This window comes from Neoarius graeffei, chromosome 10 (genome assembly GCF_027579695.1).
Source record: "Neoarius graeffei isolate fNeoGra1 chromosome 10, fNeoGra1.pri, whole genome shotgun sequence".
Classification (NCBI taxonomy): domain Eukaryota; kingdom Metazoa; phylum Chordata; class Actinopteri; order Siluriformes; family Ariidae; genus Neoarius; species Neoarius graeffei.
Genome location: NC_083578.1, coordinates 64643334 through 64787512, shown reverse-complemented (window position 1 = coordinate 64787512; position 144179 = coordinate 64643334). Strand labels below are relative to the sequence as shown.

At 40.7% G+C, this 144179-nt stretch overlaps 1 protein-coding gene across 4 annotated transcripts; it reads left to right on the top strand.

The window, feature by feature from the left end:
* Positions 1-30293: 30293 nt before the first annotated feature.
* Positions 30294-120924, top strand: elavl4 (ELAV like neuron-specific RNA binding protein 4). Of its 4 annotated transcripts, XM_060930857.1 has the most exons (10): positions 30294-30341; positions 31015-31143; positions 77012-77098; positions 80066-80306; positions 96778-96881; positions 100250-100403; positions 103450-103458; positions 111906-112131; positions 117578-117616; positions 120518-120924. In XM_060930857.1, exons 1-10 carry the CDS (start codon positions 30294-30296, stop codon positions 120843-120845), a joined length of 1365 nt encoding a protein of 454 aa, XP_060786840.1. In that variant the 3' UTR covers positions 120846-120924. The 4 variants fall into 4 exon arrangements, with proteins under 4 accessions (XP_060786840.1, XP_060786839.1, XP_060786842.1 ...); XM_060930856.1 differs by lacking the exon at positions 103450-103458; XM_060930859.1 differs by lacking the exons at positions 30294-30341; positions 31015-31143; positions 103450-103458 and adding an exon at positions 52700-52755.
* Positions 120925-144179: the final 23255 nt, after the last annotated feature.

The following is a 144179-nucleotide window of genomic DNA, read 5'->3' as shown; positions in this document are numbered from 1 at the left end:
TTAGGTTAACTGGTGACTCTAAATTGACCGTAGGTGTGAATGTGAGTGTGAATGGTTGTCTGTGTCTATGTGTCAGCCCTGTGATGACCTGGCGACTTGTCCAGGGTGTACCCCGCCTTTCGCCCGTAGTCAGCTGGGATAGGCTCCAGCTTGCCTGCGACCCTGTAGAAGGATAAAGCGGCTAGAGATAATGAGATGAGATGTCATTGCCACCTGTTGGCTACAAACTGTCCTGCGCAGACCACTGTTTTGTAAGACAACTTATTTTGCACAATTGTATATTTTTCTCAAGTCCATTTTTTGCTTACAATTTAACTTATGTCTTAATAAACACACAAAAAGTTCAATTGTTTTTGTTTTTTGTCTCCTTGTTCCTCCTGACCTCTTCTGCTGCTCGCTACTACTACTGTTGTCATGCCGACCGAGGCTGTTGTGTTTCCCGCTTGTGGTCTCATCACTCGTCACTTCCGGAAGGGAAGTAAGTAGCTCGACTACGTAGCTCAACAGGGTTACATGCACTAAGTAGCTCGGCTACAATCGCATAATCTAGGTCGCGTAGCTCGATTACGAGAAATCCAGTTCGTTTCGATTTCAGCCGAGCTAAGGTGTATCCATGGCATTTAGAACGTCGATTTCAGTCGAGCTACGGCAGAAATTCGATTTTCTCTGTGTGCATGCAAACACACTGACTGATGTTTTGCACTGCTCTTTTTACATTCATGTAGTTCACATCAGTTTCTGTCTTATTATTATTAAGTTATTATCAGCACCTGTAATGTCTCAGGAAACTGACGCATGTGTCAAATGACTTAAATATCACTTGCAAAATTAATCACCAGTTTCACAAAAATATGCTTTTTCACTCGCATATCTCTCCTGTAGGACCCCAAAAACACCAATTCTAAGCTAAATTATTATATTACAACATTTAAAATCCCAGATGACCTCCAACTCAGTTGTTTTCTATTAATCTCTTACTTTGTTTGAGGGCGAAAACACCCCGAGGATAACATCCCAAACCATGTGCACACACAGGATCCCTTGTTAAGACGTCTTAATAAGTAAGGCAATTTGTCAAAATGCCAGTCATTCACAAATTAAAGTGGGTAAAAAGATGTGAAATTATTATTGGACAGTGGCAACAGTTCACTGTTTTGTGAGCAAAATTTTCAATTTTTATTCACAAATGATTAGTGACAATTCCAACCAAATCTGTGATCTCTCTTAGTTTGCTAAAGCGAAAGTTAAAGCTATTGGATGTAAGACTTCCTCAGTAATCTCACAGCACACGGCTGTGTTTGATCATACAGTGGTGCATTTTCCTCAATAAATAAATGGCCAAGTATAATATTTTTGTCTCATTTGTTTAACTGGGTTCTCTTTATCTACTTTTAGGAGCTGTGTGAAAATCTGATGATGTTTTAGGTCATATTTATGCAGAAATATAGAAAACTCTAAAGGGTTCGCAAACTTTCAAGCACCACTGTATCTATCTGCACGGAAAGGGCTCCATTGCCTATCCAACGTGGAAAGACATGAAACAGCCCAGTAACAGCAAGCCTTAAGCTGGGCATACACTGTGCGATTTTTTCAATCGCGGTATTCAGCTGCTGCTCACACTGTATGAGTGAATCGCAGGGGTAAACAGCACGCAGCTTACGATTCCTGTTCTCACACTATACGATCCGATGCTCGGATGCGATGCTCAGATCCGATGCTCGGGATTTCAAACAGGTTTGATTTTCGTCCGATCGATCGGGAGGAGGTTGTGAGGTGTTAATCGCTTGTCGTTACCCCATGTATGCTACACGATCCGAGACGCACGATTGAGCCAAAACTCGGCCCGATCTCCAAAATAGTCGCACGAGTGAAAATCGTGTCAAAATCGGGCCAAAAATCGCACCGTGTATGCCCAGCATTAGACAGCTAAAAGACAGTGTCGGGAACAAAACTGTCACATTCTGTTGTGTGCATCTGATCTGTTTATTTTGTTCTTCAGGCACATGCCAGCGTTAGTACAGCAATCAAAAAACAGATCAATAAGTAAACACCAAGGGTGGCCAGACGCTCCAGAAAACACACTGCTGCCTTACATAAACAAGTTTGAAATGCAATGATAGAGAGAAACGCACATACACTTCCCATTAGTCTAATGAGCGATCATGAATTGTCAAGGTAGACAACTTTACTACTGGGTAAAGATACAAATTGTACATGGATAAAGCATATCATTCACTAGCTTTCCACCAAGTTAGCAAACAAAATTAAAAATCCACCATGCTTTAATCCATTATCCTCTTATAGTATTATATTCGACTTTCAAACCTGTCGGTCTTCCTTTCTCTCTCGGAAAGTATCCAGACTTAATTTGGCCTAAAGCTAGAAGCTGGTATATGACCTTCATTCATTTTCTATCCCGCTTATTCATTGCGGTTCGCAGGAGAGCTGGACCCAATCCCAGCTGACATTGGACAAGAGGCGGGGTACACCCTGGACAGGTTGCCAGTCACGGAGCTAACACCGATGGGCAATTAGGGTAGCCAGTTGACCTAATCTGCATGTCTTTGAAGTGTGGGAGGAAAACGGTGCACCCAGAAGAAACCCATTCAGGCACAGGGAGGACATGAAAACCCCACACATTGCATTACAGGCATTTAGCAGATGCTCTTATCCAGAGCAACGGACAGCATACCCAGAGCAGCCTGGGGAGCAGTTGGGGGTTAGATACCTTGCTCAAGGGCACTTCAGCCATTCCTGCTGGTCCAGGGAATCAAACCGGCAACCTTTTGGTCTTCTCTAACCATTAAAGCCCGGTCCCACAATACCGATAACTACAACTATAACGACAACTACAAATAAATCAGTTCCCTGCCATTTATGTGTTTGGTGGTCACACCAGACCGATAACAATACCTATAGCCCAGGCCTGGGTTTATCCGTATCAGTGAGATTGCTTCTGGAGCGATTTTTCCAGGCCTGGACCTGATCCAATAAAACATCTGACCAATCGGGTAAACGTTTAAATGTGACGTTGTCTGAGCACTAGGGGTGTGTAAAAATATCGATACGGCGATATATCGCGATACTTTGTCTTCTGATTCAATATCGATACTCAAAATTTGAATATCGATATTTTTTCAAATAATAAATCATGTTTCAGACAGGTTGTAAATCCAGTACGACTTCCGTACCTCCGCTCCGGAGGTGTCGCTGTGCCGCTCCCTCACTGCAAGGCACTCTATGTCTTCTCTTTTTTTCCCCGGCGGTTGCAGTGAGGAAAAAAAACAAGCAAGCATGGCTATTAACGTAAACCTAGAGACGCCGCCGAACTTTAAGGCAGATGTTTGGAGGCACTTTGGATTCCAAAGGAAAGGAGAAAAAAAACCAGTGAGCCGGTGTTCTGTAAAGTTATCCTACCTCTTGGATTTGTCCTACCAAGCCTACTGCGCATACGCGAAATCCAGGAGGGTAGGAAAATTCAACAGTAGTTTTGTCCTACCGATCAGCTGGGCTGATAGAAAATCGGTGAGTATTTCATGCATTTGCCGATTTTTATGTTTTGTGCGTATTGGTCGAGTCAAATAATTTGTAATGCCTTGTTTTGAATAATAAACCGGTCTGTATGAGAACTTGCTAATTCATGTCTTCTGCGCATGCGCAGTAGGCTTCGCACATGCGCAGTAGGAGACTAAGATGCACACTGCACTTTTCAATGTGTTTCAGACAGTGTGTTGTTCCTGCAAAATAAGCACAAGTTAAATGTTCTCAGGTCTATGTTCTCAAGTTTACAAAGAACAAATTGATATTAGTGTTAGCACTGAAATGTATGTGCAGTCTGCAGTGCAAGTTTTAAGTTTTCATAAAACAATTTGATTCTGCTTGTTAAGCAGCACTGATGTGTCCATGCTTACAGAAAAGTTGATAATACTAGCACAGAAATGGGAATTTTCTGTATGTTGTAGTGAAGCAACTCTTGGTTTTGCCAACAGTAGAATAGAGACAAATATATGTCTGGCAAGAGTGTGTAGTTATGTATGTGAAATGTAATTTTACAGTGGTCAATAAATTCTGATTTTCTTCAGTGACACAGATATTGTGATGTGGCTGAAATTTCTTGCAATATATCGATTATCGCAGAATCGCTGTACCGTGATATTATCGTTATCGTGGGCAAAATATCGCCATAGTATCGTATCGTGAGGTATCTGGTGATACCCAGCCCTACTGAGCACGTGCTATTTTTCCCCGGCATCTTTGTACATCCTTGTTACATCATGAAGTCACGGAACACGGATTAACAGAAAATAAAAAATATAATACAAAACACAGGTTTTTTTATTCACGGATATGTGATTTTCCATGAAATCTCAATAGCAAATTAATAAACTAAACATGTAAATGCAGGTAAGATATTTGAATTATGAACTTCGGCAGTCCAAACATTTAATTGTCTTAATTTTTTATCCGTGATGCATCATCTGTATGAAATCGGTAACCAATCTGTAATATACTGAAACGTCCATGACCAATCCGTAAATTATTACCATCCGTATTAAAATCCGTAACCAATCTGTATTTTATATCCTTTTTTAAAAGATATTTTTTGGGCTTTTTTCACCTTTATTGGATAGGACAGTGTAGAGACAGGAAATGAGCGGGAGAGAGAGACGGGGAGGGATTGGGAAATAACCTCAGGTCAGAATCGAACACGGGTCCCTGGATTTATGGTATGGTGCCTTATCCACCTGAGCCACGACACCCCAACCTTTTATATCCTTTTTTATTATATTTCCGTAGTCCGTGACCTAGCCGTATTTTATCAACCACCGGAGTATGTACATGGGTTGTTTTGAAGTCCAAGCTGTACAGTATGACCCGGAATAATGTGCTACTACTTGGAAAAAACTCCCATGACTATTCCTAAATTGCATGCATTTATTTCCCTGAGTGGCAGGACCAAGCGATATTATAGTCGGAATTATAGTTGTGGTGTGACTGCTTCAGACTGGAACTAAATTCAGGCAGAGGTATCCTCATAGTTATAAGTAAAGATATAGTTATAGTTATCGGTGTTGTGGGACCGGGCCCTTAGGCCATGGCTGCACTTGGATGACAGAAAGGCCCGGGTTAACAGGCAGTTTCAAAAACAGAACCTGCTTGCTGAGAGGCAACAGTGCTAACCACTGTACCACCCTGTCACTTGGCAGATGACATTCTTCTTCTTCTTTCTTTCTTCTTTTGGCTGCTCCCGATTAGGGGTCGCCACAGCGGATCTTTCGTCTCCATCGCTCCCTGTCTTCCGCATCCTTCTCTACCACACCTGCCACTTTCATGTCCTCTCTCACCACATCCATGTATCTCCTCTTTGGCCTTCCTCGTTTTCGTTTGCCTGGCAGCTCCATCCTCAACATTCTCCTTCCAACATGCTCTGCATCTCTTCTCAGGATGTGCCCAGACCATCTCATGCCATGTACACACGTAGCCGGGTATTTTTAAAACCGAACATTTTCCCCCCCCTCCATTTATAAAAATGTTTTATCCACACCACCTCGTCTTCGAAAAAAATCCCTTCCACACATAACCGAACATCTGCGTTTTCAATCACATTCATAAGCATTCCAAACCTGTAGATGGCTATTTCCCCAAATCCTACCTCCTAATCACATCGCCTGTGCTCTTGGAGCAGTAGTTGGGCTTCTAAAATTAAACATGTAAATAGCACCTGCACAATAATTAACGCTTTCAAGGCACTACTCCGATCCATTACTCTTTAGCTAGCCGCACACTACGCCGATTTTCAGCGTACCGAGCCAACTGAAGTCGCGAGTCAGGCGTAAAGACTAGTTTTCGATGGTACCGACTCACCTCACAGCCGATTCGAAAAACTAATCGGGAGCCAGACTGATCGGCGAGAGTCGCTAGCAATAGCCAATCATATCTTTCGCATATAACACGTGACATCATTAAACACAATTTCTAGTGCGAGAAATACGTGTTGGTAGCACCTAATGCAGGTATATACTGTAATTCCATAGACTGAAGCTTTATCCATAGACACAGTGGGCTGGAAAGCCACTCTGCTCAAGTTGTGTGGCTGAATTCCAAATCGCTTTAACTCCCCTATATAAGTGCACTATTTAAGGTTGGGAATAATAGCTCATGCAGCCTAGATAGTGCGCTACATATTCCGTGTTGTGTCATTTGTAATTCAGCCTGTAGCATCTTCAAGTGTTGGATTTAACAGTAACTATATCCAATAGCTAATCACAAAGCTATTAAGTTGTCACATGTCGCTTCAATCGCGACTGCACTCGTCAACAGTCGGGGGATATGTGCGTGCCCTGTCGGGAGTCGGCTCTGAAATGGGTCGGTTCGGTACCGCGTGGATCGCCGTGGTGTGCGGCTAGCTTAAGTCCATGCTTAATCTGGCTTCTGCAGTAAACAAAGGTCGCACGTTTGACGTCAGGGCAGATTTGTTGTCATTTTTTTGGCGCAGATTGTGACGTTCTAAAACGCAAACCTCCGGTTATCTCTGTCTACACGAAAAGGCATACACGGAGTTTTCAAAAATCTTCACTTTGCCCGGAGTTTTTTTAAATATTCGTTTTTGATGTGTTTTCATGTGGATGACAGGCCAAAACGTAGAAAAATATCTTCGATTTAGCAGATACCCGGCTACGTGTGGACGGGGTCTCAGTCTCATCGCTCTTAGCTTAATTCCCAAGCTCTCCACATGTGCCGTCCCTCCGATGTGCTCGTTCCTTATCCTGTCCAACCTCCCATCGCAAACCTTAACTGCACACCTCACTGCTGTTTCATATTCATACAAATTCCCCACCATTTCAGAAGTGACCCTCCTGACATGGCGCTGACTCACACTTAGGTGACTCACAGCACCTCATATCATATTAGAGGATGTAGTTGCATATTTCTTTGCCTCTTGAGTCAATCATGTTTAATTGAGGTATAAACAATACCCTGAGCACTGTAGCTTTAATCTGCACTTGCACAGGAACCAGTTTATCCTCTGACAGCTGCGCTTCATCACTCACAGCACACTTTCTTACTGTCAGCGACTCTCGGTTTCTCATAGTACAGATCATTTACCACACAGACAAACGGCCCTGAGTTGCTTGCTATCTCTCAACTTATTAAAAACACTAAAACTTGAAGTGCAGCTCTTGGGTTTCGTCCAAAATAGTTGATTAAACTGTCTTGTGTGTGATTCAATTATAACACTCACATTAGTCGAGTTACTTCCGGATCACTATGAGGTGCTCTGACAGGCTATATTTATTTATTCATTCGTTTATTTGTTCAGGGAGAATTTTGGAACATATTTAACAGCATAAACTGTTAGCGTGCAAGATTAATAAACACAAAAATGCCAGGTTCATATTAAAAAAACAAAAACAAAACACTAATTACAGTTCCAGAGGTGGACAAAGTCCCCAACTTCATTACTTAAGTCAAAGTACAGATCCCACTGGTCAAATGTTACTCCGATACAAGTGAAAGTTGTACAGTCAAATTTTTACTTAAGTTAAAGTACTGAAGTACTTGCTTTTAAAAGTACTTAAGTATTAAAAGTGGGCGGCACGGTGGTGTAGTGGTTAGCGCTGTCGCCTCACAGCAAGAAGGTCCGGGTTCGAGCCCCATGGCTGGCGAGGGCCTTTCTGTGTGGAGTTTGCATGTTCTCCCCGTGTCCGCGTGGGTTTCCTCCGGGTGCTCCGGTTTCCCCCACAGTCCAAAGACATGCAGGTTAGGTTAACTGGTGACTCTAAATTGACCGTAGGTGTGAATGTGAGTGTGAATGGTTGTCTGTGTCTATGTGTCAGCCCTGTGATGACCTGGCGACTTGTCCAGGGTGTACCCCGCCTTTCGCCCGTAGTCAGCTGGGATAGGCTCCAGCTTGCCTGCGACCCTGCAGAACAGGATAAAGCGGCTAGAGATAATGAGATGAGATGAGAAGTATTAAAAGTGCATTTTCTGTCGACGCATTGTTATATTATTGCCACAGTGCTTACAAAACCTAATGTCCTTACCAAAGACAGAAATGTGAATTCACAAAATGAGCACATTCTGTGCCATCATGGTGGTTTAACGTGAAGCTAGCTAGTCAGTGAAACTCCACCTGACATGCTAGCAAACTCTTTTCAAACTCAAAATTATATTGGGTAGCTAACGCTACTAGAAAAGAAAGATTTCTGCATTCTGTTTATTTGGCAAGATTATGCTAAAACATATCTCTGAAAGGACTTCAGATAAGTTAATATTATTCATATTAGCGTAACTCCATGTTTACATGCTAACTAAGAGTGTCCAAGTTAACTAGCTGCGTGTTATCGTTAGTCGTGGACAAGGCTACGACAACTTGGCGGGCAAATGCATAGAAAGTCCTTTGACTAACCAGACTGCATAGCTATTGCAACGTTACCGCTAGCTCTAAAAGCACATAAAACTTCATTGCAAGCTTTCTCTTGGAATAAAACGTTTGCATCCCTCAATATGCTTCCACAGGTTGGACGACAAGTTTTTGTAGGCCGTGATGTGGCAAACAAAGCAAACATTTAAACCGAAATGAATCTTTAATCCTTTTAGAAATCTGAAACATGGGTTCTAGGTAAAACCATGGGTGCGTGCATTCCCCGGAAGAACCGCCTCCTTCCATTCTGCCATCGACTGAACGTGTTCAAATAACGCTGCTGAGAAATCACTGATCTTGATTTTATAGTCTGTGGACGTGACATGACCCTAGTGATTACTGGCAGACTGTCTTAGTGTCAGCTGGGGAAAAAACAATCATGTTTTAGAAAAGAAAAGAAAAAAATATCCACTGTCAAAGTTGCTTCATAGTAACAAGGACCTTGATAGAAATGTATCACTTCAAATATAGTGAAGGGCGGCACGGTGGTGTAGTGGTTAGCGCTGTCGCCTCCCAGCAAGAAGGGCCGGGTTCGAGCCCCGGGGCCGGCGAGGGCCTTTCTGTGCGGAGTTTGCATGTTCTCCCCGTGTCCGCGTGGGTTTCCTCCGGGTGCTCCGGTTTCCCCCACAGTCCAAAGACATGCAGGTTAGGTTAACTGGTGACTCTAAATTGACCGTAGGTGTGAATGTGAGTGTGAATGGTTGTCTGTGTCTGTGTGTCGGCCCTGTGATGACCTGGCGACTTGTCCAGGGTGTACCCCGCCTTTCGCCCGTAGTCAGCTGGGATAGGCTCCAGCTTGCCTGTGACCCTGTAGAACAGGATAAAGCGATCATGTTTTAGAAAAGTTTGGGGTCACCCAGACAATTTTGTGTTTTCCATGAAAAGTCACACTTTTATTTACCACCATAAGTTGTAAAATGAATAGAAAATATAGTCAAGACATTTTTCTGGCCATTTTGAGCATTTAATCGACCCCACAAATGTGATGCTCCAGAAACTCAATCTGCTCAAAGGAAGGTCAGTTTTATAGCTTCTCTAAAGAGCTCAACTGTTTTCAGCTATGCTAACATGATTGTACAAGGGTTTTCTAATCCTCCATTAGCCTTCTGAGGCAATGAGCAAACACATTGTACCATTAGAACACTGGAGTGAGAGTTGCTGGAAATGGGCCTCTATACACCTATGGAGATATTGCACCAAAAACCAGACATTTGCAGCTAGAATAGTCATTTACCACATTAGCAATGGATAGAGTGGATTTCTGATTAGTTTAAAGTGATCTTCAATGAAAAGAACAGTGCTTTTCTTTCAAAAATAAGGACATTTCAAAGTGACCCCAAACTTTTGAACGGTAGTGTATATATGAGTGATTCCACACTTATGGGTGCTGAAATGGGGACATGAACTTATTCACCTAAAACCATTTCTTTTTTTACCATCAGGTCACAAAACATGTAATCTTTAATGAATGATATGTTAAAAGATAACTTTAATTTTCTGAGATGTAATAAAAACATATTTATATGCCAAAGTCAAGCCTATGAGTTCCAAAATGATGTCTGTTACATTACTTCTGTTACGATTGTCCATCTCGCGTCTGTTACAAATTAATTACAATCTAGCTCTATACCATGTTAATCTTATTGAAAGAATGTGTATGTTTATTCTACTACACATGTTTATTAATTATCTCATCTCATCTCATCATCTCTAGCCGCTTTATCCTTCTACAGGGTCGCAGGCAAGCTGGAGCCTATCCCAGCTGACTACGGGCGAAAGGCGGGGTACACCCTGGACAAGTCGCCAGGTCATCACAGGGCTGACACATAGACACAGACAACCATTCACACTCACATTCACACCTACGGTCAGTTTAGAGTCACCAGTTAACCTAACCTGCATGTCTTTGGACTGTGGGGGAAACCGGAGCACCCGGAGGAAACCCACGCGGACACGGGGAGAACATGCAAACTCCACACAGAAAGGCCCTCGCCGGCCCCGGGGCTCGAACCCAGGACCTTCTTGCTGTGAGGCGACAGCGCTAACCACTACACCACCGTGCCACCCTTGTTTATTAATTATATTTGCTAAAACATCACCTTCCTATGTTTCAAAAAGTAATTCTACATTGTTAAAATTGAGAATATATATGTCCACAACACTTCTGTTACGTTCTGACTTTGGCATATAAATATGTTTTTATTACATCTCAGAAAATTAAAGTTATCTTTTAACATATCATTCATTAATTAAAGATTACATGTTTTGTGGCCTGATGGTAAAAAAAAAAAAGAAATGGTTTTAGGTGAATTTTTAAAAATAAGTTCATGTCCCCATTTCAGTACCCATAAGCGTGGAATCACTCATATATTTAAGTAAAGTACAGATCCTCAAAAAGTGTACTTAAGTACAGTACTCAGGTAAATGTGCTTCATTACTGTCCACCTCTGGACAGTTCAGGCAAACAGACTCTCATTGCTAAACTCATGTTCATGTGTCATTATTAGCAAGTGTGGCTAACGTTAGCAAACACACCAGCCAGTGTTTACAGACTGTGGGACTATCATTAACACTATCACTATCATTACAACATGCACCGACCGACAAAACCAGCACCGCCTCGTTTGTGCGTGTTGTTGTGAAAGCTAGGCTGTGACGCAGACAGACACTGCTTTGTGTTTACACACCAGTCCTCGGGTCTGTACCGGTCTCCTCCATCTTCCTCTCCGCTTCTCCAGCAGCTCGCAGCCACACCGAAGCTGCACGCGCGTTGCCAGGACAACACGCTGCGCGAGCCACGAGAAAGAGAGCGCGCGCGATGCGTTGACGTCAAGACGCAGTTGAAAGGGCGTGCGCGCGCAGAGGGAAGCGTGTGAGGAAGGGATGAGCGCGTGAGCTCCCCCAGCTCTGTGGCTGTCTCTCTCTCAGCAAGCCCCGCCCCTTTACAAACATCCAGAAGGACCGATACAGTTTCCGACAACATCTCACCTCATTATCTCTAGCCGCTTTATCCTGTTCTACAGGATTTATATACACTACCGTTCAAAAGTTTGGGGTCACTTTGAAATGTCCTTATTTTTGAAAGAAAAGCACTGTTCTTTTCAATGAAGATCACTTTAAACTAATCAGAAATCCACTCTATACATTGCTAATGTGGTAAATGACTATTCTAGCTGCAAATGTGTGGTTTTTGGTGCAATATCTCCATAGGTGTATAGAGGCCCATTTCCAGCAACTCTCACTCCAGTGTTCTAATGGTACAATGTGTTTGCTCATTGCCTCAGAAGGCTAATGGATGATTAGAAAACCCTTGTACAATCATGTTAGCACAGCTGAAAACAGTTGAGCTCTTTAGAGAAGCTATAAAACTGACCTTCCTTTGAGCAGGTTGAGTTTCTGGAGCATCACATTTCACACATGCAAACTCCTCACCTTTCGGCGAAATTCGCCGTTTTGGTCCCAAAATAGGTCACTTGTGTGAATCGTGTAGATCCGAAGAGTTTTTTTGGGGGGGGGGTAGGCAGGCTACAACGCTATTGTTGCCAAACATTTCACTTACAAGGTTACAGCCAATCAAGATAAACAGTTACTAACACGCTTCTTTTCCATTGGAGTTCTGATCAGCTGGTGCACAACCCACTGCTGGTTGCCAGTCCTCGCTTACGATTATTCCACAGATTCAGACCGCAAAGTCACCTTTTTATAACCTCATCTCGCGACTGAATCTGAACATACCAATGGAACAGTTTCCAGCGCGCTCGGGGGTGAATAACCATGGGCGGATCTACCGGGGTGGCATATGCCACTCTAAAAGAAAGCCTTGCCACCCCTGCTGCTACCCCAGTTGGCAGCGACGAATTCAAAGAAAAATTACGGCCAATTTGACATTTACGTGCGCGAATTTCCAATGTCCGACTGTGGCGAATGCAGCACGAGATAACGCCAGAGATTGGTTGTTTTGGAAAATTGAGAGGCGCGAAGCGAGGGAGCCAGGAGTCGCGAGGAAAGGAGACACGGGAGGAAAGGGGTAAAAGCTGATTAACTATCTATCAAAAAATGAAATTATAATGAATGAACAGTGCTAGTATAGTTGCGATGCTGATTTTGAGAGGATAAAAATCAGGTTGGAGAAGGTTATTTAGCTAACTATACATGTAAGGCAAAAAAAAAGTGTGTTTCCGGTAACCCGACCGATCGAGAATTTCCGCGTCGAAATTGCCGACCGTAAAGTTTTTATTACAAATTTCCCTCGATATTTTAGTGTAAGCAGCGTTAGTTTGTCATAATTTTTTTTGTTTCAACGCATTCAAGTTGTGAAAGAAACGATAAAAAGTAAAATGTTTTGCCACTTCTATCAGCCCTCCTGGCTGTAATGCAAATTGCTTCCTCTTCAGTATACAAGTGCACTTCCATGGCAGGGAAAAACACTACATTTTGCCGCCTATGTAGTCCCCTATTTATACAAATAGGAGTCATTCAGGATTCAGCCATGTTTTTGCTCGGTGTTTTTGCTCGACCCAAGTTCTACAGTAGGCGAGGCGAGGCCGGCTGCTTTTAATGGAAGTAGCCTAGCCTAGGACGTTAAACCATATTTTCACGTTATTTCTTGATAAGGTGTTTTCACATTATCACATGAAAATATCATGAAATTACGTGTTATGTTATTACATGATAAATATATTGTAAAAACGTGATAACTCTGTTAACAATATCTTTTCACGTAATTACTTGAGTCTAAGCCAATTTTTTTTTTTTTTTGAGTGTGGCAGCAATACGCTTCCGCAGATCATAACTCGAACTCTTGCGATATTTTTTTTATTCATTTAAAGATTTAAAACACTTATTTTATTATGATGTGTGGTATAAAGGATTCTGTGCCAAAATACTATTTTGTAAGATGTTTACTTGTGTTAATTTTTTCGAACAAAATAAAACAAATTAATAAAAAAAAATTTCCTACCTACTGACCTTATTTTAGTATTTCATGTTACCTGAAACACACTTTTTTTTTTTTTTTTTTGCCTAATGTTAGCTAGGTCTGACATTAGTTTTGTGTAAAGTCGGCCACAAAAGTTAATATTGATTCACCGTCTGTCAAGGAAAACATTGCTATTGGCTGAAGCTTATGATTCAAATATTGAGGATCTTAAACATGAGTTACATCAGACGAGGAGAGTACTAGACAGAAAAAAGGGGGAACAGGAGAGTCCTACCACTCTCATGGAGTTCACTCAGTTTTTGGACCCATACCAAGATGATGATGATGTTTTTTTTGAGTTGTTCAGGTTGTGTAAAATAGCGGTTGTCTTGCCTGTGAGCAGTGCATCCTGTGAACGAAGTTTTTCATCTCTCAGGCTCATAAACAGGCTTTTAGATAGAGGGGCGTCTGGGCGTCTTTTCGACGCCCTGTACTGAAAAAAACAAGAAATTGGACGCCCTACTTTTTAGTACGACGCCCTAAAGACGCCCTAATATTTCCGCCCGTGTTATGTCCGGTAACTTAGCTGAATATGTTAAAAAATCGCCGAGTCTGAGCTTTCCGAGGATCTACAAGCTTTGTTGACACCGCCATTTTGGAAATTTCAGAAGTCTCGCTTTGACAGCTGTCTTTCCCGAAGACGCCCAGGGTTACCATAGCAACAGCACGAGCCCAGAGTACAAAATATAGGCACCCGCCGCAGAGCTACAGAAACACGCGTTTCTATGGCTGCACTAATTTCAAAGTTGTGAGAGCCCTCGTTATAAATAAATGGGTTATTAAATAAATTTGGTGTACAAAGCACTTGTAATATGCGTTCCCAGAGCAGAGGGGGAAAAGATGTATGCCTAGGAGACACTGGCATAAATATCCAGACAATATAGCCGTAGACTATATTGCCGCAGCTAAATGTGGAATGTAGTCTATAGAAAACCGGCCTTACCTGACATGTTATTTATCCCGAATAAATCCTTTTAACAGTAAATAACACATTTTCATGCAGATTTTCCCAACATTACAGGCTACGTAGTGGAGAGTGTGGTAGTCGAGCCGGCGGGTAGTATTTCTAGTAGGCTAAACAATAATCAAATACGACACGTTCTAAAGGATGCTGGGATTCCAAAGAACGCACGTGAAAAGGACGAACACGTGGGATATTTGGTAAGGAAGATAGAAGATAGATTTTTCTGAGTTTTTTGGGCATGACAGGAAGAAAATGAAGAAAAGAGGAAGGCAAACAACGATTTCCAACTTCTTTCAGAAGAGAACTCATGTAAGTTTTTTTTTTCTTCTGTAAATTTTTAGTACCTTGGTTTTTACCTTCTAGCTTTGTAATTAATGGGTTTCTATTGAAAAAACGAATACCATTATAATGTTTGAAGACTTAGCCATATTTCCTGTGTGTTTTTGTCTTTGTTATACTAAATCTTTGGACGCTAGCGGCTTTGAAAGCAAAACTGGTCAGCCGGGGTTGGTTGTCACACTGTGTTCGGGGTTGGTTGTCACATGTAATGCAATTGCAATAGGTGCACTACTGACTGAGACAAACACAGCTACAACAAGCTTTATTTATGTAGTATTCTGCGATCAGAAAGCTTTATAGCTAATTTGTCATGCTTAATATGCAACTCCAGCTCAAAAAATAGCATTTGAGAGCATTAGAAATTTCAAAATTTTCCGGGGGAGTACCCCCGGAACCCCCTAAAACACTCGTGCCAGCGGCGCTCAACGCGCCGCTACACCTCGCCACATACAGTGACACCTGCAAAAAAGTTAGACTCCCTAAAAAAAAATCCTGCCTAAAAGCCTGCTCATAAAGACTTATTTGCGGTTGACTATGACAGAAAAGAGACTATCAAGTTTGGCTGTACTCAGCATTGAATCAAAACGCACAAAAGCATTAGATCTTGATAAATTTGTGAAGCGTTTTGCTGAGCAACATGGAAATCGCCGCATTCAGCTGTTGTAGGCATGACAAGTTCATGTTCTGCTCACTGGTGAGCCTTTACAAAGCGTGAGGAAAAAAACTATAAAATGTGACACTGGTGTAAATGGTTTAAATCATGCTGAACTTGAAGCAGTGTTGTTATTGTTGTTTTTTAGTGTCTGTTCTTTTGCATATACAGTATAAAACTGTCCAGAAACGGTATAGACCTCATCTGAGAACGTGTGTTCTTCGTGAACAATAAAAGCATGAGATTAAGTTTGTCTGTATGAGTTTGTAAATGGCAGTCTGTGCCCTTTTGTAGTGTGTACATACTATTTGTCGTCAAACTGTGATTAAATTCAGTATATATACATGTCTGTAATACGTTGCCACCCCTCAAAAATTCCTGCCCCCCTCTTGCCACCCCATAAATATTTTTCTAGATCTGCCCCTGATTTCACATAGGTGATGTCTTTAAGAAAATTGACAGACAGGGATTGGCCAGGTGTGTCCTCTGGGGTAGGTCTGTTAGATAGCACAGGCAGTAATATATACCTTTTTGTAAATAGCCCACTGTGTTGTACACAGGGGTGAAAATTAACTTCACAAAATATCAAACTTTACCGGCCACTGACAAATAAATGGTACAATTTACCGGCCACTCAACAGTAACTTATTAAGACATGTTTATGGAAAGTTATTTTGTACTGTATTAAATTCAAGATGTCACTGGTTGCAATTTTTTTTGTAACGTAGACTACGAAATGTACTTTTGCGCGCGTGCCGTGTCCCCGTGCATCCTTCTCACCTTTTTCACCCCTGACCAGTTTGCATGCCTGCATTTGTGGGGTCGATTAAATGCTCAAAATGGCCAGAAAAATGTCTTGACTATATTTTCTATTCATTTTACAACTTATGGTGGTAAATAAAAGTGTGACTTTTCATGGAAAACACAAAATTGTCTGGGTGACCCCAAACTTTTGAACGGTAGTGTATATTGTGTAGTAGCCTGGACTCAGAGGTGATACTAGAGGACTTTGGACCAAAGTACACAGTCACGTGACTACCTGTCAGTGGCACTACCTCATTTCTGTGCAGAGGGGTTTCAGTTAGTCACACCAGATATATTCAGATTATGATTCATTCAGGGTGTAGTGGTTAGCGCTGTCGCCTCACAGCAAGAAGGTCCGGGTTCGAGCCCCGTGGCCGACAAGGGCCTTTCTGTGCGGAGCTTGCATGTTCTCCCTGTGTCCGCGTGGGTTTCCAGGTGCTCCAGTTTCCCCCACAGTCCAAAGGCATGCAGGTTAGGTTAACTGGTAACTCTAAATTGACCGTAGGTGTGAATGTGAGTGTGAATGGTTGTCTGTGTCTATTGCCGCTTTTCCACTACAAACGCGGCTGAGCCGTGCCGTGCTGAGTCGAGCTGAGTCGAGCTGAGCGGGGCTGTTGGAGTTGCATTTCGACTACAACCGCGCTGAACCGTGCTGGCTGGAAGTGGGTGGACACATTGGGTGGAGTTAGCGAAAGTGGGTGGACGTCACATGATGTCGTTAATCAGCGCAAACAGTGACATCAGTGACAGTGGCGGAACAAGTCAGAGCCGGGCCGGGGGCGGGGCAAATGACCGGGCCCTTTATTAAAGCTTATCATAACATCATTTTAGGCTACAAAATGTCCGCAACTGCGGTGTTTACCAATTTCAACACTACCGGGTGCAACTATGTTATTTAGTACATCAAGTCCTTCAAACGAACATGTAACTCAGAAACAAAAACATTAGGATACTGTACATGGCTCATAATAAAACATCAATAGCCTATACTGCGCACATTATTTGAAGGGCATACGAATGAGCGCTCAGAGGTTGCAACGGTGACAGGAAGAGTCAGAAATAAAAGGAGGGCGGTGCAAACCTCACTGAATGCACTGTGTTTACCAATTTCAACACTACGGGGTGCAACTATGTTATTTTGTACATTAAGTCCTTCAAACGAACATGTAACTCAGAAACAAAAAAACATTAGGCGACATACTGTACATGGCTCATAATAAAACATCAATAGCCTACTGCGCGCATTATTTGAAGGGCATACGACGAGCCTTGCGCTCCGCGAACTCGTCCACGATGCTCTGTATGTCACTGATTCAGTGATCTTTTAAGCGGTAGTCTCACGACCCGAATAGTAAACAATAAACATGGAGGACATGGTGTCGTTAGTGTTGCTGGTCTTGGTGCTGTGGCTTGTTGTCACCGACAACGCGGACAGATACTGGCAAGAGCGTATAGATGAGGCGAGGCGCATAAGGCTTCAGAAATTCTCGTAATTCGTAATTCTTCTTCTTCCGGGTTTGCGGTGTTTACAGATCCCAGCGCGCTCGCGGGGCGTGTGTGGGCATGTGAGGACACTCCTCCTCACCAATCAGTGCACAGGGGAGTGTCTGCTCACGCCCCCAACCTCACTCGGCACGGCTTGGCTCGCTTCAGCCCCACTCCAAAACGGTGCGAGTTTTAGGGGCTAAGCAGGGCTGAAACGAGCTGAGTCGTGCTGGTTTTTGGTAGTCGAAACGCGAGCCGTGTCGGGCTGAAGTGAGCTGAAGCGAGCTGAAGTGAGCTGAAAAAGGGTAGTGGAAAAGGGCCATTTGTGTCAGCCCTGTGATGACCTGGTGACTTGTCCAGGGTGTACCCCGCCTTTCACCCATAGTCAGCTGGGATAGGCTCCAGCTTGCCCGTGACCCTGTAGAACAGGATAAAGCGGCTACAGATAATGAGATGAGATGATTCATTCAGGCTCTGAAAACATTCTAAGAATGTGGAATATACTGTAAATACAGCAATGTCATAGCTACTAGCATCCATGTTATGTGTTAAGACAAGGTGGAAATGAGGATTTTATAAACCTTATCAACCACTCTAACAAGAATTGAAATACATGCACACACACACATATATATATATATATATATATATATATATATATATATATATATATATACACACAGTGGTGCTTGAAAGTTTGTGAACCCTTTAGAATTTTCTATATTTCTGCATAAATATGACCTAAAACAACATCAGATTTTCACACAAGTCCTAGAAGTAGATAAAAAGAACCCAGTTAAACAAATGAGACAAAAATATTATACTTGGTCATTTATTTATTGAGGAAAATGATCCAATATTACATATCTGTGAGTGGCAAAAGTATGCGAACCTTTGCTTTCAGTATCTGGTGTGACCCCCTTGTGCAGCAATAACTGCAACTAAACGTTTGCGGTAACTGTTGATCAGTCCTGCACACCGGCTTGGAGGAATTTTAGCCCATTCCTCCGTACAGAACAGCTTCAACTCTGGGATGTTGGTGGGTTTCCTCACATGAACTGCTCACTTCAATAACATTTCGATTGGATTAAGGCCAGGACTTTGACTTGGCCATTCCAAAACATTAACTTTATTCTTCTTTAACCATTCTTTGGTAGAACGACTTGTGTGCTTAGGGTCATTGTCTTGCTGCATGACCCACCTTCTCTTGAGATTCAGTTCATGGACAGATGTCCTGACATTTTCCTTTAGAATTTGCTGGTATAATTCACAATTCATTGTTCCATCAATGATGGCAAGCCGTCCTGGCCCAGATGCAGCAAAACAGGCCCAAACCATGATACTACCACCACCATGTTTCACAGATGGAATAAGGTTCTTATGCTGGAATGCAGTGTTTTCCTTTCTCCAAACATAACGCTTCTCATTTAAACCAAAAAGTTCTATTTTGGTCTTGTCCGTCCACAAAACATTTTTCCAATAGCCTTCTGGCTTGTCCACGTGATCTTTAGCAAACTGCAGACGAGCAGTAATGTTCTTTTTGGAAAGCACTGGCTTTCTCCTTGCAACCCTGCCATGCACACCATTGTTGTTCAGTGTTCTCCTGATGGTGGACTCATGAACATTAACATTAGCCAATGTGAGAGAGGCCTTCAGTTGCTTAGAAGTTACCCTGGGGTCCTTTGTGACCTCGCCAACTATTACATGCCTTGCTCTTGGAGTGATCTTTGTTGGTCGACCACTACTGGGGAGGGTAACAATGGTCTTGAATTTCCTCCATTTGTTCACAATCTGCCTGACTGTGGATTGGTTGAGTCCAAACTCTTTAGAGATGGCTTTGTAACCTTTTCCAGCCTGATGAGCATCAACAACGCTTTTTCTGAGGTCCTCAGAAATCTCCTTTGTTCGTGCCATGATACACTTCCACAAACGTGTTGTGAAGATCAGACTTTGATAGATCCCTGTTCTTTAAATAAAACAGGGTGCCCACTCACACCTGATTGTCATCCCATTGATTGAAAACACCTGACTCTAATTTCACCTTCAAATTAACTGCTAATCCTAGAGGTTCACATACTTTTGCCACTCACAGATATGTAATATCAGATAATTTTTCTCAATAAGTAAATGACCAAGTATAATATTTTTGTCTCATTTGTTTAACTGGGTTCTCTTTATCTACTTTTAGAAGTTGTGTGAAAATCTGATGATGTTTTAGGTCACATTTATGCAGAAATATAGAAAATTCTAAAGGGTTCACAAACTTTCAAGCACCACTGTGTATATATATATATATATATATATATATATATATATATATATATATATATATATATATATCTTCTTCTTCTTCTTTTGGCTGCTCCCGATTAGGGGTCGCCACAGCGGATCTTTCGTCACCATTGCTCCCTGTCTTCCGCGTCCTTCTCTTCCACACCTGCCACTTTCATGTCCTCTCTCACCACATCCATGTATCTCCTCTTTGGCCTTCCTCGTTTTCGTGTGCCCGGCAGCTCCATCCTCAGCATTCTCCTTCCCACATGCTCTGCATAGGATGTGCCCGTACCATCTCAGTCTCATCTCTCTTAGCTTAATTCCCAAGCTCTCCACATGTGCTGTCCCTCTGATGTGCTCGTTCCTTATCCTGTCCAACCTCCCATCGCAAACCTTAACATCCTCAACTCCGCCACCTCCAACTTTGCCTCCTGTCTCTTCGTTAAGGGTACGGTCTCCAATCCATACATCACAGCTGGTCTCACTACTGTCTTATACATCTTACCTTTCACTTTTGCTGGGACTTTCCTATCACAAATGACTCCCGAAATCCTTCTCCAACTGCTCCACCCTGCCTGCATTCTCTTTCTCTCCTCACTATCGCAGCCCCCATTTTCCTGCACAGTTGACTCCAGGTACTTGAATATATATATATATATATATATATATATATATATATATATATATATATATATATATATATACTAGTGCATCTCAAAAAATTAGAATACCATGAAAAAGTTCCTTTTTTTCATAATTTAATTCAAAAAGGTAAACTTTCATATATTCTATATTCATTACATGTAAAGTGAAATATTTAAAGCCTTTTTTGTTTTAATTTTGATGATTATGGCTTATAGCTCATGAAAATCAGAAATCCATTATCTCAAATTATTAGAATATTCACTAAGATCAATCAAAAAAAGGATTTACAATACAGAAATGTCCAACTTCTGAAAAGTATATTCATTTATACACTCAATACTTGGTTGGGGCTCCTTTACCATGAATTACAGTATCAATGCGGTGTGGCATGGAGGTGATCAGTCTGTGGCACTGCTGAGGTGTTACTGAAGCCCAGGTTGCTTTGATAGTGGCCTTCAGTGTATCTGTATTTTTGGGTTGGGTGTTTCTCATCTTCCTCTTGACAATACCCCACAGATTCTCTATGGGGTTCAGGTCAGGCAAGTTGGCTGGCCAATAAAACACAGTAATATCATGGTCAGCAAACCATTTGGTAGTAGTTTTGGCACTGTGGGTAGGCGCTAAGTCCTGCTGGAAAAGGAAATCAGCATCTCCAAAAAGCTCGTCAGCAGATGGAAGCATGAAGTGCTCTAAAATCTCCTGGTAGATGGCTGTGTTGACTTTGGACTTGATAAAATACAGTGGACCAACACCAGCAGACCACATGGCACCCCAAATCATCACAGACTGTGGAAACTTCACACTGGGCTTCAAACACCTTGGATTCTGTGCCTCTCCACTCTTCCTCCAGACTCTAGAACCGTGATTTCCAAATTAAATGCAAAATGTACTTTCATCTGAAAAGAGGACCTTGGACCACTGAGCAACAGTCCATTTCTTTCTCTCCTTAGCCCAGATAAGACACTTCTGACATTGTCTCTGGCTCAGGAGTAGCTTGATATTAGTAATGCGAAAGTTGTATCCCCTTTCTTGAAGATGTCTGTTCATGATGGGTCTTGATACACTGACACCAGCCTCAGTCCACTCCTTGTGAAGCTCTCCCAAGTTCTTGAATCAACTTTTCTTGACAATCCTCTCAAGACTGCGGCCATCCCTGTTGCTTGTGCACCTTTTCCAGCCACCCTTTTCAGCAATGACCTTTTGTGGCTTACCCTCCTTGTAGAGGGCATCAGTGATCATCTTCTGGACAACAGTCAAGTCAGCAGTCTTCCCCATGATTGTGGTTGTGTGTACTGAACTAGACCGAGAGATACACTGTGTTCATACTGTTTTACTCAAACTCAAAATGAAATATTCTAATATTTTGAGATGGGTTTTTTTATGTTTTTGTACTGTATGCCATACTGATTAAAATTAAAATAGAAAAATGCTTGAAACACTTTAGCTTCTGTGTAATGAGTCTATAATATATAACATTTTCACTTTCTTAAATAACTGATGGAAAATATTGAACTTTTTCACAATATTCTAATTTTTTGAGATGCACTAGTATGTATGTATATATATATATATATATATATATATATATATATATATATATATATATATATATATATATATAAAATCTGCCAGCTGGGAGGTCCGTATCGTGAAATACCGTGACCGAGGTCTTGCAAATACTGACCGAGGCCACGGACTGACCTTAAACTGGTAAATAGCATATTTATTTTTTTCTTTCCCAAATTCTAACAGAAAATGAGAGCACCCAAAAGGCAAACCATATTTCGAACAAACCTGCTACAAGCTCGTTTTCGGCTTTCTCCTGAAATGTTTTCCTTTATTTCGTCTTCATCAGGGTAGTAAAACTCACTTTTGCTTTCGCTATCCATGCTGTAAAATTAATGCTATTACACTGCGAAATGCGAAAATACATGTTGACAAAAAATTGCTACTATGTTTGTTGCTGTTGTTGTGAATGAGCGAGTCGCCGAAGGTCCATAACCGGGGTCCGGATCGTAGGATTCCAGACCGCTCGCGAGCCAATCAGAGCGCACGATTTGATGGAAACCGGACCACAAAAAAAATAGTTAAATAATACTGGCTGGTGTTCGGGGCGGTACGGTAGTGTAGTGGTTAGCACTGTTGCCTCACAGCAAGAAGGTCCAGGTTTGAGCCCCGTGGCCGGCAAGGGCCTTTCTGTGTGGAGTTTGCATGTTCTCCCCGTGTCCGCGTAGGTTTCCTCTGGGTACTCCGGTTTCCCCCACAGTCCAAAGACATGCAGGTTAGGCTAATTGGTGGCTCTAAATTGACCGTAGGTGTGAATGTGAGTGTGAATGGTTGTCTGTGTCTATGTGTCAGCCCTGCAATGACCTGGCGACTTGTCCAGGGTGTACCCCGCCTTTCGCCCGTAGTCAGCTGGGATAGGCTCCAGCTTGCCCGTGACCCTGTAGAACAGGATAAGCGGCTACAGATAATGGATGGATGGATGGTGTTGGGGCAGCACAGTGGTGTAGTGGTTGGCACTGTCACCTCACAGCAAGAAGGTCCTGGGTTCGAGCCCAGTGGCTGACAAGGGCCTTTCTGTGTGGAGTTTGCATGTTCTCCTCATGTCTGCGTGGGTTTCCTCCGGGTGCTCCGGTTTCCCCCACAGTCCAAAGACATGCAGGTTAGGTTAATTGGTGGCTCTAAATTGACCGTAGGTGTGAGTGTGAATGGTTGTGTCTATGTGTCAGCCCTGCGATGACCTGGTGACTTGTCCAGGGTGTACCCCGCCTCTCACCCATAGTCAGCTGGGATAGACTCCAGCTTGCCCGTGACCCTGCACAGGATAAGCAGTTACAGATAATGAATGAATGAATGAATGGATGACTGGTGTTGAGTGGTATCACATATAAACAGCAAAGTTTCTTTGTTTGTCTTGCGCTAACGTCGCCATTTCTTGACAGATTTTCACCAAATTTGGCAATATGTCCGGGGATGACCTGGAATTTGGCAGATCTAAACAAAGTTCATTTACAGGCCCCAGGGAGGTCCCTGGGGGGCACAACATCCACCCACCCCCTCCCTCAATGCCTTTCATGTTACATTTATCAACATAAACTATTGACAAATCTTCACTAAACTTGGCACGTAGGTACAGGAGATAGCTGCAATTTGGCAGAACTCAGAAATTCCATATTTGGGCCTCAGGGGGTTCCTGGTGGGCCCCTGGGTGGTGGATGTGTGGATTTTTGTTTGTCTTTGGTTAACATCACCATTTCTGTCAGACAGAAATGGTGATGTTAATCAAAGACAAACAAAAATCCACACATCCACCACCCAGATCTTCACCAAATTTGACATGGAAGTCTGGGGGCAACCCAGAATTTTGCAAAACCCAAGCAACGCCGGGTAACCTGCTAGTATCACATATATTCCATTCGGCTAGCATGAACAAGTTGAAGACAAGTTCAGTATCATGCTAGCTGAATGGAATATATCTGACATAAAATGTAAAAAAGAGCCATCCAATATTATTATTGCTATTATTATTATTATTATTATTATTATTATGCATTCCTTTGGGGTGTTCAATGTGTCTTTCTCTTTCAAAATTCTCTTAAAATCTTACGTATTTCAGGAAGCAAACCTGGCAGCCATGTTTGTTTACAAATTGTCACAGTCACTGACTAGCAGAGACATTTTACATCTCTTATGTGTCTCTTTTCCAGTTTTTCAATGTCCACTGGTATGTTTTTCTTTTGTAAATATGTGTGAAGAATATCTAATGAAGTTTTGGTAGCCTTTCGGGTGTTCAGTGTGTCTTTCTCTTTCCCAGCAAACAAAGAAATGCTTCTGCACATGCGCAGCAGAAAACCGTCTCATTGGATATCCGCATCAACTCTGACATGTGACGTCATGTCTTGCCAACCATGCAATATCGTAAACCATATTCAACGCTCATTCTCCATTGGGTAGAGTGATGTAATACATGTAGGATAAGCGATATGCTAACAATATTGCATGCTATCAAACCAAATGAATGAAACCTGCTAGAAGGGAATAAAATACATGTTTTTATTCCATTGAAAAAGTGTCCTGTATGTATAATAATCAAACATACTGTCTTTTTTAAACAGTGTTTCTCAAAATCAGACATTGCTGTATCTAGAACCAAAATATGTTGCTGATTAGAAGGATATTACGCATAAATTTCTACAAAGGTTTATTGTTGGATTTATTTCAGATTTTATTCTAAAAATTGCATAATTCTCATGCCATTTTCATTGCAAGGTATTTTCTTAATTAAACAATAAAGAAATTCAAAACAATTCCATCAAACCTTTCTGTAAAAGTACTTCTCATGAGAGCATTCTCACAGTGAAATAAATAGTCTCATGCTAACAACATCAGAAGACTAGATTTTGGTTATTATTAAGTATGCAGATGTGTGCAGATTGAATTAAACAAAGCCTCATTTGCATTTTCAATTGCCAAAAAACAACTGATTGTGAGATCAATGGTTTTAAAACTCTCTTCCCTTGTGTATTTTAGAGCCAGTAAAATTATAATGTCATGTATTTGAAAGAAAGTTCTTATTTTCTATTACTGTCACAAATAGTTTTTGTTTGAGAAAAATGTAATAATTCAGTATTTTTTTTAACCAATAAAAGCACAATAAGTTAGCTGTTGCTAATAGTTGTCAGTTAGAAATAGCTTGTTCACATAAATTAGCACAAATTAGCGATGATGTACCGGTAGTTTCAGTTACCTACAGCAAATACAAATACGGTTTACAAGTCTGGGTTAAGAAAGCAGTTCAGTAAAAATAGGCTCAGCTTTACCTTAACCCAAAATCTGCCCGTTGCAAATGTATAAATGTATAAAGTCCAGCATGATGATTATTAATCCCAAAAAAATGTACTGTAATAGATAAAAGTAATGCCATACAAGAATCGTTTTTATTGTAGCAGCATTAAAAACACAGTTTCCCCAAATTGTCATTTCAAATTGTCCCCAAAATTTTCTCCAAATTATCCTAAACTGGTCATATATCTCATCATCTCTAGCCGCTTTATCCTTCTACAGGGTCGCAGGCAAGCTGGAGCCTATCCCAGCTGACTACGGGCGAAAGGCGGGGTACACCCTGGACAAGTCGCCAGGTCATCACAGGGCTGACACATAGACACAGACAACCATTCACACTCACACCTACGGTCAATTTAAAGTCACCAGTTAACCTAACCTGCATGTCTTTGGACTGTGGGGGAAACCGGAGCACCCGGAGGAAACCCACGCGGACACGGGGAGAACATGCAAACTCCACACAGAAAGGCCCTCGCCGGCCCCGGGGCTCGAACCCAGGACCTTCTTGCTGTGAGGCGACAGCGCTAACCACTACACCACCGTGCCGCCCTGGTCATATATCACTACATATATTGTCATAAATGCTACATAATATAGTTATGAAAGTGAGCAGACTGGCTGCCTTGGTGTAGGATTTGGATATGAGTACATTATATGTTTTTGAATATATCAGTATTTTAGGTATCATTGATCCAACATACTGTATGCACAACACCCAACCTCCTAAAAAGGAAAGATAGGAGGAAAGAAAAGAAACGACCAAGTTGACTGGGTTAAACAAAAACGTATATCACAAAGATCGCTCTGGCTATACACTCGCAAATTGGATCCATGTTGTTACAGTACTTAGTGTCCTGTAAATTTTCATATCAGTTATAAACTGAATACTACATACTTTTTGACGGGCTTTAGTGAACATAGTATGCAAAGTATGGCATCAACACTAGAACTAATGTTCATTTATCACCTCATTAATGGATGCTACTTCCTTTAATGCACTAAAAATGATCCCACAACCATTTTGATGGTTCTGTAATATGCACTTAGGGATGTAGCCTAAATGTTTTCCATTTGTAAATAAGATATATCGTATAAAACACCAAACTTCTGATGGAAGAAAAGAATCCATTGTCAAGTTTAAATACTTTCCACTTAATATTTCTTTCCTGATATACTGTGACAGGAAAAAAATGGCTGCAGAAATTGCCATCATCAGCTGTTCCTTTCAAAATTGCCATGTCCCTCATGACCAATAGCCTACTATCTGTCTCTTATATGAATTCCTGGACAATTGGAGCATAGTCTAGAGACTGTGTGCCATCAAGCACAATCAAGCCAGACCCTATTCATGTTCTATTAATGTTGCTGCTTTTTTATTAGCCTTTAAATGATTGCCAGGAAGACTGCGTCTCGGGAAGGTACAGCCTCACACTTGCTCTCTTAGGTTGCCAAGCTGCCTGCTAGAAGGAGACAAGGAGAGCTTCTCAAATAAGATAGAATCAGCAATGATTTTTTTAAGCCTTTGATTATACTGTAAACTACAGGAAGCAGAATAGCAAGTGTGGACCAAATATTTCCTAAGTGGATAGTAATTGTGCTGGATAATATCTTGCTCGAATTGAAAATGGACTGGCTGTCTGTGATGTAGTGTCATTTCCTGCCATCACTTAGATGGTTCCATATATATATATATATATATATGCATTTGATAAAGTTGATTTGTATAACCAATGGAAAGTAATTGAAATATGTGCGAAATCTAATTCTTTTTGTTCTCGTGTCCCCAGTGAACGTTCAAGTACTATAAGTTGCCAGCCTACTCAAGCACAGAAGAGTGTTTCGGCGCATGCTGAATCTCTGTGGGTATTCTTTTGACAATTATGATGTGCCTGCAGGAGCAGAATCTGCCTTTTCTTCCTCATCTCTTCACTGCGCCATTCCTGTCATCACTGAACAGATAATTTAATCAACACATCAATCACGCAATTCATGAGCAAAGTTCAAACTATGCACAAGAAAAGTACGGTCCACTTCTTGATCCTCACATGTTTTATAATTGGTTCTCCTGAGATGCAATCGCTTTTCACATCAAAATCAGCTGTAGCTCCGTTTAATATTTCACTCCACTCACCAATATCTCATTATATTGAGACAAAAGGTTGCTAAATGTTTGAGCAGAGTTTTTCATATTGTGCCCATCATACATTGAAAGATACACAAGAAAAATCAAGCTAATATTATTCTGTATGTGTATGTGCATGGGTGTCCCCTCTGGGAGCGCCATGTTTTTGGTAGTGTACAGGGAAACCCTTTTTAACTGGACCATTTTGGGACAGCGTGCATGTAGCTTCTCTGCAAACGGCAGGTCATGCATGGAGAAAGCTGTCCGCAGGGGACACCAAGCTTCGAGCAGGCTTCAGGAAAGCACATAGAGTCACTATGGTGACAGCAATCAGACGCCTCATGGGACTGGAGCGGACAGAAGAATGGGGAAGAGACACAGCTGACAGTGAAATCAAGCAGCAGACTCCATGATTCATGTGGCAACCAATCCTGGTACACATGCACATGTATGCACTCTCATACACGCATGCTCAGACACTCAGAAGTGAATAATAATAATAATAATTTAAAAAAACAGCTCCATTAGAAAAACATGGAACTGTGGACCCTTGTTTTCTCTGTCTTGCCTTTGGCTGCATTACACCCTAACAGATGGGCTGGTGTCACTAGGCTGCTATTAACTGGACACTTGCCTCTCCTGTGGCATGGAGACCAAAGCATGCTGCACTATATGCAGTGAGAAACTCACCGAGCCAGGTGCATTTACGCCCGATATCATTTTTAAACCACCTTCGAAATGTATGCTTCTTGTTAAAAGCAAAATAATCAGATCATTTTACGTAGATAGGCAAACTATCTCCATTTTCACTGCCATGCAATCTCTTAGTAACTGCTCAGTATTAGATCATCATGCTGCATCTTTGAATAAAGTCTGACCTCATGGCGCGTCATTGATATTTTGGGACAATGACTGAATCATATTAAAATGAGGTCATTTCTTTGTATTCACAGTCGAAGAGCGTGCATCGGCCTCCTAAACAAATATAGCTGATAAAAGAAAAACAGGCAATAAAACAACGAAATAACAATAAAAAGGAAAAAAAAAGTTTGAATGCAATGTAGTTACGAATAGATAAAGAGCAGAATCGTGTTTATTCACAAATCGGTTACTTGTAGTATATCCATTTTAGTTGTATTCAAATTTAAGTTATATTGTTTGTAATGTGACCACGAATAGGATTGGCGTTTAAAAAAATTAAAAAAGCTTTGTGGTGCATTAAAACCAGTAAGAAAATCAATTTACTTGACGTTCATGATAGACAAAAACATGCTTACTTTATTCACATTCAACTACTAGGAAGCTTTACTATCGCACATTTCTTTTCAGATTTCCATTTTATTGTACTTAGTGCTTAGTTTAATCTGCCACTTGGAAAATGTGAGATGTTTCTCATGTTTCCAGTGGTTTTTTTTTTTTTTTAATGGCTGCGATAACATTATTATTAATCATCGATCGGTTACAATGCCCAGCTTAAAGCTAAAGTAAAAAGCATGATCAGAAAACAAATAATACCAAATATTAATGCAGACAGCGATCGTATTACTTCGATTTTCCTGAAATCGTTTGTATTTAAGAATTGTTGTTTTCAAGCTGTAGTTGTTGACAACGCAGTGAAACCCGTCTCTTTCGATTCACCTGTAAACATTCACTTTTGAACATAAATCAAACGAATGCAACATTTTCAGCTGTAGAGAAACCTCGTCTTTTGCATCACACAATATCGGCCTCGTGTTAACACATCCTGAATCGGAAGTCAATATAAGCTGCCACTTCACACCACTTCAGACACGTCTAGATTTTTGTAAGAATATTTATCTTTCGAATGGTGCCTAAGGACCCCAGCGGCATGTCTTTGATGGTGTTGTTAATGTTCTTGCTGCATTAAAGTGGAGTGCCAATCCTACGCAGATCAAATTTATCCGAAGCATGACGGATAGGTGAAAATGGAGTCGAGAATGGGCCAAGCATCTTGCGTAGCCTCCGAGCAGCAGGAGCAGTGAGCCGAGCTCGACGCTCGGGAGCAAGGCACCGGTGAGAAAGCAGATGTGCCCATGTTACATTTGTTAGAACAGTCTTCTCACCTTGTGGTAACACTGCGAACTGTAGCTGCAGGAGAGCGTGATCGCCAAAGAGAGATGGAGAGAGGGAAAGAGGGTGAGGAAGGAGGGGGGAGGAGAGAGAGAGAGAGAGAGAGAGACAGGAAGGGAGGGAGGGAGGGAGAAGAAGGAGAGAGAAAGCAAGGGATAGGGTCGAGGGGGAGCTAGAGAGAGAGAGGAGTTTAAACTAAGAGCTATGTTTTGGGACGGAGTAATCTGCTAGAGAGCAGTGTGTGGATCGGAGCGCATTGTGCGAGTGAGTGTGCGGGGGACAGATAAGGAAAGAAGCCCGCCAGACCGGCTGCTTGTTTTAATGTGCTGACTCTGGGGAGATTAAAAAAATATATATTGACTCTTCACTTGTGTGCCGTGAGCCAGGACACGAGCTGCACATTTAACAGAGGTGCACCAAAAAACAGGGTGTGAAAGCGGACAAAACACATCCAAGCAAAACAGTCCATTTAGAGGATTTTTTTTCCTCCCTTTCTCCTTTTTTTTTTTAAACCCGTTTCCTTTTTCTTTCGCTGGGACCGTTCCCCGTTTCCGGTAGAGACAGTGAAAAAGGAAGGGAGACTTCCACTGACGGACAGCCACTAGAGCAAGTACACAGAGGCAAGAGGACCAAAAAAACCCCAAAACGAAACAGTCGCTGATAACCAAGATGTTCGAAATCAGCCGAACCCTGAACGCCGCCTTGTTGAGCAATGAGGTAAAGCCACGCGATTTGCTTCTTCCTTCACCTCGCTTCTCTCAGTGTGTGAGTGTGTATGTCGCCAACCATCCCCTCGGGTGTGCCGTTCTGTGTGTCTGTGCTGTATTAACGTACCCATGCTTATAGAACGTGGCAGCTGCAAGCCGTTACAGCTTCATGTCCAGGGACCGAGTGAGTGTGCATAGGTTTAGATCCAGGGCTGTTTGAGGATGGAGAGAGCTGCACTGCTCTCTGTAATGGATGAGAGCCTAGACTTGCTGTCTCTCCCACACACACACACACACACACACACACACGAAATCATTTCATTTTCTCATTTACTCAAAGCAAGATGGTTCTAACTGCTGAGCTTGCTTGATGACTTGCCCATCTGGGGCTCACACTGTGTGTGCATGTGTTTATGTGCGTGTGGGTGTGTGTTTGTGTGTGTGCGTGTCTGTGTGCGCGCGCACGCGTGTGTGTGTGTACGAACGTGCTAGCACAAGCGTGAACGCGAGCACACGGCTGCCTATCGCTGTAGCTGTCCACCCTTTCTCACTCTGTCCTCTCATCTATATCCTTCTTTCTTTTTGCTCCCTCTCTTTTTACCATTCTATTTTGTTCCTCTTTCCCTTTTCCCTCTTTTGTTTCTTTGTCTCGTCCTGTGTGTGATCGTGCACCTTGCAAGCAGTATCTGAAGATGATGGTAAGGTACTCCCAGTACTCTGCACTAGCCCAGGCTGAAGGCTCCATCCCAGGCATGGGCTCCCTGCTTTTACCCCACGATCCATCCAGCCAGCCGGGGGCCAGGTCACTGGGGGTAAGAGGATAGACAGATGCGTGTGTGTCAGAGAATGAAAGAAAACAACAACAACCACAACAACAACAAAGGAAGTATTATAATAGTTACTCAATTTAGGCAAATGAGTGCAGCCCTGAGGCTTTATTAGCAACTGTTTTCATGCTTTCTTGTGTAATGACTATTTATATCACTAACATTAACAGCAGAGACAGAAAGAGAGGGAACAACTGACGACTGACTACTTTGTGCATGCAGTGTGCGTTTATACTTTGTGTGCGAAATTGAAAGCATGTGTGTATGTTTGCGTGGGTGAGTTTATGTATGCATGCAACTCGTCATATTGAGATATGCAAGGTTGCTTGTAGGTGAAGCGTAAGTGGATTGCGTAAGACGTGTCCTTGAATTTTTAAACTTTTTTTTTTTTTCCCAGTGAACCATCTTTGTGCACTAGACCCTTTTAGAGTGAGTCAGTTTGTTGACGTGAAAGTGTTTCAGCATGCTGCATTGTTGGACAGCATTTCCAACTGCATATAACATTTTCATATGTTCATTACAGAAGCGTTTAGATTTTCTTTCTTTTTTTTTTAAAGGCACATGACAAAAACACAACTGACAGTTTAGCTGTATGATAGTTAGCTTTCACTTTGTATAAAAATTGTAATACAAAGTGGGCTTGTAGTTCACTTTTTTCTACAAATCTACAAATGGTGATGGCATTCTAATGCATATAATAATAATAATAATAATAATATGAGCCATAATTCTAAAAAGCATTTACAGCACTGCTATAGAACAGGTCACTTGCCATCTTAATCAGAATAGTTTCATTTGCATCAGTTAAACACCGTGTGACAAAACCGTGATAAAATAGCCTCTTATTTTGTGTTAGTCGTGCAATATGACAGTGATCTGATGTCGTGGTTCTGGCACGAGAGCCGATTTGATTGAGGAAAAGAAAACTCGTGCAGAGCAGGAAAGCCATGACAGACTGGTTACGGTATGCGACAGTCGATTAAAAGTAAATCCCTGACTCGGTGCATTAAATCGACATGAAGCTGTGGGTGTCTAATCTGTGATGGGCTCTTGTTCCCCACAAAACAGGATCAGCCTGCCTGAAGCTGCAGCACTTTCTTACACGAAACATGGCACTAGTGACTGTGCTGGAGCTCCTCTGCCAACACACACACACACACACACACACACACACACACACACTGTGATGGCCTGGTGTGTGTTTGGCTAAAGAAACAGCTAAGCAGTATTTACCAGATTCAGCAGATACTAAGATCTTTACTTGAAAACCCTTGTGTGCATCTGAGCAGTGTTATGTTTTATGAACACAGCAGAATTGTTATTATCATTTTGGATGGTTTTCCCCCCCTTTCTCCTTTTAGTTTGAAGAAATAAATCAATTAAACTGAAATAAAAACCATTTTAATAAGACTCACCCTCAAATTTTTCTAGTCATGGGTTTATGAATTCTCATTTTGCTGAAGAAAGCCAGTCAAGCATCTCCAGCTCAATCGATACGTCATAAATTAGTAAAAATAAGAGAATGCTTCACATGATTTATGCCTTCATTTGGGAAATGGGCAGAAAGACAAATACTTTCTATTATCTGAAATTAGTAGTACACAGATGTCGCATACTAAAATGTAATAAAACGATTATAATGCATTTGCGTCATTCATTATTGAATCCTGGTGCACCAAGAGCACTAAGATTTCCAAAACAGAACCGTCCTAATGAATTAAATGGTTCTGTTTTAAACTGCAGGTCTGATTCATTGTTTTGGTGCTAAGAATGTGACCGAGTATAGTCGAATATGCTATGTTGAGCATCAGCTCGGCGGAAAAAAAAAAAAAAATCATACACAAGCTACGATTCTTATATTTAAACGTGTTTCAGATAATTAAGCGAGTTAAAACAGACCATCGTTACTGTGATTAATGGTACCTTCATTAAGTGAAGCCAGATCATTTGCATACATTAGAACAGTGTGAGGCAGGAGGTAAGAGGCTATCTGCAAGCGTGCTTCATGAAGCAGACACATATTTCCAGCAAATTAATTCACAAGCTCTCTATGCATTAGCCTGCGTTCAGAGAGCATGGGGGAAAAAAAAAGCAAGAAATCTAAAATATTTGATATACACGCTTCCACTGTGTACAAAATTACCATATATTGTGTAAGATTGTCACATAACTTTTCTATTTCAATATAGCCTAATATCACTGAGATAGATAGATAGATAGATAGATAGATAGATAGATAGATAGATCTCAAAATCCAGAATGTTAGTCAAAATTCTTCATCCATCAGCCAGGGTAAAACAAAGCGCGCATCATTATTAAAATGAATGGAACACTGAAAGAATCAATAAATCACAAGTGCATCATGATAATGAAGCTGCCATTAATATACAGTGTTTGAGCAAAAAGCAGTTCATTAGTGTAGCAGCTAATGGCTGTCGCATTAGAACGCCGTGCCATCCCAGCTCACAATTTCTCTGAAAGCTGGCGAAACACTGAAATAGCATTCGATCAGGAGGAACAAATGCAGAGTTTTTTGGATGGAGAACTGGTGACACATGACCGGTGCTCCACATGCTGTGCTACATTGAGCATAGTTTGATTCACAGCACTGGTAGATATTCAACATGGAAACGCAAATGTTTTCCGAAAGAGAGGAAGAGCCAGTAATGGGAAATGTATTGTGATGAAAACCCAGTGCCAAAGGCGAGCGGCTGCGTGACTGGACAATGCTATAGATAGAAAACAAACTGCATGCAGGGTTTGAAAAAGTGTGATTGTGATGAGGAAATTCATTGACGCACATGTGATGTTCTTTTATAGCTGTTCCATCTCACTGGGTGTTTTTTTTTTCTAACTTCATTTTCAGCCATTTTGACGAGGTTATGATTTCCCCTGAACTCATTTGAAGGAGCAGAGAGGCAAGCGGTGAGGTGGGGGAATTGTGGCGCGATTGGCAAATGTCTGTTGGCAGTGTTCGAGACAGGCAGGGTCAGCTCTATTTCACAACAGTGATTAGCTCGGCCCATCTGCCGGGCCGAGTGGCTCCTCCTGCTGTGATTGCACTGTTTCTCTGCTTAATGTAGCCCAGGAAATTAGTTCATTTGTGATGCTCAACCCCAGGCCCACTGATCCACAACCAGGTGCGGCATTCTATTGCGCACAAAGCCGCAATGAGTGCGCGAGCGTGTGCGTGTGTGTGTGTGTGTGCATGTGTTTCTATGTGCAAAAGAGGCAAAGCATCCAGGGAAGCAGACTCATCAACCACACCAGCATTTCAGCACAATAGCGGTAGATTGCGCTCGATCACATTCTTGCATGAAAGTACGGTTTTTATTTTTCTTGTTTTAGAAGCCATTTCATTGCAGTTTAATCATTTTCATTCCAATCAGCATCATGCCATTACCTTTTATATGTCATTTATTGATTAATGAAATGATAATAATTAGACTTAATTTTGGTTCATATATATATACACACACACATACAGAGCTGTGCAAAAGTCTTAGGCACGCAATTTTTTTTCATACAAACTTATAGATTTCTATTTTATCGAGTCAGTACGAAAACATTTTCGAGTTCCAAATGTTCGTTTTCCAACAGAAAATTTACTGTTGCAGAAAAAAATTGTTTGTATCTGAGCAGCATATTACATAAGAGATAATTTTTCAGATGAAAAACGAAAACATAATGAAGGCTGCTGGGTTTTGGTGCAGAATTAAGAAGCGAGTGTGACAGTCAAAGTGTCCAGAAGAACTGTGGCTGGTTCTGTAAGATGCTCAGTAAAACCTACAGCTCATTTCCTTATCAAACTGCACTCATTGTACCTGAGACTACTATTTTTTTAAAGCAAAGGGTCTTCTCACACCAAACATTGACTTTGTTTAATTTATTATGGCTTACTGCTGTTTATAGTATTTTTTAATGTTGAAACATTTCATTTCATTTCATTATTTTTAAGCCATTTTTGTTCTACAGCATTTCTTTACATGTGCTTAAGACTTTTGCACAGAACTGTGTATATATATATATATATATATATATATATATATATATATATATATATATATATATATATATATATGTGTGTGTGTGTGTGTGTGTGTGTGTGTTGTGTTCTCAGTGTCCAATTATAGCACATCTACAACACTCTTTGGCTATTACAGCATATTATAACAGCTATTAAAGCTATAGGTCAACCACAGGTCACCACACACACACACACACACACAACTGTGCAAATCACAGGCAGGTGAACAGCAACTCCAGAGCTGTGAAATAGCATTAAAAAAAATCACTATTATTGCTTTCAAATACACTTTAAGCATTAACAAAGGATTTAGCGTTCGATTTTAAAAAAATCAAAACCAGAGTGAATTGACCGTCTTGTAAAACAGTAAAGTACCACCAGTCCCAAAAAATCAGTCTGGCCCGAACTACAAAGTAAAGCTTATTCAAGATTGTCTCAGTAACATCACCTGACCACTCAGTCTCGTTCATAAATGATTTACAGTCTCTTCTTCCAATTATGCTGAACGACAGGAAGTCGCCTTCAGAGCAATGAAGATCTGTGAGACAGCACACACACAGACAGGGTTGGAACTAGAGCTGGAAGAGGAAAAGGACAAAATGACACGTGCGGTTATTTAATTCAGAAAATCGACTTAGTGATGTTTAAATAGTTCAACGGTGTTGCGAGTCTAAATTACAAAGCATCTTAAAAATACGGGGTTGGGATCAAATGAGAGTGGCAGTTACGTATGTTAGTGAAAGAGACGTGCTGAGCTGGAAGGGGTCAGTGCGAGATGGTGGAGCAGGTGTCCAGCCAGGCGAAGCGAGATTCGGAGCAGCCCACTCCAGTCCGCCCTCAGTTCCCATTTCCTGAGGAAGACAGGTGGCATGTACTGGTGCTACGGCCCTCTGTAGAGCACTAATCAGAGAGATAGCCTGAAATTATCCAGTGATGAATCACAGAGTAGCAGATTATAGCTCAAAACACTGACTTGCTTTAATTTTCCCACTGTTTGCACTGCCATAGCGCTATCTGGCTGCTGTCGATGAGGACCAAAGGGAGATGGCCGTGTGCCATGAAAAGCTTTGAATTAGACAGCTTTCCCTCTCTCTCTCACTCTTTGAAAAGAAAACAAAGGGAGCAGTGACTGAGAGAGAGGGGTCAGCGTGATGTATGCAGGTACCTTGACCTGGAAGAAAAAAGCCTGTGATTTCAGCAGCAACAGGAGGGCAGTGGGTGGGCAGGATGGCACCAAAGGAGAAGCTACTACTCATGGCTCATCTCTCTCTCTCTCTCTCTCTCTCTCTCTCTCTCTCTCTCTCACACACACACACACACACAATGTAGTATTTTCAGTTGTGATTATTGTGATGAAAATGAAGATAATAAAGGTAAAATCAGTGACGAGTGAAAGTTTTGTGATATAATACTGTCATCAAAACATACATTACACAATGGGAAAATCTATTAAAAAAGGAATTGCTTTTGTAGCACAAATACTCTAGCGTTCAAATTGTAGATTACTATTTAAAATTCAGTAGGTTTTTTTTTCTTACATAATTACTGTTTCTAGTTAATCCAGCAACCCTGGTGTGATATTGTTCCCTAATAATCTAAACCTAATGGAATTATTATAATTATTTACTGTCTTCTACCTATTTTATGATCATTTAAGCTCAGCTAAAAGAGCGATTCATAATGAGAAATACTGAAGAGTAAAACAGGACACGAGCGTGTGAATGCCTACTAGTTGTTTTACCCTCGCCTGCCTAAGTACTGTAATTAACATTTTTTGTTAATTGAAGACAAGCTAGGCAAAAGGGCTGCACTGTATAGAAAATCAGTCTCTCATTAATCTCTCTCTCTCTCTCTCTGTCTCTCAGCCTATGCAGAAACAAAGGGTGTATTATCTGACTTGTGCAGGTCAGACCACTGCTTTGGATTTGGACACTGAAAATAACATGCAGGATAACAAGAAGAGTAGAGTATTCTTGTTCTGTTTCTATCTCAAAGCCACAAATCTGACCCGATCGATACACCTGCTTCTGTAGACTAATCACCTCTCATAATCAGACAGCCATCACAGAGCTGGATGAGCGAAGCTGCTGTGACTCATAGGTTGGTGATAAAGTGATAAATGTGGCCAGCGCATGAATGATAGGCTGCACCCGAGAGCTGACACGTTGACAAACGGCGCTGCTTCCACTAAATTGATAGATTCTTAGTCCATACGTTTTATCGATCTGCTAATTGTTCGGGGGGGTTGGAAGCAGTTGGCGTTGTGAATAAATGATGGATGTCTGTGGCATGCATCGGCTGCTGTGGAAGACCTCAGAGGCGTGGTGTTGCTTCCCTTAATCGTCCTATTCGCAGCCCTGAGGAGCCGTTAGTCCCTGCTAGCACTCTCTTCACATTAATAATGCAGTTTCTCTAACAGCAGCATTCAGCTCTAAATGCTCCACAGTAGAGGCTGTCCAAAACATCAATAGCCGCTATGTGAAATAACCCCATTTGATGCTGGGGAAAAGAGAAAAGTTACAAATGATAATTAATCCTTAAGGCATTCTTTCTGGAGCTACAGTGACTTCCCATCTCTCTCTCTCTCTCTCTCTCTCTCTCTCTCTCTCTCTCTCTCTCTCTCTGGTGCCATGACTTTTTTTTGGAGGCTAGCAGCAGTGACGGGGAGGGGTGCAGGATGGAGAAGGGAGGTGGAGAATTACTAATGCTGTTTTTTTTCCAGAGTTTGACATGACAAGGTGACAGAGGATGTACAAACAAGCAGAGATGGGCAGGAGGCAGGAGAGCGGAGATGCAGACGGATATAGCTTGAACATCCGTTTAATTTCACTCTGGAGATCGGAAGGTCATAGCAAAACAGCAGAGCGCACTCTTACTGTGTAGCAAACACAAACAATTAATTCCCATGCTCTCAGTACTGATACTGCATGCAAAATTTATTAATCTTCTCGTCATGGCTGAGACCGTTATTACACACGTATGTATGTGTGCTAATTGAAAAATTACAACAGATTGGTGCAGTAGCTATAAATGCAGTAATGGCTGCTACTCTAAAGCTGGTTATTGCACTAGTATCCCCCCCCAACCTTCTCTGAAGGAAAGCACTGATTAAAGCCTCGGCCAGATGGACCACAGCGGTCCGCCTCGTCACACTGTAGAGCCACCGACAGGGATCAAACATAGCAAAGGCCATCCAACAACCAAGCAACCCATCGCTCGCACTCTCAGCCACCAGCCTCGCACGCCACACACCATGATAATGAATAGAAAGGACGACTTTCACACAAATCACCTCTCAGATAAAGTGACTGATAGAACTTCCCACAGTGTATGAAACCCTCTGCTCACATATTTATCACTATGACATTCATTCAGGCAAGACAATCCTCAGAACAGAGCTCTTTAACAGACTAAAATAACCTGCTATCTTTCAAATGATTATTCGATAAATCTTGGTTTTCAATTGAAAGCCCACCCGTTAAGGATTATAAATGTGTAGTTATAACTCCGCAGCTTTGAACAAATGATGACAAATGAATGTTCTTTTGGAGGCACAGGAATTTTTTTCCCCCCATATGCTTTTGACATCTCGCTTTGCTTTACTCCACACATCTGAGGAGCATGTGATTGGTTTAGGTGAACCAAGGCCAGGTTCAGCGGCATGATACACACCAGAGACAAAAGCACGGCAGTTGTGTACTAAAGCTGTCATGATGAATTGATATGGGGTTGTAGGGCCTTGGCAAGGAGATGACAGTTATGGTGGTTGAGCGGGCAGAAAAACTTTACTACTGTGCTGAGCAATGAAACAAGAATTGAAGCCACTGTAACGTTCAGACAGGAAGGCTGGCCATGGAACTAGTAATGTACACTTGAAGATTCTGCACTGTAAACCCGAATAAGTTGAGTTTACTTAAAAAAATTGAGGAAAGTGGTTGCCTTAAAAAAAAAAAGTCATTATTAATGATTGAATTGAGTACCTTAAACTTACAATCTTCTGGTAAGTTTAAGGTACTCAATTCAATCATTAATAATTACTTATTTTTTTTAAGGCAACCACTTTCCTCAATTTTTTTAAGTAAACTCAACTTATTCGGGTTTACAGTGGGATGAAACGTTAGCACGCTTTCAGGTTCATGTACAATGATATGTGTACTGTTGTTGCTGTTGTTGTTGTGTTCTTCCTGAAAGCTTGTGTGACAATCACTTTATTTGACTTTATGCACATGTGAAATAGTGGCAGTGCATAGTAAACAGTTATTCCACGAAATCGAGTCGTACGGTACATGAGCTGATAGCCGACGAGGCACATAGCGCCGAGCTGGTTATAAGCCATGTACGATGAGATTGAGTGGAATAACTGTTTTATTCTATCCACATTCACTGGATTTCGAGAAACAGTGCATTTTTATTTTTATTTTTTGCAAATTCGATAAATAAAAACTTTACACAAAATATCCGACAAAATAATTTCGGCTTAGAATGTAAACAAACTGGCGAAATTTGTGAAAAATGCTATCATAATTATTCTTGAAAAATAAAAAAAAAAGATACGCTCTTACCATCAAATGCTTTCATTCCATATTTTTGCTTTTTTTGTTGTTGTATTTTTAGGGTTTTATTTTCAAGTAGAGTTTTTATTTTGTCCTCGGTTGGTTCAGTAACACGCGCCGTCATTTTGTTTTCCTCTATTCATGGTATATGAGCTGATAGCCTAGTAGTAGAGTAGCCAATCAAAGCACGTGATTGCTCATATCCAGTGAATGTGGATAGAATAACAAGTGATAGTCATTGGTCCAAAAGGGAGTGGACAGTTTGTTATGGGAAACTCTTGAGATGTAATGTGTGTGAAAGGGGCCAGCAGGTGGAATACGACATATTCAATACATTTAAGGCTCATCATCATCATCATCAGAGACAACAGCAGCTGCAGTGGGCTGAGGAGAGAGAGGGAGGGTCCGTGTTTACGAACCAGCAGCGGCAAATGAATGGCAGGTGGTTTACTGGCTTGGCCACTGATTATCAACTGTAGGATAGTTCTGATCTTTAAATCATGGACACTATGGGGAATTGATCTTATATTGGAAGATCACAGACTGGAAGGTTTCTCCACTTAATCTGAACGCTATGTAATGTACTCCCCTTCCAGTTTGTTCAACAAGAACTTCACGTGTGTTCTTATACAGTACCGGTCAAAAGTTTGCACACCCCTACTCATTCATAGGTTTTTCTGTATTTTGACTATTTTCTCCATTGTAGAACAAAACTGGAGACATCAAAACTGTGAAATAATATATAGAACAAAAAGTGCTAAAATATCTTTCATATTTTAGATCAGCGTTTACCCTGATGACGCTTTACACACTATTGGCATTATCTTAATCAGCTTCATGAGGTAGTCACCTGGAATGCTTTTCAATTAACAGGTGTCTCGTCAAAGGTTAATTAGTGCGATTTCTTGCCGTCTTAATGTGTTTGAAATCAAACAGCAAATAATAAAAATACAGTAAATAGCCCTATTCTACAACTGCAGTAATCCATATTATGTCAAGAACCGCTCAGCTAAGTAAAGAGAAACGACATCCATCATTACTTGAAGGCATGAAATGTCTTTTAATTAAAACAAATAATGAAAACCCATTGAAGGTGAGTCCAAACTTTTGACTGACTGGATTTATACAGTGCAGAAGTCATGGTTACATGCAAAGAAATGCTATAGCGCAAAAATGCCTTCAGAAACAATGAAATTCTTCCCCTAGCTGCTCCCATTAGGGGTCACAACAGCAGATTATCATATTTTTGATTTGGCATCGGTTTTATACCAGATGCCCTTCCTGACACAACCTTCCCCAATCTATCCAGGCTTGGGACCAGCATTAAGTAGGCACTGGCTTGTGCAACCCCAGTGCCTGGGTATTTTGATTTAATCTGCATGTCTTTGGGACTATGGGAGGAAAACCACGCATACACAGGGAGAACACGCAAACTCCACACAGAAAGACCCCCATCGGCCTTGAGGTTCAAACCCAGAACATTCCTCCTGTAAGGCGATAGTGCCAACCAGTGCACCATTTTGCTGCCCTTCAAAAAACAATGAAATTAAATATTTAAACTAAAAAAAATACGAGAAAGAACAGTAAGCAGTAATAAATGAAACAAAGTCAATATTTGGTGTGATGACTCTGCTTTTAAAAAATAGTAGCCTCCGGTACAGTGAGTGCAGTTTGATAAGGAAATGAGCCGTAGGTTTTACTGAGTGTCTTGCAGAACCAGCCACAGTTCTTCTGGACACTTTGACTGTCACACTCGTTTCCTATTTTTGCAGCAAACCCCAGTAGCCTTCATTATGTTTTCTGTCTAAAAAGTGGTCTCTTTTTATATAATCTGCTTCTTTCTTTACTGACATACAAACATTTTTCCGTAACATTTAATTTTGTGCTCGAAAAATAATGTTTGTTCTTTTAAAATGGTTTGTACTGACTTAAAAATATACAAGTTATAAAATACAAATCTATAACGAATCTGGCAGTAAAAAATTAAGGTGCCTAAGACTTTTGCACAGTACTGTTTATATATTTTTAAAACATGAACCTTAAAGGCTTGCCTGCATTAATCTGCCTTGATTTTTTTTTTTTAGCACAGCCACACCCATAAGAAAACATATCCCTCTGGGATTAGTCTGAATGCTTAATGCTCACAGAAACTAGTTAATACTGGTCACATATGTATTGGGATATGGTGACTATGATCAATCAACAAACAATGTGTTGTTTCACATACATGCTTTAAATTATATATATATATAATTTATTATATGGACACGAGTGTTTTACTGGGAAATACGCCACTCACGTTTTTCATACAAACTCCATCCAGGAGACTGAGTAACATATTTTCCAATATCTTCACCTGGGAGGAAATTGATGAATTGTTTTGATAAATTTGGGTACGTTTTGTTTGAGAATGTGTCTATATAATGAAAACAAAATGACATGTTGGCTTGGAGATATGAAGTTTATCTTCTCGTGTCAAAAAACTCGTATTTTTCATACGGAATACATCGCAGATCTGAGTGACATATTTTCCAATATCTTCACTTGTTAGGATATCAATGACATCACTCCCAGTGTTTTCCTGCTGACTAGACGCGCGTTGTCAAAATGGCGAACTGGTTCAAAATTAAAATTCTTTTGATAAACCTGTGTCTTATTTATGTATGTATGTATTTATTTATTTATTTATTTTTTGTGGATGTGTCCAAATAATATAAAGAACATTACATGGTGGTTTGGCGATATGAAGTTTAGCTTCTCATATTGAAAATATTATTTTTACTTGTTTGCTTCGCTCGCTCATGATATATACATTCACCACTCAAAGATAAACTGCATATCTTTGTGCAACATGTTTTAATATATCTATATATTTATATATGAAGAATATGCTCATGCAGAATCTTTATTGTTCCTGATCTGAGCTCTTTTCCCTACAGCTCCATACAGTGCTCACAAAAGCAAAGCAAGAAACTAATGATTATACACACAGTGTTTCAGTTTATAAAAAGAAGTCAATGATGCTTAAAAATCCTTTGTTATAAGAAAGAACACTGTAGGAGAGGTTTCAAAGAAAGCTTCTGAAAAGAGAAGGAGCTTTAGCTTTAACTTGAGTTGACACCTTGAGAGGGAGTTTATACTTCGCCATCTTAAAATAAACCTGCGATGATCGAGGGTGAAAATTGAGATGAAAAGGTATGCACTTACAGCGAAAAAAAGGAACTTCACAGAGTTGAAACAATTATCACCACGTCTCTCGCAAGTTTCAGCATGTTGTGCTTCACCGAGAGGTTCTGAAATCTAGCACAAGCCTTGTTATGAAGAGAGGAAACTGGGTAATCTCCATACACAACAGAAACGTGTCTATAAGGTACTTGTTAACGTACAAAAAGTTTTCATGCTTTAAATACAAACAAGCAAAATTGCTTGTTGAAAAATGATTAGCGTGTGTGTGTGTGTGTGTGTGTGTGTGTAAAATCACCGGAGATGATGTGTTCTTTAGTCCTTCAACAATTTATTCTCTCTTCTTCCAATTATGCTGAACGTATGTCAGTCACCATTAGAATCTGCTTGATCTTTTGCTGGAAGAGAAACAAAGACCATTCAAGAAATTCTGGGAAAAAAATTAGGAATCGGAAAATTCGGGGGGAAAAAATGTAAAAAAAAAAAGATTGCAAACTAGGTTAAATACAATATTGTGATTATCAATTAAAAAGAAGTATATATTAAAAAGCATGATAGAAAAAATCTGTGTGTGTGTGTGCAGGCAGGGTTCAGTGTAATTAATGTAATTAGTCCAATTGAGGACTGAAATGAGGCAGTGTAAGAGGAGGCTGGGGCTAGAAGTGGTGTGTGTGTGTGTGTGTGTGTGTGTGTGTGTGTGTGCTTCAATTGGAGCTCAGTGGCTGGTAAGATCAGAGGTAGTCATGAAACAAAGGAGAACAAGATGGCCATGCTATGTGGCTGTGTGTGTGTGTGTGTGTGTGTAATGACAACCACTAAATTATGTTTTACATGCTCGGCTGTTGCTGAAACATTCACTCTTAAGGGAATATGATGTCCTACTCCAGTGCAAAAAAAAATGATTTCTCAAAAATAAAGTACTATTTTATTCTATCTTCACTATACAAAAGATGTCTTACATCAAAACAAAAGAAAATATATTTTCAGCATCAATTAGCCGGAGCTGCACACAAAAGGCCTTTTTACCGAATGCAAAATAAATCAATTAGTCAGGTTGTTAGCCTGTTAGTCATTTCATAGACCCCTTCTGCTTTAATGGCTTTTTGACAGCTGATAAATGATGTCATTTACATTAGCTAGCCTGTTTTAAGACCGTTCAGTTTGTCGTCGTGAATCGTGCCATACAAACATAATACATAATAACAGAGCAAATCGGGCAAAATGACCAACGAGTCAGAAGGAGAGGTCTATTAATTTGTTTGCATTTAACTACGGTAGGCTTCATATATGCATGTGGACACAATGAATGAAATTTATTGCAGCAGAAACACAATGAGCATGCGCACCCGTTTACCCACACAAACACAAGCATGTAGGAGTGGCAGCAACCACTGAAGTCACAGCTTCCGTGTTCTCAAGGCCGAGCCGCTTAGCGTGGATGGAATGCCATTCTAATCCCTCACTTCTCTTGCTCTATCTGTCCCCGCTCTGCAACTGGTCAGACACACACTGAGAGAGGAATGCACTGATCGCATGATTCCTACAGGGCCCTTTCTTTCTTCGGCTTTGCTTATCAAAGTCTGCTTCAAGTGCATGCTGGTGCAATTCATACATTTTATATGACAAAGCCAGGGTTGACTTATTAATACAGCATTTTGGACACGGCAACTATTCTTGTTTATTCTATCCACATTCACTGGATATGAGCAATCACACGCTCTGATTGGCTACTCTACTACGAGGATATCAGCTCATATACCGTGAGTAGAGAAAAACAAAATGGCAGAGCGCATCAAGTCAGATTTATCACTTTGTTATCAAGTATTTAAAAGAAACAGAAATAGCTAAAAGAATATAGTATTTTTCCCCAATAGTGCCTGTTCCACACTCCAGCCCAGTCGGTGGCGGTAATGCGCCTTTAAATTGGTTTGCCAACCACCAAAAAAAACCCTGAAGAAGAGGAAAATGGCGGCGCATGTTACTGAACCAACCGAGGATGAAATAAAAATTCTATTCAAAAGCAAAACCCCCCAAAATACACAAAAAAGCGCGCAACAAAATATGGAATAAAAGTATTTCATGGTAAGAATGCAACTTTTTTTAATTTTTCAAGAATTATTATTATCAACGCATTTTTCACAAATCGCTACTGTCATTTCACCGGTTTGTTTACATTCTAAGCGGAAATTATTTTGTTGGACATTTTGTATCAAGTTTTTATTTATCGAATTTGCAAAAATGAAAAATAAAAATGCTCTGTTTCTCAAAATCCAGTGAATGTGAATAGAATAAAACAGTCATTCCACTCAATCTCGTCGTACATGGCTTATAACCGACTCGTCTATCAGCTCATGTACGACTCGATTCTGTGGAATAACTGCTAATTATACCACAGCAATGTACAATTCAAATGCGATTGGTCAGAAGGTGTTTCTTTTCAGTTCCTCTGTAACACGACAAACTCCATTTTGATGCTTTATCACCTTCACGAGAGGAAAAAGTAAGGCTGGTGACTGAGGGGCTGTCTATAGCTGCTATAATGTACATGATAAGAGCGACTAACCTGTTCTGAGGACGTTGCACGACATTAAATGCGACTATAAATGATTAAAAAGCATGACGTGATTCATTAAACTATTAAAACTTGGAGTCATCAGCAAATATAAGTATAGCAAGAATAAGTATAGCAAGAATAGCAAGTATAAGAAGAATAAGACACAAAAGCATGTGCTACTCTTGGAAAATAATCCACTATGAGGCGGTAAGAGTAACTGCTTTTTTTGTGTGTCTGGCCATATGACACGACAGCATCATGGATTATTTGAGTGTGTGAGTGTGTGTTCCTCTGACTCGTCAGTGTCAGTGGGTTTACGGGTGATGAAAAATAGAGAGAAACAGGGGAACCGAGCGCTACTAAGTCAAATAAACTGTTCACAGAATACTCCTGCGTTGAGAACACTTTAATTCTCGCATCTTAGAAGGAACGAATTTCAAAAACAGTGGTCATTAGTACTGTATATATGTAGGTATAGCGTGAACAGATACTTTTATAATGCAGCACAACTGGTTTTCCTCAATCCACAAAGCATGGGCAGGGAAACCTGTATCCCAAACACACACTGTAAGCTAGCTGTCATTAGCTTGCTACTCAGCTTGTATAAGAGTGGAGTGCACTTCGACTTGTTCTGCTTTTTGGGTTAACAGCGCTGCAGAGTTTGGAGGCAGTGGAGAGGCGCTATGATGGCTCCTATCAGTGGCTGGCACACTGCAGATTTGTGAACTCACACAGAGGTTAATGGACTAACTCAAGTTTGTATGAGCTGCAATGAGAGAGGCCCTCATATAACCGAATCAAACCGGTGTGTCATTAAAACAATAAGCAGGTTGTTTTGTTCTCTTTCTCTGTTTTTTTCTCTTTCGCTGGCAAGGAAAGATTAGGATTAATGTCTTGTTGCGAGGGAGTTTGACGATAGTTTCCACACTTAGCCAAACTAGCCTTTTAAAATGAAAAAAAAAAAAGATCATAGTAAAAATACAATACAATTTCCCCCCAGTGATTTAGACTTGGATAATAAAAATCAGCTTGCTTATATTACACCTGGCTTAGCTGTTAAATTATTAGATGAATTAATTGACTAGTAATTACTTTAACTGAATGTACAGTATATTAAACAGTTATTCCATGAAATTGAATCGAACATAAGCTGATAGCCGAGTCGGTTATAAGCCATGTACGACGTGATTGAGTGGAATAACTCTATTATTCTATCCACATTCACTGGATTTTGAGAAACAGAACATTTTTATTTTTTGAAAATTCGATAAATAAAAACTTGATACAAAACGTCTGACGAAATAATTTCTGCTTAGAATGTAAAAAAAAGAAGGCAAAATGACAGGAGCAATTTGTGAACAATGCAACAATAATAATTCTTGAAAAAATTTAAAAAAGATACGTTCTTACCATCAAATACTTTTATTCCATATTTTGTTGCTTTTTTATGTATGTTTTGGGGTTTTGTTTTCAAGAAGAGTTTTTATTTCATCCTCGGTTGGTTCAGTAACACGCGCCGCCATTTTGTTCTTCTTTAGGGGTTTTTGGCGGTTGGCAAACCAACTTAAAGGTGCATTACTGCAACTGACTGGGCTGGAGTGTGGAACCAGAGATATTGGGGGGGGGACTATATTCTTTTCGCTATTTCTGTTTCTTTTAAATACTTGATAATAGAGCAGCCATTTTGTTTTTCTCTACTCACGGTATATGAGCTGATATCCTGGCATTAGAGTAGCCAATCAGAGCGCGTAATTGCTCATATCCAGTGAATGTGGATTAAATAGATAAATAAATATATATTCACATGTAAAGAAATGTGGTAAACCAAAAATGGCTTAAAAAATAATTTAATGAAATGTTTCAACATTAAAATTTTATATATAGTGAGTGCAGTTTTATAAGGAAATGAGCTGTAGGTTTTACTGAGCATCTTACAGAACCAGCCACAGTTCTTCTGGACACTTTGACTGTCACACTCACATCTTCATTTTGCAGTGAAACCCAGCAGCCTTCATTAGGTTTTCTTTTTTCATCTGAAAAGTCATCTCTTATATAATATGCTGCTCAGATACAAATATCTTTTCCCTGTAACATTTAATTTTGTGCTGAAAAACGAACGTTTGGAACTTGAAAATGTTTTTGTACTGACTCCATATTGTAGAAATCATAAAATAGAAATCTATAACAAAGTTTGGATGAAAAAAATATATTATGCTAATCAGCACCACAAATGAAATATACTGAGAACAGTAAAATATACTGTGCAGACAAGAGACAAAAAACAAATAGTAAGTACTATATGAAAAAAATATTACTTTATAAACATTCTGACATATTACTCAGTGTCGCACCAGTTTCTTAAATATTCCTCAAACTGCAGAAATCATGAAATGGTATGATCATTCAAGATTTGTGAAACTTAAAACAGATTTCCACTTATTAAAAGAAAAATAGCATATCATACATTTAGCAATAAGCTATGCTTGGTGAACGCTCAAAATCGTGGCTATGGTGCTGGTGTTACAAATGAACCGTGAACACGCTGAAATTTGAAACCAAAATGATTTACCATTAGTACAGCACACTTCTTCAGTGACACCTGGACATGAGGTCCTTTCGGTGTCTTGGCCCTCTCTTCCGATTCATTGCAGACAGAGAAACATTTTCAAGACTGCAAGGTTGATGTGGAAAGTCTTCGTTTGTCAGTGATGCACAGCTCTGTCACCGTCACATCTCCAGACGCATCAAGTCCTTGAATAAATGGCAGTGCCAATTGCCAGTCGTGCCAACACAGACATTCAATTTCAGTAAGCACGGGAAGATGGTTCTTGCAACGATACCACTACATTTTTATTCACTCTGGGTTGTTCTAATCTGCGTCAGCGCCAGTCAGTTCACTCTCTCTCTCTCTCTCTCTCTCTCTCTGTTCTAGCTCATTCTTTATCAGTCCATATCTGTTTCTATATTCTGGTTCAAACTGATATAACTAAGGGACATTTTGGAAATAATCAGCCACCTTGATGTCCTCATTGTCTGACATTTTTCAGAGTAAGGAGTGTAAACCAATGTAATCTGAATAAAAGAGTAAGCCGAAGTATTGCTGAAATTAACTATTCAAGGGCATTGACTAAAGACTACAGTAACAGGTTGCACGTCTAACCAGAGGATCAGCGTTTATTACAAAAAAAAGGATATTTTTGCACAACTATCAAATAGCAGTCTCTAAGACACCAGAAACATATTCAAGACCATTTTGTGTAATAATATTTTTTTCCTCTGCAGTAGATTTTCTCTGCTTTGAACCACTCAGAACCAAAGTGAATTCACTTCTTAACAGATATATTATGTAGATATAATTTTATACTGACCTTTTTGTTATTCTTTTTTCAACACGTGAAATTCCCCTTTAATATGTTGTTAAAACACCAGGATTAATGTGACTCATTTATGTCATTCATTTATTATTTTGCGGGACTGTCATCACTTTTTTTTTTTAATCATGTCCTATGAACTTCAGCAGTGGAAGCACAACCTGAAGTAATCGAGCTGGAAGTAATACAGCTACAGAAACACCAGTGTCTGCAGTTACTTTTGTGTTTTTGTCCCTTCAAGGTTACATTAAATGAAATACTGTACTATCAATCACCTCCATGGTTAGGTTCTTGAGGCTGTAGGTCTAAATGCTGTGTCAGTTAAAGATGGCGTGTAAGCCTGTTGTCACTATTCTACAGAGTCCGTAAAGTCCTAAAAAGTGATTTTTTAAAAAGTTATCTTGCGAGAACAAGATAATAAATAACATGTGTGCACAAGTTCTTTCTTTATCTTGTGCACACAAGATAAATAACTATTATAATAAGTATTATCTTGAATGCATGAGATAATTACGTGTCGCTACAAGATAATAATTATGTCCAGAAGGTTAAAACAAAAGCAAAAAAACTCCACCCCAAAACAAACAAATAAACAAACAAAACCACCTTTCAGGACTTTAGGGCTTTGTAGCTTATTCTTCCACAAATATATGATGTAGCTACTAAAAATAAACACTCCATGATCATATTGGTTAACTCATAGCCTCGATATATTAATTCGTGGACACATTTATTTACATATATTTAAAAAAGACAAGTACAATGTCACGAGGCTTGTAATAACCTGAGACTACAGACAAATGTGACTTTGCTGAAGTCATACCTGCAGGCGCATGGCTCGGAGGCCCTCATGTCTCACCACTGGGACATGTGTTTCATATTTCATCTGCTCTCTGGGTCCTGATGCCAACAGTCATTCTTATCCAGGCGGCTGAACACCGGGGGACGTGGGGGCTTTTGTGTTTCTGTAGGTACGGAGCAGGTTCAGAGACGATAAGAGCAGAACTGTAATTCGTTTTCCTGCCTCGTGATTTGCTCCTATTGTATGAGCACAGTGGCGTGATAAATCCCCTTCCTTCCACATTAAACGACACCTCGGCTGGGGTGGGGTGGGGTTTTCTCCCACTCGCAACTTTCTCCCACGAAATTCAGGTTACGTCCCAAATCACACACTGAATGGTGTGTCAAAATAACACGCAATCTGTGACTGGGACTTATTGTTTTTGTGTGCTAGTGTGTCCCTAACAGCTTGGTGCACATGTAAAGTAAAGTGTGAAGTGCTTGTCCTGGGTCAGAAACGTGTTTGTAATTGGGATCAATTGATTTGTATTAGGAATGATGGCGTTAATAATGGGAATAGTCATGATTGGCTTTCTTTCTATGGAAGAAGGTATTTCGCAGTGGCTCATGGGAAACCAGAAGTGATGGAGAAGGCAATAGGTTTTGTCAGCAGTGGGAGCCCTGGCACGAGAGAACCCGGAATATTTTCTTCTGTTTACAACATGACAACACGTGGCTCAGCGTGCGCGCGCGCGCACACACACACACACACACACACACACATACACAGAGAGGGGGAGAGGGAGAGATTATCTGTGTATAAGATAAGATAAGATAAGATAAGATAAGATAAGATAAGATAAGATAGCCTTTTATTATACCACAAGGGGAAATTTACATTGTTACAGCAGCAAATTATATAAAGAGAAAAAGACAAGGCAGTGAAGGAGTAGTGCAAAAGTACTAAGTATACAAGAAATAAACTACAAATTTAGAGATAAAAAATTAACAAATTTGCATAAATTAACAGGTTTGTAGATATATAAAATGAACATAGGTGTATTACAAAGGTGGAATTGCACATGTAAGTAGGTAAGACGAAGAATACAGAATAGAGTAAGTAGAGAAGACGAAAGAATCCTTTATATACACACACACACACAGAGTTTATCTGTGGATAAGATAAGATAAGATAAGATAAGATAAGATAAGATAAGATAAGATAAGATAAGATAAGATAAGATAGCCTTTTATTATCCCACAAGGGGAAATTTACATCGTTACAGCAGCAAATTATATAAAGAGAAAAAGACAAGGCAGTGAAGGAGTAGTGCAAAAGTACTAAGTATACAAATATATATATATAAGAAATAAACTACAAATTTAGAGATAAAAAAAATTAACAAATTTGCATAAATTAACAGGTTTGTAGATATATACAGGTAACACAAGTGTATTACAAAGGTGGAATTGCACGTGTAAGTAGGTAAGATGAAGAATACAGAATAGAGTAAGTAGAGAAGACGAAAGAATCCTTTATATATATATACACACACACACACACACACACACACACACACACACACAGAGTTTATCTGTGGATAAGATAAGATAAGATAAGATAAGATAAGATAAGATAAGATAAGATAAGATAGCCTTTTATTATCCCACAAGGGGAAATTTACATTGTTACAGCAGCAAATTATATAAAGAGAAAAAGACAAGGCAGTGAAGGAGTAGTGCAAAAGTACTAAGTATACACACACACACACACACACACACACACACACACACATATATATATATATAAGAAATAAACTACAAATTTAGAGATAAAAAATTAACAAATTTGCATAAATTAACAGGTTTGTAGATATATACAGTTAACATAAGTGTATTAAAAAGGTGGAATTGCACGTGTAAGTAGGTAAGACGAAGAATACAGAATAGAGTAAGTAGAGAAGACGAAAGAATCCTTTATATATATATACACACACACAGAGTTTATCTGTGGATAAGATAAGATAAGATAAGATAAGATAAGATAAGATAAGATAAGATCGCCTTTTATTATCCCACAAGGGGAAATTTACATTGCTACAGCAGCAAAATATATAAACAGAAAAAGACAAGGCAGTGAAGGAGTGGTGCAAAAGTACTAAGTATACAAAAGAGGAGATATATATATAGATATATATATATCCCACCCCTTTCCGTGGCAGCCAATCAGATTTGACAGGCTCTGGCTCCTGGCTGCTTATGTACAACGTGCAATGAGATTGAGTGTGCAGTACCAAGAAGGAGTTAAATATAAATACAAAATATATAAAACTTCACTTTAAAAAAAAGGATAAATAGGCATGTCATAAGGCATTGTGAGTATGATGTGTGCGGATGTATAGCACTGATCCTATATATATATACACACACACAAAATATCAGACTCTGCCATCTGTACAGCAGTTTTATGCTGGAATCATCAATAAAGGCGGCTTTAATTCCAGTATGGGTCTGACTGACAGTATCGGCTCACTGCAAAGCCACCTGAAGCCATGATTTCATCCCCGGTGTAGTAATGAATACCGGGAGCAGGGAACCTCGCTCAATCGTGTTCAAGTTGCAGAGTGTGTGTGTGAGGAGTGTGTGTGTGTGTGTGTGAGGAGTGTGTGTGTGTGTGTGTGTGTGTCGGATGGTTTCCCTGCGGACGCGCGCGCTGCGCCGGTCCCTTCCGTTCCGTTCACTGTTCCCTGGGCACGAGCGCGCCATCTCTTCTGAGTCTGCGCGCAGCCAATCAGATTTCACACGCGCGTGGCAGGGCGCTCCTTAAATGGTGTGGAGGAAGTGGGAGGCTCGCACTCGCGCTTCGGGCTGAAGCAGGACGCTGGGTGTTATTCTGGGGTGGGGTTTGCTTTGTTTTTGTTTTGTTTCTTCGTTTTATTTCCCGTTTCGTTTCCGTCTCGCGTTCAGGAGAGGACAGAGAAATCTCTGCCGCACAGAAGCACGCCAGCGTCTCAGTTAGTTATTGTCTGAGCGCTCCATCAGCCGCCGACTGCCCTTGGGAACAGAACCCAGCTCCTCCTGGCAGCCCCTTCACTCAGGAGTCACAGCCCGCACACCAGAATGGTCATGGTGAGTCATGGAATAGATTTCAGCTCTTATTTACGCACCGATCCTTTCATTCTCTATTCAGTGATCATCCGGATTAATTCACTATAATTAAAAAAGAAACGCGTTCAATAAACCCGCTCTGTTTATTTCTTGGTAAAAGAAATGAAAAGTAGATTTCTGTATCATGAAATGAGGGATGAGGACAGAATATGGTGCATATTCACTATTTCAGCACTGAACTCTCCCTAGGTATGATATGATTACAGCTTTGGTAGGCAATCGAGGTGTGTGTGTGTGTGTGTGTGTGTGTGTGTGTGTTTCAGACTCATACAAAAACCAAGTGAGACATTCCCTAAAATTCTTTGCTTCTCTAACAACAATGGGTGTTTGTTTGTTTGTTTGTTTGTTTGTTTAGTATTCCTGTTTAAATTGTTGCACAGAAGCAATTCACTTTTCCACTTTATACAGTACACACACACACACACACCATAATACATACCGGCTATTTCTGGCTTCTGTAATGAACTTAAATGAATCCACGTTTGCATTTTCAAGTGGATCTTATCGAAGGATATGAGCTATCAGAAATCAAAAAATATTTTACATAAAATGCACCGTTATTGTGTCAGTTATCTGTTCAGAAGGCATCCTGAAACCCTCTCTACAGTATAGCATCCCTACCTATAGGCTTTTTACTTTTGTTTCAAAACCTCATAAAGGGTGTGCATTCAAGAAATCAACATTAGTTGACATTACGTAAATGAAATATTAGTGATTATGAAAATTATAGGTGTGTGAGCGTGTCTAGAAGGGGTGAGGCATCCAGCTGAAATCAGTGCATGCTTTTAGTGTCTATGCATTAGTGGTTAATGTATATAGCCTAGCCAGTGCTGCGCAGGCATCCTATCCTATTGCTGTAGTGCCTGTAAGTGCACACTCAAGCACGGAGCTCAGCAGCGATTGATTGGTTTTGCTGGTACGGAAAAAAAAAAAAAAAAGGCTGCTCTTTGCCAAGGCATCAGTGCTCCTGTGTGCTATGCTGCCAGAGAGAAAGGTGTTAATTTTCCAAGGGAGTGGAGATGATGGGCAACTGAAGCAGCCAGTGATGGTACAGGGGTGGGTGGGGCAACTGTGACTGCGCCCAATGATGAGGGAGATGGGAGTGGGGCTGCAGCGTTTGGCTCGCGCCAAAGCCCGTGCATTCACAAGCAACTGTGCTCAGAGGAGGAATGCCCACTCTTGCTCTTGCTCGCCGCACGCTGCCTCACTACCGCTGAGCCGCATTCAGACAGAGAGAGAGAGAGAGAGAGAGAGAGAGAGAGAACGAGAGAGAGAGAGAGAAAGAGAGCGAGCTCAGAGAGAGGGGACATTTACACCTCTGCAGGAGAGAACCCTGCTCGCCGGCTCACAAATGGAGTGGAATGGGTTTAAAATGGTAAGGATGCTGCAGTGATTTTTGTCCCTCGCTTCATGTGTGTGTGTGTGTGTGTGTGTGTGTGTTTTTGCCCTTGCTGTCTTTCGGTACCTTCTGCTGCAGTACCCGCATTACCCAGGCTCCCACTTTCTCTTTCTCTGTGAGCATCTCTTTTTTCCTCCACATTGATCCAGCCGGATGCTCACTTTTCTCAGTGGCTGTGAGGAGAAGAAGCACTTGGCCTCTAGAAATATGGATGGAAGGAGGAGAAAGGAAAGAGGAATAAAGGAGGGATGAGGAGAAGGAGAGGCAGGACAGGGCGGCTGCAGCTTGTTTGACGTCTGGTTTTAAAACCTGGTTTACGACTAAGGAGGCGTGCAGAATCTTAATGAACACCTTTAGAGCTGCACTCACTCTCCTCTCTCTAACCAATGCCGGAGCTCTGCAGATTTACACAGTGTGTGTGTGTGTGTGTGTGTGTGTGTGTGTGTGTGTCTGTGGGGGGTGGCTAGTTTTACCCAATTTGTCTATTCATAAGGCTGTAGTTGAACCTTTTGGGCTTGTTTACAAAAAAATATGTTTGTTGTGATGATGAATGTGGATGCAGATTGCATAACTGCATGGCAGCGTGCATTCTCTTGCATGAGTTTGTAAATGAGTATGAGTGGGAGTGACCCAGCATGTGACAGCGAGCGTGTGTGTGTGTGTGTGTGTGTGTGTGTGTGTGTGTGTGTGTGTGTGTGTGTGTGAGAGAGAGAGAAAATGTTGGACACTGTTTCTGTATGTAAGCCTATATGTTTTCCTTCGTATAAACATGTCTGAAAATCTCCAGCTGTGTGTACATTTTCAGTAAATATCATTCTGGGGGTAGTAGAGTCGACTGCAGCGTGCATGCATGGATGTGCATTTGTGTGTGTGTGTGTATCCATTGTTGACTAAGGGCTCAGAGGCTGCCTCGCCCGGCTGTCACCAGGCTAGTAAGAGACTGTGCCTGCCAGGAACCAACTCTCCCCATGAGGAAGAGAGGGAGGGAGGGAGGAAGACACACACACACACACACACACACACACACACACACACACACACACACACACAGAAAGAGAGAACTATAAAACTACAGAAAATCAGAAAACACTAGGCCTATGTTATCAACATCTGTGAGGATATTAGCAGGACAGTATAATTGCAGGGTAGATGATGGCTAATATTACACACATTAATTGTTGAACAAAATGACACGACTGTCAAACATTAGACAACAATCTGAACATTTTTCAAATGATGTCCTCCTCCACTGCTTTGAGACTTAGTTTGGTTATTTGTTTCCAAAATGTGGGCCGCATTTCTCCCCCCCTTTCCCAGGCAAATATTTGACTGTTTGTGTGTGGGCTTTAACGTGCAATCAAAATGCTAATTGAAAAGGGAGCGATTTCCAGCAGTGAATTCTGCTGTACCTTATGCTGTCTTTCTTCTTGTGTGTGTGTAAACGAGTGTTGAAGGATTCGGGGGTGTACAGATGAGTAGAGAAAGCATTCCTAGATGTTTTAGATGCTGAATTGATTAGCGCACCTCCTCCGCAGCCCCATGCTCCCATGACCACTGTGCACCGTTCACCTTCTCCCCCTTTTCTCTCCGCCACCGCTCTCCTCCCTCGCGCCTATCTTCTCTCCACCTCCCTTCTTCCGTACGCAAGCCACACCAGTCTACTCCGGGGCTTTCTCCTTTATTGTCCAGCTCCAAGGTTGCTTATCAATGCTAATAAGTCCGTGGCTAGACTGAATATTAAAAGGCAGAGGATCGAGGCGCAGGTGGGCAACGGAGAGAGAAAGAGAACGAGAGAGACTGACCGCTGAGCTTTCAGGGCCAAGCAGCATGGGTGAGAGAATAGCTCCAGGAAGTGTGATGGCAGGGTGGGAGACTTTGCACCCCTTTCTTCAGAGCATGACTACACATGACACCGGAGCGGCACAAGTGGACAGTTGGCTTGTTTCAGAGTGAAGGAAAGGGAGAGAAAGCAAGGGAGAGAAAGATGAGTGGACGATGGGGAAAAAAAAGACTGCAGTGTGCTTTATGGAGGCTATATGGCTTTTTCACTAATCTACTGCACTGCATGGTGGGATTTGTGCAGGAGCTCACTGACTGTTACGCTATACTGCATATGCACATTTATTATATTGTAAAAAAAAAGCCATAACTACTGCAACATATAGCGAATAGGGTGTGGTTAAAGAGAGCAAAGGATACAGAGAAAGAGGCTGATATTGTTTCCCAGAGGGAGCCATCTATACTCCATACTGCGTCCATCCAGAGCACAATGAGTTTAAATGCCTATTTCGTGCTGCCCTTCCCCATTGGCCTCAGGTGGTGGCGCTGTAGAGCCTTCATGTACAAGTCTCCTGCATCTTCACCTATAGTCCATCCACTAAGCACTTTTCAGTGCTAAAAGCACAACTACCAGTATTTCCATTCCATTTTTAATGCCAAATTAAATAACATCAATATAAATGTGACGATATGTTATTCACATTAACTGTGCCGACTTTATTATTCTACTCATTTCATTATCACATTAATACAGTGCAATTAATCAGTAATTAATGTTTGGATTACACATTTTGCATATATATATATATATATATATATATATATATATATGCTTTTGAGAATTCGCACACTATATTTGCAGTCAGCTTAACACTCACCACTCTATACACAGATAGACAGATGTCATGACTGACGTATGATCACACCAATTAAACATCTGCTCATGGAGCAGACACGTGGCCAGTGAGAACACGCTGAGGATGCAAGCGTGCAATGAAAATATGCCATAAATTAATCGTTAAATATTTTATATGCACACCCGAAAGCTCTATTCTTATCATTTTTGTTCTGCACTATAGGGGCATTAAAAAAAACAAAAAAAACCCAAATGTCATTTATTTAGTCATGGGAGATCAGTGTCAGTTAAATGCAAGGCTCTAGTGTAACAGAGCTACATCAGATACATAGATGACATTCTTCTGATTTATTATTCTTTTTTAAATTTAACCTTTTTAACATTCAGCCAAAAATCATTTCCAAGCGAGCTGTATTCGAGAAGAAAGTAACACAATGACACGTCTAACAGCACTGAGAAAGGAGTAAAAGCATGCTTTATGTGCTCTTATTAAAATTGTTACTCTCAATCAGGACAGGATCTTTCTTCTTCTTCTCCTAACATTTTTTAGGATGCTATTTCTCCCTGAGTTTTCAACCAATCATCATCAAGTTTAACATGAATACCTCTGGGCTGAATTACGCTCCTATGACTTTTGGTGCTGATCTGGATCACTGATCCAGAATGATCCATGAAAAACAGGCTGCTTTTTTTTTTTCAATCTTTTATAACTCTGTCAATTTTCATGATTTTTTTTCAATCATTTTTTTTTATTTTGTTCATGGCAGCAGGGCGCAACTTCTCCTCACTAAACACCAATCTCTATCTCTTACCATTCCGGCTCTATAGGGTATGGTGACCAGACATCCCGGTTTGTAACAGCTAGTGCAAATTACTGTGACTTTAATCATAGTCTCTATCTAGTTACTTTTGTTATCGTTCATTAATATTCAGTTTATTTGATTATTATTAACAATTGAGACTTTAACCTTAAAGTCCAGTTATATTCAGAACAATAGCTCCTATTGCCACCGACAAAATTCTGCTCCGTGTCCAAAGTTTGTTACATTTATGTCTTTGTAACAACAATCACTATGTTTACATACACAAAATATTCCAGTTTTTGCCCTTATTCCAAAAAAAATGCAATATTCCTATAAGCTGTTTATATCCATCCATCCGTTATCCGTAACCGCTTATCCTGTGCAGGGTCGCAGGCAAGCTGGAGCCTATCCCAGCTGACTACGGGCAAGAGGCAGGGTACACCCTGGACAAGTCGCCAGGTCACCGCAGGGCTGACACATAAAGACAAACAACCATTCACACTCACACCTACGGTCAATTTAGAGTCACCAGTTAACCTAACCTGCATGTCTTTGGACTGTGGGGGAAACCGGAGCACCCGGAGGAAACCCACGCAGACACGGGGAGAACATGCAAACTCCACATAGAAAGGCCCTCATCGGCCGCTGGGCTCGAACCCAGGACCTTCTTGCTGTGAGGTGACAGTGCCAACCACTACACCACCGTGAGCTGTTTATATGGTGAATGAAAATTAATATTCCACTAATATTCCTGTTTACATGCGGCCATGCAAACTCTGATTAACGTAAAACACCCCCACCACAGAGCTGACTGTAAACAAGCAAGAGGCCGTGCGTCCCAAACTCCTGTAAAACCCCCAATTGAGGCGCATATTCCTGAATGCGCTGTATACATGTCCAAAGAATGCTCCTAAAACCCAAATAATATTGGCATGTCCCACATGTCTTAATCAGAAAACGCTAAATTTGGAAAAAGGCCAAATTCTGAATGTCCAAACGGAACATGCTGTTTACATGACCCACATCAAATTCCGAATGTTGTTGGAAAAATAGTGGAATATTAGTGTGTGTAAACGTACCCGATATCATTAGCCTTGCCAACTTGAGTCACATGTTTTCTTTAAGATGAAATAAACTCTAAATTTCCCCCATATGTCTCTACACGCTGATGAGAAATAGCACTGATGAAGTTCAAGTCCCAACACTGACAAGTAACGCTGCATCGAGATGATGAACACGTTGGAACTTTTTACGTAGCAATTCTTTGCGTAGATGTTTTCGTGCTCCGGTTTATGTTTTCGTGTCACACTGCCTTTTTGTAAGGCCACATTAAGAGGTCTTTAATGGGATAAGACTCAGTTGACAGATATTATAGCTTTTTATTATCTCGTGAAGCTCAGCTGGCATAGAATTAAGTGGGGTAATTTTGGGAGTCTTGACATCTTTCACATGGCAAATTATCTTAGGTAAGCAAAGGTTAAGAAGCCAAGTGTATTCAAACAAAATCTGCTTGGCTCATTGTTGGGATTTTATGCTTCATTTAAAAAAAAAATCAGACTTCATTTTTGCATGAAAGCTAAATATACATGAATACCAACAAAACGTTTTAATTCAAATTTTAATCAGCTTCCACAGTGATTTCTCTCATCTATTCATCTGCATTCTCCCTGAAGATAGCTGAGGCGAAAGAGAACGAAATGGCAAGAGGGGGAGAAAGAGAATGTGTGCTCTTAAGCAGGCTTCACAAGTCTAATTCCTCTGGCGCAAATTCAAAGTGCCATGCACAGGCAGGCGATAATCAGCTGGATACTCTCTCTCTCTCTCTCTCTCTCTCTCTCTCTCACACACATACACACACACACATATACAAAATATACACAGTTGACATGCAAAGCCATGGTTCTTGGATGGTCTCACTTACTGTTGTCTCACAAATCCGTATTCTACACAGCACCGTCCCTAAGGCTGATTATCATTCAGCACTCATCGTCATATGTGGAAGGAAGATTTCCTTTTATTTCTGCCTGCTGCTCTCCTTTCCCCCCCCTGCACTATCTCCGTCCATCTTCTCTCTTCTTTCTCAGCCTCCGTCCCTCTCCTTTCCTCTGGTTTTCTTTGACTCTTTCACCCCCTCGCTGTCCTCTCTGTTTCTCTCCACCCCGCTCCCTTCATCGCTCCCCCCTTCCATGTGTTTTGCTATTTGAGTCGTTTTGGTATTTGAGACGTTTGTATTTGAGTGGCAGCCTCTCCTGAGACTGTGCACAAACTGCACATTTTCTCTGATCTACATTCTACACCCCAGGAAAAGACAGCAAAGGTGGCAGAGGCAGCAGCAGGCGAGCTCTTACCGCTAGCTGCTCATAAGCTCACCTGCCGCGGGGCAAGAAAGGACATCTCAAGGTCATTTATTCATATGACAGCAGCATGTATCGAATGTCTGTGAGCATGAACTGAAGTGAAAAAAAAGTCTATCTTTAGTAAATGGGGATGAAAGGATTAGCACCCGGTTTGCTCAGTCATTAAAGCGGTATGCTAATCTCAGTTGGAACGGTTTGAATGAAAAGTGAAATGTTCTCCGTTGCTCTGGGAACAGTGGATTTTAAAAAAGAGCAAAAACAAGAAACATAAGAAAAGTAGGTGACAGTTAGGATAAATGTCAAAGCCTCTGAACGCTAGCGGCACAGGGCCAAAGTTCAGGGAGGTTAAGGCTTTCCGCTTTGTACCACATGGCTATTCCCACAGTGAAGTCTGACAGAGAAAGGGCAAATGGTATAATGCAAAAAAAATCATCTTGATCAAAACAGTAACCATAGATACAATACTTCTGGCATTTCAAAAAGGTATTGTATTGCGCGAAGTCTTGCCCTTAGAGATCTCTCTGTGGCTGTAGATATCTCACTGTCAGCCAGAGTTAGCTTGATTAGCGTTAGGAACAGACCCAGCGCATGCTGCTTTGTTACCTCGGAGCAAATGTGTTTTATAATTTCCTTTGCTTTCTGCTTTCATTTTCGTGCAGCAGGTTTATTATTAACTAGCTGACTTAAGTCCTTTAATTGGACAGTGCCGCTAATGAAAAGTGAAATACACAGCATCAACAAGCACTTCCAAATTAAGTACATTATTTTTATCAGACTGGAGAATTTAAAACGGCTTCTCGTCCTTACACGCTCAGCATGTCAACTCCAGTGAGCTCTCGTCCTCTGCATGGACAACACTGTATATAAATTTCTGCCACATTCTGTAGGAGCACTGATTGTCTCCTATGGGCATTTTCAATTAAACTATAGCCCACTAGAAGAAAATGAATACGCTGTTTTGAATTCATGTCACACTTTGAGCTTTTGTTGAAATTCTGCAGGGGAGTTATATCCTCGGCCATGAGACTCCATTAGTGCTTTGTTTTCCTGCTGCAGCAGACGCTTTGCCTCAATACCCTCCTGTATATTCTGACCCATAATTCAGAAACAAAGACATCTTTCTGCGTTGTTTTTTTCACACACAAAAAAGGATTGCATAGGAACAGATTGTAACTGGAATATAAAAGAAGCTTTCTTCAATTAAGACCTTTAACCTTCATCCTACCAAGTGGGGTCCATCTGGACCCCGCACCTATATGTTTGTTTGCCATTTTAAAAATATGTGACATACTGCCTCACCGTTTTATGAATTTGTCGGAATTTATGTCTTAATTAAAACACTAAAGCACCGGAAGATCAGCTTTTTGCATTGTGAAGGTATAATTAATTTGTTACTGGGGTCCAACCGGACCCCAGAGTAAAGTTTGTCTGTCTTTCATTTTATAATTGAATAGCACACTGAAAGTTAACTTCTTTTATTTCTTTTATGTTCCATAATGAAACTACCAAGGCATTCCTTCTTGGGGTCCGTGTGGACCCCACTGCTGCAATAAGCACAGGCTGCAAAACAAAAGCCCTAAATTATTTTACAATTACTTTTTTGTTTTAAATTCTGTAAGAAAAGACCTAAGTTGTAATCCAGAATGTTTTACAGCTGCATGAGCTGCAAAAATCATGTATATAATGCCAATTTTTTTTGTGGCGCTATAATTTGCTACATGTATGCTAGTTATTGCAATATTATTGCAATGTTATTGCATTTATAATACATCATTGATATTCAGTCATAGTGGATTTTGTTCTTCAATAAAGTTATGTCTGTTTGCTGCATTGAATTGGTTCTTACTGCATTGATTTCAAGGTATTCCCTCCTGGGGTCCATACGGACCCCGCCTGGTAGTTTGTGTATGTAAAATTGGCTGGTAGGATGAAGGTTAAGTGTGTTCTTTATGCCTTGAGCCCTTTAGTGTATTGCTGTTATTAATACAAGATGTTCTGAACAAAACTTATCTGGTGATTTTGTCTTTATAAGCTTTAATTTTAAAGAAAAGTATTGGGGTCCAAACGGACCCCACATGGTAAGATTAAGGTGTAAAATAGCATGGTAGGATGAGGGTTAACATCTCAAAAGGCATTTTTATTCAGTAACTATACACTCACTGGCCACTCTAATAGGAACACCTATACCCCTCAAATAACCACTCTTTACAACCGTGGTGAGTTAAAAAGCATCTCAGAAGGCACAAGACCCTGAACCTTGAGGTATATGGGCTACAACAGCAGGATATTACATTGGGTTCCATTCCTGTGAGCCGAGAACAGGAACTTGAGGCTACAGTGGCTATGGGTTCAAAGAAACTGGACAATTGAACATCGTTTGATCTTTGTCCAATCTTTAGCGGTCCAGTTTCAGTCAGCCTGAGATTGTAAAGAGTGGTTATTTGAGTGGTCACTGTGGTGGTAAAGAGTAGTGATTTGAGTAACCATAGCCCTCCTGTGAGCTCAAACTAGTCACGTGACATTCTCATCAACAAAATATTTCCACCTGCAGATCTGCCATTCAAGGGCGGCACGGTGGTGTAGTGGTTAGCGCTGTCGCCTCACAGCAAGAAGGTTCTGAGTTTGAGCCCAGTGGCTAACAGGGGCCTTTCTGTGTGGAGTTTGCATGTTCTCCCCGTGTCCCCGTGGGTTTCCTCTGGGTGCTCCGGTTTCCCCCACAGTCCAAAGACATGCAGGTTAGGTTAACTGGTGACTCTAAATTGACCCTGAGTGTGAATGGTTGTCTGTGTCTATGTGTCAGCCCTGTGATGACCTGGCGACTTGTCCAGGGTGTACCTCGCCTCTCGCCCGTAGTCAGCTGGGATAGGCTCCAGCTTGCCTGCGACCCTGTAGAACAGGATAAAGCGGCTACAGATAATGAGATGAGATGAGATCTGCCATTCACTGATTTTTTTTTTTTCTTGTACCATTCTGGGTAAACTCAAAGATTGTTGTACATGAAACTCCCAGGTGATCAGCAGTTTCTGAAATATTCAAACCAGTTTGTGATGCTGTTGACCTGTATTTGTAAAATTTCTTGCATTACACTGCTGACACTGGATAATTGCATGAATGAGCAGGTGTACAAATGTTCCTATTAAAGTGGCCGGAGAGTGTATATAGCTAGAGTAGATAGATAGATAGTTCACATATAAAACACCCCTTGTGCCAATCTTCTCCTTTTTAACTATTATACCGGTATAGTACACGGACAAGCTCTTCAGCAACAACATCATACTGTATCAAGAGCCCAGTGCTCCAGGAAACATAGTGGTAGATTAACTATTTATTTAGTGTATGAGATGCTGAGACAACAGCAGGATGTTGTTGTTTTTTTCTCTCTCTTGCAGACAAAAGAACCTACCATGCAGTTAGTCATACCAGAGTTTCATTTTTTATTCTTCTTCTTATTTATTTTTTTATGTATTGACATGTCTGGTGTGGTACCGTACATACAGTATATAAACGTAGTGAATAATCTGGAGCTCACATATACAAAGTGCATGGGTATTTGTAAGGTGTTGTTCACAGCGGCATAAACCAGAAGTCTGTATGACGCTGCTAGCAGACCGAGTAGCTTTCCCATAGTTGTCTGTCCCTTCAGCATTAAAATTGATAGCGTATATTAAATGGCTGCTCCAGCTAATTACTCAGTCAATCTCATATCAGTGATCTGTGTGCAGGTTTATGAAAACAGATGCAGTAGTGCAGATTTTAATCAATAATGAAATTGTTTTCCTATGATAAGATGTACGCTCACTCGTTTGTAATGATTTCAATGCCCAGGCTGGGAAAGTGACTGGCCAATGAAATTAACCTGGCTTGCACATTGATGTGAAAAGATATATTTAAACACGAGAGAGGCGGAAATTTAAAATAAAAAAATTTTTTCTGTAATATTCAAAGGATTGAGAAAATGGAGAGAGTATTTTTAAAAGAAGGGAGTAAAAGAGGGGAATAGAAAAGAAAAAGAGGAGTGTGTGGGTAGAAAGGGGAAGAATGAGCTGTAAGAGAAAGACGTGTTAATGAAGGGAAAAGTCTCTCAGTAGTAGGAAAGAGAGGAGCAGCTGCAAGAAGATGAGGACACAGATTAGATTAACACAACTTCAGCCTCACTTCAGGGTTTGTGCGTGCGTGTGTGTGTGTGTGTTCAGGAGCATGTCTCATCCTCTCAGGAACACGAAGCTGCAGTCAGCACTTTTTTCCCCTTCTACTGACTCCCACCCTTGACTCGCAGGCTCTTTACACAGCTTTTAATACCTTGCTACAATGAACAAATATTACCCTAATGGCTTAAAAAGAGGCAACTATAAATGCAAACATGTTTTGTCATTCTGTAAAGCACCCATACTAGGGCCTTGCTATACCAGACAAGGGTTCAGGCTTGAATTTAGAAGTGAGGCAAACAGTAACAAGGCTTCCCATCCTTCCAGCTCAGAATAAAGGTCTCTTCAACATCAGGTTCTGCACATGATGCCAAACCAACATCATTAGTAAACAAATAGCACTACAGTACCGGTATATGTTCAGGTATGTGCTTGAGATGAATCAACGTACAGATGTATTTGCTTGTTAAAGGAGAACTGAAGTCATTTTTAAACTTGCTTTATTTCTTAATTAACATGTTATTCAGTTACGTTTTCGGTTTTAGTAACCTTATATCGTGACTCGTATTGGCAACTAATTGCAATTAAATATTATACTTATCGGCCTATTCGGTTTTTAGCCATGTTGAATTTAGTTCATTTGGTCCACGGCAGGCGTCGCTTATCCGCGCGATCTTAACGAGACTTGTGCGAGACTTCGAAACGTCAAGTGTCAGCCAGGTGTCAGTGCCGCCATTTTGAAAACTGTTTTCCAAACGAAATATTGTACAAAAACGAGTTTAAATGACGATTACTGCCTACTTTTTTCAAACTTTCCTGATTGCTATCAAAACAAACAAAACTTCCGGCTTGATCACGTCAGCATTCGAAAGAGGGCGCGCGCGTCTTTTGACAACGTTGGCAGATGTCGGTCACTTTGATTTCCGCTGTACATTTTACTTCCGTCCTATGATACAGATGTCAACGAATCTCATTTACGGCCATTGCTTTGACATATGGACTGATATATTACAGAGCATATTTCAAACACTCAACTTGCTATAGCAACGATAAAATAGCGATCAAAAATGCATTCCTATATTTAATAAAATGAGAAATAGAATTTTGATAATAAAAATTTTGCCTTCAGTTCTCCTTTAAATCTGTAACACTAACTATACACTCATATCCAGAGCAGCGGTTAGAGGTTAGGTGCCTTGCTCAAAGGCACTTCAGCCATTCCCGCTGGTCCAAGGAATCAAACCAGCAATCTTTTGGTTCTAAAGCTATTTCTCTAACCATTAGGCCATGACTACATAGCTCGCTGTTTTGAGGAGGTATAAGCTGTACATTGCTCATCGCTATTCTTAGCTGGATATATTTTTGCTAACAAAAGATGTCCACAGGGACATCACTGTTCCCCCCTCACCCGCCCCCACATTGTAGCTTGAATGCATGGAGGTGGAAAATGACATAATTCTGTCTTCAGAGGTAATAGGTTGTTAGCAGTCACGTGATTCCAATGACGTGTGAAATCCAGATGGGAGGCAGGAAGTGAAAAGCAGATTGGAGGAAAGTCCGTATTGTGCTAGTTTAGACAATATATGAGAGAAAGGTATAAATGGAAAATCTATACACATGTTGCTCGTGGTTTCTCGGATTGATCAATTTGAGCAGCCGTAAATGATGCACACCGCAACAACACAGTGACGTGATGTCATATACAAATTCGAATGCAACATATATATATATATATATGCCTCATGTACGCCTTTTGTGGAATGGGGCAAAGCTGAGCAGCTCTGTTTCAGCTGGGGGCCGAGTCAGATTCCAATATCTCATCTCATCTCATTATCTCTAGCCGCTTTATCCTTCTACAGGGTCGCAGGCAAGCTGGAGCCTATCCCAGCTGACTACGGGCGAAAGGCAGGGTACACCCTGGACAAGTCGCCAGGTCATCACAGGGCTGACACATAGACACAGACAACCATTCACACTCACATTCACACCTACAGTCAATTTAGAGTCACCAGTTAACCTAACCTGCATGTCTTTGGACTGTGGGGGAAACCGGAGCACCCGGAGGAAACCCACGCGGACACGGGGAGAACATGCAAACTCCACACAGAAAGGCCCTCGCCGGACCCGGGGTTCGAACCCAGGACCTTCTTGCTGTGAGGCGACAGCGCTAACCACTACACCACCGTGCCGCCCGATTCCAATATTAACCATCATATTTTTTTTTTCCTTTGGGATCTTTAAAATGATATTATCCTTAAAGGTTTAGAAATCTATTCAAATTTACAAACTGCATGGCAAAAAATTGAAAACTGACTTTGAGGAGAAAATTACTTAATCCAAGTGAAATTATCTTGCTGCACGGACAGACATTTTTACTTGATAAGACATCTTAGAATAAATTGGTCGCAATCTCAAACTAGGCCTAATAATCTCACAATTGGTGTCTTGTATTCTTCTAGATCGTTTCAACTATTTTCAAGATATTTTCACTTGGTAAGATATCATTTTTTGCAGTGTGGACTTTTAAATACAAAATCATGAAATAGCAGCAAGTACGTGCTTGTTCAGTGGTTGAAATAAAGCTTGTTAGTGTGTGTGTGTGAGAAGTGCGAGTTAGTGGAACGTGGCAGAGAGAAGCTGCACAGGTGCACCAGCGTTCTGCTACCCGCCAACTACCTGCAGCCATGTCAACAGAGCACCTGGAGCTGACACAGCTTAAGCCAAGTGCACGCACAGACAAAATTTAACACACACACACACACACGTACATGCAGATGCTGTAGCTACAGCCCAACGGTCTGGATGCGCAGAGAGAAACTAAAGCATAGCACTCACATAATCTTGTGCTGCGAGCTGTGCTGTGTAAAGCAAAGATTCCCCAGTGCACCTCCAGCAAGGTCACCTTTACTTTAACAGAGAGAGGTCCCTCACTACTAGTGCGGCACACACAGCGCTGCATGTCTACGAAGAAAAAAAACAGGAATTGTATATAAAAATGAAGGGAATGTGAGAAGGAATGAAGAGTATAGCAATGATTGCGGATGAAGGCAAGGCCATACTCCCTTCCTTTTGATCAAGAACCCTGTACATGAGCCGTATTTCCTAATAACACTAGGCCATTGACAGAAATAGCTTCAGATCCTCTGAATTTTCAGCTATGATGTGAGACTAGCAAGCCATCTAATGAGGCTTTCTTAGTAGCATCAAAAATTCATGCAGCATTAATGGAGGTATGAGGAGCTAGTGTTCAGCCTTGTGGAGTTCCTACACACACACACACACACACACACTGACAGAAATGAGCATAGCCCTGCTACACTACACCAGCAGCAACACAATGTGACAAAGCAGCCAGAAGTTATTTACTTCCAACGATAGCTGGCAGTTTCCGGAGACAGTATGAGAAGTGACCATTAAGACACAACACGATTGACTGAAACAAAATCTACATTTTTGTAGATCCACATATTCATTCCTAAACGCAGCAAGTTTTTGCCATTCGGTTTTTGTAGATCAAGTGCTGTAAGTCTGTAACATGAAGAGCAAAAAATAAATAAAACACTGTGACTCTAGTAGACAGTGACGCACTGCATGCATTTAACCTCCTAGGGCTTAGCGGTCACATGCGTGGACAGCACTTTATGGAAATTCGGAACAAGAATCCACATATGTGGACATACTTTTTCTCTAAAAGTACATCTTATCAAAAGATGATGCTTAGTTTTTATTCTAATCAGGTTCTAATAAGCCCAAATAGCAAAGGGAAATAAAAAATGCATGTAAAAAAAAATAGCTTGGGCCTTAGGAGGTTAATACACAAGCATGAAGGGCACTAAAGAGGCTTTAATGGAAGTCATCTGATCAAATGGATGGTTTTATAGACATTCTGTAAGTTTCTTGTGTGCGAATGTCGCACATGCCTGTTGTTGCCAGTGAAACCATGGAAACCAATAGTAAACTAAAGATAGGAATATCCTCAAGCTACCAGAGAGATCTGAGCGACATGAGGCGAAAAATTGCAGCTGGTGTTAGCGCAACATAAGGCACTAGCTGGCTAGGCAGGAGGCAAAAATCTCTTACATTTAAGCTGGAAGCCAGAGCAACGAGCCACTGGAGCCACACAAATTCAAGTGTCGTCGCATCAAGATGCTCACCAATTTTCTGCTTGCCTTAGTGCAGAGCTGGGAAGCAGCCAGTTTCCAAATGAAGCCAGCCGTCCCATATTGGACTGGACCTGACTGGACTGGAGGATTTTTTTTTTCTTTCTTTGGGACGCTGTCAAGAGCAGGGAGTGAATGGCATTATTGGACCAAAAGTGAGCACAGTGAAAAGGTGCATGGACCAGGAAACAATTAAACAATCCACCAGATTGGTAAAATAAATTCTCCACAACTTTAGGATATGTATAAATTCATTCATTATATTAGTTATTCGTGATTCAAATTAAAGTCACGATAAAAGTTAATTTAAACTACACTCACGGTTCACTTTAACCCCTTGGCTGCCACCCATAATTGATTGTAATGTGCCGGGCATATAGGACAAAAATAGGTCAAAATTGGGATATTTTGATAATCTTTCTCTAACTTGTTCAGAACTTTATATTTTTAATATTTGTATCGAAAAATTACAAAAAGGGGCGGCACGGTGGTTAGCGCTGTCGCCTCACAGCAAGAAGGTCCTGGGTTCGAGCCCCGTGGCCAGCGAGGGCCTTTCTGTGCGGAGTTTGCGTGTTCTCCCCGTGTCCGCGTGGGTTTGCTCCGGTTTCCCCCACAGTCCAAAGACATGCAGGTTAGGTTAACTGGTGACTCTAAATTGACCGTAGGTGTGAATGGTTGTCTGTGTCTATGTGTCAGCCCTGTGATGACCTGGCGACTTGTCCAGGGTGTACCCCGCCTTTCGCCTGTAGTCAGCTGGGATAGGCTCCAGTTTGCCTGCGACCCTGTAGAAGGATAAAGTGGCTAGAGATGATGAGAAAATCACAAAAAATACTGTTGTAGAGTAAAAATAACTTTAGTAATCAAAAACGTCCAAGACAACGGGTCTTGTTAATGAGAATCTGTCCGGAAACATGAACTATTAGTACTTGAAAACACAATGTATACCAAGTAACTGGGTACCATTTTTATGATGGTCTTTGGTATGACCCAACCATGAACAGAACTCACGACCTCCCGCTCAAGAGCCAGACACGCTAACCACTAGGCCAACTCATGGTAACATGCCACTGTGAAGTAAAACTAATGTGCCATGTAAGGTACATAAAAGGAGGTGTTTATGATGAGTAGCATATGTCATAAGGCACAGCAGTAAAAGATTTCATGACGTACATGACTCGTCCAAGGGCACTGAAGGGGTTAATAGGAACACCTGGACACTGTGGACATTTATGCAGTTATACAATCAGCCAATCATGCAGCAGCAGCAGCACAATGCATACAATCATGCCTGTCAAGAGCTTCTCCCTGGAGTTTATACAGCATGGTGCAAAAAACATTTAGTGAGCACTGGTTATGTAGGTGGAAACACCTTTTTGATAAGAAAGGTCAGAGGAAAATTAGTAACTCTTTACGACCGTGGTGAGCAGAAAAGCATCTCAGCATACACAAGACATCAAACCTTGAGGTGGATGAGCTGCAACAGCAGAAGAGCACATTGGGTTCTTCTCCTGTCAGCAAAGAACAGGATTGTGAGGCTATCATGGGCACAGACTGATTGAAACTGGACAGCTGAAGATTCAAAAAAAAAAAAACCCCACCTGGTCTTTTTTCAGTCTTCAACTGGCCAGTTTCATTGAGTCTGTGCCCATGAAAGCCTCAGAGTCTTGTTCTTGGCTGACAGGAGTGAAAGCTGATGTGGTCTGATTCTGTTGCAGTCCATCCACCTCAAGGTTTGATGTGTTGTGCATTTTGAAATGTTTTTCCGCTCACCACGGTTGTAAAAAGTGATTATAGGAGTCAGTATATCCTTCCTGTCAACTCAGACCAGTCTGGTTATTTATTCTCATCTCCTCTCTTTCATCAACAAGGTGTTTCAGCCTGCAGACTCTCCACTCACAGGATATCTATCTATCTATCCATCCATCCATCCATCCATCTATCACCATTCAGTGAAAACCTCAGGAGATCAGCAGTTTCTGAAACACTCAAACCAGCCCATTTAGCACCAACACCCATGCCACAGTTAAAGTCACAACGATCACAATTTTCCCTCATTCTGATGTTTGTGAACATGAACTGAAGCTCTTGACCTGTATCTGCATGATTGTATGCATTGTTTTGCTGCCACATGATTGGCTGATTGGATAACTGCATAAATGAGCAGGTATTTTTTAGTGCTGTTATTAAAGTGAAGTGTGTGTGTGTGTGTGTGTGTGTATAATTAAACAAGATTGTAGTATCCTCATATCATTGTTTGAACATCCTTACTACCACGTTAGCCATGTTGCCAGATTGGGTGCTAATTCACCTCTGTTGAGGAGGTGCGGGAAAGGTTAATTTAAGGCCAAGACAAATCCATCTACAGGAATCAAATACAACCAGGGAGAGGGAGGGAACGAGAAAGGGGGCAGCTGGCTGGGTTTAGGGTATGAGAGTGGGCAGGGGGAAGACGCAGGTGTCTCTCGAATGCTGTAGCCCAGAGGAAAAAATGCAGCCAGTGCCACTGGTTCTACCAGTCTCCTATCCTCTCTGCTCTCCTCTTTTCCTCTAGCATCATAACCTCTTCTCAACATTCATCCTCACATGTGCTTCACTCCCACCTCCTCACCTCTCCTCTCTCCTGCTCATAGCTCTATCCCTCCTCCATCATCTCCCCCTTACAAATGGATCATTTTTAAGAAACTGATTTTAACTTGCCAAGATAAAATAATGTACGACAGTCTGTTTGGAGTCTATAATTAGCTTATTTTAATAATTCAGAATGGTCTCAAAGTGTCCTTATTATCAAGATTCTGGGTTTGCACATGAATTTCTTTTCTCCATTTTAAAAATGACAACCAAATGATGGGATTTAAGTGCCTGATGATCCGTTTGATTAGCAGTTAAACACTTGAACAATCAGTTATTGCTTCCACACCAAATTATTCTGGTGGCAAGAAAATATGCTGTATATAAGTTTCAAATTCATGGAACGAAGATTAATTCTGCCTTCAGCACATGACTTGAGAGTGTAGCGGGGAAAAAAACGTCAAAAGATGCATTGGGAATACTTCCTTAAAACAAATTTGGACTAAAATCATTACAATTATGAATCTTCATAACATGAGAATAGGAGTTGTCACTCGTCATGTAGACAGCGTCAGAAAAAGTGGCCTGGCTGCTTTTGTAAATTCTTGGACATATTCAAGGATTATCCTTAAACCGTATGGGAGTAAAGTTCCTCCGTCAGGAGAAAGAAAGGTCCGAGGGATTCCACTGAAAATAATTCGATTGCACAACCGGAGCATCAAAGGAACAGCAGAGACACAAAGGCAGAGAAAACGAATCAGTGCTGGGCCAGATGCACAGCTGCTCCAGCCTGCTCCAGCTTAATGAGACCTGCAGTAATGTAAGAGATAATGCAATCAGGCTGTGACACTCTCCCGGCCTCCACCAAGCAGCCAGAGATTCAAGCAGGGAGAGAAAAATGAATATTGAAGATGGATGTTGATCTTAATTAACTCTGTATACTGTATATAAAAAGAAAAGTATTAACTTGAAGTTAAATGAAGACACACATTCCAACACGGAACAGGAATAACGTGTGGTCGTGCTAAAGAGTCAGTGCGATTGTAAAAATTCACTCAACATTAAAAAACATGATACAGTACCTTTTCAGTACAGTTTTTTTTTTTGACACAAATTGCTTGTCAAATGTCTTTCGTAGAAACCATGAACTGGTTCCACACAACTAACATTTTCACTGTAGAAAACTCTACAGCTGCTCAGCTGTTTAACCTGGCATGTGTTCACCATCTTTCTAAACAGTTGCTAATAATCAGTACTATTATTATCATTATTATTATTAATAAAATGCTCGATTTAGGGCGGCACGGTGGTGTAGTGGTTAGCGCTGTCGCCTCACAGCAAGAAGGTCCGGGTTCGAGCCCCGTGGCCGGCGAGGGCCTTTCTGTGTGGAGTTTGCATGTTCTCCCCGTGTCCGCGTGGGTTTCCTCCGGGTGCTCCGGTTTCCCCCACAGTCCAAAGACATGCAGGTTAGGCTAACTGGTGACTCTAAATTGAGCGTAGGTGTGAATGTGAGTGTGAATGGTTGTCTGTGTCTATGTGTCAGCCCTGTGATGACCTGGCGACTTGTCCAGGGTGTACCCCGCCTTTTGCCCATAGTCAGCTGGGATAGGCTCCAGTTTGCCTGCGACCCTGTAGAAGGATAAAGTGGCTAGAGATAATGACATGAGAAAATCACAAAAAAATACTGTTGTAGAGTAAAAATAACTTTAGTAATCAAAAACATCCAAGACAACGGGTCTTGTTAATGAGAATCTGTCCGGAAACATGAACTATTAGTACTTGAAAACACAATGTACACCAAGTAACTGGGTACCATTTTTATGATGGTCTTTGGTATGACCCAACCATGAACAGAACTCACGATCTCTTGATCAAGAGCCAGACACGCTAACCACTAGGCTAACTCATGGTAACATGCCACTGTGAAGTAAAACTAATGTGCCATGTAAGGTACATAAAAGGAGGTGCTTATGATGAGTAGCATATGTCATAAGGCACAGCAGGAAAAGATAGGCTCCAGCTTGCCTGCGACCCTGTAGAACAGGATAAAGCGGCTACAGATGATGAGATGAGATACTCGATTTAATACTGGTGGTGTAGTGGTTAGCACTGTCGCCTCACAGCAAGAAGGTTCTGGGTTCGAGCCCAGTGACCGACGGAGGCTGGTCTGTGTGGGTTTCCTCCGGGTGCTCCGGTTTCCCACAGAGACATGCAGGTTAGGCTAATCGGTGGCTCTAAATTGACCGTAGGTGTGAATGTGAATGGTTGTCTGTGTCTATGTGTCAGCCCTGCGATGACCTGGCGACTTGTCCAGGGTGTACCCCGCCTTTCACCCGTAGTCAGCTGGTATAGGCTCCAGCTTGTCTGTGACCCTGCACAGGATAAGCGGTGACGGATAACGGATAGATTTGATACTTCATTGTAGACCTATGAAAATTCCAGCCTTTCTTTCCGTTTTCTTGTGCCATTTTTGTCCAAAAATGTTTGACGGCCGAAATTTCGGTGCCTCCGTATATTCCTGGCTCATGTTAGCTCCATCAAACACGTGCCCGTTAATAGATTTTATTTCACATTACTGAGATCAAAGCGTTCTTCATTTACCTTTCCAGAAAGCGAAGGTGCTGTGTCAGCACATCTTTCAAGTAGAAAAACTGTGTAGAGACGATTAATAGTGTAAGATGGTGTGAAGGGGGGGCTTCTATGGGGTCTGTTAATATCAGAGAGTTCGAAAGACCTACCTGGTTTCATAGGTCCTTTGGCTCATTTGACTTTTATTAGGGATGAATAAAGAATGCAATTGTGATGCATTTTTGAGCGTATTAGCATACATCAGTGTTTAAATGTAGAGCTCCTAAGCAAAACGCGTGGTTGGCAGGTAAGGGAAGAGATACAGTGCTTACATGCTGAACCGTTTGACTAGATAGTCTTATGAAAAGCCAAAGGAAGAAGAGAGGATATAGAAAAAGAAACCCATTTGCTAAAGTAGATGCTGATTGAGCTGAGCAGGCTCGATGCTTGGTGTCTCACATTAGTGCTGGGATTGATTAGCCAGAGCATCTGCTTGACCCGGAGCTCCGCTGCAGCCGGGAGGAGGCGTCCCAGAGAGCCAAAGCGCAGCGATTAAAAATTAAAAATCAATACGTGCACAGAACTTATCTGACCTGTTCTTAGGATACAAGAAATGTATAATGCTTCCGTCCTGAATAGGTTTGAACAGTTTTAGCTTCCTCTGGTATTTCAGCGTGAATACACAAGCTCAATTTCCACCTCGGATAACCCACTGAAGATCCGAGCTCCCAGCTGGTTGGATGCTTCTCCTTATTATTTATAGCTGCCGTGAAATGTGATTTTAAGCAGAGACATTTTTGAACAGCTTACAGCTGAATATCAGTACAGATGGTTATCTATGGAAAATATGTAATCTGCTTTGTACTGGTAAATTACTTTGGCTAATATTCTCCTCATGCACCACCTCCTGTCAAAGAATGGAAGAGAAAAAAGTGGGTTGAAATCACAGCACATCAGCCAGCACAAATAAATTGGATGGCTTGCAAATGTCAATTCACAGACTGATATAAATATTCTTTCCTCCAGTTCTCATCGTGGGTCTGTCCAGTGGGCTAGTTTTTCAGCTGTAAGACTGCAGCATGCTCCAATCACTAAAAGGTGCTCCAAGTTGGGCTCCATTTTGTGTGCATCACACACATACACCCAGCAATGTACTTCACTGAGGTTTCATCATGGTAAGTTGGGTTAGATCAGAGTCAGCTGGGTGACATACAGTAAGACTAGGCTGGGTTAGTTCTGTTGGTGATGGTGATGTTTAGTCCGTTGCACCAGCAGGTGGAGTAAAGCCGAAGATACACAGAGCAAAAGCTGCTGCTCACTCATTTAGGGCTTGATGCGACATGGCTACAAAAAAAAAAAAAAAAAAGACTTTCCACTGACACAAAATGCTGTTTCAGCCATTTGTAATTACATGGTTTTCTATCGATGACATGTTTCACTGGCAATGTGTGTGTGCACGTGTGAGTGAGAGAGAGAGAGAGAGATCATAGGGAACATGTTTAAAAAATGAGCTGCTTTATTGCCATGAAATTGTAAGTAATATTTTCTGCTAACTGTGATTTCTCATATTCTGATTTGCCTATTTAAGCATTATGCCTCCCAGGAAGATGCATTTAAAGGAGGAATTCAGTATTGTTGAAGCAAATTGCTTTACAGTTTCCTGCCTTGTTATTGTGAATCTGTTCATAGACCAGCCATGCAAGTTGGTTTCATTTCAAACTTGCAAGCTTCCATTTTAGCAATGCATGCTTGAAAACAGTGTAATTATTGCTTACTGAGTCCTTTTTTCACAAAACGATATTTTGATTTATAAGGCTTGAGCAGAACTGCGAGAAGCCTGTCGGCTTGTCACTTTCCAGTAATTTGCCACTTCCGACTGTTAAACAAGATCAGCCTACATGTTTTTCTGCCTACGTGCTTTTCTTAATAAATAGTTAAGCCTGGCCAACTGAAATAAAAACACGTGTAGAAGAATGTCAGTGTGGTTGTAAATCACATTGTGGGGAAGTGATAAGATTTTTTTATGCAATACTGCTCAGCCTTAAAAAAAGAAGAAGAAGAGATAACTGAAAACAGTCTCGATAAGCAATCATGCTAAACTTATTTCCATGCATGCTTATTTCCATGGCATAAATATGACGGACAATAACAGATAGGCTGACGTGTTTCACCGTCTCTTTCCCAGACAGAAAGTGTGTGTGTGTGTGTGTGTAAAAAGAAAGACAGAGAGACAGACAGATGGCAAGAGCAAAAAGTATGGCACCATTGTTTCATGTTTGACAGTTTGAGTCTTATAAGCTTCGAGAAAAGGTCAGTGAAAATAGAGAGTGAATCATTTATAGTCTGTCCTCTCCCTCCTGTTATCTAAGGACATTCATCTGTCCTGCACAATAACCAAGTTCTTTTTAGAACCTTACACTGAGTGATGAATGATGCACAATGCAGGTCTGGTGCATCACTTGGCTGTGTCATCCCTGTTCTCACCTTGAAGAATTCTGCATGTCTCTTATTTGTAGTTATGAATAGGTTTCTGTAGATAATGTGTGCTTGAGGCCTGACCAGAGAGTAATATCAGTTCTCTTGAAATTCCATTGAATGTGCACTGTTTCATTACCATAGCAATGTGATGTCATACCCTGCGGTCCTCACTAAAACTAAAACCAAGGTGGCTTGTAGATTTAAAAAAAAAAAAAAAAACCTACACAAATAACAAAACAAATACCCTTCGAGCTGGACTCCATTTCAAAACTACTGACCTCAGCTCCTAGAACGTTTTATTCCTCACACCCCCATCCTGTCTGCTATCCTCTCCTCCTATTTCCCGCTTTAGCTGACACTCCATTTTTCTCCCACACCTAAAAAGCCCAAGCATCCAAGCTAAAGCTTAAAAGATGAGATGGCGCCCACTCCTCCTCCCCCTCTCTGTCTAATCCTGAAGTGTGTCCTCCATCATCGAACGCTGGATAACTCCCATTACACTCCTTCACCATCCCTTCCATCCGAGGGAAAGGTCAGGTTCAGAGTCCTTCTCTCCTTCTAAATTGCCTGTTTTTCGCTACCCGATTCCGGACTCCGGCTGTGATTGCAGCAGCCCTCCTTTGGTTCGTCTCAGGCATGATCTTCCTCAAAAGGTCAGCTTTGTGAACCTTGAGGGCTGCACAGAATTCTGGGTGTTTTTCTTTTTCAGAGAGCTTTGCATGTTAACATCATGATTCAAATTTCCTTCATAAAAAAAAAATCTACCATTTTTATTATGCAGAATACAGTGTGGGATCTGTACGATTTAAAAGCTCACGTTTCTGAATCTGTTTTCAGACTGCAGACCCTTATATCGATTGAACTGAATTGAGTCAAGCCAAATCTCGCCTTGCATTAAATCAAATAATCCCCATATATACTCCATTAGAGAGGTGTTGCTGGTTAAATTTCTTCAAGGTGCAAACAAGCAAAAAAAGAAAAGAAAAAAGCCGCCTGTGTGTTTTAGTGTACCTGGAGACCGTCAGGGCTGGCTCTGATACACAGTGGTTGGTATTAGAAAAACGAGGCCTGTCTGAATATTGACCCTGCCCCCCCCTCCCGTAGGGATCGACAGAGACTCAGTGGCGTCAGGCAGACTTGCCGCAGCTCCAGGGCTGGGCTGACAAGGGACTGCTGACACAGCCAAAGATGGTAAGGAGACTGCCACCCACTTACTGCCATTTTTACCACCATTCCTGCTGCTGCCCTGCTGGCAACAAAGGCCTCGCAAACTAGGGGTAGTAATGTCAAGGGGGCTTTGTGCTTATAGTAATATAGTGCACATCTAGTAGACGGTGATAGTTTTTGTATCAAGTTTGCTTCACTGTACTGTATGCGTTGTGATTGCAGAGCTTGCTAAGCATGAAGTCTTACTGCTCACATTTAGACATCTAACACACAGAAGCACGTTTAACACCATAGCAGTATTTGCCACGGTTCTGCTTTATTTCTATCTGTGTCAGCTTTTCTAGATTCATGTTCTTTTCTTCTTAGATTTTGTTGACGAAAGGCATGAAACTTGCTTGAGCTAGGCACCGCCCCCGGGCCATTCTAATGACTGGAGAGCATTACCACTGAAAACATGTATTAGAATAGAGCCTGACATTTCAACATCCCCACTAATAAGGCCATTATAGTGCACTGGTTAAATGGCAGGTAGCACAGGCACACTGAAAGGCATCCGTTCATGGTGCTGCTAACATACACACTCCAACACAACTCTGGATCTCCTTGGCTCGGGGACATTAGGCTGGTTGAACCTTATATTTTTATCCCCATCCTGACATTCTTATGTAAGGCAGAGTGGCAGAGCTACTTTCCTTCCCACTCACACACATTTGCACACTAACACACACACACACACACGTACGTATACATACACACAGCTTGAGCGAAGCGACACAGCATTCAGGGACACTCGGCAGATCTGCCATTGCATTTGCAGAAATAAAGGAATGTAATCTGGGGCTGGTGTTCAGCTGAATAAGAGGCAAGCTGATGTCTGTCCTCAGGCTGACACCGAGCCTTTTGTGACGGCACAACCTTCCTTTATCGCTGGCTGCCTTCTCCTGAACACTACATCCTGACCTCCGTGCAGACGCCATTTGTAAGGAATGTTCTGCTGTTGGAGAAGATTTATTCTATACATTATATTATATAATTTGCTCCATAACGTGTGCTGATCCTTCAGGATTGCTTTTAGCAGCCGTGGTTAGAAATGCCTCTCTCATGTGACAGCTTTTTAAAAAAGATAGATGGAAAAGAGAAAAATGGGAGGACAACTCTAACAGGTGTAAGGCTTTAATTTGATTGAATTATTATTTTTAATCTTCTGTCATGCTGGGAGAATATAACAGAATGACACACAGAAGGAACAGACTTAATAATGCCCCCTTAAACACCCCCCACCACACACACACACACACAGCAATCTTGTCCTGTTGCAGTGGTGCCTATTTTACCACTGTGCACGCCTCTGTCTCACTGCTGTGTGCATACTTTCAAGAGCGGAATTAACATTTGCATCCTCAGAGCTTCGCATCCTTTGGGTTGCAAGCATCATTTTGTCATACTGGAAATTGCAAGGATATGTGTGTGCCAAGATAAAAAATAAACGTAAATACAAGTCTTATAGGAGAGACCATCGGGTTTGCTGTACAGCCTCTTTTTTTCTAGAGTAATAACAAAATAATAACCAAGGATCTTTAGTTAAAGAATTTACAGTCGTGGAAATTTAATTAATGTTGCTTTTGTATTTGTAATGCCTTTACATTTAAAATTGATGAGATTTTTCTCTGTTTCGTAATCAGAAGTAATTTATAAATGTGAATGCTGACCTAGCTTTAGACTGAGAGGACAACAATTTCATGCCTTTTTTTTTTTTTTTGATAAGGGAGGACAAAGTCTCAGAATACAAACACAAAATGTAGCTTGAACAGCTAAAAATATCAGCGGCTGTATTTTAGCTTAGATCTCAGTTTTCGACTCTCCGCTCTATTATTTGCCACTTTTGAATCTATCAGCACAAAGCATTAGAATGTTTTTTTTTCTTCTTCTTCTCTCTCTCTATCTCTGCACTTTAGATTTCAGTCTGAATTCCACACCACGCCTGAAAAGCAGAGCTGAATATTAAACATGGTTGGGTAACATCCCTCTAGTGACAAACGGGTTGAGTTCACCCAGGTGTGATCAATGTTTGTTTCTTCTGAGGGGATTTTTTTAACACTTTAGTGACGAATGAAATGTTTTGACAGTTATGAATGTCCCTGTGAGACCCCGTGGCCGGCTTCTAAAAAAACCCTGCCACAATGAGAAAGCCATCACGGCTCTGTGTTCATACAGTGTTCAGTGCTGTCTCCTGGGGTCAGGATCATTAGTTATGGAAAGGTGCGAAAGCTAAACTGAACCCTTCCAAGTTTTTCAACACTTCATAATTGGTTGTTTCTGAGCAGTTCTGACAGGAGAGGACAGTTAGTACATGCGTCAGCCCAGAAGGAACTGACACAACTGTAACCACCCAACGCCAAAAAAAAAAAAAAGACTGATGAAATTATGTGTACATGCACTCAAAATCCTGAAAGAAAAAAAATAAAATCGACGGCAGAAACGAACGAGGTGCTTCTAAAGCTCCGTCTCCCTCAGGGCCGACATGATGCACTTCTAACACCTGTTCTTAAATGCACAACTGAACAACCAGCAAACATGTCACTCTTACTGTCACACTGCCTAGTTACAAACCACAGCCAAACTCAAAAAACAACCACAGATAGATAAAGCAAGGCAAAGAAAAAACATCTAGTGATTCAGGAATGTAGCATGTGTACATAAAATAATATCGTGGAAAGCTATACTACTGGTTTTTAGAAGAAGGGACTTACATTTGATCCGTAAAATTGGTGTATTAATGCTAATCAAGGTGATAAACTGTATTAGAGAAGGTTTGTAAATATGAACGCATTTCATTTGGTTTAAAGTAAGTAATAGTAAGTACAATTTATTCAAGATTTAAACTGTTAATCAAACACATTAGAAATGATGTTTTTGTTTAAGCACTGGCCTTCTGTAATAAGAGAGTCACCATCTTGTTCCGGTCGTCTTACCCGCATTCCCTCTCCGCAGATAATCAGTAACATGGAGCCTCAGGTGACGAATGGGCCGAACCCAGCCACAGCCAACGGGCCATCGAGCAACAACCGCAGTTGCCCGTCGCCCATGCAGACCAGCAGCTCCAACGACGACAGCAAGACCAACCTCATCGTCAACTACCTGCCCCAGAACATGACCCAAGAGGAGTTCCGCAGCCTTTTCGGCAGCATTGGCGAAATTGAGTCCTGCAAGCTGGTCCGCGACAAAATCACAGGTACTGCAGGAAGCAAAGATGAAGGAAAGTGGGAGAAACCGATGCAAAGCACTGACAGAGGGTGGGAAGTGGGTGTGAAAGGTACCAAAAATAAGGGACATACAAGTGCCAGTCTGTCCAATTGAAATAAAAGCAGTCAAATCCCCTCAAAGTGTCCACGTAGGTGTGAAATGGAGGACGGCCTACTGACGCTTCCCCAAACAGCAGATCGAGTAAATGCTTCACACGAGTGATCGGGGAAGCAGTGCTGCAGGTCGGCTCGGGAGCAGGGTGCTCTAGTGTTTCATATGGCACAGAGCATTGGTCCATGATCTCAAGGCTTCCTGCTGCTCATTACGCTGTAGGGGCCACATGTTTAAGCCCTCAGAGAGCAAATGAGAGAGAGGACACACTGGGGTATGTAAGCTGCACTCCCTTGCTAATCCCACACTAGTGGCCATGTGGGTGGCACACAGATGGATGTGGAGGCTGTGAACAGATAATGCCAGATAATGGCTTCCATTTTATATCCTACTTAGTGACACTTTGCTCCAGATAATCTCATTAGACCAGGGCCGAGCCTAAAGCCAGTTTTTTTTTTGTTTGTTTTGTTTTTAAACAAAAAGAAGGAGATGGGTTTGGAAAAGGGCAGGGGGAGAGAGCTGGTCACAGATCACAGCAAGGAACAGTCTGAGTCGTAAGCAAACCAGTGTTGTGGGTCATTGGAGTCATTGGCAAGCAGGCAGACGGCAGAGCATCAGTCCTGAGATGGCACCGTTTTCTCTCTACATATGGTTTGAGGATTAATTTTTAATCACATTATTACTTTTTTTCACTCCACACTATTATATCATTTAGCATTTTCATGAACTATAACACCTAATTTAAAGTTAAGAACCAGTTTCCAAGTCTTTCATTAGGACTGTAACACTACACGTCATTGTGCTGTGGCCCCAGGCTGCACGAAATCTTTAAAAAAACAAAACAAAAAACCCCAGCCACCTCAGTGTTATCCATTTTGTGCTTTTTCCTGCTGGTTTATATGAAGGTGTTTGGGTTTTTTACATTTTTATCGTGTAACATCAAAAAGAACATATTCCAAAATGCAAAGAAAATATAAATCTTGATAATAAACCCCCAAATTTAAAAAGATTGCATCATAATCTATTTAAATCTCTCTTTGGTGATTAGAACTCAAATAATGAACTTGGACACTGATCATTTTTGTCCTGCTAGGCCAAAGAACTGCATTTGATAAAGGACAACATACAGTATATCTTAATAATACAAATTGCTCGAAAATGTTTGGTATGTCGGGCGGCATGGTGGCGTAGTGGTTAGCACTGTTGCCTCACAGCAAGAAAGTCCTGGGTTTGAGGGCGGCGAGGGCCTTTTTATGTGGCGTTTGCATGCTGTCCGCGTGGGTTTCCTCCGAGTGCTCCGGTTTCCCCCACAGTCCAAAGGCATGCAGGTTAGGCTAATTGGTGGCTCTAAACTGACGGTGAGTGTGAATGGTTGTCTGCGTGTCAGCCCTGCGATGACCTGGCGACTCATCCAGGGTGTACCCCACCTCTCGCCCATAGTCAGCTGGGATAGGCTCCAGCTTGCGTGCGACCCTGTAGGACAGGATGAGCGGCTACAGATAATGGATGGATGGTTGGTATGTTCAAAATTTTTTTTATAATCGTCTCCAAAATTCATGCATGTCCGCTATTCGATCTAAAATCTGTTTTTATGTTTCAACCCTGCGATTCCGTCACTGTTCCGTACATCAGGGAAATCAAGCAGCACTAGCACTTCATGCAAATAACACAGATCAAGTAGTTTCTCAAATACCACTTAATTATTGCTACAACTCATCTCATTTCATTCAACCTTCTCTAATGTAATGGTGGTGCTCCATGTTCATGACTGTTTTATAAATACCCCCGAGTCATAGTATTGAAGTAAGGAAGCATCTATGAAGCATTAGGAAGCTTGTATGCAGTTTTTTTTTGAGGAAGTACCCAAAATCATGGGTACGGTTTGTTTCCACCAGGTCTCTGAAATAGCTCAGGAGAGCACAATGCTTTATAAATACACTCATTTCTACCACCTATAACTGTTAGATATCTGTGGCGCCAGTCTGAATTTCCTCGTTCAGAATTTCAGACTAACTAAGCACCCCTATTTTCTATGAAATATGACTGCATGCTCAGGCTGCTGTCATCATTAACTATACTCCTAGGGTTATGAAGAAGAGAGAGAAAGTGAGAGAAACAGAGAGTGGGAGTTTGAACGTGGATGGCCTCAGTGCCTGAATGTCAAAATATTTGACCAGATCAGTCTTCCTGTGCAGTGCGCTTGATTTTCATCAGCACGCCACCAATCCAAGCAAGAAGAGATTCTTCTCTGTTTTTCAAAGCACTTTGACATATACGAGAATCCTTTTACAGGCAGTTCAAAAGCAGACACGACGGCTCCTTCGACAAGGTGACAACAGGCAGGTTTTTTCTTCCACTTTCTTCTCCTTTCCCTCGTTCCTGTCAGCTTTGATGAAACACCAGGCAGATGAGTTAACTCTAGCAACAGCTACCTCTCTTGCTCCCTAACAGCCCGGCCAAATGCTGCCCATTGAATTGCCAAGGAAAATTGTTTACCCGTCTTCTCTGGCACACACTTACGCGCACAGTTCTCTAACCAGCTGGCTGTGCATGCAATAAACCAGAGACTCGAGGCCTAATACTTTATTAAGTGCCAATATATACGTAGGTACAGAAAACTGTATGCAAATGTGCACGCATGCTCCATCAACTTGCTCCTTCTTTTTTTCAATCCATCACCTTAACCAAATCTCATCTCTAGCCGCTTTATCCTTCTACAGGGTCGCAGGCAAGCTGGAGCCTATCCCAGCTGACTATGGGCGAAAGGCGGGGTACACCCTGGACAAGTCGCCAGGTCATCACAGGGCTGACACATAGACACAGACAACCATTCACACCTACGGTCAATTTAGAGTCACCAGTTAACCTAACCTGCATGTCTTTGGACTGTGGGGGAAACCGGAGCACCCGGAGGAAACCCACGCGGACACGGGGAGAACATGCAAACTCCGCACAGAAAGGCCCTCGCCAGCCCCGGGGCTCGAACCCAGGACCTTCTTGCTGTGAGGCGACAGCGCTAACCACTACACCACCGTGCCGCCACCTTAACCAAATAGTAAATGAAATGTTTCATTCCAGTTAGTTGTTATATTTATTCTTATTTGTGTATATTTTGTCAGCAGAAACTATTTTAGCCCAGCTTTAAAGGTAGAAAAAAAGTCATTACAGTGAGGATTTGTTTAGGGCCATGAATAAAACAGATGGCTATGCTGCTAACATAGTGCAAAGTCTTTGTTTTTAAAGGCCTGAATCAAGTATGCATCTTCCGCCAAGGCTGCTGTCTCAGCTCCTGTCTGCTGACTACTAATAAAAGAGCTAAACACATACTACTGTAATGCGGAGAGGTTTCTTATGGTCTGTGCTGAATCTTCAATGAAAACCCTTAATGGAATATGTAAATGTGTTTGTCGGAAGACAGTGATACCGTAGGGCTGATCGGTAGAGATGACACGATAGAGACCGATCTATGGGTTTGTAGAACTGACGAGGATCTGTGTTTGTTTGCCTAGATGCATTTGGTGCAGAAATATGAATGTGCTTGTGTTTATAATGACAAATCCAAAAAGCAAAACACAGTCGTGGAGGGCAACCAATTGACTGCATCTGTGATTTTCCGTCTCAGGAGGAGGGTTAAAATGAAAGTCCTCTGTTCGAGTTCTGTGAGCGGCAAACAATTACTGCACAATTAAAAATGAAAAACTGCTCCTTTTTCTTTGTCTTGCACTCAGGCCAATGTTCTATCATGTCCCCTGAAAGGGAAAATCGAAAAGCACACACACACACTCTCATCCCCTTTGATGTCTGCCATTTCCCTTCATTGTTTTCCCATTCTCTCTCAAACCACAGGCATCACTGGCTGGTGTTTAATGACTTGGCACACAAAGTGATGCTCCCATCAGTTCAGTCTGTGTTTAACATTTATGTAGCTGACATCAAACAGCCTCCTACATTGTACATCTGTTTGTTCAGTTGCATATCCCATTCGCACACCAAACATCACCAACATCTGTCGTGATACTGACCTGAGTGTAGCAAGTCCAAGCAAATTCTGAGTGCAAACTTGACCTCCAGCTGATCTTAGAACAGTACAGGGTATCGATCCCAGGCTGGGACACTCCACCTGAGTGAAGACTCAGTCACACTGACAATACCTGAAGAATTCCTGACAATAGCTGCTGGGGAGGGGCGGCACGGTGGTGTAGTGGTTAGCGCTGTCGCCTCACAGCAAGAAGGTCCGGGTTTGAGCCCCGGGGCTGGCGAGGGCCTTTCTGTGTGGAGTTTGCATGTTGTCCGGTTTCCCCCACAGTCCAAAGACATGCAGGTTAGGTTAACTGGTGACTCTAAATTGACCGTAGGTGTGAATGGTTGTCTGTGTCTATGTGTCAGCCCTGTGATGACCTGGCGACTTGTCCAGGGTGTACCCCACCTTTTGCCCGTAGTCAGCTGGGATAGGCTCCAGCTTGCCTGCGACCCTGTAGGACAGGATAAAGCAGCTAGAGATAATGAGATGAGACCTGCTGGGGAAGCAGAAATTTGCTCCATGTGGCAGAATTGTACTCTGTCAGAAGTGTTTTAATCAGCATGAGACTAAAATAAAGCCAAACTAACTATACAGAGAGCTACTAAGGATGGAGGTTTCACAAGGCAGGTGTGACAAAAGAAATGTGAGGTGACGCTCTGTAAAGTGGAGATCATGAATATTCGAATTTATGCTGGAGAGACAATTAACGTGATGCCTTGATGAATTCCAATTTCAGCGTAGTAAGAGCACAGGGGAATGTGTAATTGTTATTCAAGCTAAAAGCATCCAAAGCTAATTTACATTGTCTGACAATTAACTTTTCTTCACTGTCTCATTTCCTCTGACGAACAAGGAGCAGAAATCAACGTTCTATACCTGACATTTGGCTGGGGAAATGAGGAGTGATTTCTCACCGAATCACAGTTAACTAAAACGGCATACAGTATTTAGGATACTTTTAATGCAACATAATCCTTCACCCACACTGTAAAAAAAGAATAGTTGAGAATACTTGAAATTTCAAGGCAACAGTCTGCATTAAGAATTTTATGTTTTGCCAATGATGTGCCCATCCAAACTATGATAAAACTCTTATCTTTATTAAGAATTCTTAATTAAGTCAATTTTCAATTCCTCATTCTGCCAACATAGATTTCTCTTTTTGCTGAACAGTGGCATTCACAGTAGTGCAAAAAGGCAATTGAGGTTATCAGACTTTTTTGGGGGGCTTTTTTCACCTTTATTTGGATAGGACAGTGTAGAGACAGGAAATGAGCGGGAGAGATCGGGAAATGACCTCGGGTCGGAATCGAACCCGGGTCCCCGGATTTATGGTATGGCGCCTTATCCACCTGAGCCACGACACCATACCCATGATGTGGGTTTTAAAAACTTTATTTCAATATTGAAGTTTTGTAATTGTGTAGAACAATGAAAAAAGGCATGTATAGTTTAATGATAAATTGTGGCTCAGGTGGATAAGGCGCCATACCATAAATCCAGGGACCCGGGTTCGGTTCTGACCCGAGGTCATTTCCTGATCCCTTCCCGTCTCTCTCTTTCCCGCTCATTTCCTGTCTCTACGTTGTCCTATCTAAACAGAGGTGAAAAAAGCCCCCAAAAAATCTAAAAAAAAAAATTGTGATAACCTCAATTGCCTTTTTGCACTACTGTGAATGCCACTGTTCAGCAAAAAGAGAAATCTATGTTGGCAGAATGAGGAATTGAAAATTGACTTAATTAAGAATTCTTAATAAAGATAACAGTTTTATCATAGTTTGGATTATCATGGGCACATCGTTGGCAAAATATAAAATTCTTAATGCAGACTGTTGCCTTTAAATTTCAAGTATTCTCAACTATTTTTTTTTTACAGTGCAGGCAAAATGATCTTGATTTGCTTTTTTAAACATTTTTTTTTTAACTTAGGCATTATATATAAAGTTAATATCTCACAGACACAAATACGTTTGTTGCGTTTTCATTTTTGCCATTAGTCTTTTATATATTTTGTTCATCTGCTACCAAACTAGTGGTAAATATGCGCTTCCAACTGGAGTTATGAATCATTCAGCTCTTATTTAACACTGTATGCTTTAAACACCATATACACCGTATCTACACCAAAAATGAGCATCAGCTCATGGATTATTCTACAGCTCACTTTCCACATCACAGGATCACGTGGGCTTCTGGGGAGCCTTTGGAGCAGCTGCCAGCTCCGTCATGTGCGAGGGTCTAACATTGCTTTGTTGGGGTGTCCCATATTCACTGCGCTCGGCATTCTCCTCACACACTCATCCATTTCAGACAGCCCACATACTTTGGGCTGTGCACCAATTCACCGTAGGCTCCAGCTCAGTGGGGAGAGGGAGAACCCGGGGGCGGGAGGCTCCTCCGTCTCCCAGCTGTTCCACTAGCCTGGCAGAGAAAAATGCTGACAGCATCCCATCAGTTACCCTGTGCTGTTTACTGTATATTTAGAGATGTGTACGATATTTAGCAGATAAATGGTTGATAAAATTTATTTGAACACAAGAGTGTCTAGCTCCTGTAGTTATAGATCATTAAATATCGTTATGCAATGTTTTTTGTTTTGTTTTTTTGGCATTTGGTTATACAAAGGCTAGAGTTAAGGTGCACCACAGAATATTAATCATCAGATAAGGTTCACGCACCACAGTGTAATTTGTAACAACAGGGTGGAGGTGTGATTGTTTATGCAAAGCTATTAAAAGAATGCAAATTCTAAGGCCATGTTGCAGAAGAAGAGCAAAACACACTCGGTATAAAAACAGCTCTATGTTTGCACTAGATCATGCAATTGTACTAGGTTTGGTAGAAAATATAATTTAAATCCTGCAAATTAGCACCAAGGTTTTTATTAAAACCGGTAATCAGTTACACGGAACAAACAAGTCCAATCCACTATTGTGAAACTGTTTCATGCCATTGTAACTTGTTATATTATATATAATATGGATGCAAGTGTTTTACTGGGAAATATGCCACTCGTATTTTTCATACAAGCTACATACGGGACATGGAGAACCAAAACCGTGACATAATTCTCTGCATGTCACTCGTGAGGAAATCAATGAATTGTTTTGATAAATTTGGGTACTTTTTGTTTGTGAATGTATCTATATAATAAAGAAGAACATCACACGTTGGCTTGAAGACATGAAGTTTATCTTTTCATGATGAAAAACTTGCATTTTTCATATAAAATGCATCGCAGAGCCGAGTGACGTATTTAAATCATATTGGCTGGTGTTGAGGTATATCAGATATATTCCATTCAGCTAGCATGATATTAAATGAGTCAAAGACAAGTTCAATATCATGCTAGCTGAATGGAATATATCTCATCTCATTATCTCTAGCTGCTTTATCCTTCTACAGGGTCGCAGGCAAGCTGGAGCCTATCCCAGCTGACTATGGGCGAAAGGCGGGGTACACCCTGGACAAGTCGCCAGGTCATCACAGGGCTGACACATAGACACAGACAACCATTCACACTCACATTCACACCTACGCTCAATTTAGAGTCACCAGTTAACCTAACCTGCATGTCTTTGGACTGTGGGGGAAACCGGAGCACCCGGAGGAAACCCACGCGGACACGGGGAGAACATGCAAACTCCGCACAGAAAGGCCCTCGCCGGCCCCGGGGCTCGAACCCAGGACCTTCTTGCTGTGAGGCGACAGCGCTAACCACTACACCACCGTGCCGCCCTGGAATATATCTGATATACCAAAAAAAAAAGCTATTATTATTATACATACACATTCCTTTCTGGTGTTCAACGCGTCTTTCTCTTTGAAAATTCTCTCAAAATCTTCCATATTTAACAAAGAAAACCTGGCGGCCATGTTTGTTTACAAATTGTCACAGTAACTCGCCAGCGCAGAAATTTTATGTCTCCGACGTATGATGTCATGTTGTCTTGACAACCATGCAATATCGTAAACCATATTCAACGCTCATTCTCCATTGGGTAGAGTGACATAAAAAAAAACACGTAGGATAAGCGATATGCTAACAATATTGCATGCTATCAAACCAAATGAATGAAAGCCACGAGAAGAGAATAGAAAACATGTTTTTATTCCATCCAAAGTGTGTCCTGTATGGATAATAATTTCCAATATCTCACTCTGATGACGACACTCGTAGCGTTTTCCCGCTGACTAGCCGCGTATTTTCAAAATGGCAAACCGGTTCAAAATTAAAATTCTTTTGATTAACTTGAAAATGAATCAAGTTCGCTTCACTCACTCGTGAATACGTTCACAGCTTGAAGATAAACTTCATATCTTAGTGCAACCGTGTAATATTCTCTCTCTCTCCATGTATGCATATATATATATATATATATATATATATATATATATATATATATATATATGATCCACGCTTATGGGTACTGAAATGGGGACATGAACTTATTTTTAAAAATTCACCTAAAACCATTTCTTTTTTTTACCATCAGGTCACAAAACATGTAATCTTTAATGAATGAATGAATGATATGTTAAAAGACAACTTTAATTTTCTGAGATGTAATAAAAACATATTTATATGCCAAAGTTGATGTCTGTTACATTACTTCTGTTACGATTGTCCATCTCGCGTCTGTTACAAATTAATTACAATCTAGCTCTATACCATGTTAATCTTATTGAAAGAATGTGTATGTTTATTCTACTACACATGTTTATTAATTATATTTGCTAAAACATCACCTTCCTATGTTTCAAAAAGTAATTCTACATTGTTAAAATTGAGAATATATATGTCCACAACACTTCTGTTACGTTCTGACTTTGGCATATAAATATGTTTTTATTACATCTCAGAAAATTAAAGTTATCTTTTAACATATCATTCATTAAAGATTACATGTTTTGTGACCTGATGGTAAAAAAAGAAATGGTTTTAGGTGAATTTTTAAAAATAAGTTCATGTCCCCATTTCAGTACCCATAAGCATGGAATCACTCATATATATATATATATATTGCGTACAGGTTTTTTTTGTAAGTTAGCGCCTACGAGTTGCCACCTATGTCAGCCAATGGGCTAAAAAGAGGCAAGCAAAGAAATATTAGCCTTTAATCAAAATTCAATCAGAAGATACAAAGCTGCTTTTAGCTTTTGTCTGAGAAAGCACTTAGCCAGCCTTGAGTGAATTATGTAGCTTATGTAGCATGAATGGGCTGAATTAAAGCCATTAGAGCTGATGATAAACAACATTTATAATGCAAACTTATATCATAACCCACCGCATTATCTAATTACACTCCACTCAAGCCTTTGTCTCCTTTGATATAAAATAACCGAGCAAATTAGAAAAGTCATAAATTCATCCTTAGCCATCAAATTGAAGAACGAGTTCTGATTAGGCGTAAACTAATTTGTATTTTTGTGTCTTCTCTCCTGTTGCTAATAGAGCAGAATAGCTAGAAAATGGTGGAACGTTCCCTCGGCAGAGAACAGTACTATCCCTAGATGCTGTTGCAGCAAGGACAAAATATCAGGCAGGGAACACCAGTGATACATTTGTTTTGACAAATTGAAGAGGCCTTTCTCCTTCCCTTCTTTGCCTTCCACATCCTAAATCTGACAAAATTTTAGACTGACCAAACACATTTCATTGTTGTGTAGCCAGGAAGCTTCATACCATCAAGGTGAGTTAGAATCAGATGCTTACAGAGCTGTCACATTTCTTTTCGCAGAGCCGTTCTTCCCATTCTTCCTCCTGCACAGAGACGCAATTCTGCACCGCCACCTGACTCGAGTGAAAAGACAGAACATGGCTGCCATAGAGTTTGAGAACGAGAAGATTGCTGCAGGCAGTGTAGTGTTTAACTCAATTTTTTTATCTCATTCTCAATCAATGAAAGCACTGGGCCTTTAAATGATGCTTCAGTCATTTAAATCATTCAGCCCGAGTTTGAAATATTCAGAGTTCCAGTCTGGCATGAAGATTTTGAGAGTAGACTGTCATGCTACTGGAGACACAAATTACTCAAATATGTTACATCGCAATAGAAAGTCGTATAGTGTGTGTGTGTGCTTGCGCAAATAAACACTCAGAAGAAAACAATGGCATGGCTGTTTTGTGTTTGTGTATAAAGAATGCTGCACACCTACCAGGCCTCATTTTACATAATGCAAATTCTGGGTTGGGGGTTTATGGTATCAATGTTTCGTCGCAGATCCTTAAGGTCATCTCGAAACATCTGTCTTTCTCTCTAGATCCTTTTCTAACAGGACACACAGGGAGCTGCGGCTATTTCCTCTTCCCCTCCATACCCATAATCGTTAGTAGTCATGATGACAAGAGGACAGCTGTTCTAAAGATCACAACATCGGCTCATGTCATTTATTCACTCACACATGCTGCATTGCACCTTGATTAGGATCTGCAACAAACACAACACGCACTGTTCACAGATCCTCTACAGTACCGAAAATAGCGATAAGCTTCATCTCATCATCTCTAGCCACTTTATACTGTTCTACAGGGTCGCAGGCAAGCTGGAGCCTATCCCAGCTGACTACGGGCGAAAGGCGGGGTACACCCTGGACAAGTCACCAGGTCATCACAGGGCTGACACATAGACACAGACAACCATTCACACTCTTACACACCTACGGTCAATTTAGAGTCACCAGTTAACCTAACCTGCATGTCTTTGGACTGTGGGGGAAACCGGAGCACCCGGAGGAAACCCACGCGGACACGGGGAGAACATGCAAACTCCGCACAGAAAGGCCCTCGCCGGCCACGGGGCTCGAACCCGGACCTTCTTGCTGTGAGGCGACAGCGCTAACCACTACACCACCGTGCCGCCCAGTGTTAAACTTCTGTTACATAAATGTAAAATAGTTAACAAAACATTATTCATTATTTTAACACTTAGTTGGCATTATGCTGTGTGCCGCTGTGGGTGAAAAAATTCCTTTCAAACGTTTCTCTTTTTGCCGAGGTGGTAAGCTTGCTTGAGGGAATTGAAAGTCAGAAAATGGGGAGATGCATGCTCATTAAAAGCTCATTAACAGTGCAATGTATCATTTCGTTTTGTTTTTTTTTCATTTAAACTGGCAATTACGATATATAAGTTAATGTATCCATTAATCTAATTGAATTTAATTGGGTTAATATCCCACTTTACCACCAAATGTTTACTGCCTTGTTGTCCCAGTGGAGTTTTTGAGGATCATTTCTTTAGTTTAGAAAAGATGCATTTCTCTTACTTTGGTTCAGTTTTTCCTCTCAGCTCTTCTTGGATGTAATCTTACATACACCTGAAATCCTATTTCCTATTTCTATTATGAACAGTATATATCATCAATAATGTATTTTTGTGCTATTGAGCTGATGAAAGATTAAATAAGTACATAGGTAGGCCTGTGTGTGTGCCTGAGTGCTCATGTAGTAAGGAAACCTTCTCTCTTATTCTCTGTTTTTAATAATAGATGTATTGTCCAGTCTCGTGGTGTGTGTGTGTGTGTGTGTGTGTGTAGCTTTTTTTTTTAAAGCCCACTCCTGTTCATTCCCCAAGCAACTCTGACCAATCCTGCCCACTCCTGCATTTATTAAATTTTGTTTATACCTGCCAGCAATATTTCCTAATGAACTGAGTTGGTTGTGTCTCCCAAAATATAAGCAAATTAGTCATTTCAAACATGATAATACATTGTGTAACTGCACATGAGCAACCCACAACCTCCCATACACTCCGCTGTTAATGAATTATTTGTCTCTTGACCTTCACATACGACCATTCTCACAACTTTTGTGTGCTCGTGTGTGTGTGTGAGTTTGAGTGAGCACTTGAGAAGGAGAAAGAATAATTTCAGCCAGAAGAAGAAGAGATGACATTTCCATCATTTCTTTAAAGTTTGTACTCAGCATTTTGCTGCAGAGAACAGAGACAGATTTACTGTGAGAATCAGTGCAACATTTGATTGAGGTGGCTGTTCTCAGTGCTTGGATTGGAATTTATTCGAGTTATTAATGAAAGAATTACTTCAATATTAAAAAAAAACAAACCTGAAACTTTCCTATGATCCCTTCCCATCTGCCAAACACAAGCATATTTCATTTCTCTTTTTTAGTTGGTAAATGAGTTAGACTCTTAGTTCTAACACACACACACACACACACACACACACACACACACAGTGAATGACTTCTGCGAGATGTAGATAAAAGAGGACAATATACAGTATTTTCTACACTACCAACACCAACACTACTACTTTTATTTCTACTAATATTACTACCGGGCGGCACGGTGGTGTAGTGGTTAGCGCTGTCGCCTCACAGCAAGAAGGTCCGGGTTCGAGCCCCGTGGCCGGCGAGGGCCTTTCTGTGCGGAGTTTGCATGTTCTCCCCGTGTCCGCGTGGGTTTCCTCCGGGTGCTCCGGTTTCCCCCACAGTCCAAAGACATGCAGGTTAGGTTAACTGGTGACTCTAAATTGGGCGTAGGTGTGAATGTGAGTGTGAATGGTTGTCTGTGTCTATGTGTCAGCCCTGTGATGACCTGGCGACTTGTCCAGGGTGTACCCCGCCTTTCGCCCATAGTCAGCTGGGATAGGCTCCAGCTTGCCTGTGACCCTGTAGAAGGATAAAGCGGCTAGAGATAATGAGATGAATATTACTACCACTACTACTTCTTTTCATAATTCTACTACTAATTTTTTAGGATTTCTATTACTAATATTACTACTATTTCTACTACTAATATTATTACTGCTGCTACTGTTACGACTACTTTTACAATTATCGAGTCCATAATTATCGACACCTTTTCAGATTTACCAATAAAAAAACTATTTTACAAAGGTGAGTTTCAGTTACAACAGTTATTACTGGTTAATTAATCAACCGGAAGACCGCCCTCGCCCTTTGATTTTGTCATCTGATGACACAGCTCGTTACCTTAGATGAAAGTTTTTTTCAGCACAGTCAGCAGTTTGAGGAAAACCTAGACGTCATCATCGCAGGTAAGCATGGTGGAAAGATCATGGACATGTTTTTACTGATCAAATTCACCGATATTTCATGATATCGTATCGTATTTGTATCTAAACACGCGTTTGAGAAGTCACGTGATGTTTCGATAATAGTGATCACTTTCACCGGTGTCCACCATTATCGATACCCTGTGGAATTAAGTGACATTTACAACTGTTATGGATCGAGCTTTGTGTAACATTGTTGAAGTCAATGAAGTACTTTAAAAAAAATAAAAGTGCTGTGATTTATAATAATTTTTTTCTGATTCAAAACAGAATGGAATGCTTATAGAGTATTTGGAATCCTATTGCAATAAATAGAATTTAGACCACAATTAAATTCCAAGCATATAAAAAAATTACATGCTTGAAATATTCAGATTTTTCTATTCCATTCAGAATTTTTTTTTTTTTGCAGTTTGTTGTAAATATCTACCACATATTACAATATCAGTAGACATTTTATATTTTGGTTCGAGGAATGACATGCGACCTTTGACCTGGATTTTCATGCGGTTACAATGTCGATTGCCTGCTGACATTTATTGGTAAACTACAAAACTAGAAATTAATACAAACAACAACGAATGATTAATGAAATGCAATCTACGAAAATACTTAGAAAGTGGGTAGAAAGTGGAACAAAAAGATTTTCTGACAGGTTAAACATTATCAGCTCATTTGTTTACAAACATTAGAATTACCAGACGTGCAGCTTGTGAACAGGCAAGGCAGGTAACTGCTTGGGGCCCCCTGGCCCAGGGGCCCCCTGAGAGTCGGGGCCCGAGGGCTTATTTATTTTGTTTTTTATTGTTTTTATTGTTCTTTACCATTGTAGTTTCACATTTGGAATTTAAAAAACTTTGGTTTCATACATTTTTCATTGGTGTCAGATTATTTATAACATATTGGTGATGAACACTGGTCAGAAGGGCCCCCTGGAAATTTTTGCTTGGGGCCACAACAGACTCTAGAATCGCCTCTGAGAATTACTTCCTCATTTACGTAAACACCAACAGATATATTTATAGAAAATATGTTTTGTACTAAATATAAGTCTACGTAAAGCAAATTTTAAATAAAAACTGTTTTGTTAACTTAATACCACATACCGATTATTTTTTTTAAAATAAATAATAATCTGGATGTCGATAACTATGGACAATGGTGTCGATAATTGTGGAACGGTGTCACATGATCTGATACACTAAGTAATCGGAATCAACTCATTTTTTTCCAGTGGAAGTTTGAGTAATTATTCATGCACAATTTACGTATTGAAACTCGTTTCTACTATTGCAATGGCCAAAAGATCATTAAGGTGTTGATAATTGTAGCCGCCGCTCGACTACTACATATTACAAAGACATTTAACAGTTATTCCATGAAATTGAGCCGGATATGAGCTGATAGCTGACGAGGCGCGTTGTGCCGAGATTGAGTGGAATAACTGTTTTATTCTATCTACATTCACTGGATTTTGAGAAACAGCATTTTTATTTTTTGCAAATTCGAACTTTATACAAAACATCCAACAAGGTAATTTCCGCTTAGAATGTAAACAAACTGGCAAAATGACAGTAGCAATTTGTGAAAAATGCTATAATAACACTTCTTGAAAAATAAAAAAAATATATATGTTCTTACCTTCAAATACTTTTATTCTATATTTTGTTGCTTTTTTATTTTGGGGGGTTTTGTTTTTGAGTAGAGTTTTTATTTCATTCTTGGTTGGTTCAGTAACACGCGCCGCATTTTCTTTTCCTTTTTTTTGGCGGTTTGGCACCACCTCCTGGACTGGAGTGTGGAACAGGAGATATGGGGGGGGGGGGGGGGGGGGGGGGTGTATTCTTTTTCTTTTAAATACTTGATAACAAAGTGATAAATCTGACTTGATGCGCTCCACCATTTTGTTTTTCTCTACTCACGGTATATGAGCTAATTGTCTCCTAGTAGTAGAGTAGCCAATCAGAGTGCACGATTGCTCATATCCAGTGAATGTGGATCGAATAATATATATATATATATATATATATATATAGAGAGAGAGAGAGAGAGAGAGAGGATATTACATGGTGGTATGAAGTTTATCTTCGAGTCGTGAATGTATATCTCACGAGTGAGCGAGGCAATTTCTTTTTTTTTTGCAAATTCGATAAATAAAAACTTTATACAAAATGTCCAGCAAAATCATTTTCGCTTGGAATGTAAACAAACTTGTAAAAATGACAGTAGCAATTTCTCCATGTCCCAGATGTAGCTCGTATGAAAAATACGAGTGGCGTATTTCCCAGGAAAACACTCGTGTCCATATAATAGTATATACTAATACTACTACTGTTACTAATATTACTACTCCTTTTACTACTTCTACTACGACTACTTTTCCTATTTCTGCTACTAATATTATTACTCCTACTACTACTAATCATTTCCAACATTTCAGAGAAAAATGTGTCCTCTAGTGCTCCATAGCGTAGGCAGTGTTATTGTATTTGGGTGAGATGGATTGTTTCATTGAAGAATTTCAGGGAGGGATTTTTACATCACATATGGTTATTTGTCTGAAAGTGTGTATGTAAATCATCAGTGATATTCACGTGCCTGGCAATTACATACACACCCCTGGCAGCTCTGACAAATGAGTGAATATTAAGCTTACGTTTGCCTGTATGAGCTGCCTACTCACATTTGATGAACACAAATTTTATTGTACATACAGCAATTCCAAATGTAACGCACAAGAAAGTATAGGATTTAGGAATTTTGTCTGTGCAATCGCGATAAATGAAGATGTCCGCTTTTTGAAAAGGGCTGGATGTCGTGTCGAAAACAAGACAAGAGCATTTGGCTCCAATTTCCCTTGCTGATTTTCAGCATTTGGGGCAATATTGCTGTCTGGCATTTACGATTCACTTTGTGTATGCGCTGTGGACTTGGGCATGTCTGTTTCAATAAATGCGGATGAGCATTGCACTCCTCATCAGAGCTGTCCTGCACTTGTGTGGCAAAATGTTTCAAGAAAGCCAGAGGAGGAAGACAAACGCTGCTAGCAATGCAGCTGCTGGTACTGCAGGGAATCTGTTATGCTGGTGGCAGCTTAGCTGTCCAAGCAGCAGACAGTGGGGAGAGAATGATTTTGATTGAACATTCAAGTTGAGACACTGTCAGAGGTTTCCAGTGGAAAACGTATTTTTAACGCCCACACACAGTTGTGGGCGTCATACATGCTAATGCTGTAGAGTGATAACATATTCTCTCTCTCTCTCTCTCTCTCTCTCTCTCTCTCACGCAGGACAGAGTCTTGGATATGGTTTTGTCAACTACATTGACCCAAAGGATGCAGAGAAAGCCATCAACACATTAAATGGACTCAGACTTCAAACCAAAACTATCAAGGTATGGTTGAATACCAGCCATACTATTAGAAGGCAAATGTGTGTGTATGGTAAGGGGTGTGTGTGAACACGTCGCTGATTTTGTTATGAGATCGTATGACAGTAATGGAACAATATCTCATTTGGGTGGCAGTACGTACGCTCCTGCTTTCCTCCCCAATTAGTCATCAGCCATTTCTCCCAACTGCACGAGTCAATTCACTGAATGTTTCCTGTCACCATTTCTGCCAGTGGAGCTGCATTGATTAGCACATGTGGTGTGTATTGACTCGTGCTGGGCTGCGGTGCTGCAACACAAAAGCAAGAGGAGGGGAAATCCGCCTCATTAAGATGCAGAAGGAAATAGGAGAGCGACTGCAGGGAGAAAAGGGAAAATAGTGTAATTGATATGCAAATGCATCTCCAAATGTCAAATCATGGAGTCACACGAAAAAGGAAAAATAGAATGTATAATGAAAAGATGCTAAAACGCTCAGTAGTCACCCCAGTGTGTTTTTGTTATACTGTAAACCCAGTTAGAGAGGTGAGGAAGACTGAGAATGTGCTCTCTGGTGGCAATATGTCATTGGTACATCATATTTGAAATATAGCTAAAAAAAAAATGTAATTCTGTGGATTTTGCAAATAGCAAATGATTTTTAACTGCGAATGTTCGCCTCTGCTCCTTTTTAGTCTGAGTCATGGTGTAATCGGGTTGTTTGTGTGATCATCTGGCATATAATCCCCGGCCTCAGTTACATCTTTGCTAATCTAATCAGATTGGATTTCCTGTGCTTAGGCTGACATGAAAATACAGCATCCATTCGTTTGGGCTGTGCTGCCTGGGAGGAAAAAAGAGACAGACAGAGAAAGGGAGGAATGGAGATCGAGAGAAAAAACCCCACAAAAACTGTTGTTGAAACTGGGATAAACACAAACACGGGTGGTTTCCAGAGGGCCAGGAGCAGGTGGCTTAGTGTCTGTGTGTGTGTGGGTTTGTGGTGACTTGACTGTAGTGCTGGTTTCAGCCTCAGTTTGGAGCCCGTCAGAGATGAAATGAGTCACCGTGTGTGTGTTTGCTCATCGTCACAGCTTCTCACTGCACACATGCTCATCTCTCACTGTTTGGGCAGCAGGAGTGCGCGCACACACACACACACACGCACACACATTCCCAGCAGCACAGTACCAACACTTTAACATATGTCACTGGGTCTGTGCTCCACACCATAGACCAGTCCTGTGGCGGTGAAACGGATGTGAGGCTGAAGCTTTTGAGCCCAGAGGCGTTTTGTTGTCGCATTTCATGCAAGGTGCTCTAATGACCCCCAGTGATCCAAGTTTCTTGCTTTTCCTATGATGCATTTTCACACAAAGACACTTCTCCCATGCACCCACCATGCATGATATTTTCTCTCTCTCTCTCTCTCTCTCTCTCTCTCTCTCTCTCTCTCACTCCCTCATATATTCCCATTCTCTCTCGCTCACATATACAAAAGACAACACAACCAAGCCAAGGCAGTCCACACTGTGATTCTCCCAGTGGGACACCCTCTAATCCCAACCTTCTTGAGAGTACTCTAATACTTTTACCTTTCTACCTCTCTTTTCCTCAGAGTTTCTCCATCCATCCATCCATCCATCACAGCATGCAGCACTGGTGATGCTGATTCCGTCTCCTCTCTTTGATCAGGTTTTAGTCTCACTCTCCTGTCTTTCGCTGTGTGAAATCTTTCCTTTAGACTAATGCCAGACAACTCAATAGGGGCTTTTTCTTCCACTAATGCAGCAAGAGGGCATGAAAAGAATGAAATCCTCTCTTGCAATTCAACAAATAAGAATGTTTGAAGGTCATCATCCTCTTGAAACACACACTGTGAGCCATAGGTCTCTCCAGCCTCTAAGGTTGTCTAACAAAGAATGGAGGTGAACAGATAGAGACAGAAAAGAGAAATATATCATATTCCATTTAATGTACATTTCAGTCATGACTTTTTATAGGTTTCTTTTATAAGTCACACCTAAATCAGGCTGAGAGACTCTAAGCTAATGCAGATTGACAGGAAGGACAACAATCAGAACATGGTGCTGTCTAACAGGGACAGAAATAGAAATGTGTGAGAGAGAAATGGAGGAAAAGAGAGAGTGAAGGAGACAGTGCGAGTCTCACCCCTGATCTCCCCTTTCACACTCTGAGGTAGTACACACGAAATGCAAACACACAGACACCCTCCTGCCTTCGTGACGCTTTCCTGTTTCACAGCCAAACTCCAGATCTGCCTTCCTGTTGAGGTGTGAGAGGAAAAATAATACGAAGGGTGCAAAGAGCAGAGCTTCATGCAAAGAAGCAGACACGCACACACTCATCACTCTTACACATATCATTCAGACACACAAACACATACTTCTTTCTAAGTAGCGCACACACACACACTCTTCGCATGCAGACAGGGTGTTGATAGATCCGGCATCTGGAGCTGCTTGACATGGAAAGAAAAGAAGAGAGGGTGAAAAAAGGAAGTGTAAAAAAAATCAAATAAATGAGAAACAGAGCAGAAGGCAGGGCAGGGATGCTGCCAGGGCTCTGTGCCTTTTGCCTTCGCACTTTAACTGGATTTCAGGAGATTACTCCTGAATGGATCATGTCTTCAGCTTGCTATATTTATGACTGTAACAGCATTGGATGGCTCTGGAACCCAAATGTCAGCAGTGATGGAAACATGGAAGGCAGTGCCTGCTCCTGCTCCTAATGGCAGGGGAAAGTCACGAGAGGACAGATATAACCATCACTGATCTGCTCTAATGAGACACTCAGAGAAAGGGAAAGCCATGCCTTAATTTGATTTATCTCAACATGTGTGTGTGTGTGTGTGTGTGTGTGTGTGTGTGTGTGTGTGTGTGTGTGTGTGTGTGTGTGTTTTACCTCAATGTGTGAATATTGTATGAGTGATATTCAGTAACTCGAAGAGAAAGTTTGTCAGAGTGACATGGAGAATGAAGCAGTGTGTATGTGTGAGAGGAGCTGTCCAAGGTGCTACTGACTTTGACAAGTTGAGGAGGGTGAGAGCATATTGTGCGAGGGTATGTGCGAAAGAGAGGGTGTGTGTGTGTGTGTGTGTGTGTGTGTGTGTGTGTGTGTGTGTGTGTGTGTGTGTGTGAGATGAGACAGTGCAATGGTTTGGCTCTCACTTCGAGCAGAGACAGAAGGTTCCAGAGTGATATTTGTCAGTTCAGTATGGAGGACTGCAAAATATGCAAACCTACAAATAGCATTCACACCTCACTGTGATATGGGGGAACCCCAGAGCATACACAAAATGTTTTCAAGAAATTCTCTACCATCCTCAGACCCGCCAACCTGACTGTGTGTGTGTGTGTGTTCTCTCTCAGGTGTCATATGCACGGCCCAGCTCAGCCTCTATCCGTGATGCTAACCTGTACGTGAGTGGCCTGCCTAAGACCATGACCCAGAAAGAGCTGGAGCAACTTTTCTCCCAGTATGGACGAATCATCACTTCACGTATCCTCGTTGACCAGGTCACAGGTATCCATGGGGCAACTTCTCAGTCATCACACACACTGACAATCACAATCAGCCAAAAATCAATCACTCACTCACAAAAATTTGGCCATATAGATTTATAGTCTTTCATTATCTCATATACAGAATGTAGGCTTATTTTTGTACATGATGAGGCATGCTTTGTGGTCAAACATGCACACAATTCCACGTGCAAACAACTTTTTTTTTGTTTGTTTGTTTTTTGTGTTTGTGTGTGTAAAGAGGAATCCTTTGTCACAGCTTGCATTGCATAACTGTTAGCTTGGTTTCATAGGATCTCCTCCCCTGCGGCAAGTACCACTAGTCTGCCCAATATGCACTGATGGAACAGAATGCCAATTTAAACACACATGCCACTGCCAAGACCCAACACATAAGCCACCATGTGTTTGCGTTTTGAGCACAAAACATATCTCATGACTTATGGATATATGATTTCTACATTATTGAGTCAGTACAAAAACATTTTAAAATAACAAACATTAGTTTCCCAGCACAAAATTAAATGTTGCAGAAAAATGTTTGTATGTCAGTAAAGAAAGCAGCATATTATGTAAAAGACCACTTTTCAAACAAAAAAAAGCAATACAATGAAGGCTACTGGGTTTTGCTGAAAAATAAAGAAGCAAGTGCGACAGTCCAAGTTTCCAGATGAACTGTGGCTGGTTCTACAAGATACTTAATAAAACTTACAGCTCATTTCCGTATAAAACTGCACAAACTGTACCCGAGACTGCTATTATTTTTAAAACAAAGGGTCATCACACCAGATATTGACTTTGTTTCATTTGTTACTGTTTACTGCTCTTTATAGTTTTTTTCATGTAGAAACATTTACCGTAATGATTTTGAACTCATCTTGGCTCTACAGTATTTCTTTTCATGTGTCTAAGAGATTTACACAGTACTGTGTTTGCTAATGGACTTTTTTTATGCATACTGTTCATATGCCTGCATATTTCTGATATCATTACTTGCAATGCAATCCCATCAGCCACAGAATATTACATGATCTTATTCCATTTTCTCTGCTAAGGAACAGTGTGTGCTTATATTCACCAAGGCGCACATAAACACACAGTATTAGCACTCAGATCGTCAGATATTCATTGCCAATCTACATATACCCACTACACACACACAAACACATTATATGCTGTTCCACACTCTCCTGAACCTCATTTTCATACATCCTCCTCACACACAGATACCCCTCTGACGCACTCCACCCCTGCAAGGCCATGAGAAGACTCCTCCAGGGTGATGGGGCCGTAGGATGAATCCTAATGACTAATTACATCTGAGTTGCCAGTGATTATGAAACTAGGGATTTTTTTTCTCCAGCTATAGAGCTAAGAGGTGCCATGTGGCCCCTGTTCCCACTGAATAAAAACAAACCAAGCATGGTTTACTGCTCTAACGCTAAGCATTAAACATCATCCAGGGTGTGCTTTTTTTGGGGGGGGGGTTAATCCAGGAGCTATTGACCCAAGTAAACAAAATAGCAGAGAAATTCAAGTTTTCATGTAATTTCATGTACAGTAGTAGAGCTGCTTCTAGCTTAGTTTAAATTGCTAGAAGCCTCAGCAAGACTTCAGAAATATTCCACCCACATAATACCATTTATATAATGCTATAATTAATTATCAATCCATACCAAGGTCGAGATCAGTTTCGTTTCAGTGCAGCAAATTTATGTAATGCACTAGTACTTCTGTATTCAGACTTTTTTCATGTAATTATGCTGAACACTGTTCCTAGAACACAACTGTTAGTGCAGTTACCCTAGCAGTATGTTCACTGTAAATACAGACAGTTCTAACCCTTGATAGCATGGGCCATAGCTTTCAGTGTGTGATGTGGTCAAACAGTAGATTAATAGACACAACACACCAATGCTAGTAGTTTAAACCCAAGAAGGGTATTTTAGTGAGACTGAAGAAGGGGTGGTGGAGTGAAAGAAAGGTTTAGGCATCCTGGGTACAGTGGTCCTCTGAGAGTTTTGTTGTGGCTTCTCTGTATGAGATGGTGTTTCACCATCATGCAGAAGACCATTAGGTTTGGCTGGAACCCACTGTTTACACCACTCTCACACAGCTGGCAGTAGTAAAGCAGGGAAACAACACCAAAGGGTTGGAGAAGAAGGCTTTTGGTAATTCAAACCCTTTTTGTCTTTGCGGACTCCACTTTGGAGTAGTGGACTAGTGGTTGGATGGCAAGACAACAACTTGCATGGATCACGAATCCGAACAACATCTGAAGCACTATTGATTCAAGCTGCTCCAGCCTCAGGCACACATGGACATCATTTTGTTTTGGCTGCAGGTGCTGTCCTTGGTGCTGAATTGCCAGTGCTTCAGGGGAGGCGATCTCATTGGTGTTCAAGTGTAATGAGCTGATTTGCATATTACTGCGCAAAAGAGCCTTACAGTGGTGCTTGAAAGTTTGTGAACCCTTTAGAATTTTCTATATTTCTGCATAAATATGACCTAAAACATCATCAGATTTTCACACAAGTCCTAAAAGTAGATAAAGAGAACCCAGTTAAACAAACGAGACAAAAATATTATACTTGGTCATTTATTTATTGAGGAAAATGATCCAATATTACATATCTGTGAGCGGCAAAAGTATGTGAACCTCTAGGATTAGCAGTTCATTTGAAGGTGAAATTCGAGTCAGGTGTTTTCAATCAATGGGATGACAATCAGGTGTGAGTGGGCACCCTGTTTTATTTAAAGAACAGGGATCTATCAAAGTCTGATCTTCACAACACATGTTTGTGGAAGTGTATCATGGCACGAACAAAGGAGATTTCTGAGGACCTCAGAAAAAGCGTTGTTGATGCTCATCAGGCTGGAAAAGGTTACAAAACCATCTCTAAAGAGTTTGGACTCCACCAATCCACAGTCAGAAAGTTGTGTACAAATGGAGGAAATTCAAGACCATTGTTATCCTCCCCAGGAGTGGTCGACCAACAAAGATCACTTCAAGAGCAAGGCGTGTAATAGTCGGCGAGGTCACAAAGGACCCCAGGGTAACTTCTAAGCAACTGAAGGCCTCTCTCACATTGGCTAATGTTAATGTTCATGAGTCCACCATCAGGAGAACACTGAACAACAATGGTTTGCATGGCAGGGTTGCAAGGAGAAAGCCACTGCTCCTCAAAAGAACATTGCTGCTCATCTGCAGTTTGCTAAAGATCACGTGGACAAGCCAGAAGGCTATTGGAAAAATGTCTTGTGGACGGATGAGACCAAAATAGAACTTTTTGGTTTAACCCTTTGGTGACTGACCCCTTGAAAATCGTTCCTCCAGGAACGATGACGTTTCAGTTGTCAAGACAACGGAAAAACTAAAATACAAGAGCATTTTGTTTTGTGCACAAGAGCATTGTGACGTATCTTTCTGTTTTGTATTTTAGTTTTTCCGTTGTCTTGACAACTGAAACGTCATCGTTCCTGGAGGAACGATTTTCAAGGGGTCAGTCACCAAAGGGTTAAATGAGAAGTGTTATGTTTGGAGAAAGGAAGACACTGCATTCCAGCATAAGAACCCCATCCCATCTGTGAAACATGGTGGTGGTAGTACCATGGTTTGGGCCTGTTTTGCTGCATCTGGGCCAGGACGGCTTGCTATCATTGATGGAACAATGAATTCTGAATTATACCAGCGAATTCTAAAGGAAAATGTCACAACATCTGTCCATGAACTGAATCTCAAGAGAAGGTGGGTCATGCAGCAAGACAACCACCCTAAGCACACAAGTTGTTCTACCAAAGAATGGTTAAAGAAGAATAAAGTTAATGTTTTGGAATGGCCAAGTCAAAGTCCTGACCTTAATCCAATCGAAATGTTATGGAAGGACCTGAAGCGAGCAGTTCATGTGAAGAAACCCACCAACATCCCAGAGTTGAAGCTGTTCTGTACGGAGGAATGGGCTAAAATTCCTCCAAGCCGGTGTGCAGGACTGATCAACAGTTACTGGAAACGTTTAGTTGCAGTTATTGCTGCACAAGGGAGTCACACCAGATACTGAAAGCAAAGGTTCACATACTTTTGCCACTCACAGATATGTAATATTGGATCATTTTCCTTAATAAATAAATGACCAAGTATAATATTCTTGTCTCATTTGTTTAACTGGGTTCTCTTTATCGACTTTTAGGACTTGTGTGAAAATCTGATGATGTTTTAGGTCATATTTATGCCGAAATATAGAAAATTCTAAAGGGTTCACAAACTTTCAAGCACCACTGTAGACACATTTGCTTAATAAGTGTCAAGAAAACCGACAGAGCAAGACAAGCCATCTTATAAAGATTAGAGACGTGCTAAGGGAAGTATGGGTTGAAGTAGAGTACATATACAGAGTACTAACTAGCACTAATTAAAGAGAGATGAAAAAAATTCACAAACATACAAAGTATCATAGTAGGCACAGTAACCAAGTATGGTGTTGAAACATGGGATTGTGTTAGAACCCCTTTGGCTCCTGAAATTCAAACCCATGTTGAAGATGGCCCCCTTGGCAGCTAGTAGCACTCCACAGGCCCATCACCCTCCCGTTCCACATGTAAAATAACCAACTAGCTTGGCACCTGATATAATAAAAGAGCTCAGAAGATGTAGGAATGCTGTTGAGTTATGAGGAGGTATGTTACAAGCTCAAAAGAATTGCCAAGAAGCCCAGATAAGACAAAATAGCAGGTGTAGACCATAAGATACTGGGGTTTCAGCAGCAGAAGATCTGCTGCCGACATTAATAGCACTCAACAGAAATGACTTGATGATGTATTTCTTTCAAATGCACAACTGCATATGCTAAAGGTTCACCTAATTATAATACAAACAGGAATATACTAGAATATTGAAGAAGAAGAAGAAGAAGAAGAAGAAGTCTTTATTTGGTCATATGTACACTCAAGCACAGCGAAATTCCTCCTCTGCATTTAACCCATCTGAAGCAATGAACACACATACATACCCAGAGCAGTGGGCAGCTATGCTACAGTGCCCATGGAGCAGTTAGGGGTTAGGTGCCTTACTCAAGGGCACTTCAGCCATGATACAAAGAGAGGGGAAAGTCCCCTCATATTTTTAGGAATCGAACCGGTGACCCTTTGGGCCCAATGCTGCTACTCTAACCTTCAGGCCATGGCTGCACCATGGCTGAGTATTGAAAGGGTCATAAGTGTAAACCACTGAGTGAAGGAGTTTTTGCTTAATTGTCTCAGCACAATTAGCGATTCCACTTATTGTGGGTTCTGGGTTGTGGAATAAGCACAACAGTTTTATTTTTATATATATATAGTGCCTTGAAAAAATATTCATACCCCTTGAACTTTTTCACATTTTTCCACCTTACAACCATGAACTTAAAAGTTTTTTATTGAGATTTTATGTGATAGACCAACACAGAGTAGCACATAATTGTGAAGTGAAACGAAAATGATAAATGGTCTTCAAAATTTTTAACAAATAAAAATCTGAAAAATGTGGTGTGCATTAGTATTCAGCCCCCCTGCGTCAATACTTTGTAGCGCCACCTTTTGCTGCAATTACAGCTGCAAATCTTTTGTGGTATGTCTCTACCAGCTTTGCACATCTAGACACTGAAATTTTTGCCCATTCTTCTTTGCAAAATAGCTCAAGCTCAGCCAGATTGGATGGAGAGCGTCTGTGAACAGTAATTTTCAAGTCTTACCACAGATGCTCAATGGGATTTAGGTCTGGACTTTGACTGGGCCATTCTCACACATGAATATTCTTTGATCTAAACCATTCCATTGTAGCTCTGGCTGTATGTTTAGGGTCACTGTCTTGCTGGAAGGTGAATCTCCTTCCCAGTCTCAAGTCTTTTGCAGCCTCCAACAGGTTTTCTTCCAGGATTGCCCTGTATTTAGCTCCATCCATCTTCCCATCAACTCTGACCAGCTTCCCTGTCCCTGCTGAAGAAAAGCATCCCCATAGCATGATGCTGCCACCACCATGTTTCACAGTGGGGATGGTGTGTGCAGGGTGGTGAGCAGTGTTAGTTTTCTGCCACACATAGCGCTTTGCATTTAGGCCAAAAAGTTCAACTTTGGTCTCATCTGACCAAAGCACCTTCTTCCCCATGTTTGCTGTGTCCCCTACATGGCTTCTGGCAAACTGCAAACGGGACTTCTTATGCCTGTCTTTCAACAATGGCTTTCTTCTTGCCACTCTTCCAAAAAGGCCAGATTTGTGGAGTGTATGACATAGTTGTCCTGTGCACAGATTCTCCCACCTGAGCTGTGGATTTCTGCAGCTCCTCCAGAGTGATCATGGGCCTCTTGGCTGCTTCTCTGACCAGTGCTCTCCTTGCTCGCTCTGTCAGTGTAGGTGGACGGCCATGTCTTGGTAGGTTTGCAGTTGTGCCATACAGTTTCCATTTTTGAATGATGGATTGAACAGTGCTTCTTGAGATGTTCAGAGCTTGGGATATTTTTTTATAACCTAACCCTGCTTTAAACTTCTCCAGAACTTTATCCCTGATCTGTCTGGTGAGTTCTTTGATCTTCATGATGCTGTTTGTTCTTCAGTGTTCTCTAACAAACCACTGAGGCCTTCACAGAACAAGTGTATTTATGCTGAGAGTAAATTACACACAGTAGGACTCTATTAACTAATTAGATGACTTCTGAAGGCAATTGATTGCACTGGATTGTATTTAGAGGTATCAGAGTACAGGGGGCTGAATACTAATGCGCACCACATTTTTCAGATTTTTATTTGTTTAAAATGTTGAAGACCATTTATCATTTTCGTTTCACTTCACAATTATGTGCTACTCTGTGTTGGTCTATCACATAAAAACTAAAGTTCGTGGTTGTAAGGTGGAAAAATGTGAAAAAGTTCAAGGGGTATGAATACTTTTGCAAGGCACTGTGTATATATATATATATATATATATATATTTTTTTTTTTACTTGTGTGGCTTGATATGTCCTCACCTGCTGCTATCCACTGTGCTGCTGCAAACAGGAAATTTCCCCACTGTGGGATAATAAAGGTCTTCTTAGCTAGAAGGTGACTAGGATTCACGACTGTACTCCTTTATATAAAGGTGAATAGGTCAATATGCACTTTAACTAGAGATTGCGAATAGTGATATTTAATAGATATGTAATGAAGTTCCATATGCTCTGTATGGTTTACCTTCATTTTTCCATACAATTGAAAATCTATAGGAAGGTGTAGGCCAGCAGCAAGTCAGTAGCGCAGGCCCATGGTCAACCTGAGCTGCATTCTGTTTGTAAAAAACTCAGCAGGGTCCTGATATTCTGTATTCTCTATGACTGTAGGATTTTCAACTACAGCTCTTTCTACTAAGAAGGTTCTGCTGTACCATTTCTTCATGTTACGAGTAGATAGCAGGGTCCTTGTATTAATAGCCAGTCAAGCCTTAGTGGATAATTTTCTTTTCTTGAGGTTCTCTCATAAATGAGACCAAGAGTCATAACAAGGGGACTGGTCATTTGGTCACGTGACTGGCCGCCGTGTCCAGTAGGTTGATTTTTGATTGCGTGGAGGGAACATGGAACTGTGGGGATGTGCATTCTGGCAAGTGATGAAGTTTCCCATATCCAAAAACAGTCCGTTGAGGGCGAAATGAAAGATTGAAAATAAATTAATTAAAGTAGCACAGAGACAATAAGGGAGTATTGTTCAACTATCAAACAAAGGACAGGAAGCTTGTTTATTTCAGAATTTGCCACAGTACATATAGGCATCCCTCTCAGCTTCTGTTTCACTTCCATTGACAGTCTAGTCTGCCAAAATTGCATGAGTTCTGCGTTTGATGATTTTTCAAGAAGTGCTCAGGTCAAGGTTGGCAACAATTACATGGTCTAATCATGTTATCAAAACCTGTGGGTGTGGTACTGAACTGGCATTCTGTTTAATTGTTTTAATCTTAAGGGAACAGCAGTGGCTCAGGCCACTCTGGAGCCACATTAAGATAACATGTGTAGTGTGATGTGTGCATGCCTTTGATCAGTGGTTAAATATTCAGAGCGGCTCTTTGCGCAGAGCAATCAATATGTGTCTTTCATCAATGAGCGCCAATCTTATTGATCCAGAGTGCTGCCTCTTACAAGCTGCCGTTCTACAGGATAGCTATAGGAAGCATTCTGTTAAAAACAGTTTATCCTTTTCCCTCTTCATCATTCTTTATTGTCTCTGTAAAAGAAAGAATCATTAATCTACTGTAGTACTGCAGTGCAAATGAGACTTCCAACTGGGACGTTTAGATACAAATAATCAGAAAGACATTAACAACCAAGGAAAAAACACAGCTTGAATGTGTATGTGATGAGTAAATCCTATTAAATTAAAAACCTCAACAATAAAGTCAATAGACAGGGACACAACACACACACACACACACACACACACACACACACACACGCACACACAGGCATATATCAAGTACACAAGGGCAACAGACCAAGTGTAGCTCTTTGCGTCAGAATTTTTCCTTCCTGACTTTCAAGTGTCATCTTTAGCAGCAGTAGCTGACATTCTCTAAAACGAGGCAGTTTTCTGCTCTTCATCCTGATTAGGCTCATGCCACAGCATGCTTCTCACCCTCATACCATTTAACATACTACCGTAATAAATGCTCCATACTCTTGGCACAGCCACTTAAAAGTGGGTGCATGAGATAAAATGGCAATGTGCTTAAGTTCAGAAAGAAGAGCGAAAGCTTTCATTAAGAGCCAAACCTTCAGATCTTCTCTTTGTTCCCAGAGGAACATACTTTCCCTTTTGCTATCTCTTTCCTCCTTTCTCACTCTCTGTGAACTGTGGGCGTGCAGTGGAAAGTGCTTTGTCAGGCCGCAGCCTGTGTGTGAGTGCATGTGTGTGTGTCTGGGTTATTATTAAACCAGCCATTCTCTTGCAATGCATGTGCTGTGCCAAGATAAGTACAGGTAAAAAGTTATGTAAGGCACAGGCTGAATACCGAGAGAATAGTGCAGGTAAAGGACTCATTGCAGCCGTAACTCTGTTTGGTTGATGATAAGTGTTAAAAGAAGCTGAAAGTACCCACGTGTCCCCAGTTTAAGGCCAGTCACTGCCTTTGTTTAGGGTTTTTTTTTTTTTTATAATAGCTCCACTTTAGTGAGCTTATTATGAGACTGTGAGAAACATAAAGAGTCCCAGAAAAGTAAAGCGCAGTGAATATAAAGGTGCTCAATTTGCATTTTTGTCTAATTAGCACCTTAATGCTGCTGTGCTTTATTACTGAGTAAAAGCCTTTTAATTCACCTTCTAATTTTAGCTTTTATGAAGGACAGATACTTTCCTACAGTCATGATGGTTAGTGTCTTTCATAGAATGCGAGAACTGGGCATCATGATATTGCTACTGTTAGTTTTAATGACCCACCTGCTGACTCTTAAAAAGCCAGACTTGTCTGGCAGTTACAGGCAAGAATTATTTGGAAAAAAAAAAAAAGGAAAATATAATCCTGGATAAATAGAAATCGTTGAGAGACTCAGGAAGAAGTTTGAAGCTTGATTTGCATACAATCTTCTTTCATTCACTCATTCGCAGGCACTCGTGTCCACAAAAATCCATCCATCCATTATCCATAACTGCTTATCCTGTACAGGGTCATGGGCAAGCTGGAGCCTATCCCAGCTGAGTGTGGGCAAGAGGCAGGGTACAACCTGGACAAGTCGCCAGGTCATCGCAGGGCTGACGCATAGAGACACACAACCATGCACACTCACGTTCACACCTACGGTCAATTTAGAGTCACCAATTAGCCTAACCTGCATGTCTTTGGACTGTGGGGGAAACCGGAGCACCCGGAGGAAACCCACGCGGACACGGAGAACATGCAAACTCCGCACAGAAAGGCCCCTGTCGGCCACTGGGCTCGAACCCAGAACCTTCTTGTTGTGAGGTGACAGTGCTAACCACTACACCACTGTGCCGCCCGTCCACAAAAATGTATATGTCAAAACATATCATCACATAAAACACGATCGAAATAATTCTCCATTAATCTTCAGTTAAAGTGAAAAAGAATTCGTTTAGACTGTGGTTGTTTCTAGTCTTCTAATCTAAGGTACAGTCCTCGTCTTCTTTGTTTCATTTCTGAATCTGTAATTTGTCATACTTCTCTGAAAGAGATATAATCTTGTTGTACTATCTAAGAAATCTAGATTGACCCCAGTTTCACCCAGTAGAAAGCAGGGAGTCTAGCAATGCATTCAAAATGGTGCAGAATAATGTATGTGCTTGCTTTATTTCTGTCTTTCCTTCTGTCAGGCTAATTAAACAGAACAGGTTGTGGGAAGGCTGGGAGACAGAAAGGAAAAGCTGTCAGGGATGATGTTGGCAAAAAGCAAAACAGTTCTGAAGAGAGAGAGAGAGAGAGAGAGAGAGAGCATGTGTATGTGTATGTGCATGTGTGTGTAATGCAGAGGCAGGCTGAATGAAAGCTTGTTGCGTTGAAGAGACTGCGTACAAATGTTTGCTTCCAGAGCTGCATATATCAAAAGCGTCTGATTTGAATACTAAGACGGAGTAACAATAAGACAGCACTAACAGTATGTTTCAGCAAGAAAACCCCAAACACAAACCGTCAATACAAAAAGCAAGAATGTAGTGTGAAGTGACAATCTCACAACATGTGGGTATGTGTGTTTGTGTTCAGACATGCCAGATTGTGAACACATGCACACATTTCTCTTCCACACACACATCCAAGCACACACATGCATTATGCAAATGATCGTGTAGACAAGTCATCTCCATGCTCACCTCCTTGAAGCAGTAGGAAGTGTCTCATTAAAAAGCAGCCCAACAAAAGGCCTCCCAGCCAGACTCTTTTAAATGTTACTTTCAGGTGGCGGTCAAAAAACATTGCCTAGGAAACCACAGAAATGTCAGTGCACGCAGCATGTCATACGGTAGCATGTGGCCGTCAGCTTGTGCAAGCCTCGCAGCTTGAGACAGACTGGGAGACGATACCCTCACATAATACTGGGAACAATCACCATCCCCCACCTCTACACACACACACACACACCATTTCCACAAACACCATTTCCACATCAGCAGGCAGGAACACACCAATACAATATCTTCATTCTCTCATGAAAAAAGGAGAACAAATTACACTTCTGCCTGACAGCTACAGAACACAGGGAGGCCAATGAAATCTAGCTGTTCCCTCACGACTCGCTTGCATAATGCGATGCCAGCAATAGCAGCTGTCACATATGGATCGCACATCACTGTCATGCAACATTTCCGACATCAAGTTACGGAGACCGGTTTCTTTAACTCACTATAAATGCATCTAATACATGGAGTGAGGAAGTCCATGTGAGATTCTCTAAAGATATTTAGAACTGTAGTATATGTACCAATGTAATGCTTGAAGGAAAAGACGGTGGAGATAAACATAGCCTGTGTCTTGTTTGTGCTATTTTGGCCCCTCAGGTGGTTCGCGTGGCGTAGGCTTCATTCGATTTGATAAGAGAATAGAGGCTGAGGAGGCCATCAAGGGCCTGAATGGACAGAAGCCCTCCGGAGCAGCTGAGCCCATCACGGTGAAATTTGCCAACAACCCGAGCCAAAAGACAAGCCAGGCCCTGCTCTCGCAGCTCTACCAGTCCCCAAACCGCCGTTATCCTGGGCCCCTGCACCACCAAGCCCAGAGGTTCAGGTAAAGCCAGCCAGTCAGGCTGCAGACCAGCAACTTCTTCACTAAAGCTATCAGTCTGCTATCATTCTACTGCATGCTGTCTCTAGAGTCTTATTAAGCCAGTGAATAATATACAACAACACTAAACTGGTGGTTGCTCTGTTACTATTACGACAAAATGAGATTGGAAACCAGTTACACTGTTGCTTAAGTATATGATGGGAAAAAATACACATGTTCCAATCTGAATTGCATAAATAATAATAATAAACAACTGTAATTGATTAGGTTAATCCTAACCCAAATGTCATGGTTTTATTTTTGTCTTCAAAACAGAATCTTATGTAAAGAAAAGACACAAATTAATGTGTAATTTTCCCATTCCACAAAACGTTTGTTCATCAATCCATTACAGCCACTGATTTTATTTCAAGCTTGACATGTGCTCAAGACCCATTCCGTTTGGACAAGAAAAGAGATTGAAGATGAAAAAGTAATGAAGAGCTTGTAATAAAAGACAGTGGTCCTTCAGAATGTCTCCATGAAGATTGTGTTTCTCACACCATGCTCTCTCTCTTTGTCTCTCTCTCTCTCTCTCTCTCTCTCTCTCTCTCCCCCCCATTTCACCAGTCCCCATTAACAACTGTCTACAGCTGGCTAAATTATGCACTTTCGATTATTATCAATATTATAAACCATGTTGGAATTAGTGGTGAAGTGTTAACATCTCACTCACAAACAAAAAACTCGCTCATTTAATGAAATAGCATTTATTTATTTATGTATTTGTACGATACGCGCCTGTTGGTTCGTCATTTAAGGACTCAGGATCACATGTTAGCTCAAATGCGTAATGCTTGCCAATTACCACTGTACAGTAACGCTAGTGACAGTAATCAGTAATTAATCCCTCTTACATTGCAAACAATGATGACTGAATAGATATGAAAACGATGTCTTACATTTGCATTAATTACATAGCCACACAAAGGTGCCATTGTGTCGTCTTTGTTTGGAGACACACCGTGAAACTAGGCTCAGATAGACTTGCAAATGTCTCATACACAGAAACCTGCTCTTGTACCCCCAATTAACTTATTTTCCCATGTAAATAAGTGCAACCTGCCTAGCTAATCATGCTGGGTTGAAAAAGCCAACGTCTCGTGATTATGATTTATTAGAATTGAAAATGCCAATACAGTTCGATGTTGCATTGGTAGAAGCAATTTCTTATTCTTCTATGTATTACTATTAGTAGTAGTATTATTAGCAGTAGTAGTAGTATGCATGCTCAGCTTTCAAGCTTATAATCACCAAACACATCTCCCACGTTTACTCCGTCAGGTTGCTTGTGTTTTTGCATTGGTATCTCTCATAGTTCTGAATTTCATTAAACAGTTTCCCCTGTTTCTTTAGAAATACACAGTACAACTAGAATGTTCAGAAAAGTGTAACGGCCTCCACATATTACAGCTCTGCATCATTTCACGCCTCTCTATCAGTACTCGTACACGTCTAGTTTCACCGCTTTTCTGTTCTTCCATTTATCTGGTGTTACCATGATAACCCTGCATGTTTTATACCTCTTTACTCCTGTTGACTTCTATAGATTTTCCAAACCCCTCCAGTTATTTCACTGTTTGCCACTATACTTCCATATACTGCTTCATAGCATGTCAGTTAGCGCTCATTAAAAGCCTCCCTCTTTCTCCCTCTTTATGTAACTTCTGATTTACAACAGATGTCACGCCTACTTTCAAGATATCACCACCCAACTGCCCGTACAGCCCAGTCCCCTCTCCTCTTTTTGTCATTCTGTCATCCCCTCTTCCTCCCACTCATTTCCATTTCAAGTAAATGCCATCACATTTGTTACGCTACTTATGACTATGTAATCTTTGATATTTGAACCACACTCGAAAATAACTTTTTTTTGTGCCATTTTAGCTTCATCCTTTCTTCTCAGTGACTTCCTTACATTATCCCAAATGACCATGCGTTGCTTTTTATCATTTCACCTATGCAAAGTTCACTCCTCATGCGCTGACTAGTTAGCGAGACTTCTAAAACTGTAAAACAACTTTCCATAAACTTGACTTTTTCAAGCCAGCTTGACGTTTGAAACTGATTCGCTGGTCTCTTATTGGTAGACCACTCGGAAGGCTTGCGTCTAGGATAATCATTTATCTGTTTTTGCGAACTTGCGATAGCAGGAAGAGCGATGTGGCTATTTACACATAGTTGAGGTGAAGTGTTTTTTCCAGTGTCAACAAAAAAGTCTAATCTTTTTAAACTCAGACCTGATCAGATACATAACTGACAGGCAGTTATCTGAGCAGAATCACAATGGGATATAATTTTATTTAAATGCAACACTTGGCTGCACCTGCTGTACATACGGTATCTCATTGTGGTCATTATCCAGATATCAGATCCATGTTAACAGAAAAAAAGCAAACATGGAAAAAAAAATGTGGAATAGTAAACGTAAAAGTAATCAGTGAAGACGCAGTAAAGTAGATTAATTGTTTGATTTATGGGGAAATCTGTCAATCCAGGCAAAACTGATAAAATAGGATACTGTTACAAATATAACACATTTTCACTGATTGTGGCACAAGTGGATCATCAGCCTTAAAGTGCCATTCCACCATTGGATGTATTCTTTGGCATAAAATACAATATATTTTATGACAACATGACTAGACAGAGAAATCTTTTAGCTTCAAAATGATATATCAAACATAATTTTTTGACAACGACAAGTATATTAATTTTGCGACCAAAGTCACCTACCCTTTTAATTTCCGCGCGGTAGTGAAACGTGAAGTCATCGGCAGGTTCCCCTTCTTGTGGACCACGTGTCGGTCTATTTTTAGACCAGGAAACCCCCAAAGTGAGAGAGTCATTTCTCCTCGTATATGGGGGCCAAAAAAATTGCGAAAAATTTTGAGTTAATCTTTCAGTTAGCTAGATTTATTGGTATTAGCTAGATTTATTGGTATTATTTTTATCGCGTTCTATCCGCCATTGCTGATAATATGTGCCACGTCACACGTCACGTGGTACACAAGGGCTACGTTCACACTGCAGGCTGAAGTGACCCAAATCCGATCTTTTCGCCCATATGTGACCTGTATCCGATCTTTTATTGACAATATGAACGACACAGATCCGATTTTTTCAAATCCGACCCAGGCCGTTTGGATATGTGGTCCTAATTCCGATTCCTATCCGATCTTTTCATATGCGACTTCAGTCTGAACCGCCAGGTCGCATTCATCCGACTTACACGTCATCAACAAGCCACAAACGTCACTATTCTGCGCTGAAGTAGGCGGCGGGTCTCTCAAAAAAAAGTTACAACAACATGGCGCATAATCACGGGCGCAGATAGAGGGGGGGGACTCGTCCCACCCAGATTTAAATTCACCTCGCTCGGTCCCCCCCACTTATAGGGAGGAAAAAACGTCTATGCTGTCTTTCTTTGCATAAGGCAAACCTCACGGAAAAATCAAAAGACTAATTACCATTCGGTTTATTGAGGTGCACGGCAGTGTATACATAGTTGCAACAACTCACATAAAACAAAACAAAGACTGATATTCGGTTGGTTGAGCTGCGCAGACTGCACAGGTTGCGAGCTCGAGCTTGGTTGCTATAGTAACCCACAACAAGTTTGACAGGCATATCGGGGTTGGGGTTGGTTTGCTGGCAGCTTTGTCCCCCCCAGTTTTTTGTCCCCCCCAGTTCAAAAAACGTATCTGTGCCCCTGCGCATGACATCAATGCGAGGGACGCTTCGGGCTGTGAAGGTTCTGAATCTTCTCAATGGAAGGACGCAGAGGTTAGGGAGCTGATTTCCATTTGGGGGGATTGCAGCTATTCAAGCTAGATTGGATGGGTCATACCGCAACCGGGCGGTTTTACTTCCGTAAACACTGGCCATGCTCACTGCGTGTGACGTCGTCGTATCCTGCAATGCGCATGCGGAACACTTTTAGGTCGCTTTTTGTTCATACTGAGGATCACATACAAGTCGCATATATTTGTTAATGTGAACGACCTCACAAAAAAATCGGATTTCACAAAAAAATCGGAATTGAGCATTAAGCCTTGCAGTGTGAACGTAGCGAAGAAGGGGAACCTGCCGATGACATCAAGCGCGGAAATTAAAAGGGTAGGTGACTTTGGTCGCAAAATTGATATACTTATCGTTGTCAAAAAATTATGTTTGATATATCATTTTGAAGCTAAAAGATTTCTCTATCTAGTGATACCATTTATATATGTTGTCAAAATATATTGTATTTTATGCCAAAGAATACATCCAATGGTGGAATGGCACTTTAAGGTGCTGATTTTGAAATTGTGTGCATGTAGATCATTTGAGAACAGAGGCACGTTTACACTGATGACACTAAAGAGATTTATATGGTTACACCGCATGTGCGAGTGCATACGTAATGAAAAGTTTGAATTGTGGGAAAGTATTAATTAGTCCTGTTGGCCATCTTGAAGAGGCTTAATAGAGACATAAGACAGGGGCAGGACTCATGAGGGATAGAGGTCGAAAAGTGGCCAAACAGACAGGCACCCAAAATGAGAGTGACTGATCAGGATGAGAGTCTAATGCATGAGCCCAGCAGGTCACCAGGGCTAATGAACAGATGAGAGAGAGAGAGAAACGAGACCACCTTGATTTAATATCCTATTATGTCCTGCCTCAAACTTCATTCAAATGTCATATTAAATTACTGAACTTTCCCCTTGCACTGAAAGGTGTAAACCTCTGGAGACAATGTCATTCATACGGCCATTATATCATCTCTACATGAGCCTGGACATGTCGTGAATTTATTCTTTGATAGTTAATTTGATGTTAATAAATTTCCTTTGTGTCATAGTGCTTCAAATCCATTTTCAGTCATCTGTCACAAATGCGAAACCATTACAATGACAGACCTCAGCATAGCCAATAATACACTGGTCACTCAATTGTCGTTACATTGGTGGATTTCAACAACAAAAATGTGATAAATTTCATATATCAACTTTAGAGTTCAGCTTAGATCAATAAAAGTGAGATATGATTAGACTTTGGTTGTTTTATCATTAGCAGAATCTCATAGGTAAACGGAAATTTGATCATACCGAGCAATGATACGTTAAAGCAAGACATTTTAGACAGTTATTAATGCTCGGGTCATAACACCAGACCCTTAGGCTATATTAGCTGTATCTCTGAGAATTTCAGGCTTCAGGTGGGCCTTCCACCTTAGAGTTAGTGCCTGATTCTTGGCTAGCATAGTGGTTGTCTCTACAACATACCTGATGGGGCTGAACAGTGTAATGGGCCATTGCTGGATGGGCATCTTCTTCAGCGAGTCAGGGCTTTAGCATTAGTTCCACTGGGTGAGTAGACCATCTGCCTTGCATTAACATCAGAACCCTCCTTCTCTTCACAGGCTGGACAATTTGCTTAATATGGCCTATGGCGTTAAGAGGTAATTAAACTTCACCGAATGCCAGATGTCCATGTTGAAAAAAATGATTTCTTTTTCATTTGATTCTTCATTTTCTAAAGTCACTTGCATCTGATTCAGTTCAAGGTTTTTTCCCTGTCTCTTAAGTTTGATTTTAACTTGATTCTGCTTGATTTCAAACCACCAACCACTCTAGTGTTTACAAATATCCAAATTACCTTTCATAATTTTAGTGAAGAGTATGCATTGTTTGGTTCTGATGACTGCAGAATTTTGAGTTTTTGGTATTTTCTGTGTTTTACTATGTGTAACTTGTATTAAGCTGTGGTTGCTACAGGATTCAGGGTCTCAAGCCCAAACTCCGCTGAGCTTAGTAGTTTTTATAGTCACAGCAATGCAAATTACCACTACTGCAAACTCCCGTAAGCCCCGTTTCAGTAAGATAGACAGCTCTAAATCTATCAGATGGCTTAAAGGTGTAACTAAATCTGTTTGCTGGTTCCTCTTATTTTTCCAGCAGTTTTACAGTTCTGGCATCTGTAAAGTTTTCTGCAAGCTATAAAGCTGCTTTGGAAGTAAAACAAATGACAAAAAATGCTAAAGGGAGCAATGTTGGTCAGTGAGTCTCATTAAACGTTTCCTGCCATTCTGATACAAACACTTACCCCGGCACCTTTAACGTTCTGTCCTATTTTTGGATGGAGAGGGTGAGAGTGAGGCGGAGGGGGGGGGGTGAGAGTTCTCCTGGATCCCTGCAGGAAACAAGTGTTTCACTGCAGCTAGCACAACCTCTGATCACCTGGGTTTTGCTCATGTACAGTTTTGCGCCTTTTGTGCTTATGATTTATTAAATATTTCAGCATTTCCTCAACAAAATGAATGTGTTGTGATGGAGGATATTGCCCATAAAGTGACTGCAATGTAAAATTCTGGGGCTTTTTTTGTTTTGTTTTTTGTGTGCGCGCGTGTGTGTGTGTGTGTGTTAGTAGCAAATGTCTTTGTTAAACATCACGGATAAAAGACCAAGATTTGCTCACCATAAAGTACTCTCGCTTACTTTATAAAATCAGCAATGGCTGCCTTTTTAAAATACAGAACACAAATTACAGCAGTGAGAGGTTCACTTGTTTCTACCCTTAATGCCTTTGTAGCTAATTTGTTCAGCATATTCACACACTTGTGGAGGGAAAGAAAAAAAATGCAATAATTACAAAAGCTCCAAGGTGAATCAAAGAAACCCATACAATAAAATGATATATGCAAGAAGGCAGAGAGTATTTGAAGTGACAGCCCAGCTTTCAAAACAGAGAGACAAAGCATACAGATTATTTATTCTGAATGTGATTAGCTGTCAAAGTGGTGGAGACAGCTGTGCAGAAATCACACGATCCCGTTTTCTTCTTGAGGGAATGCAGGGCTGAAGGAGATACTTTGCTTTGAATGGAGTGCATGGCAGGAGGTAATTAACAAAAAAATTCCAAGCTTATGGAATTAAGTAGCAGCAGGTGAAGGTGGACAGGACGGGAGGGTCAGTCGCTCGTTGCTATGCAACTCCTCAGCCAACAGGTCGATGTGGTAGATAGAACAGAGCGTGCTTGGTCATGCTGGAGCAGAAAGGAGCCTCCTCCACACTCATGTTAAGCTGGGCTGGCCCTCACACGCTTGTTCTGAAGATGACTGGCATCCAAATTACCATACAGCCTGTTTTTTTGTCCTCCCCACCTTTTCTTCTCTGAGATGAGTAATGGCGCTGGATTCATTATTTACACAGAAACACGCCAGAATTGAAGTTATGAGATGGTTGCTTGTCAGGGAACTTAAGCAAGCTGAAGCGCTATTATATGCCTTGTTTGCATAATGAAACATGGCCAGCGCGACACAAAAGAGAGAAGAAGCAGGCATATCGACTTTGCTGGGGCACAGCGACTAAAGCACAGATGAAATATCTGAGTAATTCTTGGCAAAACAAGAAGCAGGGAATTGGCTGGCCCTGCAGTCTGCACAACGTTATCGATCACAGTCATACATTGCGGAGCTGCCGTGGGTGTGGGTGGAATACACTCTGTTCCCAACACCAGGCACCTAGAAAGCATTGCTTGCATTTTCCACCCGCTGACTATTGCTTTCGATCTCCCACCCCCGACATGCGCACACGCACACGTAACCTTCCACTCGCTATCCACAAAGGTTTCAGCAGAGCCATCTGATCTGCAAAGCGGAAATCTCAATTAAAACACCCCCAATAATGCCTATAGTCATTCCTGGAGAGGTGGCATACGAAATGAACCTTTTATCCAATTTACCTTTTATTTAAAGTGGAAATTTCTTTTAAGCGGAAAGGCAATTAAGTGAAGTCAACTGAGCATTCAAATCTCTGTATCAAGAGAAAGAAAAGGGGCAGAAAAGGAAAGATTACAAGAGGAATGAGAACAGATTTACTCAGTTGCATTCCAAATCTCCAGTGAATTTGGGAGGTATTAATGTGATGAGTTCCTGCAATTTGGGCTCTCCAAAAGCGCCACTCAGGAAGGCAGTGAAAGAAAGGAGCTTATATCTGTATGAATGGTATTTTTTATACAGCCCTCCCACAGACTTTTCAGACTACCGTACATGCAAAAGCGCCTTCCTTTCAGTATGAAACGGATATTGAATTTCTAAATTGTCTTAAATCAGGAGCAATAGATTCAAAGATGCTAACATAACAGAGGGGCAGCTTGTAGAGTTAATGTGGTGATCTAATGTGCCAGTGATGCGCAGCCTTGTGTGTTAAACCTGGTGCAAAATGTCAAGGTCACTCAGCCAGCTCTTCCCAATCTTGCTTGCTTCCACAATGCAAAAACAAAAACAATGATTTTTCTAATGCAAAGCTCTCACTCCTATTCTCTCTCTTTCTCTCTCTCTCTCTCTCTCTCTCTTTTTCAGGTTCTCTCCCATCACCATAGATAGCATGACCAGTCTAGTAGGGATGAACATTCCCGGGCACACCGGCACTGGCTGGTGCATCTTCGTCTATAACCTGTCTCCAGACTCAGACGAAAGTGTGCTTTGGCAGCTCTTTGGGCCGTTCGGTGCCGTCAACAATGTCAAGGTGATCCGAGACTTCAACACCAACAAGTGCAAAGGGTTCGGCTTCGTCACCATGACGAACTACGACGAGGCGGCTATGGCTATCGCAAGTCTGAACGGGTACCGGCTTGGCGACCGCGTGCTGCAGGTCTCCTTCAAGACCAACAAGACCCACAAGTCCTGAACTCCCTCCCCACTGTCGTGTAGCCCCTTCAAACACACCACTACTAACACCCACCTCAGCCCACACAGCAAGACAGGAACACAACCAATCCACCAAGTAAACAGGACTGGATATGGCTTATAATATAACTTTGGACCTATAAGCCAATGTTGCCTAAGTATTACGAAATTGAAAATGGAAAATATTAATGATTTGGAAGACCTGTAAAATGGTACAGGCATTCTGTTGTATATCCTTTCAGTTCTAGTGGTTGTTCCTTTGTTTTCTCCTCTCTGTAAACAGTAGCAAAACCAGACCGCCCTTATTTCAACAAAGAGAATGCCTTTCTTCTGATTGTACTCTCTTGATTCAGGTTTTCCTTTTGTTCTCTTTTAAATCCGGATCCACTGTCGTTAGTATAACACCTCCCTGGGAAGAGAATGGGAGGGGGCTCTTTTTAACAAATCGGTGATCATTCATTCATTTGTTTTGGTGTATATTATTAAATCCCCCAAGTAAATTAACAGGGATGACACCATCCCTTTTCTCTAAGGGAAAAGAAATTTCTAACATTGTTTTGTTTTGTACTGCAAACAGAACACGTCTTTCCTCATGAGGGATCGGGAGATAGGGAGAGGGAAGGGATGGGTTTGCACTCCTGTTGACAAAACAACACACACACACACTGTTGCCAAAGAGAAGATCTCTTTGCTTGAAAATGTGTTTAGAAAAAAAAATTTAAAAAATAAAGAGAAAGAAGATCTATTTTTATAAATAATGATTAAAATAATAATTATTGAAGAATTTTTACAAGAATCTGGATTTGAAAAAAAGAGAAAAATATTTTGACTGGCTAATTAGGGTTTGGGGGAGGGGTCAGGTGCCACCTTGTCTTGTTCGTTCTGCCGTGGTACTTTTTAGGATCAAAGGTTGTTTGTTTTTCGGGGAGAACCAGATTGGCAATGGTTTTGTAGACAGATGGTTTTATCAAGGATTGCAAATTCAGGCAGGTAATTTTTCATAGCACGTAATTGTTCAACAGCGATCCCCTGTAGGCGAGGGATAGGGTCTTCCCAGGCCTGAGGCATCCTCACAGTCAAGAGCCCAAAGTAAGGCCACACATTGTCCACTCATTTTCTTTCCATCTTCAGTCTTTGGGATATCAGTAATACATGCACACACTTGTCCATTTAGAAAACATACAGTACATTCTTATGGTTCCTTTCGCTCTGAGTTGGTGATATTGCATTCAAGCTGTAATTCCTTTAGCGATCAACTGTAGGTGCTATATTACATGGGTCACATATCTTAAATATCCAAGTTTGTTGTTCTGTGTGCCATTTAGAGAACAAAAAAGAAACTTCAATGTTGGCATTAAATTGAGCTGCTGTTTTCGTTTGTTTACTTCAATTGCCGGCCCTGTCTGGTTCACAACACTGAAGCCAGATGAGCAACTCTGGGCCTTGTAAGAATCACTTAACAAGTTTTCTTTGGCTTGCTGACATATAGGTTACTTGCTGAGTGTACAGCGTTTGTCAAAATTAAATGATAATTAGCTAGTTTTGTTAGTCTAGTATTTGTTTCCTCAAAGGATCTATTACAAATGTGTCTTTCTTTGTTGTGTACAAATAGATGATATATAGTCTACATTTGTTTTACAATATCTATATCTATCTGAGTTGTCACTGTTTTTTGTTTGAGCTTGTCTTTTTTCATATGAAAACTTTATGAAGTGATGGTTCAGTTACTTAGAAAACTCGTGAGGAATCCTGTTTAATATGTTGTCATGTCGCTTGTGGAAAAAAAAAAAGAAAAAGAAAAATTGGACTCATTTTTTTTCGTTTACCGCCGCGGCAAAAGAAACCTTAAAAAATAGCTTCTTGGAAATATGTATTTATTTATTTATTGATTGATTGATTGTTTTATTGATTACATTATTTATTTATCTTGATTATTTATTTATTTATTTATTTATTTGTTGTTATGTTGTCTGTGTTTTTGTGTGATTCTGGTACAGGGAGGGGGTGTTTCTGAGCTAAAGGGAACAAACGACTAGGGGAGATGCTCTTCCATTAGTCCTGTGCACTGAGAAATTTTAGTACGTTTGTGCTTTGTACCAATATATCAAAATTACCATATAAAAAAGTTTAAAAGTCAAAAACGAAAAAAATGTCAAGAGGGTGAGGCTCTTCCCTTATTACTAGAAACAGTTACTCGCTATGCATAACCTAGTCAATAGTTAAATTTGCTATTGCTTTTTTCTTGTCTTGTTAAACATAAATCTTTAAAATCTTTTTCAATAAAGTTTAGTCTTAATAGAATGTTATAACAGTTGTTCTGGTTCAATATAACCTGTGATAAGTTTGTGTAGTTTTAAAAGCCGCTTCCCGCCCTCCCTCCACACACTACCGTTGCTTTGTGATCCAACTTTATGCAAAAATGTGGGTCTTAAACATAGTTTCTCATGGATTTGTATGGCATCCAATGTTTTAGGCTTAGCTGCCTTGATTTGATTAATTATATGGTATGTCAATTGTTTGAGTATTATTCATTGCATTGGACCAATCAGTGGAGATTAATGCAATTTAACCTTGATTTAAACTAATTCCACCATTTGCATATGACATCACAACTCAAAAAAAAAAAAAAAACATTGACGCTGATTGTACTGGTTGAAGTGAAATAGCTATAAGAAGATGATATTTGATAGATGACACCCATTATATATTTTCTAAGATATAGTCTATTTTGAGAGGTAAATTTAGTGAATGGCTCTTTGAGAGTACGGCATCAGCTCATGTTGAGATAGAACTTCTGTGAATGTTAGAGAACATTAGCTATTAGAAGTATTCATACACAATTTATCATTCATCCATTTGTTCAGAAATCAATCCATCCTCTGCTCCATGTGCTGAGCAGTAGCACAGACCTCCTCAGACCCCACCGCAGGTGGGAGGTTAAATTATGCAACGACCCCGGTAGAATGTTGTTCTGATGTATGAACTAATTTCCTACGTCACTTCCTCCTCTTCACTCATGGCATCACCCTCCATTAGTCTGTGTAAAACTGGGATCGAGTGAGAGAGGGAGAGAGGGAAAGTGTGTGCATGTGTGTGCGTATGCGTGTGTGTGTGTGCGTATGCGTGTGTGTGTGGTGGGGGGGTGAGGATGTTTAGAACATGGGGCCATGCCTCTGTGGTATGTGCCCAAATCGCTGTGGCTCACTTTCTCCCCCCGTAGCGCCTTATAGTGGCAGCCTGCCAATAGGAAACCAACAGCCAGTAGTGTAGGAGGGAAGGCCAAGTGAGGAACAAGGCTCTTGTCATTTTTCATTTTCTCCTGAAGATGTGTTTGTTTACTATCTGAGAATCTATAAATCTTTAAAGACAAAAAATGATGAAAAAAATGTTCACCGGACCAAGCTGGTCTCTCCTATTTATGTTATTACTTAACTATCAATTATTGATTATTGTTATTATGATTACTATTATTCTTATTATTCTTATTATTAATCAAATTACTGCGATGAATGACTTCATGTTATCCTTGCTAGTTTAGGTCATTTCTGAAACTGGAAAACAAAATATGGAAAAAAAAATCTTGCTGTAAATGTTTTTTTCTTTTTCATAAACTGTTGTGTTTGAATTATTTGTACTTTTGAATGTTGGGACAATAAAATGAGGTGTTGAAAGCTGTGTGGTCTGATCTAGTGTTTAAAACACACTTATTTGAAATTTCGTTGTTCAAGTTTGCCTTTGCGCATTACCATTACGTTTTTCTTAAATTTCACAGACAGACTCAGAAACCCAGACCTTTTAAGTATTCATGGAAGATCTGCTCTACCTGCAACCCCGGTGGAACTAAATGTCACTTGAGCTATTGCTTTAGATATGAATTTGATGATTTATCAAAAATGAGTATAAATGCCACGGTTGCCAAGGTCAAAATCAAAGGCACAGAGATATCCAGTGCATTATTACATTAATACACTTTCCTTAGTCAATAATACATCACAGTCAGTTTGAATATTTGAGAGAAGTGTGTGAGCATAGTGCCCCCTGCATATCTTCTAGAGAAGTATTAAACACACACACACACACACACACACACACACACACACACACACACACACACACACACTTCAAATGCCAAAGCCTTTTGAATAAATATATACAACCTTCTAAACCTGCTACCCATTTCAACTTCGTGCAGTATCAACATGTAATAAAAGAGTCAGCTAATTAATAACACCAAGATATTAATTAACACTGATCGGCTGTATTAAGCAGTGATGAGAAACTAAATGATACTTGTGGTGGCTCAAGTTGTTTGCTCAGTGTGTGATCTGTTCAGCAGGTGAGGAGGCAATGAAGGAGAGGACAATGAGTGAGATAAGTGGCCTGATAAAGTCCTTCAGCCTGTCCAAGCCTCTCCACACTGTTAGAGACTTAATGAGGTGAACGTCTCATGAACGGAGAGATGTGACAATATGAGTCACTCTGCAACCCCTCCTTCTTTATAGCACAGATGTTCGAGTGTTAATGCAACAACCAGGCAACCATATTTGCAGCTTGACAGACGTCTGAAGGTGGTGCACATATGCAATAACAATAAGGCAGGTTTCCATTCTTTAATGCTTTGACTGTTCATAATTTCTTCTTAATCCCCCCCCCCCCCAAAAAAAATCTCCTTATCTCACTTCTGCTACACGAACAAAACACGTGCAAGCTGAGAGACTGTACAGCTCCTTCAAGCTGAGATAGCTGGCTATAGATATGCACTTAAAACCATAGTTTATTGTAAGGATGCCTCAATATGAAATATTAGCATCAGGTATTGATCTGATACTGTGCTTTTTTTTTTTACGCTTTTACTCATAAAAAAAAATGTTCCAGTGAAAACATCTATTATAAGTCTCTTGTACATCATGCTTATGAACAGATGACATTAAATGGCAACATTCTGAGCATGATGATGGAAATCAAGGTTTACGGTTATTTTGCACAAAGGTCTTTTAGCACAAGTTCCAAAGTCTTCTAGCACAAATCCAAAGTCTTCAAGCACAAGTTCCAAAGTCTTCTAGCACAAGTTCCAATGTCTTCAAGCACAAGTTCCAAAGTCTTCTAGCACAAGTTCCAAAGCCTTTTAGCACAAATCCAAAGTCTTTTAGCACAAGTTCCAGAGTCTTTTAGCACAAGTTCCAAAGTCTTTTAGCACAAATCCAAAGTCTTTTAGCACAAGTTCCAAAGTCTTTTAGCACAAGTTCCAAAGTCTTTTAGTACAAACCCAAAGTCTTTTAGCACAAGTTCCAAAGTCTTTTAGCACAAGTTCCAGTCTTTTAGCACAAGTTCCAAAGTCTTTTAGCACAAATCCAAAGTCTTTTAGCACAAGTTCCAAAGTCTTTTAGTACAAACCCAAAGTCTTTTAGCACAAGTTCCAGTCTTTTAGCACAAGTTCCAAAGTCTTCTAGCAAAAGTTCCAAAGTCTTCAAGCACAAATCCAAAGTCTTTTAGCACAAGTTCCAAAGTCTTTTAGCACAAATCCCAAAGTCTTTTAGTACAAATCCAAAGTCTTCTAGCACAAATCCAAAGTCTTTTAGCACAAGTTCCAAAGTCTTCTAGCACAAGTTCCAAAGTCTTTTAGCACAAGTTCCAAAGTCTTTTAGCACAAGTTCCAAAGTCTTCAAGCACAAATCCAAAGTCTTCTAGCACAAGTTCCAAAGTCTTTTAGCACAAGTTCCAGTCTTTTAGCACAAGTTCCACTAGTCTTCAAGCACAAATCCAAAGTCTTTTAGCACAAGTTCCAAAGTCTTTTAGCACAAATCCCAAAGTCTTTTAGCACAAATCCAAAGTCTTCTAGCACAAGTTCCAAAGTCTTTTAGCACAAGTTCCAAAGTCTTCAAGCACAAATCCAAAGTCTTTTAGCACAAGTTCCAAAGTATTTTAGCACAAATCCCAAAGTCTTTTAGTACAAATCCAAAGTCTTCTAGCACAAATCCAAAGTCTTTTAGCACAAGTTCCAAAGTCTTCTAGCACAAGTTCCAAAGTCTTTTAGCACAAATCCAAAGTCTTTTAGCACAAGTTCCAAAGTCTTTTAGTACAAACCCAAAGTCTTTTAGCACAAGTTCCAGTCTTTTAGCACAAGTTCCAAAGTCTTCTAGCAAAAGTTCCAAAGTCTTCAAGCACAAATCCAAAGTCTTTTAGCACAAGTTCCAAAGTCTTTTAGCACAAATCCCAAAGTCTTTTAGTACAAATCCAAAGTCTTCTAGCACAAATCCAAAGTCTTTTAGCACAAGTTCCAAAGTCTTCTAGCACAAGTTCCAAAGTCTTTTAGCACAAGTTCCAAAGTCTTTTAGCACAAGTTCCAAAGTCTTCAAGCACAAATCCAAAGTCTTCTAGCACAAGTTCCAAAGTCTTTTAGCACAAGTTCCAGTCTTTTAGCACAAGTTCCACTAGTCTTCAAGCACAAATCCAAAGTCTTTTAGCACAAGTTCCAAAGTCTTTTAGCACAAATCCCAAAGTCTTTTAGCACAAATCCAAAGTCTTCTAGCACAAGTTCCAAAGTCTTTTAGCACAAGTTCCAAAGTCTTCAAGCACAAATCCAAAGTCTTTTAGCACAAGTTCCAAAGTATTTTAGCACAAATCCCAAAGTCTTTTAGCACAAATCCAAAGTCTTCTAGCACAAGTTCCAAAGTCTTTTAGCACAAGTTCCAAAGTCTTCAAGCACAAATCCAAAGTCTTTTAGCACAAGTTCCAAATTCTTCAAGCACAAATCCAAAGTCTTTTAGCACAAGTTCCAAAGTCTTTTAGCACAAATCCCAAAGTCTTTTAGCACAAATCCAAAGTCTTCTAGCACAAGTTCCAAAGTCTTTTAGCACAAGTTCCAAAGTCTTCAAGCACAAATCCAAAGTCTTTTAGCACAAGTTCCAAAGTCTTCAAGCACAAATCCAAAGTCTTTTAGCACAAGTTCCAAAGTCTTTTAGCACAAATCCCAAAGTCTTTTAGCACAAATCCAAAGTCTTCTAGCACAAGTTCCAAAGTCTTTTAGCACAAGTTCCAAAGTCTTCAAGCACAAATCCAAAGTCTTTTAGCACAAGTTCCAAAGTATTTTAGCACAAATCCCAAAGTCTTTTAGCACAAATCCAAAGTCTTCTAGCACAAGTTCCAAAGTCTTTTAGCACAAGTTCCAAAGTCTTCAAGCACAAATCCAAAGTCTTTTAGCACAAGTTCCAAATTCTTCAAGCACAAATCCAAAGTCTTTTAGCACAAGTTCCAAAATCTTTTAGCACAAGTTCCAAAGTCTTTTAGCCCAAGTTCCAAAGTCTTCAAGCACAAATCCAAAGTCTTTTAGCACAAGTTCCAAAGTCTTCTAGCACAAATCCAGTCTTTTAGCACAAGTTCCAAAGTCTTTTAGCACAAGTTCCAATGTCTTCAAGCACAAGTTCCAAAGTCTTCTAGCACAAGTTCCAAAGTCTTTTAGCACAAATCCAAAGTCTTTTAGCACAAGTTCCAGAGTCTTTTAGCACAAGTTCCAAAGTCTTTTAGTACAAACCCAAAGTCTTTTAGCACAAGTTCCAAAGTCTTTTAGCACAAGTTCCAAAGTATTTTAGCACAAGTTCCAAAGTCTTCTAGCACAAGTTCCAAAGTCTTTTAGTACAAACCCAGTCTTTTAGCACAAGTTCCAAAGTCTTCTAGCACAAATCCAAAGTCTTTTAGTACAAACCCAGTCTTTTAGCACAAGTTCCAAAGTCTTCTAGCACAAGTTCCAATGTCTTCAAGCACAAGTTCCAAAGTCTTCTAGCACAAGTTCCAAAGTCTTTTAGCACAAATCCAAAGTCTTTTAGCACAAGTTCCAAAGTCTTCTAGCACAAGTTCCAAAGTCTTTTAGTACAAACCCAGTCTTTTAGCACAAGTTCCAAAGTCTTTTAGCACAAGTTCCAAAGTCTTTTAGTACAAACCCAGTCTTTTAGCACAAGTTCCAAAGTCTTCTAGCACAAGTTCCAATGTCTTCAAGCACAAGTTCCAAAGTCTTCTAGCACAAGTTCCAAAGTCTTTTAGCACAAATCCAAAGTCTTTTAGCACAAGTTCCAAAGTCTTTTAGCACAAGTTCCAAAGTCTTCTAGCACAAATCCAGTCTTTTAGCACAAGTTCCAAAGTCTTCTAGCACAAATCCAAAGTCTTTTAGCACAAGTTCCAAAGTCTTCTAGCACAAGTTCCAAAGTCTTTTAGCACAAATCCAAAGTCTTTTAGCACAAGTTCCAAAGTCTTCTAGCACAAGTTCCAAAGTCTTTTAGCACAAATCCAAAGTCTTTTAGCACAAGTTCCAAAGTCTTTTAGCAGAAGTTCCAAAGTCTTTTAGTACAAACCCGAAGTCTTTTAGCACAAGTTCCAAAGTCTTTTAGCACAAGTTCCAGTCTTTTAGCAGAAGTTCCAAAGTCTTTTAGCACAAATCCAAAGTCTTTTAGCACAAGTTCCAAAGTCTTTTAGTACAAACCCAAAGTCTTTTAGCACAAGTTCCAGTCTTTTAGCACAAGTTCCAAAGTCTTCTAGCACAAGTTCCAAAGTCTTCAAGCACAAATCCAAAGTCTTTTAGCACAAGTTCCAAAGTCTTTTAGCACAAATCCCAAAGTCTTTTAGCACAAATCCAAAGTCTTCTAGCACAAGTTCCAAAGTCTTTTAGCACAAGTTCCAAAGTCTTCAAGCACAAATCCAAAGTCTTTTAGCACAAGTTCCAAATTCTTCAAGCACAAATCCAAAGTCTTTTAGCACAAGTTCCAAAGTCTTTTAGCACAAGTTCCAAAGTCTTCAAGCACAAATCCAAAGTCTTTTAGCACAAGTTCCAAATTCTTCAAGCACAAATCCAAAGTCTTTTAGCACAAGTTCCAAAGTCTTTTAGCACAAGTTCCAAAGTCTTCTAGCACAAATCCAGTCTTTTAGCACAAGTTCCAAAGTCTTTTAGCACAAGTTCCAATGTCTTCAAGCACAAGTTCCAAAGTCTTCTAGCACAAGTTCCAAAGTCTTTTAGCACAAATCCAAAGTCTTTTAGCACAAGTTCCAGAGTCTTTTAGCACAAGTTCCAAAGTCTTTTAGTACAAACCCAAAGTCTTTTAGCACAAGTTCCAGTCTTTTAGCACAAGTTCCAAAGTATTTTAGCACAAGTTCCAAAGTCTTCTAGCACAAGTTCCAAAGTCTTTTAGCACAAATCCAAAGTCTTTTAGCACAAGTTCCAGAGTCTTTTAGCACAAGTTTCAAAGTCTTTTAGTACAAACCCAGTCTTTTAGCACAAGTTCCAAAGTCTTCTAGCACAAATCCAAAGTCTTTTAGCACAAGTTCCAAAGTCTTTTAGCACAAATCCAAAGTCTTCTAGCACAAGTTCCAAAGTCTTTTAGCACAAGTTCCAAAGTCTTCAAGCACAAATCCAAAGTCTTTTAGCACAAGTTCCAAATTCTTCAAGCACAAATCCAAAGTCTTTTAGCACAAGTTCCAAAGTCTTCTAGCACAAGTTCCAAAGTCTTCTAGCACAAGTTCCAAAGTCTTTTAGCACAAGTTCCAAAGTCTTTTAGCACAAATCCAAAGTCTTTTAGCACAAATCCAAAGTCTTTTAGCCCAAGTTCCAAAGTCTTCAAGCACAAATCCAAAGTCTTTTAGCACAAGTTCCAAAGTCTTTTAGTACAAACCCAAAGTCTTTTAGCACAAGTTCCAAAGTCTTTTAGCACAAGTTCTAAAGTCTTTTAGCACAAGTTCCAAAGTCTTTTAGCACAAATCCAAAGCCTTTTAGCACAAGTTCCAAAGTCTTTTAGCACAAGTTCCAAAGTCTTTTAGTACAAACCCAAAGTCTTTTAGCACAAGTTCCAAAGTCTTTTAGCACAAGTTCCAAAGTCTTTTAGCACAAGTTCCAAAGTCTTCTAGCACAAGTTCCAAAGTCTTCTAGCACAAGTTCCAAAGTCTCTTAGCACAAGTTCCAAAGTCTTTTAGCACAAGTTCCAAAGTCTTTTAGTATAAACCCAAAGTCTTTTAGCACAAGTTCCAAAGTCTTTTAGTACAAACCCAAAGTCTTTTAGCACAAGTTCCAAAGTCTTTTAGCACAAGTTCCAAAGTCTTCTAGCACAAGTTCCAAAGTCTCTTAGCACAAGTTCCAAAGTCTTTTAGCACAAGTTCCAAAGTCTTTTAGCACAAGTTCCAAAGTCTTTTAGCACAAACCCGAAGTCTTTTAGCACAAATCCAAAGTCTTTTAGCACAAGTTCCAAAGTCTTTTAGCACAAGTTCCAAAGTCTTTTAGCACAAGTTCCAAAGTCTTTTAGCACAAGATCTATCCAACCATCCAGCCATCCATTATCTGTAACCGCTTATCCTGTGCAGGGTCGCAGGCAAGCTGGAGCCTATCCCAGCTGACTACAGGCGAAAGGCGGGGTACACCCTGGACAAGTCGCCAGGTCATCACAGGGCTGACACATAGACACAGACAACCATTCACACTCACGGTCAATTTAGAGCCACTAATTAACCAAACCTGCATGTCTTTGGACTGTGGGGTAAATCGGAGCACCTGGAGGAAACCCACGCGGACACGGCTGTTACTCTTTATATTGTTTTGTTTTTTTCACAAGAAGACATTGTTATAGATGCTGAATACAACAAAACAATAAAATGTACAAACAGAAGCTGGGGGGGCTCTTCTATACTGCAACCTGACTTGATCCAAGGTAACTAATGTAGCTAGCTAATGCATGTCATTTAAAATCAGCTAGCTAACATTATAAAGAATGATATTTATTATATCCAGCTGTAGGGGGGAAAAACCTTAGGGGCAATGATGAGTCAATAAACATAGGGGACCAATCAGTTTTACCTCAGCAAATGGCAAAAATCTAGCTACACATAGAAAAACAGTTGGCTAATTGGCTTAGGTTATTTATATAGCACGACAAAATGTCCATCTCAATGACCCAGGACATATTTCAATGAGTAATTACACTAAATTTTTATTGTATGGTTCTTTTAACAATGGACTTTGAAATGCAGATCCCGATATAGCTCCCTAATGAGAAAGCAAGAGGTGGTGTGGCAAGGGAAAACTCCGTGAGACAACATAAGGATGAAAACTTGAGAGGAACCAGACACAAAAGGGAACCCATACTCTTCTGGGTGACACATGATAGTGGTATTATAAATCATGGCAGTAAAAGCAAAGAGTATTCCGTGTGTTGAAAGGATGTTCAGTTTGCACAGATTGTAAGAGTCATAGGATGAGCACAGGACAGTATGATTACAGCAGGCAGTTATTTGAAGGTCTAGAAGATCCAGGTGATATTCTCCACAAGGGTGGGTCCTGGGGAATTAAATTATTTTGGGAAGTACAAACCTTTAATGCTGGATGCCATCCACAGCAGCAGAAGGTGAGTCACAAGTGCAAAAAGCTCCAAACAGAAATAGAGCTTCAGGATGAATCAGGCAGATCCAAAGGGCAAGAGAAGCCACAGGATCTGGCACCAGCATCAAATCAGACAGCCAGAGCGTACAGAGGAGTGACCAGTGCTGGATGTCATGTTTTATTGTTTTGTTGTCCACAGATCTTATTATAGTGTTTACTTTGCCATTTCTAAAGGCTGAAATTATGCCAATTTGCACTGAATCATCTGAAAACAAACATAAAGTCTGCGTGGGGGGGAGCTATATTCTTTTAGCTATTTCTGTTTCTTTTAAATACTTGATAATATACTTGACGTGCTCCACCATTTTGTTTTTTCTCTACTCACGGTTTATGAGCTGATAACCTAGTAGTAGAGTAGCCAATCAGAGCATGTGAGTGCTTATATCCAGTGAATGTGGATAGAATAAATTACTTTGTAGTTACTGACATACTAAAAAAGGGGTGTCAGTTCTGCAATAGGTGCATAGTCTTCTCCTTCATATCACACCCTGATTATCGTCAGTCATTATGAGATTGACCTACAGAGATGCTTTACCTCCTTTGAAATATTTCAAAGGTCTTGTTAAACTGTCAAAGACTCATCAATAATTAGTTGAAAAAGGTGACACTGTTATGCTATTGTAACCCACATTAAAATGTGAATAAATATAAACAATTCATTAAAATGCATACGGGTCCGTCTCAGAAACTGGTCTGTCATTTGGGAGATTATGGTCAAAAAATAAATTTTCTAATTTTACGACTTTTTTTTGCATTTACCTAACACTCAGTGTTTCTTTTGTCATGTTTAATAAGAATAAAGATAGCATCTTGCTTTATCTGGCCTCCACTGTGGGAAATTTATTTTGATTACAATTCAAATGCTTTTGTAAAATTGATTTCCATATAAAATAACTACATCATGAAGAATTAAAGCCCCTCCTTCACAGATGAGTGAAAATATTGAATAAGTTTCCTCTTTTTGATTGCTTGGGTTAAAAATGCCAAGTTATGATGACTGAATTGATTATTCACTTAAACATGAATAATATGATACATTTTGGGTATTTGATATGGCGAAATAGGATGCAATGGAAAAATCAAGAACACACCGGAAAGATGAGAATAACGGCGGTGGTAAAAGAACACCGACTGTACCGGCTGAAGGTCGCGCGGGTCTCTGCTGCGGTGCGCGAGCAATGGGACATCACTACCGCACCAGACGGAGTGTGAGGCAGGGACGGGACAAAATGACTGGCAGTAGATTCTATCAAAATTTCGATCTAAATTGATCATGGTTGCAAAATATTGGCCAAAAATACGCAAACACTACGAAATATGAAAGTAAGATGAAAAAGAAACATTCTATTGCCTTATACTGCAAGACTAAAACAAAATAAAACTGTCAAAACTCACCTTTTCAGTGATAACGTCCGAACAGATCACTCGCGTAACAGAAAGACCGCAAATGGAAGCACGATCAACTTCTAACTGCTGGAGTGGAAAATTCCATTCTACGCATGCAAATTGTTAATGTGTGTCCTTCCCCGCACACAAATAAAACGCTACAGTAAAAAATAGACCACAACTTATTTTATAGCTCAGAAATTCATACAAGACCAGCTACCATTGTAACATATTCTGTAAGAGACATATTCTATACCTAACTTTCAGCTTTCGTTTTAAAAAATTAAATCGCAGATTTATAACTAAATTTTTATATGGCGTAGTGATTTTAAGTTACTACTTTTGGTGAGGTAGTGACCTTGACCCTGAGGCTTTCTGTTTAGATCAAAACACACGATCGTATTGGTTTTGGGTATGCGGAAAATGGAGTTACAACGGTGATCAAATATTTTGCATGATGTTTTATTACGGTTATGCTTATTCTGTAAGCGCATCAATCCTTAGGTGTATAAAGTTACAACTTAAAATACAATTAATGATAACTGTAGACTTTTCAGTGGACGACAACCTTTTTAAGGGAATACGATGTAGTCAACCATTTATCATGTCCCCGCCATTTTTTCACAAATTTACAGAATTTTTGCCAAATTCTGAATAGAGTATTCACATCAAAGATTTAGTTTTATCTGTATTATTTCTTTCATAATTTTATTTCAAATTAAAATCAACATCACCATTCAAAACCGTATAGTTAATTGACTGTGAGTATATTTAGTGGGGTACCCCCACAGTACCCAGTTTCTGAGACAGACCCATAAATAAGCCAAGACAGTTAAAATGTCAGATTTGATTAAATAAGAGTCAGTTAAAAACAGTGTGATAATAAGTTAATAGGAATGTTTAAAAATATAGCTATAAGATGCTGTAATGATACTGTCCCTCTAAGAGACTCATGGCCCTTTACGCTATGCTCTTGGTGATGTAACGGAGAGCAGATGAGACCAGCAGAGAAACTAATTAGTGAATAATTTTACAGAGAGCGATTTAAGACCTGAAAAATAATATCTACCTGGTTGGTCTTTCATGAGGGCCATATCTAATCAAACCACAACGGTTTTGGTGAGTTTCAGCTTGTTTCCTCGTAACTTTGATTGTAATGTTTATACTTGTGGGTGCTAGCTAAAAGCTAACGATGTGAGTATATGGAGAAAGCTATAAACACAAACTTTTTATCAGTTAATATTTTCCATTTATTAAGGGGACTGAGTGAGAATGTACATTGTGTTGTTAATTAAAAAAAAAAGAGTTATATTGTGTTAGTGGAGGAAGTTAAGTTTTATTACATGTAAAAGACAGAGAAAGATGCCGCTCCCATTGTCGCCATTTTCGGCCTGGTTAAACAACGTAGCAGTGACGTTACGATGCACAGTAATTGATATCGACTAAATGATTTATCTCTTTTATGGCTTGTTGTACAGGTCGGTTTTTTCTTTAGTGTTCCCGTTTGAAGTTTGGACTTAGGGTAGTATCTCACTGGGCTGCGGCAGCCTGCGACTAGTTGGAGACGCAACAATTGCGTTAAATTATGCAAATTTTCACTTGGACTCACACTGAATTGATATGCGCATATTTTACATCAATTGTTGTGTCTCCAAGTAGTCGCAGGCTGTTGCAGCCCAGTGAGATACACTCGCACTTCCTGTCTCAGACTTGAGAAGGGTTCGTGACAGCTTTGCGACACCAGCGACGCATTTGCGGCTATTTTGAGAGATTTTGTCGCACAAATTTTTTGAACATGTTCAAAATTTCAGCGACGAAGGAGTGACACTTTGCGACTCATGCGAGGAAATTGAGAAGCCCCGAGAATGTTTCAAGGCACTTTTGAAACTCTCTGGCGAATGACGTTCGCAATTTGTCACAAGCTGTCGCAGCCCAGTGAGATACTGGCTTTAGAAAAGAGTTTCCTCTGTGGAGCGTGTGTGTGTGCGGAGACGATACACACGTCCGAGACACAAGATGACGAGCCAAACCTGCGGATTTCGTTCCTAAAGACAAGAACTTGGTGAACTCGCTGTCAGAGCGCTAGGAGTGTTGAGGCGATATTTTTCCTTCCTTGAACTGAACTGAGATATATGGAATCTGAACTCCAAACTGAGATACATAGAAATTGAATTCTGAACTGAACTGGAGTACATGGAAACTGGACTTCGGACTCTGAATTTAGAGGATAAATACCTGATACTCCCCACTAGTCAGACAGAACTGAAGAAGCCTTTCGGATGAGAGGTGAAACGTCTTCAAGAATCTTCAAGCAAGTCCAGTTGCTCTCTTTTACCACCCACAGTGTGGGTGGTAAAAGAGAGCAACTGGACTTGCTTGAAGATTCTTGAAGACGTTAACAGTTAACCTCAAAATAAGAGTTTCTTACAGACCAGTCTAACAAACTATTTAATCTAAATAAACCATTTAACTAGGGTGGATTATTTGATCTATGCTATCTCTAACCTAGGAGAAAAAACTAAAAAAAAGAGGTGAAAGTGGAAAGTGAAACTTTAATTTTGTTACCTGCAGGGTTATTGATTGTTATATGCGTTTTGTTTTTGTCTACCTCCAGTAAAGTGCCGGCTTTTGCATTTAAAGTACCTGATCTCTGGCTTAACTTAATTTTGTTACCCCACTCTGTTAGAACCTAGAACTGGTCCAGTAGCGTTAATAGTGTGTATTGGTGATACATGTGCTACACTATTAACTCCATGACAGTCGGAAAATTTCAATAACTTTTTTCAATATCCTTTATTCTATCGCCTAAACTATAGTACTGAGTGTTGACAGTGTTTTCTGGACTTATTAAAGTCTATTCAAAACATACAATACACACTCCATAAAAGCTTACAGAAATGAAAAAGGCTTTTTTTTCCCACATTTAAAAGGTGCAGCTTTGTCTGCCCTAAACCCTGCCCCATGTGGCCCTATAATAAACACTCCACCTCAGACCATGCTGGGAGCTGTTGAAGAAAGACTCTTCTGAAAGACCGGTCAGGTCTACCAGAGTGTGTTTACACAGATGAAGTGATAGCAACCACCTCCAATGGCACTATACACATCCACTATCCCTCTGTCACTATTTTTCTTTTTAGTCTCTTGTACGGTATGCCTAACCTAAAGACAAAAAAGCAATTGGCATAAACAGAGATCCATAATGCAATTATCTATCAATAATCTGTTTCTAGCACTAGCAAAACTAGCAAAAAATATAAGATAAATACTCTTTTCATGGTTATCATAGAAATATAATACAATTATCTGTATTGAAATGTATCAAAGATATAAAATAATTAATAACCATACTTTATTATACAACCTCAAATCAGAAAAAGTTGGGACGGTATGTTGAAATTGAAAGTAAAACTGAAAGCAATGATTTCATACGGTTTTTTCCACCCAAAATAAACACATTTCATTTGAGGTTTTTCACCCACGTGACCAAGTCATGTGAGGCTGCCATTTTGAACGTCACGGCTCGAATCAGTTTGAATGCGAGGAAGGCGACAAACGAAAAACATAAAAGAAAAAGGAGCAAGATGCAGAAAACACCTTCACTATCCAGCGACGTAGGGCATTTACAGGGCAAGCAGAGGGAGAGGTATTTGCAAAAATTGAGGTTAGCAGGCTTAGAGAACGACGTTTACCTGCTTCCACCAGGATTGTTCACTGACAGCTAAGGTTTGTTCACATTTTCATTTACTTTCGGTCCTCAGGATAAACAAAATGTTATTAAATGTCATTGAAATAACTTCTTAGTCTGTTGAGACATGGCCTGTTATAAGTTTTTCCTTTACTGTATTTACTAGTTTACTGAGCTAGCGCGCTCCGGGGCAGGCTGGCGCTAGCTAGCGCGCTTCGGGGCAGGCTGGCGCTAGCTAGCGCGCTCCAGGGCAGGCTGGCGCTAGCTAGCGCGCTCCGGGGCAGGCTGGCGCTAGCCAGAGTGCGAATTACCCCACCATAATTGGGGGGTACCATCATGGTCCACTATCATATCAATCGCCCCCCCGGTCCTGTCCCATCTCGTCTATGGAAGTCGGTGTCAGTAACTCAACACAATAACTCTGAACAATAATTTTTAATGTCATTAAGAAGCATGACAAACCATACAGCACTACCACAGAAGAAAAACAGCAGTACAACCTGATAACCTTCTTTGTCAGAACAAACTGGGTATCAACACTACAAATGAGTCACATACAGTATATACACACATGCAGAACAGTCCTGCTGAATGTCTTGCTCTCTTTCGTCCTGCTGTGCCTCTCCTGTCTGCTGGGAACCCATTTTCTTTATTCACATGAACAGTGTATAAAACCTAACTGCACCTACACTTGTACTGTAATTGTCTGTAGATCTTAGTGCTAATATTTACTACTTACTCTTTTAGCACCAAAAACATGCCTGATGTCTGGCCCTTTTCTTTTCCTCATGTTTGGCCTACTGTCTCTGTGAATAAACTCAAACAGGGTACTCAGATGAAACTATGACTATCTTAAAAATAATACAAAAGGAATGTAAGTAAAAACAATAGAAAACATCCATGTACTAGGCTATTTTGCCTAGGCTAGCCTACTACCTGGCTCTTTTTATGTTGCCCCCAGTCCCCAGAGGTTCTGATTGTAATTTTACATAGGCTTAGCTAGGCCTACATCAGAACTTCTTGTGCCTAATCGCACACACAGGATGGGCCTATGTGCCAAATGAATTTCAGAAGGGCACAATTTATTCATGATAAAATGAGAATGGAAACATATGGAGTTCTTCTCCTTTGAAATGAGAATCGTTTCTATACCACACTGTAATAAGCTTGATTTAAATAGAGACTTAGCTTATCTTGCTAACTAACGTTGGTAACTAACATTAATGCCCGTCCACTGTAGCCTTCTGGCCTCAGTGGGTAAGTAATTCAATTTATAAAGATGTGACATGAGCTGAAAGAACAAATCACTTTAATAAATGAAAGTTGTAAAATAACACATTTTCAACAGGCTAAAAGTTGGCTAGCAACTAACATTACCAATGCACGTCTTCTGCTGCAAACCACAGACTGTATAAATTGCTGCAAACCCATGGACTGTATCTGATGAATCAACTGAATACAGTGTGGACTAGAAGCTATTGCTTCTAGCACAGGGCTTTTCAAAGTGTGGGGCGCGTCTCCCCTAGGGGGCGCCAGAGTTCTTCGGGGGGGCGCAACGTGAGGAAAAATAAACCAGAATAAGTTACTATTGCAGACATTTAGCGAACTTCAGCTAGCCTTTGCCAGAGACAAAATGGATCGATTTTTAGTACCTAAAGCTACAGTGAGTGAGGAGACAGAGTCTGGGCCAAGCAAAAAAAGAAGGAAGTATGACCACGATTATTTAAAGTTTGGATTTTCATGGACTGGATCTGAAGATGCTCCACTGCCACAGTGTGTTGTCTGCCAAGAGGTGCTAGCTAACGATGCTATGAGATGTTTAAAATGTGTAAAACAAGATGTTTAAAAAAAAGCACAGATGTTTAAAATGTGTAAAAAAAAAAGAGGTTTTCAAAAAGCACAGATGTTTAAAATGTGTAAAAAAAGATGTTTTAATAAACCTCATATGTTTTAAATGTGTAAAAAAAAGATGCTTTCAAAAAGCACAGATGTTTAAAATGTGTAAAAGAAAAAAATAAAAATGTGTACAACACCCATTTTTTTTAAATACGAATGGAACATTAAGTATAGCAACAACAAAAATTGTAAGGGGGTGCTGTTGTTTATTTGCTCTCTGCGGGGGGGCTGACTCTCCCACACTTTGAAAACCCCTGCTCTAGCGCGTCCTAGCGCTGCGGTGACTAAAAATGGTACGGTCCACAATAGGGCTGTCTGTCTGAAATCAATTTACATTAAAATGTTCCTACGATAAGAATGCCGAATGGGAGTTGGTTTGAATTATATATTCCTTTTCACAATATCAGAAAAAATATCGGACCCCCCCCCAAAACTTATATTTTTGTCTCTTTGGGGGGTACTGGGTCTTCATTGGGGGGTATAGTACCCCCCAGTACCCCCCGTAATTCGAACTATGGCGCTAGCTAGCGCGCTCCGGGGCAGGCTGGCGCTAGCTAGCGCCAGCCAAGCATGCTAGCTAGCATCAGCCGAGCGCGCTAGCTAGCGCCAGCCTGCTAGCACCAGCCTGCCCCAGAGCGCGCTAGCTCAGTAAACTAGTAAATACAGTAAAGGAAAAACTTGAGACTGAAAGGTTTTAAGTCATCCAAATGACTAACGTAAACGTTGCTACAGTAACATACTAGGTACTATGTTGACATTAGCTAGCTTGACGTTCAAAATGGTGGACACCGGGGCATCACGTGACCCTGTGACGTCAGGTGAAAAACCTCAATTTTGATTCTTGCAACACTTTTTTTTTTAATTGGGATGGTTAAGCTTTTACCACTTTATAATGTTGCCATTCCTTCTCACAACACTTAAAAGATGTTTAGGGACTGAAGATACCAAGTGATGAAGTGTTTCAGTTGTTATTTTGTCCCGGTCTTCTTGCAAACAAGTCTTAAAGTGCATATGATGGGTAAATTCAGGAGCAAGATCAATGTAATTCTCCTATTTTATATTAAACTTTGGTCAAATATCTGTCACATTTTGCATTGTGTGCAATTTTTTTTACCTTGCGCAATACCAGAAAAATTCAGTTGAAATCAAGCCATTTGAGGCGAATTGGTCCGCCTCTGAAAAAACTTGCCATTTGGATTTCCCAGGAAACATTAATTTTCGTGACGTTGCGTGCGGGACGCCTCCCTCTGAATCCTACGTCAGCGCTGGTTTGTTTATGAGAAAACAACCTGGTGGTTTTCTGCAAATTTCTTCAACGTTATCACGTAATTATTAAAATGGTTAACAGATGTATCATAGGAGGGTGTGGCAACATTACATTCTTCATCCAAACATTGCGCTCAGGTGACAATTCCATATTTCAATGCAAAATCGCTCGCTGCTAAACTTGGTCTACACAGGCTGTGCACTGAAACCGTGCAAGCTCGCGCAGCCTGCTGGCGCTTCCGCAGGCGACGTCACGAATCTGGCTCCAGACTCCCTTGGAATTTTTCCAGATGCGTTTTGTTTTTTTATTTTTTTCTGCTGTAGACAGATGGCCTTGGGCAAAATTACCCTTCTGGATGAGTGTGTACAGGGACATACTTTCATATTAAAAAATACAAAACAAAACATGAATTTGGTCCAGGATATGCACTTTAAGGAGTGCAACAGTATGTGGTCTTTTTTTTTTTTTTAAATTCACCACAAATTCTCCATTTCTCCATTGGGGACAGAGGGGACAGACACCCTCTTCTTCCACAGCTATGCCTTTGTAATGTGTGCAGAACATGGTTTTGCATTGTCTTGTTGAAATATCCCTGGAAAAGATGTCACCGTGAAGGCAGCAAACATTGCTCCAAAATCTCAATGTACTTTTCTGCATTAATGCTGCCATCACAAAAGTATAAGTTATCTTTTCCAAGGGCACTGACACAACCCCATACCATGACAGACCCTGGATTTTGGACTTGTTGCTGGTAACAGTCTGGATGGTCCTTTTCTTCTTTTGTCTGGAGCACACAGTGTCCATTTCTTACAAAAAAAGACCTGGAATACTGATTCATCTAACCAGAATACATATTTCCACTGTGTGATGGTCCATTCCAGATCCCTCTGAGCCCAGAGAATTCGATGCTGTTTCAGGACACAGTTAACCTAAAGCTTCCTTTTTGCACAGCAAAGTTTTAACTATCATTTGTGGATGTAACTCAGTATTGTAGTGTTTGCCAAAGGTTTTCCAAAGTAATCCTGAGCCCATGTGGTTATATCAGCTGGAGGTGAATGATGGTTCTTGATGCAGTGCTGTCTGAGGGATCGGAAATCATGGGTGTTCAGCTTAGGCTTGCGCCCTTGCCCTTTACACACCGAAACGCCTCTAGATTCCTTGAATACTTTAATGATATTATGCACCGTAGAGGGTGAAATATCTGAATTGCTTCCTATCTTTCTTTGAGGAGCATTGTTTTTAAACATTTCAATAATTTTCTCACACATTTGTTAACAAACTGGAGATCCTCAGCCTATCTTTGCTCCTCAAAGACTAGGCCTTTCCTGGATACAGATTTTATACCAAATCATGATTACAATCGTCTCACCTGTTTCAAATCACATCATTATTTGATTGTTTTACCTCGTTACTAGTCCTAAATCGTCCCTGTCCCAACTTTTTTTGCAATGTTTTGCAGACAAACAAATGAAATAAAGTTGACCAGACAAAACATGAAATATCGTGGGTTCATACCATCTGTAATGAAATACAACTCGAAATAAATTTAGAAATTGCTGCTTGCTTGCTTTCTTTTCCTTTTTATTGGCATTTTTCATACTGTCCCAACTTTTGCAGATTTGGGGTTGAACAATGTCAATACAGTCCACCTAGATAATGTAATTTAGCATAAATCAGACAGTCAATGGCAAGAAGCAGAGATAGGTTTTTGTGCTTCATGTCCAAGCAGAACCCAATATTGACAGAAAGTTCATGATGAAACCCTAGGACACTTGGACAAGACCGTAAAGTCAATAGACCTCTGAATTATATCTGAATTTCTAGCTCAGTTCATGGAAGAGTCAGTTTCCCAAATCAAAAATGGGTCTTGTGTAATTTCTTTCCGAATACTTGGTTACACCTTATCAATCCTGTCAGGATGCTGCCACTGTCCTGAACCTGCTCATGCAAATAATCCCACAAATGTTCTATGGGTTTGCGATTTGGTGATTTTGCAGGCCATTTGATGTGTCTCAATGCTTCATCATGCTCGGTGAACAAGTCATCCTATACATCCTCTAGTTGTCATCCTGGAACATTACACTGACAGTCGTACAAGACATTAATGAAGGTAGGTAAATACAGTCCCCTAAATGATTATTGGAACCCCTTGTACAGGGTTCTGACTCTTTGGTTAACTCAAAATTCTATAACTTTCCATGATTTTTTCCATGACCTGAATATTTTTTTCCAAATTTGCATGCTGCAGTACTAGCAGTTATCTCATCTCATCTCATCATCTGTAGCCGCTTTATCCTGTTCTACAGGGTCGCAGGCAAGCTGGGGCCTATCCCAGCTGACTACGGGCGAAAGGCGGGGTACACCCTGGACAAGTCGCCAGGTCATCACAGGGCTGACACCAGTGGCGGCTGGTAGTCTTTCAAACAGGGGAGGCTGGTTGGTTACGATATTTCCAGATTTTAAAAGAAAAAAGAAAAAACATCAATTTTGCCCATACTCTTGCCTCTGATCTGGCTGATTGTTGGCAGGGTCACAAACTGTGAAATAACAGGTTCTTTTGGCCCATTAGCCTACTGTCCAATATACATGATGGTGGTGTTGGGGGGGGGGGGGGGGGGGGGGGTATATTTTAACATTTTATATTTTAAAATTGTGGCATGTTGTTTAAAAATTGATCATGATTGAAAGCAGCTCTTTGTCAGGAACCTCAGCAGTAACAGCAGAGTGTTCTGGAATAGGCACAAGCACTGACCTTGGGGAGCCAAACATAGAGCTGGGTGCCACACATTTCATTCAATGACACTTTCCCTATATTTTACTTATTTTGACTGAGAAATGTTTTAGTGACAATTTTGATAACCCTTCACTTTTAATCCAGGTCTGTAGTGTGAAATGTTCTCGGCTGTGTTTTTGTTTAAAAATGTTTTCCAAATTGTAGCTGTGTTTAATTCATAATTATATATAATTATAACACAGCTAAAATTTATATATATATATATATATATATATATATATATATATATATATATATATATATATATATATATATATATATATAAAAGAGCTAAAATTTTCCAAATTGTAGCTGTGTTATATTCATAATTCTACCAGCTTTTTTAGTTTGTATATATTTTCATTGTAAATAAAGTGTAAATAGTGTTGTCAAGTTTGCTATCTTAGTTCCTGTGTATGAAAAATTTAGATTTTGCCAATATGGGTGAAACAGCGGGCGGCATGGTGGTGTAGTGGTTAGCATTGTCACCTCACAGCAAGAAGGTTCTGGGTTCAAACCCAGCGGCCAACAGGGTCCTTTCTGTGTGGGTTTCCTCTGGGTGCTCCGGTTTCCCCCACAGTTCAGAGACATGCAGGTTAGGTTAACTGGTGACTCTAAATTGACCGTAGGTGTGAGTGTGAATGGTTGTCTGTCTCTATGTGTCAGCCCTGTGATGACCTGGCGACTTGTCCAGGGTGTACCCCGCCTTTCACCCATAGTCAGCTGGGATAGGCTCCAGCTTGCCTGTGACCCTGTAGAACAGGATAAAGCAGCTAGAGATAATGAGATGAGATGAGAAAAGTGTGGTGTTAGGGGAGTGGGGTGGAGCTGGCTGTCGAGCTATCTAAGAAACAGGCAACAGTTTGTGCAGAAAGGTGACCATAAATCTCATTTTATGAACATTACATGCGGGGTACC

What these genes read in the sequence shown, in the direction of transcription:
- elavl4 (XM_060930857.1), top strand. Translation starts at nt 30,294, where the DNA reads ATGTTCGAAATCAGCCGAACCCTGAACGCCGCCTTGTTGAGCAATGAG. An exon ending in TTCAAACCAAAACTATCAAG is followed by an intron (nt 96,882 to 100,249) that starts GTATGGTTGAAT and finishes GTTCTCTCTCAG; the next exon opens with GTGTCATATGCACGGCCCAG. An exon ending in ATGGCCTATGGCGTTAAGAG is followed by an intron (nt 117,617 to 120,517) that starts GTAATTAAACTT and finishes TCTCTTTTTCAG; the next exon opens with GTTCTCTCCCATCACCATAG.